This window comes from Macrotis lagotis, chromosome 5 (assembly GCF_037893015.1).
Source record: "Macrotis lagotis isolate mMagLag1 chromosome 5, bilby.v1.9.chrom.fasta, whole genome shotgun sequence".
Taxonomy (NCBI): Eukaryota; Metazoa; Chordata; class Mammalia; order Peramelemorphia; family Peramelidae; genus Macrotis; species Macrotis lagotis.
Window position 1 is genome coordinate 77,530,196 of NC_133662.1, and position 144,179 is coordinate 77,674,374.

Consider the following 144,179-nt stretch of genomic DNA (forward strand, 5'->3'; position numbering starts at 1 on the left):
AAAATATATAAGCTCAAATTCAGTCTCAGATCGGTACTAGCTGTGTGACCCTGGACAAGTCACCTAATCCTGCTTGCCCAGTTCCTCATCTGTAAAAATGAGCTTCAGAAGAAAATGGCAAACCACTTTTGTATCTTTACCAACAAAACTCCAAATGGGGTCACAAAGAATCAGACACAATTAAAAAAAAACTCTCTAAACTAGATTACTACTATTTCTACTGCTACTGCTTATACTTCTGCTACTCTTAAGAAAGTGACAGATAAAATGTTAATAATGTAAATTACTAAAAGTATGACAAGAGTACTTTTTTCAGGGAGCTTTCTGTTAAATATTTACCATCTGGATAAAAATGATTTTGGTACTCTATACCCTTTCAATTGTACAATTAAAATTTGCCTAATTCCAAAGCAGATAGAAATTGTTCAATGTAAAAAAAAATAGCAAAAGCAGTGGTTATAAATCACAAGTCCCTCTCTGCCTTGGGTCCTGTACTTCTTGCTGTATCTCATAAACAAATAAGCACACTCTGATCAATTATTGAGTAGTAAAGAATTTTAATAATTCAGAAGAAACTGACCTGAGACAGTCTGGGCTCAGTGGAGGTTATTGACCCAGTGTCAGAGTGAAGAGAGATTGCAATGAGTTTGCCACATTGGTGAGACCTCTCACATTACCTTCTCTAAGAAGAAACTAGTAGGAAACCAAAAGCTCCTCATATTTACCCACAGAAGAAGAAGGTAAAGAGATAGAGTGTCCATGGCCAGGCACTTAACTCAAAGAAGATCAATCACAAAAAAAAAGAAGTTTCCATAGTCAGCAAAATATTAGCACTGTTTTTATGTTGCCTAAGAATTGGAAACAAAAGTTTGAGGAATGGCTAAGCACAGTATAATATATCTATGGAGTGGAAGACAGTTTGTGTGTGTGTGTGTGTGTGTGTGTGTGTGTGTGTGTGTGTGTGTGTCGCAAGAAACAATGATTATATAGAATTTAAGAACTACTGACAATGGATTGAAGCAAAGTAAAATAAGCATAATTGGAGAAATAATAACAAAGCAAAGGAAAACCAAAAATTTAAATGCTGTGAAATTATAATAATCAAGCTTGACTCCAAAGAAGAGATATAAGAATCCATCTCCCTTCCTTCCTCAAAGAGTTAGGGAATGGATGGGGACCACTAATATAGAATGACAGTCTTGACTGATGTGGTGGTTATCTTTACTGGGTCATTTTTCCCCTTTTTTATTCTTCATTTAAAAGATGAAAGAGGATGGAGGAAGGATATGTTAGGAAATGAAGGTGACATAGAATCAAAAAATATGAATAAACTTTTTAACTGAAAAAAGGGAGAAATAGGAAAAACCCCATCTTTGACAAAGAATCAGTGAGCTGTGTTAGCCAAATTGCAGTGATTAAAATTGCAGTGATAAAATTTCAGTTCATCTAGTCTTTGATCCACCAAATTCACAAAGGATTGAAAGTGAAGGGGGGAAAAAACACAGGAAAAAGAACTAGATAATATAAAAAGTACAAAGACAAATAAATTGCCACCATTCACTTATTCAATGGAGACTGCAATGTTTACAGACACAGTCATAGCATTTGTATTCTCCAAATCCATCCTCTACTCCAGACTTGAAAACACACTCCCAAGCAATGAAAAGGAACCTACAAGTCAGAACATGACAAGAATGAAAGGGCAGAAAAATGACATTAGTTATTAGTGGAAGGGCTGCCTCCTGTTTGCCAAGACATTCTTCTGGTAGACTTCCTTAAGGAGTTCCCCACCCATCAAAGACTAGGATATTTTCAGTTGAAAGTGACTTTCACCTGCATATCTCTTGCTCATCCCTTAGATCAAAAACTGCTCAATAATTTGATGATCTTGACAACTTTTTAAAAGTCAGAGGTGGTGAAGTGGATGAAGTGCTGGGTCTGGAATCAGGAAGACTGATCTTACCAAGATCAGACCTTGGACCCTTACTAGTTGCATAACCCTGGACAAGTCACTTAACCCTGTTTGCCTCAGTTTTCTCATTTATAAAGTGAGCCAAAGAAGGAAATGACAAAGTAGTCTGGTATCTTTGACAAGAAAATCCCTGGGTCACAAAGAATAGGACATGACTGAAACAATTGGACGTTAGCATTATTAAAGGTTAGCTCTCTTCCTACTCACCTTCTCCTAGAATCCCTAATTTCCTTCAGTTGTTTAGCATAAATTAGCTGCCCTCCTTCCCAATCATATTGAATTTATTTTGCACACATGTGTATGCAAGTGTGCATATTTACATCTCCTCTGATGGAAAATAAACTTCACATGAACAGGGAATACTTACTTTTTCCCCCTAGTAGCACTACACCTGACTTATAGTAGATAGAAGCATTCTGAATGCTTACTTGATGAAGCTCCCAGAAAAAAGCTAATGTGTTTTTTAAATGTTTTCCGAGTCTTTCTGAAATTTATCTATGACTTCACCTCCTGAAACTTGAGAACTGCCCAGTGCCTAACACTAGTAAGTCCTTAATAAAGATTTATTGATTAACTGATTGATGACCAACTTGATTGACTGTTCAAATTCTTCAAAATAACACTAGCACCCTCTCCAACTGACCTCTCTAATGGATTAGAACCATAGGATTTTTTTTTACAAGAGTTGTCAGAGATCATCACTCCTGGCTCCGTCCTTTGCTATTTGTGTGACATTAGACAAACCTCTTATTCTCTCTGAGATTTGGTTTCCTTATCTGTAAAATGAGAAGTTTGAATGTTATCCTTCAAGCTCTAAAGCTCGATATTTCCATGGTTTATTTGATTTAGATACATCTAATCCCTCATGCAGATGAGGAAACTGAAGCAAGAGAAATGGAATTATGGGCCTCTTCTAGAAGGTACTCTAGTCTTTTTTTTTTAAATGTGGAACCCTGAACTAAAGACAATATTCTTCACATGACCTGACCAGAACAAAGCATAGCAAGAATATCATCTCCTTCATTCTAATCACATACCCCCACACTTCCTGACTACATCACCATGATGGTTGTGATTATAAGAAAGCAGCTAGCCGCTAAGCATCAGTGAGTTCAAGTGTTATATCCCAGGTTTCTTAAAGAACTGGTAGCTATGATGGATTGATTGTGAATTTTAAAATGTGAATGTTGAAAATTTTGGAGATAGGAGAGGTAGTACCAATCTGAAGGTAGGAAAAGGACATTCTAATTTTTAAAAAAGAAAAGGAGTAAAAATAGTAATACCTAGTTTAAAGTTTGCAAAGTGATTTGCAATTCTCAGGGTTTTTTCCTTGCCAACCCTGGGAAGGAAGTGCTAGGAGGCAGGAAAGAGTTAGGAGAAGGGAAAGGAGAAGAGGAGAACAGAGGTGAAGGGGAGGAGCAAAATGGAGGGAAGACTAGGAGAGGGGAGAAGAGAGGGGACACCATCGGGAAAAGGAAAAAGAAAGGAGGGAGGGAGGGGAGGGGAGGGGAGGGGAGGGGAGGGGAGGGGAGGAGAGGAGGATAAGGAAAAAAGGAGAGCAATGAAGAAGGAAGAGGAAGGGGGGAGGAAGAGATAAGGAAGGGAAAAAAAGAGGAAAAAGGGAGGAGAATGGAGAGGAGGGGAGGAAGAGGTCTATGGGGGGAATGGAGGTGATAGAAAAATAAAAGATAAAATAAATGTTAAAATATCTCTGAGCCTTAGAGATTTCCTTATTTGAAAAATGGGATTAATAATTGCTACAATGCCTCAGTCCCAGGGTAAGGATCAAATAAGAAGATACATGTATAGCACTATACAAATGTGAAATCCTTGGTTACACTGTTTTGTGAATATTTGACCACTGGTTTCATTTCAGCAACTAAGAAAAAACAAACAGAACAAGAGAATCCCTCGGGGGCCAGGCAAGGTTATGGTAGCATTGTGCTGAGAAATTCATAGGAAAACTAGAACACTGATCTAAGGCCCCAAGTTGGAAGGCACCAGTTAGTTGTACCACTAGATATTCTACCCTTAACATCTGGTTACATCACCCTAGCCAAACACTTTCTTACCTAGAGCTCCCTCCAGGATATCAACACATGGAACCCATTTACTGGGCCACACATAGTCCTGTACTTCACATTCTGGGAACAATAGAGCCTATAGACCCTGTCTTTCAGAGTGAGTTTGAGTTTCATTATACAAAGCCTTTAAATAAACTGTTAACTAGGACCTGGAGATAAAAAACAAAAGCAAAACAAATCTTTCTTTTAAATAGTAGTGATCATAAGAGCATAGAATAAGAGCTGAAAGAAACTAAAAGGTCATTGAGTTCAACCTCCTTGTTGTATAGATAGGGAAACTGAGGCACCTAGAAATTAAGCAATTTGCATAAGGTTACATCACTGGCAAGTATCTGAGGAACAATTTGTCCCAGGTTCACTAATTCTAATCCTGGTACCCTGTGCAAACCTTCTCTCAACTGTCCATGCACAAATGAGAACAAAAATGTGTATGTATTTTTACACAAAGGAACTAGTTTCAGCTTTGGCCCTTACTACTTAATATCAACATGAACCAGTCACTTAAGCAACCAGGTTTCAATTTCCTCAATCTGTAAAATGAGAGTTTTGGATTAGTAGGTCTTTCAGATTTTTTCCAACTGTAGATATCAGTATGTCTCAATTTCTTCATCTGCAAAATGGGAATAATAGCACCTATCTCCCGAAGTTGTTGTAAAGACAAAATAAGATATTTAGAAAGTGTTTTGCAAACCCTAAATTAATTAGTATTATTATAATCCTGAAGTCTTCTCTTCTCTAGATTAAACAGCTTCAGTTCATTCAAATGTTCTTCTTTTGATCTGGTTCCCAACTTATCTATCATCTTTAGTTGCCTCTTCTAGAAGATACTCTAATCTTTTTTTTAAAATGTGGAACCCTAAACTAAAGACAATATTCTTTACATGACCTGACCAGAACAAAGCATAGCAAGAATATCTTCTCCTTCATTCTAATCACCATGCATCTTATAAGCAACTTAATTTGTTGACATATTACATTGTTTGCTTATATTGGGAACTAATATTACCAGATCTTTGCCACACAAATCAATTCTAGTCTTGCCTTGTAGTACTATTCTTGTGGAATTTTTTTTAAACCCAAATAAAAATCACTACTAAATTTTGTCTCAATAGATAATAGTTCAGCATTCTGACCTATGAAGATATTTTTTGGATCCTAACACTGGTATACAATATGTTTACTATTCATCCTGGTTTGTGACATTTGCAAATTAATTTAAATTTTTGCATCAATATTCATTAGAGAAATTGGCCTATAATTTTCTTTCTCTCTTTTGGTTCTTCCTGGTTTAGGTATCAGCATCATATTTGTATCATGAAAGGAATTTAGGAGGACTCTTTCAGCCTATCTTTCAAAAATTTTTATATGGTATTAGAAATAATTGTTTTCTAACTATTTGGTAGAATTCAATTGTAAATCCATCTGACACTGGCGATTTTTTTCTTAGTGAGTTTAGTGATGGTTTATTCAATTTCTTTTCCTAAAATGAGGTTTATTTAAGCATTCTATTTTACTCTTCCACTAATCATGGTCATTTATATTTTTGAAAATATTCATCCATTTCACTTAGATTGACAAATTAATGGCAAACAATTGGGCAAAATATCTTCTAATTATTGTTTTAATTTCCTCTTTGTTGGTGAATTCACCTTTTCATCTTTGATATTTGTAATTTGATTTTCTTCTTTATTAATCAAATTAACCAAAGATTTATCTGACACCTACAATAGTTGGAGCCTTTGGGGGCAGCTAGGTGGTGCAGTGGATAGAGAACCGGCTCTGGAGTCAGGAATACCTGAGTTCAAATTTGACCTAAACACTTAATAATTACCTAGCTGTGTGGCCTTGGGCAAGCCACTTAAACACCACTGCCTTGCAAAAACCTAAAACAAAACAAAACAAAACAAAAAAAAAAAATAGTAGGAGCCTTCTAACATTTGATGGGTTCAAGGCTGAATAGTTTGCAAGTTCATGACTTTAGATTACATAATACTAGGTAATCCCCTACCAGAGAGCTATCAGTTCAGAATTGGGAAATGTAGTATACTTAAAGTGAGGGACACTAGAAGTAACAGACCACAAATAAGTAACCTGTAACCATCTCACTTCTCTGACTTTTCTTATTATTTGCCAAGGAAAGTTAAGAAGAAAAGCAGCAAACCTTACTCCCTCCAAGAATGATATAGCAGGCCAGAAGAGAGATATATTATTGAGATTTTTCCAAATCAGTCAGCATCACTGATGATCTTACCATTAGTGCTCAGCAGTCTATTTTCAGAGAAGAGAAAGCTTCCCTCTTGATACAAAGATTTAAATCAAGATCCTGAACAGATAGAAGGGAGGATAAGAGTGAGTTGCCTAACTTTATATTTTGTAGAAATGAATTTAAATCCTGTCCTAGCATCAAGTTCAGCTAACTTGGGCGGTCTCACTCTACTTCTCATCAAAGCACATGGAAACACACATTTTCCATTAAATGAAGAGGTCATAAGTGGCATGCACAGGCAGAGCTATATGGGGAGGTTTGTACAGCACCTGCCTACATATGTTTGGCCCGATGCCGTTCTCTTAGGTTCTCTCCAATTAGAAGCACATTTATCCAGAACATTAAACACTACACACACACACACACACACACACACACACACACACACACACATTCACATACATGATGAAACCCTGAAGAAGTTCTCAGCTTATCATAAAGAAAAAATCCTTACCAAATACAGTATTTTCATTGAATTTCTCCAGTGAATCCCATTTGTATCTTTTTCCCCCCAGTTAGAAAATAAAGGGAAGTATTCCATGTTTTAATTAGATGAACCAAATGTGAGCTTTTTCTGATTACTCCCTTAGATCTTCGATTTTTGTGTAGGCTGCTTTTGAGCTCTTTGGCTTTTTTCTCTCAGCAAGTAATGACCAAACTTGGCAGTCAATCGAAAAAGACCAAAGCAACCAAGTTCTTGGTTAATGTGGAACTTGATCACCAAATGACAGAAGAATAAAAAGAGCATCTGATGGGGAAGAGAGATGAAAGGGAGAGGAAGAAATCAAATTCAACTGAAATGTGAATTGCTCTTTCCTAGGTATGGGAACCTTGCAGAGAAATTTGGGGTTAAACCCTAAAACTGTAGCTTTTGGATCATGATTATAAGCTGTTTAAAATGTACCTAAGACTGGGAAAAATTACAGAGTGCCATCACACATAATGCTCTAAAGTGCAGAAAGTTTTTTTGTATAGATTATTTCATTTGATCTTACAATGATCAGGGAAATACTACTATGGTAATTAAGATTCCATTCATTTTAAAAAACTGAAGCTCAGAATGCTTCCAAACCATGTGCCAGGGTCACACAGCTACTAAGTAGGGAAAGGAAGATTGACTTCAAGAACTACATTTTTTCCACTATGCTACACTGCCCTTTATTAAGTGTAATTTAATAGATACAACCTAAGGTTGCATCAAAGTCCCCTATTAAAGTCCCACTCTGATACTTTATTATGATATGGAAAATAGTATAAATCATCAAATTGTATCTAGAGAAATGAGTGTGCCTACCAAAACTGACACAGCTAAAAGTACATGGAAATTCAATAATTATTTTTGAATACTTACCTTACTGTTACAAGGAGTCAATATCAGTTGAAGTGATAATAAGATGTAATAATGACTTAGTAAGGTAAAAGGCCTTATATTTAATCAACTTGTTGGGACAAAGAGAATGATGCCACGTAGTCCTATAGTGTATGCCTATTCATTATTATGAGAAGTAGTATGGTGGATAAAGAGCCACCTCAAGAGCCAAGAAGACATAGGTTCAAGTCATGCCTTTGACATATACCAGTAGTAAAAAGTTTGGGAGACTCACCCTCTCAATGTCCCCAAGTAATTCTCTAGGATTTTATAGTTCAATTATTCATCTGCATTAATGGAAGAAATTTTTGCACTGGGAACTGAATCAATGAAATCACAAGTCTTAACTTTTTTTATGAAAAGAAGAATCATGTAATGCTGTCTATTTAACAAATGCCGTAATGATAATATCACTTCCAACACACACTAAAAGTTTGTAAAATTTTCAAAATTCAAACCACTTTCTACTATTGTTGTTGAAAAGCTTTTGTAAAAAAAATGATTACAAGGGCAAAAGCAGAAAACAAATTGGAGCTTGTTGGGAGAAGGTAGAAAATTATATAATCAATCCCCAGATGATCTGGGGAAGAGGGAAGTCAATCTTCCCTGTAAGGCTAAAATTTCTAGTAAACAAGAAAAATTTCCAAACTTTTTCATTCATCATTTGGTCTCACTGAGCAATTTAGGATATCAGCATTCCTTCTACTATATTACCAAAACCAGAGAGTAAGAAGTTCAACTAAATGAACAGGAAAGTGGTAGCACATAGCCCTAAGTAGATCAGCCCTAAAGACATCTACAAGTAAATACAGAATTCCTGGGAAAGTATTCTTAGTTAACTATGTTTGGAGAGCTGATGACTATCCTTGAGCTGCTGGAGAGTGAGAAAGAAGAAAAGGGAGATATAGACAGGCAAAGAAGTTCAGCTTTGGACTTCTTTTTCTATGTGATTTTCCCTGCATTTGTCTATTTTTTGTGCTGTGTGTCCCTGGGTAAATTTCATGTGTTGAGATATACTGTAAGCCTTGGGCATAGTGAACACTGAAAGGTTTGGATGATGATGACTCTATTATCAATCTTTCACAAGATTAATGTTAGTCATTTCTTTGATAAAAGCTCTTGCACTGATTCCCGGTCTCACTGGTATACCTATAACAGAGATCTATGGAATACTGCTGTTGCTTGCCAATTTCTTTTGCCAATTCTCCCTTCCCAACCAATAATTCATTCCTACAAAGTCTAAGAGCTGTCTATCATCCTGATTTTTCTTTGCATTGTCCTAAATAATGAAAATGAAGACCTATAAAAACCTGAGTGTGTTTTTCTTTGTGTTCTGTTTGAAATAAACAAATGTCAGTTATATAAACAAACTATATAGGCATCTCTTGTTTACCTAAAAAGGGATTATCTTCTTTGGGGGTTATTTATACCCTTCTGGCATGTTCTTTGTCCCATTCAACTAGCCAAGTTGATAAGGCTGCCACAGAAAGAATGTGATTGTCAGTGTGAGCATTTACATGTGTCCAAGGATGTCTCTGATTATATTCCAAAGCCAAATAACAATTTACTTCTCCCTTCTGTATTATCTCCATGACTGCTCATATTCATTAGTGTGGATAATTCAATTTGAGAGGTTTTTGCCTTCCTCTATATCTATGTTCATAAATTTATAACTGGAGAGGCTCTTATTGTTGGTGTGGTTGTTTTTCCAGCCATTTTTCAGTCATGTCCAACTCTCTGTGATCTCATTTGGGATTTTCTTGGCAAAGATACTGGAATGTTTTACCATTTCCTTCTCCAGCTCATTTTACAGAAGAGGAAACTAAGGCAAACAGGATTAAGTGACTTCCTCAGTGTCATGCAGTTTGGTAAGTGTCTGAGACCAGATTTGAACTCAGGAAGACACATTCATCTGACTCCACCCAGCATTCTATCCTCTGTGACACCTAGCTGTACTAGGCCATTTTTATGACCCCTCTTATTTTACAACTGAGGAAACTGAGTCACAGGAGGTTTGTTTGTTTGTTTTGAGGAGGGGGAGGTAAATTACTTTTCCAGAGTAATATAGCAAGTGAGATTATGAAGTGGAGTTTGAATTCAGGTCTGGCTAACTTCAACTCCAGGGCCCTATCACATGCAATGTCTCTCACACAGAAACAGCCCAGTCAAAGCTGTCATTCTCAAGGAAAAGTGTTTTGCCAGCATCCTATCCTGATGCAGTTCCATCTAAAGAGGCAGAGACTCTCCTGGAAAAACACTGCACTGATCCTACAAACTGTTGCCAAGTAAAACCCTTGATTACAGCCATGAGGTCTGGTGAATATAGAAGAAGAGGGGGAAAGAGAACATGTGCATCTGTACTGCCAGCTCCAAAAGCAAGGGTGCCAAGAATATACTGAAATTACCAGTAACTTCCTCTGTGCCAAGGACTTCAGGATACATAGCCTCTACTCTTATAGCTCTGTGAAGAGCAGATACCCACATTCAGCTCACTCTTTCCCACCCACTTATTGTTATTTGAACATATTCCAACCTTGTAAGATACCCCAACAATAATAACATCTGACATTTACATAATGGTTTTAAAATTTATGAAGTACTTCCCATATGTGATCTCAGTTGATCCTCATAATACCTGGACTAATCAATGTTACCTGGACTACAGGTAATATTACTTTATATATGTGTGGATTGCCATCTCCTAGAGATAAAGCATGGTTGTGATCAATCATTCAACAAGCTTTTATTAAATGTCTACTATTTGCCAGGAAATGGGCTGAATAAAATTGAATAATAGATGAGAAAGCATTTCATAAGTTGCTTTTCAAAAGACACTATATTAGCACTAATGCCCACAGATATATGATATAGACTAAATTGATGAGAATTGACTAAAACGGATATTCAGGAACAACAGGGAACTGTGCCAAAGAATATAGATGCCAAAGGTATTTTTACATTTAAATGAGGAAAAGCAAAAAAACCTTGGTAATAATAGACAGGAAATGATAGAGGTAAGATGCCTAGTTGGGTCAATCTATCATTTTGTTAAAACACAGAATGAAACAGAAATCTCTCCTGATAAGGGTCTAGGATGCCTCTCTGAAAATTATCCATAGACTCAGAGAAGTTTTCCATTATCATTCCACTGGGGTAACTTGGGGCCACTGATATCTTTGGAAATAAAAGTGAATTCTGATTTAAGAAAAGCCAATAGCAAAATAATCAGGGGTTTAAAGTCCAGTTGCATAAGACTCTACTTATTAATGGAGATTGATTACTCAGTGCTTCATGCCTACCAGAGGAAGAACTTGGAGAAGACTTGGGAGGAGAGATATTCTTCTGGCTTTCATCTTTGAGAGAAGACTCAGAGTTCCATAAGACTAGGAATTTGTCTTCTCCCAAACCCTCCCCAGATCTGCACCTCAGATCATTGAGTATTCAGTCTTCCCCAATGGGAAGAATCACATGAAATTACACCAGCAATTTCTGGCTTGGTAGAGAGAGAAGGTATAAAACAGAGTTGGAGAAGTAAAGAAGACAAATTTTTATTTATCTCATAATGTTTCCAAGGATGAGGTCTGAGGTGAGGTACATTCTCAATGTACTCAATGGGGTTGAGGCATCACAAATATCAGTTCATCTTATAGGATACTATTCAATAGTTGGCAATTTATTTAAATGACTTCATTAAAACAAATCAGTAAAGTTTTAAGAAACTAGGAAGATTTCTATTTTGACTCCACCAAGCTTTGGAAATTTTTGAATTTGTACAATAGTTAACAAAATTCAAAAATAAGTCAGAGAATACTGAAAACAGGGAGGGGAGATAAAATGTCCAGTGTATACCAAGTTGTGAGAAGGGCATAAATAATGCTTCTCGAAGGAATGGAAATGATTAAAACAAAGATGAGAAAAGGATCTGGACTAGACCTGAAGGAGGTTAGATTAGGGGTAGTTCAGTTGAAAGGAAAAAATTTGGGGAGCATCAAGGGATCATTTCTCAAGGTATCTGAACCTAAGAAGAAGACAATGTTGGGAAGGGAAATAAAAACACTAGATATTATTGTTACTCCACAAAAAAAGATAGCAACCTAAAGGATACTAACAACTACTGACTCATTAATTTACTTTCCTATCTCTGTAATTTTTTATAAAAACCATAAACATTTGCAATAGATACACCTTGATATGGCTATCAGAAGAGGAAAGGAAGGTTTTTCATAAGTTATGTTCCAAAGTTGGCTATATCTTTATCACTAAATCTACTGAAAAGGGTAGAAACATAAATTTTCTCTATACTTACTATTTGTGAATGATAAATATGCATTCAGTCTAGCAGAGCAAGACATTGCCCTAAATATTCTCATCCAAGTATATAAATCTATAAAAAAATCATTAAAAAGCATATAAATCTATAAAATTACAGATAATTTTGTCTAATTTTTTCTGTGAAAGGTGAGTAGTCTTTTATTACTAAAAATTTTAATAAGAAATAATTAGTTGTTAAAATACAAAAACATCATTCTAAAAATATTACTATTGCTCATAAGCATCACCAATTCATAGTATAGATGAAGATATTTCATAATTTGAAAAAAACCTGAAATTTTTCTCCTCTGAGTTCTTCTAGCTTCTAATTATCATCCTTCTTTCTCTGTGTGGGCAATTTTTCCAAATCACTTGTATTTTCATCTTTAGTGGAAAATCAGTTCCATCTTTGATGACTCCTCTTTCTCCCTCACTCCTTATATACTTGCAAGTTGCAAAATCTGATCTTTTTTAATTCCACAATTCTTCTTGCATCCATCCTCTTCTCTCTACCCACATAGTCATGATCAAAATTCAAGCTCTCATCCCCTCTTACCTGAACTATTGCTCTAACTTCCTAATACCAATACATTAACTATTTTATACATATAGATATAGATATAGAGATTAATATTTTCAAATAAACATCCACATATATTATATATGGCATATGTATATATGTATGTATATACATACACATATACACATACATATGTCTGTGTGTGTGTGTATGTGTGTACCCATACAGATGTCTTTCAGGAATCTCAAAGTCTTCATATTCAAAATGGAACCCATTTTATTTTTCCCAAGAACTTATCTCTATTCAAAACTTTCCAATTTGAGATCACCACTTCATTTAAACAGTTTCTCATTTCTTGGAATTTTCCTTAACTCTTCTGTCTCCCTCACTCCCTATAGTAAAACAGAGGCAGGTCTTACCTGTTCTACTTCTATAACATCTTTATATCCATCTCATTCTCCCTACTTATAAAGCCACCACTTTATTTCAAGTCCACAACACCTGATGAAGTTATCATCATATAACTTAATTGATCCCCCGTCTTCAATTTCTTCTCTGTTTAATCTTATCATCAATTGGTTTCCAGTCTGATATTCTTAAAACACAGGGCTGTTCATGTCATTTAGCTCCTTAAAATCTTCATTAGCTTCCTCTTGCCTATGAGATGAAAGTTTTCCAGAGGAATTGGATTGTAAACACATGGTCTTTCACCCTATTCTCATTTGTGAATTGTCTTTAATTCCAAAGGGTCAATGTCTTAACTTATCTTGAAAATCAATTGAGTACATTTAAAATTGACTCACCTCCAGCACAGATTTCTTCAGGATGTGATCATGTCCAGACTTCCCAACTTCATCTAAAGTGTCCTTGCCTCTTCTTCCTCTCATATTGCATCATTCACTCATTCATTCAAAAATCATTTATTGAGCACCTACTGTGTGAAAATCACTGACACATTCTCTTATTCCTTTTCTCTCAACTTCTTTTCCTCCTTTTTAGGTGATATTGTTTATACCGTTTCTTTATCTGTCCCCATAATGGTCAGTACATACAACATTGGTAATCTCTCTTTGCAATACCAATAAATAACTATCATGAGAATTTTCAGCCAATGTATCAACACTCATTGCTGAAGATAAAGTATAGAAATCTGTGAAAAACCTGACAAGATCTAAATTAAATCAGCATATATCAAGTAGCAGAATTGTGATTTGAAACCAGGTTCTCATTCAGAGGCCAATGTTCTTTCTACTGTCCCATACCATTTTTCAGAATTTTAATTCCCATTCATGACTGATGCTCAACAATTACTTGTCAATATATTCATTCCTCTCAAAGTGGATTATATCAATCAAATATTATATTATATTAGGCTTTTCCCATACTTTAAAATATACCTGATTAGAGCATATTAGATCTTCCCCCACCAATGCAGATTACAACCTCTCTATACCTTAGCATGAGTTGCTATGCTCCCCCCGCAAAAAAAATTATTTAGCAGTCAATCTTCTGATAATGAACCACTTTGAACTTAGCTAGACTACCACTCAGTTGTGTACTCAAAGTTTTTCCATCTTTATAGAGTCTATCAAAGCTTGTATTCCATTGGTACATCCTTAGAGAAGCCAAGGCAAACACTATGGATTCCCATAGTGATACATCGGTGTCAGAGCTTAATGGAAAATATTAAAGAGAGGAAGAAAAAATGTTATTGTTTTATCCAGTAATTCTGACCAATTTCTTCCATGTTCAGTTTGCCTTTTATTTTTCTACATTTTATTTCCTTATAGGAAAACTCAAGAATCCAAATGACTCCAGGGCTCATCACACCTGCCTCCCACTAGATGTATTTCACATGACTCAGTGTTACCAGACCTTTGCTCTCCTTGGTGAAGTTGGGCTGACTAGCAACAGTTTCCAGAGGTGTTGGATTGTCAACACATGGTCTTTCACTACATTCTCATTTGTGGATTGTCTTTAATCCCATAGGGCCAATGTCCTACTATATACCTCCATGGAGTAAAACTTAAAAAATAATTCCAACATCTTCAAAGAAAGCTTGTATACTTAGGTAAACTTTATGTTACATAAATAATATAGTCATGTTACAAAAATGAGAAATGTGGCTTATGTGGAGACTTCTTTAAATTTGGCTCTTGCAAAGCCCTGGGAAGGGCCAACAAAGGATTAGCAAAAAAACAGAAGTTACTCCATTTGTACTGAAGTCTCTGCCTTGAAATCATCCCAGAATTGAGGCCTCCATGGGTTTGACATATTGGCTCTCAGACTTTAGGTAAATTTTACTTTTAGATTTCACCTCAAGAAATCATTTTTATTGCTTTTCCTTTCAAAAGTCTGGATGAAGCTTCAAAGTTCAAGTTAAGATCTAAGATTCACAATTTTTTTCCTGAAAAAAAATACCTGTAGTTTTATAGATCAAATATAAACAGGGAGTGTAGAGGTGGGGTGATGTTAGGGAGGATGGGAAAAAGCTTTTCAATAAGACTTTTCTCATTCCTTCCTCAACACATTTTCCCATGCTGTCTCATCCCTGGAATTTACTCCCACTTCTAACAAAATATCCCCCTCATGACTTCTAATCCTTTTCCTTCCCACCTTGCCTACAAAGGCTTACTCCTTCTACACGATGTCAGGAGTAGACCTATCTTAAAATCCACTAAGTCCACCAATAAGGGAAAATAGGAATTGTTTTCCTTTTAAATTTCTAAATACTATTAGTCTTACACTTTTAATACATTAATAAAATGAACATTAATAAAAATGTTCCTTAAGAGACAAAGATCACTTTTTAAATTTTCTAAATTCCCTAAATGTTGTGAGCCAGAGTCATAACTAGGGTGAGGCAATTGGAACATTGCTCCAGGGCAGTGAAATTTAGAATATGTTGACAACCCTGCCACTCTCTAGCAACACAGAAACAACCAAAGTTTAGCTCCTACTTGTAGCAGTGATTGTTAACTGCCAGATAGCATACTGGTAGCCATATGCTAAGTGGGAGCATCTCTGACTCACCACTTCTTTCCTGCTCCCCTTCATGGTAGTGTCCTGAGTGAAGGCAGTGTCCCAATGTCTCTCCTAAGATGAGACTTTGTATCATGGTATATTTCTCCCACTGAATGAATTTATCTCAAAATGTTTATTTAATAGTGTGGTTTGTTACAAAACTCAGGAGATTAAAAATATCACTTAGAGTTTTGTATCTAAATGTCTGTTAATGCTCATAATAATCACAAGATATTCCTTTGAAGGAGAAGATACTGCTATAAGAAAATGGCATTTAAAAAAAGGGTGTCACAACTTGAGACTTTACAGATTGATTCAAAGAAAGTATACATTTTACAAAGAAAGTATCTTAAATTCACAGAAGCTAAACAATCTGTCAAAAGTCACAGGTCTTGACCCAACAATTAGTTCTGTTCAAAAATTGAATGGGTTATTCCAAAGGGTAATGAAGTCCACATCCAGTGAACGTATTTAAACAGAGGCTAGATGGACCAATACTGGACATGTGGTAAATGGAATTCATAGTTTCTGTACAAGTTCCACAAGAAGTGGCCTTGGAAAAGTTACTTAGTTTCTCTGATCTTCTATTTCCTCATTTATAAAATGGGGTTAAAAAAGGAAACAACTTTAGAGACACTAAGGTAGTATATGTAAGCTGCCACCATTACTTTTGTCTGCCCTCTTCTAACTCTGAAATTCTAGTTAGTGGTTAAGTCAGAGGCACAACCTCATAATCGGATATTCCTGTAGGGTTGGAGGCAAAGATAGGAAGGAAAGATGTTCAGGTTGGTAATTATTTTTTTTTAATTTTCCATTAATATGAAAAGGATTTTGGAGTTTGGTTTCACAGTCGGGGAATGTACATGTTTACTGACCAGCCCTTAATGATGGTAGTCAATGTTTCTAGAGGAACATTTCAGGCATTTGTAGCAGGATTTGGGGATCCTATGTGTGCCTATGCAGCTGTCAAATATGGGCACTACTCTAGTCAACAAACATAACCAATCTGTCATCTCTTCCTGAGCCTTAACTTACTTTTTCTTATCCTAAGTTTGAAGGCTATTAAGGAATATGTTTTGATATTTACTTTTGTAATTAACAAAAATGCACAATCTCAATTACTTGATTCATTCTGAAACCTTAATATAGTTTGTGGAGAAATCTGTATCTCCTCCTCTCAGAGACTTCAATAAGCATTGTTACTGGCTTTATGACTTTAAACAGTTAAATAAATAATATAAAGACATTTAAATAATTTTAACTATGTATCACAAAACAACCAAATTAACCCTAATAATCCACTGAAACTACTAGTTTGCCCATAACTTTGGAAACATAGTTCCACCATTCAACTTTCTCAGGATTATAATTAAAGCCCCTCAGTAAAGCTCCTTCTCCACAGTATTATCTCCTCCAAATCATAAGAATCAAACTGAGTTCTCTCAGAAAATATCACTTCAAACTCTGGTGAACAAAGTACAACGGTTTGTACAGTTCTTTTATATCTAAGCTTTTAAGAAAAATGTTCGAAGGCACTGGACAAAGTGAATACCAAATAACAGCACAAAAATAAAATGAATGTTTTAATAGAAAAATATTGCTTACTAATGGGAAACATTTCTAAACCAATTGCTTATGTATAGTCAAGTTTCTCATAGTAAAAATAAAAATCAGTATATCAAAATAGGGGAATAAAAGTAAGATTCATTGTGCAATTGAGTCAACTCCAATCCGGTCTATTTTAACAATAGACTCTATAAAATATGAAATGGACAAAAGAACAAATATTGACAAAGACTATTAGCTATAAAATTATTAAAAATAATCTTAGAATTATATAGAACTTTGGTTCTTATAATATCCTTGGAAACAGATTCTAATGATTTAATTTCACTGAATTGATGAATGGCAGTAGATTTTTCTCCAAAATTATTTAAAGCTATTCCATAGATAGGATTGGAAATCCCAAATCTATTGAGCTTTTTCCTTTTTACCATTGAATTCATGAAGCAAAGATTAGAAAAATATATTCTTTTGATTTACAATATTTTCAGTCTTCTAGACATTCTAAAGATCTACTAACCACCAACAGATGTGTTCTGTAGTAGTTTTCTTTAGACACAACTACAGTTGGTTGCTTAGCCCCAGAATCCCTTTGGTTGTATCTATTCATATTCAGTCCAAAATATAGTTAATATAGTGTCTGCTCCCCTGTGATTAATTGCAAAATGACTGAGGTACCTCAGTTTGCTTTATTCTATACGTCAGATACAGTTCTCTCCATCCTTTGTTCCTGTCATAACTGTAGCTCACTTAAGAGTACTGTATTTGAGAAAACATGATACAAAGGACCTGAGTGGAAAAATGGTAGTTGCCTAAATGCAATATTAGATCTTAAATCCATTCTCCTAATTCAGTAAACTTAGACAATCCCAAATTTTCTTTCATACATTCCCAAAATAAAGGTGTCAGTCCAACTTTTTTTAAATGGTATTTTTCCAAATTTGATTCCTCTTAGATTTTAAGACCCAGACACCACAGGGACTCGGTAAGTCTTGAGTAAGAACTTGAGGAAGACTTGAGCCCCCACACATTCTTTTCACTAAATAATGTTACAGTGGTGTTTGACAAAGGTCTGGGACAGCATATAACAGCAGGCCCAACCTAATGAAAATCAGATCTCATTCCAGGAGGTCAAGTAATATTTACTTTCCTGAATGAAATTGAATTGTTCCCAAAAGATCTATGTGTAACTCAAAGAAACATGGCTTATGTCTACACAGCATGAAATAAAGTGTACATCTGGCCATTATCCAACCATTATGATCAATGTAGACAGTCGATCAAGGCAATGCAAATGTACAAAACAATCCACTTTGAACTTAAATTTTCTTTAATAGTTTCATAATTGATGGTCCCTGGGAATTGATGTGAAATATTTAATTCTTAATTCAGTTAATTCTTTGTAAATTAACCAAATACTTATCAAGTACTTACTATGAAGCTAGGCAATAGAAGAGGGATTTAGTATAAAAAAAATGTGACATTTCCCATTCTTTTAATTATATTTTTCAATATATGTAGTGGTGACTAAGCATTTGTGATCAACAAGCACTATCACATATATATATATATCAAAAAATGTCATATCTGAAACAGTAAAATGGGAATGACAAGATAAACTCATGGTACTTAACTGCAGGTTTCCAAAAAAAATTACTTTGAAATTTTTAAATTTTCATTATCACTAACAACAAATAAATGCCTACTCAGCCCAAGTGTGTATAGTACAGCTTTATGATAATAAACACTGATCCCCTTATGTTTAAGCAGGATTTTTAAATTATTTAACTCTACTAAAGAATGAAAATAATCATATTATATATTTAAATTTTTATTCTTGTATTTTGAAAGATTTCCAAAGTAATTTTCTTAATACCTGAAGCTTTTTTTTTAGGAAAGCTCTCCCAAATATTTGGAGAAAAGTTTAGTCCCTATACACTATCTCCCATCTACCCAAATAAAAACAATAAAACAAAATATTTTTAATATACATATCCTAAATTTCTCTATCTTTGTTTTCTTTTTAGACACATTGTATGTGTGTACCAGCATATATCTACATATACACATATAAAAACCATATATATATATATATGTATGTATGTATGACTTCCAAACCTTATACATCAAAAAAGGCACATAAAAGTTCTTTGATTAAGAGATAAAGGTCAACCATCAGTCATCCCACTGAGATTTTCCTCATTTGAGACCAGAGTAATTTCATTATAGTTTCTAAGTAGGGTAGTAGGAAAATTGATAATCCAATAGGATTATTAAGCAAACAAACAAATTCAAAACGATTCTTCCATTATTAATCTGTGAGATCTCTCTCCTAACTTTTCAGAATCATAAAAATTAGAGTAGACCATCATGACTGTTCTTTCTCACCAATTTTTCTGTTCTTGGAGATGTAAAAGATGCAAAACAAAACCCAAAACCAACCTATTTATTTTGAATTTGATGCTCTCTCTCATTCCTGATAGCAATTCAAAAGGTCTCTAAATAGAAAATCTTGAGTGATTTCTCAACTACATGATAGTCTTTTTTTTTGTTTTAGGTTTTTTTGCAAGGCAAATGGGGTTAAGTGGCTTGCCCAAGTCCACACAGCTAGGTAATTATTAAGTGTCTGAGGCCGGATTTGAGCTCAGGTACTTCTGACTCCAGGGCCATGCTCTATCCACTGCACCACCTAGCCGCCCCCACAATAGCTTTTAAAAGAGATGCTCTGGCACTTAATTTTAAGAGATTTTTTTTTGAAATTACCAATTTTCAGATATCTTCAAAAGTCAGTAACATGTCTATGGTTTTGTGTCACAAAACATTTCTGCAGATGATCCATTGCAGTCTGGGTGAATTTTCCTCTGACCCAATTCAAACAATAAATCCAATAGCTAATCAACATTACTGTAATGTATTGTAGTAGACAATGTAGAAGGTGTTGATTTCAAGTCAAGGAGAACTGGGTTCAATATATCCTGTCAATGTAACCCATTGATTCATTTAATCTCTCAGTATTGCAGGTAATACTCCAAGACTCAAATTATATAATAGATACCCATCTCCAATAGAAGAAAGAATTTCCTCATTAGGAATTTCATGTATGGGTAAAGTCAGAGATCCAATTTGCTCTATATTGTTCTAAGGTTTGTTAGATGGCTTACCAAATAATAAAAATAAGAAAATTCTCTGAAAAAGAAAAAATTAATCTTTGCAGACAATCAAATTGTACTTATTTTTTTAATTGGCCAAGCTTAGATAATTCAGAAGTATATTCCCTTGCAAAGCAAAGTACCATTCCTTGTGGCAAGTTTTCCAGGCCTTGGAAAAATCACCTTTTAGTTTCAATCATCATTTACGTTACTCAAAAGAGTATAATGAATTCAAATACAAGACTACAATAGTTAAATAGTTATGTGATGTCAATAAAAATTATTATTCCCCACCTCCACTGGCTGATTCCTGATTGTAAACAGGCACAAGGGCTGTAGCATGTTCACAGACACAATAAGCCACACCTCCCTTCAAAGTATGTGGTCGATGCAATTTTCCATCTGCCCCCCTTAATTAATTGAAAGTTAAGAGTTGGTCCACATGGATCACAGTGGGTGAGGGTGAAATTCACCTTGTCCATCAAGAATCAGAACTGTTAAGTTTACCTGTTTTTAAAAGTGAAAACTTTTACTGGTAAAAGTTTTGTAGACTAGTAAAAATTTAGCCTGGATTGCTACTTTACACTAGCAATTGGCCAACACTGATGGAGCATTTCCCAAACAAATCTCCATGTGCTTTCCTTGCAACTCCTCTTGTTCAGATGAGTTTGGCAGGGAAATTTCACTCTTTTACTGGGATCCAATCTTTTCATTAGAATTCAGTGAGAATGAATTCAATTAACTGGCTAACCTGATTTGTTCTAATAAAAATATTCTATATTATTCTAAGGTTTGGTAGGTGTCACAACAGATAGAACTGGGTCCTGGAAATCAGAAAGACTCACATTCCTAAATCTGGCCTCACACACTCAGTAGCTGCATGATGCTAGGCAAGTTATTTAACTTTCTTTGCCTCAGTTTTCTCATCTGTAAAAGGAACTGGAGAATAAATGGCAAATATTGTCAAGAAAACTCCAAATGGGCTCATGAGTACTGAAAATGACTGAAAAATAATTTAACAACAAATATTGTCCTAATAAAAATATTTTACAAAAGCCATACTATGGCATAGTGAAGATAGAGCTCAAGATTTAGACTCAGGTAATCCTAGACTTGGAGTCAAGAAGATTTAGATTCAAATCATGTATCTGGTACTTACTAGGGCAAATCATTGAACTTCTCTGAGTCTTTTGCTCATCTGTTAAATGGGTATAATAATATCTATAGTATTTGCCTCATATGATCAAATAAAAATAGCTGGAATTCCTAAAGTCCTTTGTAAACCATAAGTGCAGTATGTTGTTGCTGCTGCTGTTAGTGTTGTTCAGTCATTTTTCAGTGGTGACCCCATTTGAAGTTTTCTTGGCAAAGGTACTATAGTGATTTGCCATTTCTTTCTGTAGCTCATTTTACAGATGAGCAACTGAGGCAGACAGAGTTACACAGCTAGGAGGTGTCTGATAGAGTAGTAAATAATGTATCCCAAAAGTCTTAAAGCAGTTTTAAGCCATTAAAAACTTAAAAAAGGTACTGACTCATTACAACCTGTATAAGTATCAGCTATCATTACTAGCAAAAGGTTAAACTGAAATATGTGAACAGACCAATTGATTATTGCTGGTGAATTATAAAACTCAGTTTCATTCAGTTGGAAATCATTGTCCTATGGAATATTGGTATGTTGGTTCATCTGATCTAGAATAAATCCAAATCCTCAGGTAGGAACGAGAGAGAGAGAGAGAGAGAGAGAGAGAGAGAGAGAGAGAGAGAGAGAGATTTCATTAGCCTGGATGGGCAATAGTGAGCCCCCACTTTATGAGCCATATGAGTAATATCCTTCCAACATCACATGGGCTTGATTGATTGTAAACCCATTTAGTAATACTAGTTTTGTTTTGTTTTGATTTTAACACTCTGCAGGTGGTACACTTATTCTACATTTATAACCTTTCTTTGTCATATTACTAGCTTTTCAACACAACATGGGTGGTATGCTTGTTGTTTTATGGTAAGCCCCTTTCAAACACATATAAAGCCACACTGACATGTGTGTCTATAATATATACATGCACACACATACATATAAATATATATATGTGTGTGTGTGTGTGTGTGTGTGTGTGTATATGTGTATATGAGAAGCAGTATGGCAGAATGGCTTGAAAGTTGTTATCAAAGTAAGAAAGACCTATACTCATGTCCCACCTGAACAAGTTACCTAACCTCTTGGTGACTCAAACAACTCTCTAAGACTATAAGTTGTAGAAGTTCCAGTCTACATTTATAGAGGAAGTTCTCCCATTGGTACTGTCAAATATAAATAAGTATATACATATATATATATATATGTAGATATAGATAGGTATAGATATGTATAGATATTTATATAGATATATATATGCATGTATGTATGTACATAGATAAACAGGAAGGGAAAGAGACAGAAGGAAAGAGAAGAGAAAAGAAAAGGAAGAAGAAAAAAGAAAAAGAGGAAAAGGGAGAGATAGTTTTAGATTCTTAAATGTTTTTAAGATCCTGAAGCAAATCCATTCATCATTTTTATACCAGAAACTCAAGAATTAACAGATAATTAAAATGATACGGACTATAAAGTAGAACTATTGTTCTGTTTGGAAAAAATGAACCATCATGGTTCAGCAAGGTTAAGTGACTTTCCATAGGTCACTTATAAGAACTAAAATGCAATTTCACATATTCTGATTCCAAATCCTGCTTCTTTTCCTCTACATCACAATGATAGTGAATTTTACTCAATATAATAAAGTCAGAAGTTGTGGAACACTCTTCATAATATGGATGATTGTTTTTGTTTTCTTTGTTTTTCACCATCATACTATCTGCTATAGCAATACTTTGTGTAATTCTTAGGACCAAGGAAATGTCTATCAGTCTAATCAATTCAACATTATCAAGAGTGGGGGGAAAGCAGTCTTTCATTACTCATAGATGGAACTTCTTTGTAGATTAACATGGAGTAAAAATTTTCTTATGCATGTCCAGTACTCAGTATATCCAATGATTCACTTTTTTTGCCCAGCAATTACTTCCTGGACTTGACTCGTGGGCATCACCTTTCTCTTTAGAGTTGTGTTCCTGTGTGTAAAAGTTAAGAATAAAGACTTAGTTGAAGTACAACTTCTTCCCAAATTCCTTCTTTCTTCATTGTCTTAAAGAGAGGTTGGCATCACAGATCTTATCTTGAATCTAGAAGCAGAAAAAAAAATCAGGTCTCTCTTTTCACTCTCTTTTGCCCACTCTGCTTTGTCCTTCTCACAGACTCAAAGCATTGATCTCCACCAACAAAGTAGGAATCCCACACCAATGGTAATTATATAGGTTTGGGAGTTCATTTTCTATCTCCAGCACTACCTCATCCTTCTCCTGGAACAGAAGGATCCGAGGAGAATTCTTTACCTATAAAAAACTCATGGTTACATCCCTTAGTTTAAACTGTCTGTGCATAATTCCATGAGAGCCCAGTTTTTTGTTAGTCTGCTCCATCCCTGCTTCCTGGATAAGAAAGATCATGTTCTATCTGACCTTCAGAGTTTTCACTCCCTGAGTTTCAGTCTTCTTTCATTGACTTATCAACTACATCTTTTTGGAAAAGCCACTGGCTTCTTAAACCTTAACTACTATCTATCCCAGTTGGTTTGCTTAAAGCAAGGAAATTCGTCAGATGCAACTGTATTTTTTTTTAATCTTCTGAAATTAGTTTCTCTACCCCATGGAATTAGTTTGATTTTTTTGTGACCCTTTTCTCTCTAAAGGTCATGTGAATCTAAGACCATTCACTATAGACCATTATGATACCCTTTCATGAGCTTCAAGATTCTACACTTCTTCACACAAGTCTCCCTCAAGTTGTAATTTCTTTCTCTAAGCACACTTGAGCCTCCAGTTTGCTTTCTCCCAAATTTCAGTTTTCACATTTTCCTGATGGAGAAATTTAGAGAAATTTGTTCCACCTATATCCTCAAATGTAGTCAAGAACATACTTATATTCTTACAGAGGTTTTAGAATTATGGAGAGAAACCTTTTTTTTCTGCCAAGGGCCATTTGGATATTTGTAACATCATTCTCCTGCTATAAATTACCCCTTAAAAGCTACTGCATTTAGTGAATTTCTAGTCCTGACTGCAGTTGCCGTGACAGCACCAGACCACAGACCTGAATCAGGGCATTTCCTACCTTGTTTTAGAACCTCGCCTCCGAGGAGTGACCTTCCAGGATTCATAATATTAAGTACTTATATATTTAATAATGATTCTAACACTGTCAACCTTAGGTAAATAAACTACTTCACAGTATTAATCATATATTATTCATTGCTTATGTATTTAATATTATCTAACATTGATGAGATCCAATGCATGATGTGGAATTGAAGTGAAATGAATGTGATGACACTTCTCTTCAGCATCCTCTGGGTTTCCTTACTGCTTTTTTCCCCAATTTATTTGGCCTACTTCTTTTGACTTATGGTATTTAGTACTTTCTCTTAAGAGGCAGTGAGGTGGGGCAGCTAGGTGTCAAAGTGGATAGAACACGGGTCCTGGAATCAGGAGGACCTGAGTTCAAATCCAGTCTCAGACACATAATAATTACCTAGCGTGTGACCTTGGGCAAGTTACTTAACCCCACTACTTTGTTAAAAAAAAAACAAAAGAGGCAGTAAGGTAGTACAGTGGATAGAGTACTAACCTTGGAGTCAGGAAGACCTGAATTCAAATTCAGTCTTAGACACTTACTAGCTGTGTGACCTTGGGCAAGTCACTTCACCTCTGCTTTTTTCCATTCCTTCATCCATCTCCTAAAGTTGGTAGGAAGATCAAATGAGATATTTATAAAAGTGCTTATTTTTTGTCCCCCACTTTCATCAAGACTGTTTTCAAAAGAGGCTTAGATATTACTCTGAGACAAATCTAGTGAGAGTTCAACCAATAAGTTGAAGGAGTCCCACCCCAACACAAACATTGAAAAATCTCAAACACAGAAGAGATCTAGGAGATCCATTATCCCTACCCCTACCTAAAAAGGATCACCTATATATAAACAAGTTGTCAGTCTCTACTTGCAGATCTCCAATAGTAAGAAACTCATGTCCTCAGGAGGCAACACTGTCTGTTTGAAGATAGCACTAATGGTTGAGAAATATCTGGCAGAAAAATTTGCTTTTAGTCAACTTCTATCCATTTCTAATTTTTCCCACTGGAGCCCAAACAGAACAAGTCTAATTGTGTGCTTGTTCACACCTTTCAAATGGTTTCAGTCAGTCAATAAACATTTATTAAATGCCTACTATGTGCCAGCAACTGACTGCCAGACACAAAGTCAGCCCTCTGCATGTGACCGGCTGTCATTCACAAGGATTGATGGTCTCTAAACCATCATCTGCACTTTCAGAGATCACTGGGTCTGAGAGACAATTTAATCATGATACTGGTTTCCTAAATCCAAACATTAAACATAGGTGGGAAAAGAGAAATTTCTCTGTCCTTACAATATTATAGGGTCAAAGAAGACAAAGAGTTTAAATTTTTTACATCCAAATCATTGTTTTATTAAATAAACAAGTCAGACTGACTAATTACTGTCATTGGCTTCATGACCTTGTCTGAATTTCTTTTTTAAATTAATTGAATATATTGGTGAATGAAGGTGATAGTGATAGTTCTAATTCCTAGTTTCTGAGCCCTGATCAAACTTGAGTGGCTTCACATATCTATTAAGATTTAAAATAGGAATAAGTTATCTAGCTCAACTGTACCATATTTTAAATGAGCTTGTCACCTCTCACTTGGATTATGACAATAATCTTCCAATTAAGGTTCCAATATCTTCCCTCCTCAACATCCTCCACATAGCTGTCAAACTGATCCCTAAACCACAGATCTCGCTGTGCTGTTTGTTCTCTGCTCAAAAATCTTCAGTTACTCCCCATTGCCTCTAGATTGCTTTAGCATCTAAAGACCTTCTTGGATCCATCTTTCACCTACCTTTCAAGTCTTATTTTATAGTACTATCCTTTCAGTATCCTTAAATTCCAGTTAAACTGACCTGGTAGCTATTCCCTGGACATAACCTTTCTTCTTTTGCTTGTGACTTTGAATAAATTGCCAGATGCCTAGATATAACCTCTCTTTGCCACCAATTCACAGAATTTAAGGTGTTTTTCAGAGTATGTCAGATTCTATCTCCGTCCCTGGCTGAAATTACTTTGCATTTATTTTTATACACTTTCTATTTACTTGCCTATAAGCACATTATAGTCTCCAACCTTAATAAAATTCAAGTTTCTTGAAGGCAAGAATTGTCTTTGTATCCCCTCTGCTTTGTACGTGATAGGCACTGAAATATATATAAATTGAAATTGATACAAAGCGGGGGGGGGGGGGTGGAGAGGGAAGGGAAATCATTTGTCCCCAATCATATAGGTATTATAGTACAACCTAATTTCTCTGGCTCCAAATCCCGAGGTCCTTCTGCTAAAATAGAATGATTCTTTTTCCTTAAAAGGATCACCTCCTGAGGGAAAAAAATCTCAAAAGAAATTGTTAGGCATTTGCTAGTCAATCTCTTGTCTAATTCCTATAACAACATCTGTAGCTACATATATCACTTTGCCATAGACAAATGAGCACAAACCACAGAGGAGATTTCAAAGACTAATGGTTTTTAGGGAAGAGCCAAGAATCAGGAAATTCTCGTTTCCTGGGGTCAAACACAAGGCAAAAGCCATTTTCGCCGGGTGACCTTGAAATAGTCACTCGACCTTGAGGTGCCTTAGAAAACACAGATCTAAAACCGAATTATATTGTTCTTTAGGGAATAGAGGAGGAAGGGAACAAACCTGAAATCAACCCAGTGTTCTCCAGGGCACAGTGCCCTCAAATAAATCTACCTTTAGCCCTAACTCTCCCTCCACAGAAGAAAAGGTGCCCATCTGATGGCTCTGAAGTATAAACAAAGGACTTCCCCTATTTGTGATTATTTCATAACTCTTATTTTACTTACCAATAAGGAGTCATTTGGTCTATGAGATCATTTGTTTTCCAGTGAACACAGTTACAACACTTGCCAATCATGATAGCCAGCTCTGGCCAGAAAAACTATGTTTGGAAAGAAAAGCATTAAGTCCCCTTATTGTGTTCACCCAGGTCAGTTAGAGCATTAGAATCCCATACGTTTGTCTTTATAAAAAAAAATTATTTTTTTGAAGCACACAGAAAGCTAACAAGTTCCAAATGTTGTCTTTTCTTAAATGTATGTTTGTTTCAAATCATATGTTTTCAATCTCTCCCAAACAGCCCAAGTAATAATTATTCCAATCCCACATATTACACAAAAGCCAAGAGATAACATGCAGAAGTTATGAACAAGTTATTGGTGATATATGGACTCAGTACGTTGATACAAGACATAAACAGAGTCACACTCAAAAAATAAAGAGGAAGATGTTAAGCAACTTGATCAGATTCCCAAGGCACAGACTCAAGGTGGTGATCGATTTAGTTTTCATCAGAGCAATTCTGATTTGGAAAGAAAAAAATATTCCCACCCATCAGTTACTCAGCCTATGATATCAACCAGGCCATTTGGGCAGGCTAAATTTCTCTGTTCCTTGGCTTTCCCAGGGTTGTTTTGCTGCTCCCATTCCAGTTTCAAAGTGCAAAAGAGATCTTGATGAAAAAAATTTTTTTACAGAATCAGAGACTTGAAATTAGAAAGGATCATAGAAGTTTTGAGTCTTACCTACACCTTAACAGGAACTCCCTCTTATAATATCCTTGCCCAGTGGTCCTTCAGTTTTTACCAGAAACCCAAGAAGATGACATCAAGTCCAGGAGAAGCTTATACATCATGTAGTCCAACACTTTAACTGGAATCTTGAAATACTTGATGCCAAACTCCCTTTTTAATGCCCTTCTTCCTCCTTCAAGTTGTCCCCTCTCTTTATGAGTGTCCCAAAATATGGGGTACCCCAAACCATTGCAATGTAACTCAGTTCTCTACCTTTCTCCACCCAACAGAGCCTGCACTTAGATTTTCTGATGCTCCAAAAGTAGCCCCTCTGATTCCTGAGTCACTCTGCTTAATAGGAAGATCACTTCCATGCCCTTTTACTATGACATGGAAGTGAAATCTGCCTCTCTAAAACTTTTCAAATGACTCAAAACAGAGTACTGGCAATGAAGTCAGAAAGACCTCAGCTCAAATATAACTTCAGATACTCACTAGCTGGTTGACTTTGAGCAAGTTACTTAATTGCCCTTTGCTTGAGTTTCAATTGTTAAAAAGGGGGGGGGGGGGCTAATAATAGTACTTACCTCTCAAGGTTATTATGAGGATCAAATAATAATTGAAAAGCATCTGGCACATTGCCTGTCACATAGTAGGTGCTATATAAATGTTATTAGAGATTATTATTGTTGTTGTTGTAAAGTTCTAGCACACTGCCTGTCACACAGTGAATGCAATATAAATATTTATTATTATTATTATTATTATTGTAAAGAATTTGGGACTCTGCCTGCCTGTCACATAGTAGGTGCTATATAAATGTTCATTATAGTTATTTTTATTATAAAGTATCTAGCACACTATCACATAGTAGATGCTATATAAATATTCATCATTATTATTATCATTATTAGTATTATTAAATATCTAGCACACTGCCTGTCACATAGTGTTTATTATATAAATGTTAGTAGATATTATTATTATTATTATTATTATAAAGTGGCTCAGCACATATTATTATTATTGCTGTAAAGTATATAATATACACTATATGCTATATGCTATATAAATTGTTTGTCATCATCATCATTATTATTAAAAAGTGTCTATCACATTACCTGTCACATAATAGATGCTATATAAATGTTCAATATTATTACTGTCTAGCACATAGTAGGTCCTGTATATGGCCATCACACTGCTTATTATTATTATTATTATTGTAAAGAGTCTAGCACACACTGCCTGTTAGTAGGTGCTATATAAATGTTTGTCATTATTGATATCATTATTATAAAGTATCTAACACACTGGCCTATCACATAACAGGTGACTATATAAATGTTTGCTATCATCATCATCATCATTATTAAAAAATGTCATTTATGTTTGACATCAATGATTATTCAGCCTTTGTTTTGAAGAGAACCAGTGACATCACAGGGTAATGTCTTGACTCACAAGTGAATTGGATTTAAGTAAAGCAGAGTTACATAAAGTCATATTTGCTCTCTCATCTAAAATTATATAAATCCAGTGTCAAGACAAAAATTAAGAGGACTGACAATGGACCAGGATGCAGTGGGTGACCTTGGTATCTTTTAATGTCTGACCAAGCTCTAAGCACTTCACAGTGCCTGCTTCAACTGCCTTCATGACTCATCTACCCATTCTTCCAGAGGAAATCTCCACATAGTTCGGGAAGACCTCGTTAATAAATCTGAGGTCTATTGGTTACTCTCAACCAGTGTGCTGAGCTAGTTTGGGTTTTTTGTTTTGTTTTTCCTACCTGGGTATGACCACTAGTATGTGCATACTAGAGACAGTTGGGGAGAAGGTCACCAATCATGAATGGGCAGCCCTGAAAAGGGCTTAGAAAGCTAGTCCTTCCTGAACACAGATTCAGAAAAAAATCTTATTACCTAGTCTAAAACTCTTAGAAAGTTCTTAAAATAACTGATATTATGTTTAGACATTCCCAGATTCCCATTTCTATATCTGACCTCTCTTCCCCTTCAGGTTCCCCCTCTTTTCACAAGGTATCCAACAACCTTTGTTTTCTACTGCTGCTCTCCATCAAAGCCTGGTTTCAGAAAAGTTTCAGCTTGTTGGCCATAGGAACCCAAGTCAATATAATATGTCTCTCAAGAATTAAAAAGGCTCATCCTTCATTAATGGAATTTTAAGTTTCACTGAACCTGATAGAGTGCAAAGGTGCATTTCTAGCCTTCTAAAATCATAACTCAGAGAGAAAATCTCTCAGAGTATCTTCTATCTTGGCTAACAGTCATTCATTGATGCTTTCCAAGATACCTTTGCTTAAAAAAAAAGGTATGATTAAGGTTAAGAAAGATATGAAGGCAGAGATATGTCTCTTTAACCTAATCCCCCCCAAAATGAATCTGGGAGAAGAAGATCAGCAAGGTTTCTGGTCAAAATAGAAGCTTTGGTGCCCAACTGGCCGACAGTAGAGCCACTCCTACTACTCACATTCATTATTGTTTGTCCTTCATTCTCTAAAAGGGCCATGACATGATGCTATGGCAAATAAGTGAGTGAATTGACTTTAAGTGAATGAGGGTTGTACAAAGTCACTAGCATTACTTTCAAAGAAGATAAAATCCTGTTCTGCAACTGATAGTCTTAGAGAGTTGCCTAGGGCTCCAAAAGGTGTTAATGACTTCCCCAAAGTCAGCATAAATAAGTCAAAGTTAAAATTTGAACCTATATTTTTCTTGTTCTGAGAGCATTACTCTATATTCACAGCATCAGGTTCAATCTTTCCAAAGGTTTATTCTTGGAATGGCTTTTTTTCCAGACAGCATCTCACAAAGCCCAAAGTACAGAAAAGTTGCTATCTGTGTTAGGGAACAGAATACCTATACTGATGAAATAATAGCTCCTTGAAGTATGGAATTCACAGATAGCTTTTTTAAAATCTTAAATATCTTTCCTCTTTGGACAAGGATATATATATATACCCTTGTTTGATTAGGGGAGCTAGGCCTGCAATCACCATAAGCACTGTTGTATCCATAATACATGAAGCACATCCTTTTTTTATTAAACCTTTGGTACTTAGATTCATTTTTTCTTTTACAACATATTCCTCCAATATAATTAATTCAAAAGAGGAATTCTTCCTAAAGTCTCATCTTCTGCATCATCCCCAAACCTTAATTACATACTTTTCAAATAAAAAGGCCCTGGGCTACAAACTGGAAAATCATCACAATGCTTAAGAAATGTGCTTCTTCTGCATATTTGAAAATCCCAGATGAGAATGTAATATTACCTGTGGAGTATCCTTCTTCTTTCAGCTATAGTTCATTTCAAATACTTTCTTATGAAACATTGACATAATCCTAAAACATCTTTTGCATCTATTATACAAATTATTCCTGTATCTGAGAGAATGCCTGTGTTTAAAATTGCTGGCTTGAGTAAAGACTCTGATCACAAGTCAAAACAGTTCAGCAAATGTCTATTAGTTAACAATTATGTAAAAAATACTTGTGTCAAGGAATCACCTTAAAATATGAGAAACTCTTTCCACAAAAAATAAATATTTTTGTAAATGATAGGCATGGAACAAGAATGACTGAACACTTCCCTTACTGGAACTCCACCAAGATGAGTCCTCTGAATAATCCTAGAGCTTCCTCCTAGAAGCTCAGTTTAAGATCTATCTTCTCCATTCAAATCATCTTGACTTGTTTTGTCACTGGACTCCAGTGACTGGAGGAGAGAGTGAGAATGATAATTTTGTGTAATTCTGTTTCACTTAAATCCAATTCATAAGCAAGTCAAGACAATACCTCATGATGTCATTGGTACAGTTTGAGAGCAACAATCTCCTATAGCCTTTGCTGATTCTACCCAACTACTAGAGTCTTTTCTTCAAAATTGTCTTTTATTTATTTTGTCTAAACCTTTTCAAACACATATTGATTGGAATATATAAGATCTTTGAGGACAAAGACTGTTAAATTGGTATCTTTGTACTGGCAGCAATTAAGATATTGCATGACCTAGAGAAGGAGCTTAATAAATGTTTGATTAATTGTTGCTAATGCATTTATTCAATTATAAGCCTCTGTTTTTATCCAGACTTGGAACTATGCTGGGTAGTGGAGATAGAAGCATAAGCATAAAGCAGTCCTGCCCTTGAGGAGTTTCCATTCTATTTAAGCAAGCATCAGGTAGGTAAATACAAAATATTTGTGGGGAAGAGAGATACCCTATTAAAAAATCTCAGGTGGTTCTGGTTCCTCTCTCAAAGGAGCTGAAGTATTCTAGGTTGGAGAAGAATCAGAGGGAGATGGGGGTGGGGCGGAGTGATGGCTGTGCTCACAAATGTGAAAGGATATAATGTGGGGAAAAGATTAAATCTGTTCTTCTTGACTGCAAAAGGATTCAATTTGCAAAGAGTCAGATATATTTTTGATGAAAAAAAACTTTCTAATAATATTTGGATAAGATGAAATATATTGCCTTAGGAGAGAGTGAGCTTCCCCTCATTGAGGGGAATGATCACCTATTTGGGGTATCAGTTGAACTGTGTGACTGCTGAGATCCTTTCTAACTCTCTAAAGATGTGAATTTTGTTCAGAAAGACCAGTGAATTTAAAGTAAGAAGATTAGTGTTTAGGTCCCTTCCTTGTTTATTATTTTTTTTTACGGGGCAATGAGGTCACACAGCTAGGTAATTATTAGGTGTCTGAGGCTGGATTTGAATTCACATCCTCCTGATTCCAGGGTCAGTGCTTTATCCACTGTACCACCTAGCTTCCCCCATCCTTCCTTGTTTCTTAATGAGCTGGGTCATCTTCAGCAAATTACTTATTCTAAGTTTTCATTTCCTATCTGTAAAAAGAGAATGCATGGCCAAATATTTAATTTGTAGTGAGGGTCAGTTGAGATTGTTGCGTGTCCACTGTTAGAGATAAAATATAATTTTACAGAAAAAGCACTGGATCAGAGAACCTGCATTCAAATCCTGGCTCTGCTATTTCCTACTTCTATCATCTTGAACATATCACTTGCCATTTATAAGCCTAATTTTCTTAGGTATAAAAATAATAGGTTTAAATCAAATGACATCTGAAGTCCCTTCAAACTTTAACCATAAAATCTTATGATAAAAGAAAATGTAATATAATTATGTTAAAAGAAAATAATGATCTCATAATGATAATCAATTTTACCACTTGACTATAAACAGAGATTAAATTTTGATTTGCCCTTTGAAATTCATTCAGTCAGGTCTAAATTTCTTCCTGGCTGCTACTTGCAAATTTCCAAATGAGCTTCTTAGGGACAAATTCCAAACCCATCTATTAACTGTATTCTGTGAATGAAACCCATTACTATCATAATGGAAAGAAAAATAAATATTTCATCAAAAAACCTTTATCCAGACTGTTAGAAATCATGGGACTGTGTGTGTGTGTGTGTGTGTGTGTGTGTGTGTGTGTGTGTGTGTGTTTGGCTTTATCTTAGATGGAACTTATATCACAGCACATGTGACAAAACTTTGTGGGAGAGGCAGATGGACAGTAATACCCCTGGATGGAAAACCTGAATTCCTTTATGAGAAAAAAAGAAAGTACTCATGTTTCTACTAGCTATAATAACTGCAGAGTGATGCCACTCATCAAATTTCTAAGGCACAGCTCTATCCATAATTAATTAAATCTTCTCCATGGGAAAGCAGGGAAATAACCACAAAATTGATATCTATGAGATCATTTTTCCCCAAACTGACCCATGGAGGATTAAAAAAAAACACTAAAAATTTAAAACAGTCAAAAATTTAAACTAATAAGCCAACTTTGTAACTTGTCATCTGTTTTACTAATGTGAGGGAATATGAATCCATCTATAGTTTCTTCAGGCAATTTAATTGATAATTGAATTCAACAAAGATTTATTGTGGGTGGGAAACTGCAATGTTAGGCAAAGAACAAAAATTACACAGTCAATGTCTTCAAAAAATTTGAAATCTTGTCAGCAAACATTTCCTAAGAACCTTTAAATGAAGAATGTTAAATGATCTTTTTTTCCATTTCACAGGAAGAAGAAGACACAGTCCTCATCCTTACTTAATATAAGATTTTTTGTTGTGATTTTTTTTGTCTTGATCAGTGATTTCATCAGTGGCTGAGGAATTTTAAGAGAAGAAATTCTCTCTTCCCACACAGGTCCTTAACTATTGAGAAACTCACATATTATATATCATAGAAAGGACTTGTAAACAAGGCTTCCCAGCTTTCAAAATGAAGCTCTGTTATGCTGCCTCTCTTTGATTTAAATAAACTCAAAAAATCAGAAAAATTAAGGGAAATTCTTTCTGAATAATTGAAAAGCATTACCATGATCCCCCATGTATAAGACACTCCCATGTATAAGAGGTACCTTAATTTGGGGGCCCAAAATTTGAAAAAATGTATTACATAAAGTTATTGAACTCAAGTTTTATTCATTGTAAAATTCACCCAATTCCTTATCACTGTCAAAATTCCTATCCATTAACTTGTCTTTATCTGTGTTTGATGATGAATCACTATCTTAGGAAAGGCTCTGGCTGCTCTCATACTCAGGTCGGTGGTTAACCACCTGTACTCCCTGGGCAAGTCTGGTGCATGGGAACATGCTTAGTTCATTCCATTTCATGAACCTGAAGCACTCACTGAATCTTCCTTTGAACTCAGTAACTTTTTCATCAGCAATTTTTCTGGCCTAATGCTGAACCAACCTTGTGGACACAGGAATTCCAGTGGCCCTTTGCTCTTCAATCCATATCTTCAATTCCCTCTCTAAATCAGGTCATTTTGGCTGACTTGCCTTTCCTAGCCTTCTTCTTCTTCTTCTTCTTCTTCATCTTCTTCTTCTTCTTCATCTTCTTCTTCTTCATCATCTTCTTCTTCTTCATCTTCTTCTTCTTCTCCTTCTTCTTCTTCTTCTTCTTCTTCTTCTTCTTCTTCTTCTTCTTCTTCTTCTTCTTCCATGGCATTTTCAGTAGTGTTTCTCCTTCCCATGACCAGTCTCATATTGTTTTCTCAGTTGGAAGAGGACCAAACACATTCAGCAGCATTATTTCCAGTCACTTTTGCAAACTGGATCACTTTGAACTTGAATTCAGCACTATACAAAAATCATTTCTTGTTGAGTTCCTTTTCTGGACTTCTTCAATCTTCCCCAGGCAAACATTGGAGGGAAGGGAGACAAGGAAGACAAGTTCTCCCTTTGTGCACGAAGGTATCCAAGGTCTCCATTTATTGAACCAAATACAAGTGCTTAAAAATCCTCTCCAGTCCCTAACCCACTCCCACTCCATGGCACTTGGTAAAACAAGACTCTGGTGCTCAAGGACACCAGGTAATGAAGGTTCGCAGCACTCCCACACACAACAGTACCTAACATAACCCCTTTCTTGTCTTTTTTTTTGAAAGAAAGTTATTACATAATGAATGCCACATAAGTTGTAAACAAAAGTTCAAAATAGTATAAACAAATGTCAATTAAACAATAGTAAAAACCAATATTCCCAAATTCCTTGAAACAATTTTATGCCCAACTTACAGACAAAAATTATAAAGTCTTTCTTTCACCAACAAAAAACCTTTCAAAGCAATCAAATTCAAAACCCAAACTAAAAGGAGTAACTTTTAACTTTACCTGTTTCAGATCTGAATTACACACACACACACAGGAGTTTAGACACTAACACAAACACAGAAACAACTCCCTTGTGTCACATTTACCAAGCTGAGACTGATAACCTGGTCAGTACCAGATCTCAGAATATAGAAACATTCCTCCACCTCTCCAGGTCAGTAGAGAGATGTAAAATGCCCTCTAGATGTTCAAATACACACATACACACACAACCAATCAAGACCGGTCAACAGAAATATAACCCATTGGCACAGACTTCATTTGAAAGACAAAATCCAAATTTCCCAATCCCAGAAAAAAAACTTCTTCTCCTTTTTTCTTAACTAATTAACCATGAATCTTCCCAGTCAATAACCTATTGAAAAACATAGTCATTGCCCAACCCCCCTCTCCTCACCAAGTCAGGAAGAAGGCATGGGGGTCCCTTGAATTCTAAAATAAGTTTTTTGAGACATGAGTTTGAGTTTCAAAGTTCTAAAAAGAAAGATTTCCCTTCTCCCTCCCCCTTCCTTCTGCAGAGGGTGGGAACAGCAGAAATGAGAGAAAGCATTTGAAATTACTTAAGATGTTGACAATACAAATTGAAATTGTTGCACCCCTTGATCAGCAGTCAACACCATTACAAGAGAGTGAAATTCATAGTTGGCGTCAAGGTCTGTGTCAGAGTCTGCATCAAGGTCCAAGTCAGTGATGAAAGGTCTCTGCAGCCAGTTGAAGGTCCAGGGGCCCGACCCATGCCCAAAGCACACAGCATGGTCAGTCAGGCAGCCGGGGCAAAAAAGAACAGCAAGCAGGTTCTCCACATCCCGTTCATGGGGCTGGTGCTTGGGGGCAGACTGCTGCTTGAAGGAAGAATCTGGGTCCTGGGGTACTGCCTCAGAGACTCTACTTCAGGCTGACTCCTCAAAGTTGAATACCATTTGCCTTTTCACTTTCACTTTATACCTCCTTGATTAAAATCAGACCCCTAGTAACAAATCAACCTGTTACTTTCTCCAGAGTCTTCTGCTCAGCCAGGTTCTCTTGCTTGTATCTGCTGTGTCCTTATTCTGGACTTCACCCAGATAACTCCACCTTCATGTTCCTGTATGGATGCCATATGTTGAGTCCCTTTCTGGACCCCTTATCCTTTCCCCAGGTGAGCTTTGGAGGGGTGGGAGACAAGGAAGACAAGTTCTCTCTTTGTGCACCAAGGTCTCCAAGGTCTCCATTTATTGAACCAAATACAAGTGCTTAAATATCCTCTCCAGTCCCTAATCCACTCCCACTCCCATGGCACTTAGTAAAACAAAGCTCTGGCACTCAAAGATACCAGGTGATGAAGGTTCACAGCACTCCCAGACACAACAGTTCCTAAAAGTTTCTGAGCCATTTCTGGGCAGAACTTGGCAAAAGGTAACCTAATATACTGGAAACAAATGCAAAACAATGAGTTCAAAGACTACAACTATGAAAAAGCAGGAAATGCAAGTAAAGAAATCTACAATCACTGTATAAGACTTCCAGTTTTAGACCCCAAATTTTTCAAAAAAGATTGCATCTTATAGATGGAGAAATATGGTAATTATTATTTACACTAAATATTTAGGGGGGGTAGTTAGGTGGCATAGTATTTAGAGCACCAACCTTGGAGTCAGGAAGACCTGAGTTCAAATATGGCCTCATATACTCAATAATTATCTAGCTGTGTGGTGTGACGTTGGGCAAGTCACTTAATCCCATTGCCTTGCAAAAAGAATCAAAAACAAAAAATGCAATAAAGATTCAAAGAAGAAACACAAATTTCATTATTTAAGAATATTTTCTAACTGAATTGGGGTAAGTGTTGTTTTGTGGGGTAAGTAAATGAATGAATATATTATGTGCTAAGCACTGGGTTAAGTGCTCAGGAACACCAATAGAAAAGAACTAGTCCTCACTCTCAAGGACCTCACATTCTAATAGAGGGAAATAATTTATATAGTTCAAAGTTCAGCCAAGAGCACAAAATACAGTAAGGTCCAATGACCTCCTGGAGAGGAACAGTAAAACATAATAATGTTTTATCCTTCATTTTTGAAGAAGACCACAACATTGGGGAGGTGATGCCATGAAAGCACAGGACTTGGATTTGAGTGAGGGGATGCTGTACTAAGTCATCAACCTCACTTTCTCCTCCAGAGTCATCTGGGTTCAATGGACAAATATGAAGGTCATGCAGGTAGTATTAGTTAAGTGTCTGAGACTAGATTCAAACTCCTGTCCTCCTGAGTACAAGGCCAGTGCTCTACACACTATACCACCTTCCTGCCATAAGACCCAGTGTTCTTAGGAATAAGCAGCAGATTGATGTTAAGGCACAGGGTCAGAAAAGAGCAGATAGCAATACCCAGGATTCTGGAGTATGCAATAGCAGGGCCATTTCTAATGCTTATATAAGAATGGCTTATCAGTGAAAAAATAGAGAAATTATCAATGAAACAGATTAGGCAAAGAAGAATCAAAAATCATAGAACTCAAAATAGATGACAATAACTTGATAAAGTAAAAAACAAATTATCTAGAAAAATAAAAACTGTTGGAGAAATTGGAAAGCAATATGGCAGAAATTAGGCTTAGGCTAGCATCTTCTATATGCTACAGTACCTTCTAAATAAACATATGAGCTTAATATTAAATTTTATAGTACTAAAAAATAAAGTAGAAATGTATTCTCACAGCTTTAAGTAGGAAATATATTCTTAATATAGGGACAATCACAAAAGATAAAATTTTGATTACATAAAATTAGAAAGCTTCTCCATAAACAAAATTAAGGCACTAAAGACAAGAAAAGAAGGGGTTCAAATGAGAAAAATAAATCATTGAGTCAAATTTCTCTGAAATTGCCATTCTCTAATAGATAAGTAGTCAAAGGATTTCAGGTCTCAAGAGAATTACAAATATTCACAATGACAGACAGAAATTCTCCAAATCACTAACAATAAAATAAATGAATCAAAGCATCCTGAGGTTTTACCTCACACTCTGAAAAGTAACAAAAATGACAAAGAAATAACAATAATTAATGTTGGAAGCACTATTTTGTATATGTCTTGTGTAGGACTATATTCTTAGAGAACAAAATGCAAGAAGAGTGTTCCTGCTGTGGTATGGGCTGAAATCATGCCATATTTCCCTTCTCAGTCCTTTAGGGGACTTTGTCCTATTCAAGGGATCCATATCCCCCATATTAGGGATTGTGGAAAACTGAAAATTTAAGAGGTTAATGGTACCAAAGAGAATATGGAAGTAGCAAGTAAAGAAGAATGACAATGAGGGTAACTGTACAGAGGGACTCCATCAAACTCTAGTACCAGAGTTATGTGGGAATTGTGAAAAAGGAGTGTCGGGATGGATTCTATCTTTTCCATTTCTTTTTTCCCTTAGTACATGTATATCAGTTTTCTAAATCTTATATATTTCTTTTAAAAGTTTATCTTTGGGGCAGCTAGGTGGCATAGTGGATAAAGCACCAGTCCTGGAGTCAGGAGTACCTGGGTTCAAATCCAGTCTCAGACAATAATTACCTAGCTGTGTGGCCTGGGGCAAGCCACTTAACCCCATTTGCCCTACAAAAACCTAAAAAACAAAATAAAATAAAATAAGTATTATAATAGATAACCATTGCATTGCTCAAATGTAGCAGAGATGTTCCTTAGGGAAGATGTAAAGGAGAATTCAAGAGTGGAAAAAAATTTCCCAGCTGGGTCCCAGAGAAGAAAGTAAGTCACTTTATTTGCATAATTCCCAATGATAAGTACTCTAAACATTATTGGGAGAATTGTATGACAGTACAACCATTTTGGAAAGCAATTTTGAATTATGCAAATAAAATGACTAAAATGCCTATATCCTTTGTTTCAAAGACTCCATTATTGGGTTTATACTCCAAAAAACAAAAAAAAAAAAACTCCATATACACCAAAAGATTTATAGCAGCACTTTTTTGTGATAGCAAAGAATTGGAATGCCCAAATGCCCAGCATTTGAGGAATGAACATAATGGAATATTATTGTGCTCTTAGAAATGATGATGTGTGTAATGAATACAGAGAAGCATTAAAGATCCATAGGAAATGATACAGAGTAAAGTAAGCAGTCAAGAAAACAATGTTCTCAGTAACTACAACAATGAAAAAAACAGTGACACCAAAGCTTAAAAGTAAATGGTGGTGCAGTGAATAGAGCACCAGCCCTGGAGTCAGGAGGACCTGAGTTCAAGTCCAGTCTCAGACACTTAATAATTGCTTAGCTGTGTGACCTTGAGCAAGTCACTTAACCCTACTGCCTTGTTAAAAAAAAAGTAAATGTACAAAATTAAAGATCAAGCATGACTCAAATGAAGAGGTGGAGAATACACTCTCATCCTACCCCTTTGTGGAGGTGGAAGATCCACAGGTATTATATATTATAGGTCTTAAGACTTTTTCCAGTGCACCAATCAGTTGCACTGACTTTCTTTTTCCTTTCTAAAAAATACTATTTGTTATTTGAGATGGCTATCTGGAAGGGGGTAGAGGAGGGATTCTTGGGATAACTATCATGATGAAAGAAACAGAAAGCATCAATAAAAACTTATTTTGAAAGAATAATGGCTTGTAAAAAGTAGTTTCAAAGCATTAGCATAGTACTCGTCTCTGTTTTCATTGTTCTTAATTTTTGATATGCAAGTGGATACTTTTTAAAGTATTTTGAAATCTATTCTCATAGTGAAGAAATACTCTCCTTATGATCTTCTTTACAGGGAGTCTGACATAATAGATAGCCAGCCTGCGGGGACAGATAACCAACTTTAGAAAAAAGACCTGGATTAAATGCCTGGTTTTGTAATGCACTGGCCATGTCACTTAACTATTCACTCACTGTCTTAGAAAAAGTTTCTAAGACTAAGTAGCATATCAATTTTAGATCTGCATTTATAGAGAAAGATTACTCTTTGGGACTCCCCTACATTGAATGGAATTAGAGTCAAATCAAAAAACAAAACAAAAAAGGGGCGGCTAGGTGGCACAGTGAATAGAGCACTGGCCTTGGAGTCAGGAGTACCTGGGTTCAAATCTGACCTCAGACACTTGATAATTACCTTGCTGTGTGGCCTTGGGCAAGCCACTTAACCCCATTTGCCTTGCAAAAACCTAAAAAAAATAAAAAGAATAATTCTGGAGTAGAAAAAACAGATTTGCCATTGTAGCATTTTGCCAGAAGTATGAGTTCTGATCATGAGCTCCATTTTCTACTTCCCATTCAATAAACTCCTTCTCACCTCCAGGCCCAAAGAAAATCCTCTATTAGGTGTTAAAGTCTTTCATAATCTGGTCACTTTCTACCTTTCCATTCTGATTTATTTTACTCACCCTCATATACTCTTATGCAATGACTTTGGTCTTTTTGCTCTTCCTTACACATGAAACTCCCTCTCAACTTCAAGAATTTTCACTGGAAACTATCCATGCTTAGAATGCTCTTCTTTCTCAATTCTACCTCCTGGTTTCCTTGACATTCTTCAAGGCCCATGTAAAATCCCACCTTCTACAGGAAACCTTCCATGATTCATTTTTATTCTAGTGCCTTCTCACTCTTGATTATTTCCAATTTTTCCTGTATATAATTGGTTTGTACAGAGTTATTGTTAGTTTACTATCTCTCCCATTAGACTGTAAGTATTTAGTCTTTTTGTTTTTATTTCTTAACTTTCTCTGTAACTCCAATGCTTAGTACAATTCCCAGTGGGAATATAGTATGTGCTTGGAATCAGATGGAAAGGGTTAGAGTCACTACTCTGCTACTTTCTATCTATGGAGCTTTGGATTAGCCATACAACATTCTTTGTCTCAGTTTCCTCATCTGCAAAATGAAGATTTTGGACTGATTGCTAAAGTTCATTCCAATTCAAGCCCTATGCTCCTAAATTCCAAGTAAGTGATACCTAACTGAATTACTTTCTACTTCACAAAATAATCACTATACAGCGTCTTGCAGTGAGCAAGGAAACAGTCATATCAAATACACATATACATGCATACACAGTTATACATCCACACATCTACAATCCACACATGTACACACATGCACAATAGGCATATACCTGTGTATAACCATATACACATGAAAGCACATGCACATGTGCATATATGCACACATGCACACAAAGCTAATGCAATAGAATCCTAAGGAAAAAAACTGTATAACCTTTTGCACAATTTCAGGGCATTGAAATGAAAAACAAATGGCTAGAAAAAAAATACTAACCATTATTCCCTATGCACACAAATAGAATCTTCTTTTGACTAATGCCCACAACTCTGTATAAACATCTCCATGTCCTAGTCAAAAGTCCATATTAAGCACATATCTAAAACCAAATTTATCATCTTTTCCCCCATCCAACTCAGTTCTGTACTTTGTATTCTGTCATTCCATTCATCATCTGCTGAAGCACAAAAGCTTGAAACTTTAGTTTATTCTTGATTCTTCCCTTCTTCACTTCTTCCCTGGTCTTTCCTTTCATTAGACACCAGGTTCCATCAATTCTTCCTCCATCATGTTTCTCACAGGGTTATGTTGATAAATGATTAACAAATAGCTCTTCAAAAATGTATGTTTGACATACTTTTTAATTTAATTTGCATTAAAATTTTCTTCATCACTTTCTTAAGTCTGGACAATGAACAAAAATAAATCAAGACTGTTTTGTAGCATTTACAGATTTCTAAGATGTAAATGATTACACTGAAATTTTAACCATAGGCTTCTAGGAGCCTTTCAAGCTGACCACAGCAAACTCCCTGCATCTATCTCTTCTATTTCTTATCACCATCCTAATCTGCTTACCAATCCTTATTCTTACACTACTGCAAAAGTTTTCTAACTTCCAACCTCTTCAACTTTATATGAATTGTAGGAAGAAGCAATAGTGATCAAACCATTATAATAGTTCGAACAAGAAATTATAAAAGCCTGAATTAGGGTGGTGGATATTGGAGACAAAAGATTAAGACAGATAGGATGTTGTTGGGGAGAAATCAGCAGGATTTGTTCATTACTTATCTATGGGAAGGATGGAGTGCTACAAAGGAAAAAAATAGTCAAATACATGTTTGCAAACAATTCAGGCTAATAGCCCTGATTGACCAGAAGGATGGTGATAACTTCAACAAAAATATGGAAGTATAGCAGATCTATAAATCTGGGGTAAAAGATAAAGTCAATGATAGTTATTGGAGGGAAAAATGATATAGTTAAAGCTACACAAGACTGGCAGTAAGTTTTGATCACAGATCTGAAATGTTTTACTTTTGCAATTATGGGCAAGTCTCTCTAAGCCTTGGTTTGCTCATATGTAAAATGGAATTTTGAGAAAAAACTATAAAACTTAACTCATTTTATAAATGTAATCATTTATCATTATCAAAACTGATATTTTTGTATTTCCTTCTAAACTTGCTCTTCCTTTTGTCTTCATTGTCTGTCAATGACATCACCATTCTCTCAGACTTTCATGTTTGAAAGTCTTGACTAATCCCTTTCATTCACCATTCATTGCCAATGGATTGCTAAGTCTTGATGATTTTACCTTTTCAATATTTCTCTATCCATTCACTCCTCTATTACAACTCACTACTTAGTTTATAAGTATCATATAACTAAAGCTAGAAGGCATCTCAGATCCCTTTATTTTACAACTAAGAAATTGAATCTAAGCAACTTGCCCAAAAGCCTACCAGTAATAATCATCCAAGTGGGATTCAAACCCAGTTCCTCTGACTCCAGAGTCAGTCCCTCTTTTCCCACTACACACTGCCTGCACTCCCATGCCGTGTTATTATTCAATCGTTTCTGTTGTGACCAACTCTTTGTGCCCCATTTGGAACTTTTTTTGGCAAAGACACTGGAGTAGTTTGACATTTCTTTCTATAGCTCATTTCATAGATGGGAAGCTGATCCAAACAGTGTTAAGTGACTTGCCCAGGGTCACACAGCTAGTGAGGGCAGATTTAAACTCAGGAAGATGAGTATTCTTGACTCTAAGCCCAGCACTCTATTTTGCCATAACTACACAAAATTCTAAAAGCAGAATGGACTAGAAATAAGCCATGGATTTGACATCAGAAGTCTGAAGTATGAGTTCTATTCCACCATTAATATGTGTAAGATCTTTAATAAATCAGTTAACTTCTTTGGGTCATAGTTTCCTCATCTGTAAATAAGGGAGTTGTACTAGAAATCTCTAAGGTGTCTTACAATTCTGATATACTGTGGCTCTACATCAAAGAAATTTCTTAGACTAAAGCATTATGCCAAAGGAAAGTATGATGGCAAGGAAACAACAAATTGAATGAGAAATCCTGACCAAAAGAAACATTAAAAAGTTCTTCTCAATTCAAAATTCTATACATTTAATGGCAGCATTATCCTTTCCATGAGGTGAATAAACAGCTAATGTACGATGTTAGATATCTCTCATAATTTTTTTTTAAATTACATGATATTAAGATCTCTTTTACAGGCAATAAGGAAAGGTTACAAAAGGTTTCTCTTTTTTCATAAAAAAGATATTGTCAACTCTGAGCTGTAGGCAAATTATAATACCAAGCCAAAATGAAATGAATTTCTCTATAGTGGAAAGAAAAGAGATGGAGAGAGTCATAAAAGCTGAAAGAGTCTTGTCTCCTTCAAACCCTCTGCTCCGCCATCTCTCCACCCAATCTATTTTTATTGGATGCAATTGAAAGAAATATAGTTGGCAAATAAAGTACCTACTAGAACATTCTGGCCTCCTTCATGATACTTCCATGTTATTGCTTTGACCTGTACCATGTAGCTCCATATTTAAGTGGTTAATGGGGTCCACTGGAATAGCCCTTATTGTGAATGAAATTGGAATGATCACACAGACACATGCGGCACTAACCCCAAACAGCTGACAATCACAGCCAATAGCATGTGCTCAGCAATCAGCAACATCTTTCCTACAGATGTAGGGGAAGCCAGCTGTGCCAATTATGCTGTAATGATGAGAAGAAGGATGCTAGCTGGGGAATTCTCATTTCATGTCTTGTTTGAGAAAGAACCCCTTAAAGGAGTGCAGTATGCCATATACAGATATATATATAATATATATATGTATATGTGTATATATATATATATATATATATATATATATATATATATAGAGAGAGAGAGAGAGAGAGAGAGAGAGAGAGAGAGAGAGAGAGCGGTATAGTGGCCTCCTGTCACTGTTTTTGGCCCATTTGAGGCTCCCTAGGACTATAGAGATCATTCATGTCTGTGATCTTAGATCAGAGTGGATGTAAATTGCTACATATGAAGTCCACAATTCTTGAATATTCACAACATCTTCATAGATCTGTTCAAGTCAATCCATTTACTAAGTGTTTACTGTGCCAGGTGCTAAGAGTGATGCCAAGTTTAAGTAAGACATAGATACTGCCCTCTATTAGTTGGTGGGATAGCTTGAGACAGTATAGTATGCAATAGAGTTAAAATCAGAAAGTTTTAGGATAAATTTCACTGTTAGCATTTCTAAGCAAGTCATTTAATCACCCCAAAACTTGTTTCCCACATCTGTAAAATGGAGATGATAAAATCCGCAGCTCAATTCTCAAGGGATTTTTTTGTTGTTGTTATCCTAGACCGATGATTTCATTGGCATAGGGAGATCTCACAGCAATTCATCTAATTCTTGGAGTCTTAGAGAGTTCCCTTCCCCAGGGTACTGAAAGTTTTAAATGACTTGTCCTGTTTAACAGTCAGAATATATCATAGATGGAATTTGAGCCCAAGCCTTCCTGCCTACAAGTCCAATATTTTATCCACTGTATGAAAGGATTATTAACAGGATCAAATTAGATAATGTATGATGAGCTTTACAAACAAAATGCCACATAAATGTCAGTAAATTTGTCACTTGGAATCAGAACATCCAGTGTCAAATCCTGGATCTATCTTGGCCTCAGTTTCTTTATAACAATGAATCAATAAATATTTATTAAGTACCTACTTGTACCAGTTACTGTGTGAAGTGCTGGGCATTGAACAAAATCAAAAGACAGTTCCTCTCCTCAAGGAACTTAAGATCTAATGTCAGGAGTGGGGAGAACGTGCAAACAAATATTTGCAAAGCAGGTTATATCTGATTTGATGGGAAATAATTAATAGAAGAAAGGCACTGGAATTAAGAGAGACTGGGGAAGTTTTCCTATAAAAGATCAGATTCTATATAAAATGACAGAAAAGATGACCATGAAGGCCTCTTCTGGGTCTAATTCTATAAGCATTTAATCCTATTACCTATAATCCAAAGTAATACGTAAGTGCATGGAGATAATCAAAAAAAAATGTTTTCTGAGTTCTGAAGGAGGGAAAAATTACTACTGATCAAGACACTCAGAAGAGGCCTCATGGAATTGGTAGCCCTTAAATTAAGTTTAAAAGAATGGATCTGAATTCATTGGGCAGAAAGAGAGAAGAAAGTATTCCAAGTTAAAAAAAAAAACTACATGGAGGTAGGAAAGTATGCCATATATATAGCGGCCTACTGTCACTATTTTTGACCCATTTGAGAATATCAAAGATGTGAAATCATCCAATTTAGCTGAGCCATTAGAGTCCATGGTGGGGGAATACCATGATATAAGAATGAAAAAGGAGTGTATGACAGATTAGAGTACCTTGAACTTGACTTGATAGAGGACATTTGAAAGGTTTTGAGCAGAAAAGCAGTATGTTTTGCTAACAAAACAGCTTCCAGGATATATGCCGGTGCTGGTGTTAACATAAATTCAGTCTAATCTACATCTATAGATCTGGGCCATGATAACTGATATTTAGAACCATGAAAACTCTAGAACCATATAGGATTTTCAGTCAATGTATATACATATGTATACATAATATATATTCACATACATAGGTAATAAAAGTGTATATACATATAACATGTAGATATTTCTGTGTCAAACATATGTTTATATGTGTGTATAGATGTTCAGTCATTTTTTTCAGTCTGACTCTTCATGACTCCATCTGGGGTTTTCTTGACAAAAATACTAGAGTAGTTTATCAATTCCTTTTCCAATTCATTTTACAGATAAGGAAACTGAGTAAATAGGATTAAGTGACTTGCCTAGGGTCACACAACTAGTAAGTAATGGAGATCAGATTTTTAACCCAGATCTTCATGACTCCAGAGCCATATCCACTGTGCCACCTAGCTGCTCCTCTGTGTGTAGACAGACAGATGATAAATAAGGAAAGAAGCAAGTGTTTATCAGGCTTCTATTATGAGTCTGGACCTGTGATAAATTCTTTACATATATTATCTCATTTGATCTTCACAACAACTTTTATTATCTGAGTCAGGCTAACAAGTGTCTGAGGTTGGATTTGAATTCAAGTCTTCCTGGTTCTCTAGGCCCACCCTCTATTCACTATATCACCTAGCAATGAGATGGTGAGATAATGAGATGGTGGTGATGGTGGTAGAAAAACAGAGAGAAAGAGAAACTTGTGATTTCATTGATGTAGAGAACCCCCAGCTGAGCAAACACTCTATACCAAGTTAATGAGATAAGGAAAATGAGTTAATAGATTTTAGAAATGCTTTGAACATGAGGCAAAATTAAAAGGAGATTCTTGTTAAAGTTCAATCAGAAAACACAGTTCATAAGACCCTCCCTTTCCCCATTCTCTGAGAGTTTACATCAACTCCAATTTTCTTTTCTGTATATAATTATGTTGTTTGTGTAGCATTAGGTTGGAACCCAGTGTTTGTTTATTGAATCCTCAGCTAAAGTTTTTGATGTAATTCTATAGAAGGATTCAAGCAATAATATAGAGTGGTCATCTGGACTTAAGAGATACGGTTCATTTAAAGCAAGCTGCCTAGTCCACAATGACTTCCAACTTCTACTTCTAGGAAAACATTTTATAGGCATATGACCCACTAGGAAGTCTTATGGAAAAAATACCTGAAATCTCACAGCTGTGTCAGAAATGTATATGTTTCAATTCTTTCCTAATGCTCTTTGGTGTTAGCTCATAAACCTTGTAGGTGTATATTGGACTTATTAAACTGAAGGATTCCTAAGCACTGGTTTGATCAAAGCATAGTGTTGACAAGCATTATATATTATGTGAACTTCCCTATGTCACTCTGCCAACTTACTTCCATCTTAATCCAAAACATGCCCAGCTATTCAAATATTCAGCCTCCCTGGAAGAGAGACTGTTAATCATGCCAACTCATGTGGTCTTTCTCTGATGTGGGCATATTTCCACTAGAGACTAAGAAAAGACCCCACAAATTCATTTTCATGTCTTCCTTTGAAATTTTCTCAGATCATATCTCTGAGAGATAGCTCAATGACCAGAAAGACCAGTATCTATCCAGTGATAGAAAGTGAAAGCAGGTAGAAAATTTTGCCTTTCAATATCCACTGACTTAACAGTTGTCAAATTCATCACTTGTTAAATAAAGGGAATTTTTACAATTCAACCAAAGCTGTTTCACTGAAGAAACCAGTGGGACCATTGCTTCATTCTAAAGAATCCACTCAATAGAATCTAGATCAAACTGAGTCTAGATACAAACACTAATTTCCAAATCAACATCTTTGTTAAAGGGTCCATAGAATGGACCAATATAAAATATTCATGCATTTTCAGGTCAATAAATTGGCATGTCAAGATAATTAGTAACTGTGTAGAAAAAAAAATGGTGGGCAGATGCCCAACAGGAAACCCTTCACATATTCTTTTCTTTTGCTGAGTTGGTAAGCTGGAATGTTTCTTAACAAGTTAATATATCAAAGAAGGGACAGATAAGAATTGAAATGTGATGGAAAGTAGCTAAGCGGGAAATAGGGAAACAAAGTTAAAACATGGTTAAGAATATGGGTTAAATAAGCTTAAGACATATGTTGGGGGTAGTAAAAAGACACCCAAGAAGAGACATAAAGGAAGATGCATGATGACAAGAGGTCTTTGGTCTGGTAGGCAGGCACCTAATTAAAAGAAATTCCTTATGATTAAATGAGATCATTAGAAGAAATGCAAGAGCAGAAGCTGAAATCTAGGAGATGTTCATAAAGGGAAAACAGGGAGCATCTCTCTTTTCTTAAGAGAAAAAAATGGAGTTTAAGAGATAAAGACAATACTATTTTTAGATCCATGTAACCATGGTTTCACCTCAGGTGAGATACTCTAGTTATGCCTCCTTTCTCATCATTATAAAATCTCTATGAGAATGAAAATAGTCAATTCTTTCCTAAGAAAACAGTCAGGATTAAAAATTTAAAAATAATTTTTATAGCAGACCACATTTTCACAGTCCCACAAGTGACAAGATAGATGTTCATCAATCTATATACCCTCTTCTCTTTTCGGACAGTCACTACTCTGATATAGGTCCTTTTCATCTTATGCTTGTACTATTGCTATAACTTTCTGGTTGGATTCCCTGCCTCAAACCTACTCTATCCCATCCTTTACTCAGCTATCAAAATAATCTTCTTAAAGAATGTATCTGACCATATCACCTCTACATTCAACAAATCCAATGGTTCCATAGTACCTCCAGGATGAAATATAAAATTCTGTATTCTGGCATTCAAAATTTTTCAAAACTTGTACCTACCTAATAGCTTTCCAGTCTTATGCCCATTTCTCCTTCTCCCAATTATCTTTGATCCAGTGACACCAGTCTTCTTACTCTTTCTCAAACATGATACTCCAGCACCACACTGCTGGTGTTTTTACTAGCCATGCCCCAAAACTAGAATGCTCTTCCTCTCATCTCTACCTCTTAATTTTCCTATTGTCCTTCAAAACCTAGTTAAAATCCCACCTTCTACATGAAGCCTTTTTTCAATAACCCTAGTACTTGAGAACAGGGACTGTCATTTGTCTTTCTTTGTATCCCTAGTAGTATCTGGCATATAGACACTTAATAAATACTATTTGATGATCATTGACTTAGCTTCACATCTTAGATAAATTTCTTAACCTTTCATGATTTTTGGTATGGTTCAAGTTCATGTTTCCAAATTCCATCTCCATTTTGAAAAATTCTGAAATTCCAGAACAATTTTGCTTCTCTATATATCAATATGTCATTGTTGTTATCATTCAGTCATTTCAGTCATGTCCTACTTTTTATAACCCCATTTTTTATTTTTTGGCAAAGGTAGTTGAGTGGGTTGCCATTTCCTTCTCCAGCCCATTTTACAGATAAGGAAAAAGAGTAAACAGGGTTAAGTGACTTGCCGAGGGTCACACTACTAGTAAGTATCTGAAGTCAGATTTGAACTCAGGAAGATGAATATTCCTGACTCCAGGTCCAGAACTCTATCCACTGAACTGCACAAGGCCTGGTGGAAGTTAAAAAAAAAAACCCTAAATTGTTTTTTTAGGGAGAGAACTTATAGATTGATAAGGATGCTCCGATGTTGGAGTTTCACCTAGACTTATAATTATAGAAGTTGATACACCTTGAATATTAAGAAATTCTTCATAAGTAAAAATTAACTTTTTCCAGTCTCTAGTAGTCCAATTTTTGCATTATCTTTTCCATGAAAAGCATTATTTTTTCTTTGTAACAATGGTCAAAATTTCTTTGTGTTATTCTAATTTTTTCAACTTAAACATATGTCATACTGTAGAGGAGTCAGTTAACAATTCCTTCAGCTTCCACATCCCTCAGAAGATCAGTTTGAGAGAGATAACATGAGATTTGTTGAACTATCTGAAAGTTTAAGTTAAAAAAAAGAATATTACTATACTTCAAAAAATCATTAAGGAAAATTGCCCCAAAGTTTTAAAGCTAGAAGTAAAAAGAATTTTTTTAAATCCATATATCACTGCCTAAAAGAAATCCCCAAGTGAAAATTCACAGAAACATAGCTAATACTTCTAGTTCAAGGAGAAAATAGAATAGGCAACTAAAAAGAAAATTTAAATATTGTGGAACTTCAATCAGTATAACTCAATGAAATACTGTCAGTTCTAAACCAAATGCTATAGCTTTCAAATTTTTAAAGGAAGAGGTACACGAATTATAGCTGGAAATAGACAACAAAACAAAAATACTAGAATACTTTTACCTCCATCCTTTCAGAACTAGATAAATCTAATCAAAATAAATAAGAAAGCTATCTAGGAAAATTAATAGATTCTTAGAAAAGTTAGATATAATAGACATGGAAAGAAATGAAAGGGAATAGAAAGAATTATGCCTTTTCTCAGTGATGCATAACACCTATAAAAAACTGACCATATATTAGCTCTTAAAACTTTGTAAAATTCATAAAATCACAAATATTAAATTCATCATTTTTCAGATTATGATGCAATAAAAATTATATTTAATAAAGAACTATGGAAATACAGAATAAAAGTTCATCAGAGACTAAATAACTTAATCTTAAAGAATGAGCAAATTTAAAAAGTCATAGAAATAGTAAATGATTTTATTCAGAATGATAATGAGACAGCATATCAAAATTTGTGGATATTACAAAAGCAGTAATCAGAGGAAAATTTATATCTCTAAAAACTCATGTCAATTCTATAGAGATATAGAAGATCAATGAATGCTAGGTGGCACAGTAGGTAGAGCACCGGCCCTGCAGTCAGGAGTACCTGAATTCAAATCCAGCCTCAGACACTTAATAATTACCTAGCTATGTGGCCTTGGGCAAGTCACTTAACCCCATTTGCCTTGCAAAAAATCTTAAAAACACAAAAAAGAAAAAAGAAAAAGAAAAAATTAGTAAAAGAATAAATTAAAAATTTCCAATTTAGCACCAAAATTGGAAATCCTAAAACTTAAAGGAGAGACTAGTAAAATTGAATGTAAGAAAACCATTGAATTAATAAATAAAACTGGGAATTAGTTTTAGGAATAAAAACAAGTAAAATAGGTAAACCATTAGTTAATATGATTTTTTTTCAGATTTTTTTTTCAAGGCAATGGGGTTAAGTGTCTTGCCCAAGGCCACACAGCTAGTTAATTATTAAGTGTTGCCACCTAGCCACCCCCAGTTAATATGATTTTCAAAAGAGAGAATAAAACCTGAACATTAGTATAAAAAATGAAAAGGATAACTACCCCATTAATGAAAATAAAATTAAAACAATTATTAGAAGTTATTTTGCCCAATAATATGCCAATGAATTTAACAATTTAAGTTGAATGGAAAAATAATTTCAAAATCAAAAATTTCCCATATTAACAGAAGAGGAAATAAAATGTCTAATTAGGTCTATTTTAATCAAAGATATTGAACAGACCATAAACTTCCTAAGGAAAAAAAAAAGCATCAGAAACATATGTTACTTTTTCCGAACATTTAAAGATCAACTAATTCTAATATCAAATAAATTATTTGGAATGATAGACAAAGGAGTCCTAGGCTAATTTTCTGTGAATGAATGAATAAATGAAACAATATGGCACCAATACCTCAACCAGGAAAAGTAAAAACAAAGTAATAAAATTTGTAGAACAATTTCACTAATGAATAAGAATGCAAAAATCCTAAATAAAAATTCTAGTTAGGTGACTGCAATAACATATCACAAAAATTATTCATTGTAACCAAGTGGGATTTATATCAGGAATGCAAAATAAGGAACACAACATAATTGTTTATATTAACAACAAAAGTAACAAATATTGCCTGATTATACCAATAACTGCAGAAACATAGGTCTAAATGGATTTTCCATTCCATAAGAATGCCTATTATCACCAATAGTGTTCAATATTATACTAGAAATGCTTGCAATAGCAGCAAAAAAAAGGGAAAAGGGAAGAATCAGAATGGGCCATGTAGAAGTAAGATATCACTTTTTTAAAATGATATGGTGATATACTTGGAAAATCCTAGAGACTCAACTAAAAAAGCTAGTTGAAACAGTGAACAATTTTAGCAAAGTAGCAAGATGCAAAATAAACTTACATAAATCATTAGCATTTTTATATATCATCAACAAAGTCCTACAAGAGGTAATAAAATATAGTTCATTTAAAATAATTATAGAGGGGGTAGCTAGGTGGCACAGTGGATAGAGCACCGACCCTGGAGTCAGGAGTACCTGAGTTCAAATCCAGACTCAGACACTTAATAATTAGGGCAAGCCACTTAATCCCATTTAAAACCTAAAAATAACTAAAAAATAAAATAATTAGAGACAATACGAACTACCTGGGAGTAAACCTGCCAAGACAAACCTAACTATATTAGCATAATTATAAAAGATTAATTGTTCATGAGTAGCTAGAGTCAATATAATAGAAAAATAATTATTCTGCCTAAATTAATCTACTTATTCCATGCCATCCCAATTAGATTCCTAAAAAAATTTTATTGAACTAGAAAAAATTCAAACATAATTCATTTGGAAGAACAAAATATCAAAGTAATTAATGGAAAAATGTAAAGGAGTAGTACTAGATGTTAAAGTAGTAAGATGCAATTATCAAAACTGTCTAATGCTGACTGAAAAACAATAGAATCATATGCCAGAGGAATCGAATAGAATACCAGCAGCAAATCATTATAGTAATTTTTTTGTTTGAGAAATGCAAAGATTTAAATTTGGGGGATAAGAATTCACTAGTTGAAAATTATTGGGGAAACTGGAAAGCAGCCTGACGGAAACTTAGATATAGATTGATATCTTATAACATTTACTAAGATAAGGCAAATTGGATACATTACCTAGACATAAGAGAGATATCAAAAGTAAATTAGAAGAACATAGAATATATTACTTATTATACTAATGGAAAGAGAAGACTTTATGAATAAGTAAGAGATATAATGTATTGTGAGATATAAAATGGATAGTTTTATTAATTTTAAATTTAAAATGTTTCATACAAATAAAATTAATGTAACAAAATTAGAAGAAGGCAGACCATTGGAAAAGAACTTTTATAGACAGTTTCTCAAATAAAGGTCTTTTATCTCAAACATATAGAGAACTTTTTCAATAAATGGTCAAAAGACACAAAGTTTTGTAATGAAGAAATCAAGACTAGATATAGTCTGATAAAATGCTCTAAATAGCTATTGGTAATAGAATTGCAAATTAAAACAATTCTGAGATATTATCTCACACATATCAGGTTGGCTAAAATGATAGGAGAAAATAACAAATGCTGGAGGGGATGTGGAAAAATTAGGACACTAATACAATGTTGAAAGAAATGTAAACCATTTTGGAGAGAAATCTGGAATTATACCCAAAGAGTTATAAAAATGTGTATATATCCATTGACCCAGCAATAACATTATTAATTCTTTTTTCCATGATCAAGAAAAAATGAAAAGATCCTATATGTTCTAAAATATTTATACCAACTCCCTTTGTAGTGTAGAAGAACTAGAAATTGAGAGGATGCCCATCAGTTGAGTAATGGCTAAACAAGTTATGATTCTATGACTGTAAGAGAATATTTTGCTGTAAGAAATGAAAACCTGACAGATTTTTAGAAAAACTTGAAAAGACTAACATGAAATAATTAAATGTAAAGTGAGAAGAACCAAGAGAATGGTGTATATAGCAATATTACTTGAAGAATAATTATGCACAACTAAATTATTCTGAGTGCTATAAATACTGAAATCAACTATAAAGAATCTATGAAAGGAAAATGTTATTTATTTCCAAAGAAAAAAACTGTACTTTGAATAGTGTCTTTTGAAGGGGGAGTCAGGTTGCAATGATTGCCAGAAGATGGAAAGGAAGGGGTTTAAAATGAAAGGAAATTTGTTAATTATTAAGCAGTGGGGCATACTTAAAGGGGAAGATAGCTCTATCATGGGACACTGAGGGGAGCAAGGTTAAGTTAAATGGGAATATTGGACAACTAAGGTTAAAATGAGAAGTTTGCTCTTCAGCAGTTGAGAATTTAGTAATCCTATGATAAAGAGAATAAAGAATCATTGAAAGAAATCAGAGAAGTATCTTTGGATGGAAGGAATTTTGTGGATGAAAGCAGGTAATTAGATCTCTGCATGGTCCTCTAGTCCCTCTGTGAAGTGTTTTCTGCTTTCATGTTCTCTTTGTAACCCTCTCTGTTTACATGGAGCATCCGATTGGTAGTGTCATCTCAAAGCCCATCTCCTCGTTTCAATAAGATAGCATTGTCACTATATCCATGGCAGAATTATTATGAGGAAAGTATGCTGCAAAGCTTAAATTGAAATATCAATGAGAATTCTTAATATTTCTAGAAGTACTCTGATAGTAGTGATGTGTATTAACAGTCCTTGTATACTTAGAGCTACTTAGATCAGAGAGCAGGAACTCTGATCCTTGGATGACCAGTGTTTATAAAATGGAAATATAAGAATCAGTCCACTTCCTTCTGCTCTTTCCCCAGATTCCCTTGACCAGCTTCCTTTCTGGAATGCATGAATAAAAAGAAAAGTGTCTCCTCTCTCTCTCTCTCCACTCCAATTTCTGTTAAATTGAAAATTCATAATAAATGGAGATGTTAATGGAAGACCATTTGCAAAAGCAGAGAACTAGATATTCTAACATTTTAATTCCTAGTTCAAGTCACCGTTCATAAGATGAATAAGTGAATTGGGAGGAAGCAATAGTGGAAAGAGAAAGCAGTAGAAAATAAGGGCAGCCAAGAGGGTGGATAGAAACAATAGAAAAAGAAGGAGACTGCTTTTCGTAGACATAGGATTATTGTTTATTTTTTTTGAAATTTCAAATGTGTTTTTATTTGCTGAAGCTTAAGATGCCTTTAATGATAGTAAAACATCTTACTTAATAGTGTAAAAATCAAAAAGACTGTTTCTTCAATCATTTCCTTTCTCTTCTGTACCATTCTTTCTTTTCATTTTCAATTTTCTTTTATTGTCACATCTGTGTTCATTTCCTTCCACCTTCACACCCCTCCCCCATCCCCAAATTCCTATTACAAACATGTATAGTCAAGCAAAAGTAAATTCCTGCACTGGTCATGTCATTCAGGTAGTTCAACATTCTCATATTATCTTTCCTCAATCAGTTTTCAAATCAGTTATTTTTCTAATGAGATATTTCACATTCTCTTTTATTTTGATTTTGATTTATTTCTTGATGTTTTATGATATCACAAAGTCATAAGCTTCCCCTTACCTGATTCTAAATTTTAAGGAGTAATTTTCTTCTGTAGGTTTTTGGATCTTTTTTTTTTCAAATAAATGATTCTTTTCATCATTTACTTGATTTCCTTGCTTTATTCTTATTTTTCTAATTTTTCCCCAACCTCTTTTACTCTATTTATATAATTTTTAAGTTCGTCCAAGAACTCTTTTAAGGTTTGTGACCATTTTAAAACATTTTGCTCCAAAGTTTTACAAGAAATTGCCTTCTTCTGGGTTTGAACTTAGGTCTTTATCACCAAAGTAGTTATCTATGGTTTGGTTCTTTCTCTGCTTTTACTCATTTTAGCTATTTCTTGATGTTAACTCTATGTTAGAGTCAGACTCTGTGGTCTGGGGAATAATGTCTCAGACATCAGATGTTATATGCTATGGTTTTCTGAGCTCTGGCAGGGGGTCTTTCCTTCTTGGTTCTTTTCATGTTCTATAATCCAAGATCAGGTGGGGTCACTGTTCCCAGGGTTTGCTGTTGGTTGACTCAAAGATATCTGCCCCTGGTAACTGAACTTCAATTTGACCAGACTATCATTCTAGGAGGTCAGATTGTTCTTAAAGTCCTCCCAAGCTGTCCTAGGCTGAACAACTGTTTTACTTTGATTTTTAATTAGTTCTGCCACTCTAAGATCTATTAAAAAGCATAGCTTTTAGCTTTTTGTAAGTAATTTGAAAGACTCAGGTTGTCTTGCCTTAGTTTGCCATTTTCTCACAACTTTTTCAATCTCTTCTCTCTTGAAACTTCCTTAGCACCCCCTCTCACCATCAGTTGAGGAGCTCACTTCATAATTTATCAAGGAAATTTAAGCCTTTTGCTGCATACCACTTCTTCCCTCACCCTCTTCTTCTCATATACCCCCTACTATCTTCTTCTTTGTTGTAATCTGATTAAGAGACTTCTTGACAAGCCCAACCTTACTCTATATGTTCCCTTGATCCCTTCCCTTCCTATCTTCTACCATAGTTCCCATATTTCCATCTCTCTTTTTTCTTTCTCTTTCTCACTCAATCTCTCTGTCTTTCTCTATCTCTGTCTCTCTCTGTCTCACTAGTTGTCTCCCTCTGGCTTTCTCATCCTTCTTCTCCTCCTCCTCTCATTTTCAATACCTTTTTTGTAGAATTTTCAGCTAAATTCCTTGAAAAAATCTACCATTTATAAATGATGCCTCTCTCTCTCTCTCTCTCTCTCTCTCTCTCTCTCTCTCTCTCTCTCTCTCTCTCTCTGCCTCTTTCTGCCTCTAATATTTTGCAGTCTAATTTCTGATCTCATCATTTAATTGAAGCTTTGAAACTGTTCTACCAAAAATTACAATTATCTCTAGATTGTTGAATTGAATTACCTTTTTCTCATTCCTCCTGCTTCTTGGCCTCTCTATAGTATTCACCATTTTTGACGACATCTCCTTCTAGATATTCTCTTTCCTTTATGATTGGATAACAGATAGACCACGTTCTAGGTAATATTTTTTTAAAATTCTGATAGTTTTTATCCAGTTTAAGATTTTGAAACATTTGAAGTAAGAAGCAATATGATTTCATGTGATTTCAATATTTCAAGGCAAGGTGGAAGGAGAGAATTTTCCTCCTGTATCATGGTGATGTCTCACAGCAGAACTACATCGAGCAGTGTGCAGTTTGGAAAGCTGGGCAATAAAAAAGGAAGGTGAATAGAAATATGTTCCTCTGACATAAACTCAGAAATGCACCATTCAAACCAAGAAGCAGCTTTAAGGAGCAAGAACTTTGGCAGTAGAAAATGGAAATAACTAGACATTTAAGAGCCTTGGTCATTGGGAGTCAAACCACAGAAAGGAACAGTCCTGGGCATTCCAAATGAGCAATCTACTCTACATGGATGCTTGTGAATAATCCATAAAAAAAAAAGAGAAAAGATGTTGGCATTCTAGAGCATCAGTTGAACAGTTACACCCTAAATTTATGTCCTTTACTTCCATCGATGTGTGTGTATTTATAGGAGAGTAAATCCCTGGCTTATAAGGAAAAACATGTAATTATTTTGTTTATTTTTTTTTTACTAAATCATCCTACTAAATGCCTTGAGATAAATGTGTCTGTTGTTAAAGGAAAGCTTAGGAAAAGGAGCTATGAGTTATCCTTCTAAAAAAATAATAAAATAGCATGTGAAACCTATAAAAGAATAATCACCTTTCCCCAACCCAAACTGCAAACACATGAATATTGAGCCAAGGATGTAGCAGAGTTAGTACCCAAAAGCACCCTGGTTGATTTTCTTGGGACGGCAAAACTTCATCCAAAGAGAAATCACTGGATAAGGGGGATTTGTTTCCCTCTCTTGACCAGCTGGTTAAGATAATCAAAGAAAGTAAAGCATAAAAAGGGGAGTAGCATATTAATAGAATAATGAAGTAAAAATACATTTCATCACTTTGTCATTGCTCAGTCACTGAACCTATTAGGGGTTTTCTTGGCAAAGATACTGGATTGGTTTGTGATTTCTTTCATCACTTTACAATGTGTAAAAAAAATTATTTGAATTAGAAAGGGAGCTTGTCATTGGACAAGAAAAGATTAGCAACACATTGTTTGACTCTTAAAAGCTAAATTTGCCAGTCCTAAGTCAAAGAGTTTTAGGCTTTCAAGACAGAAAAGAGTTTTGTAGAATGGGAATCATCTACCAAAGGGCAGCAAGGGGAGAAAGGACACACTATACTCCCACATATCAACAATGACATCTTGCAGCAGACCTTCTAGTTCATTAGAAGATATCAAAGATATCAAGAAACCCCAATGCTTTGAGGTTGGGATTAGCAACACTGTATATAGTATACTTGGAATTTGTGCCCCTCAGTACCCAATCTACAAACAGAAGTGCCATTTTGGGTGAAGAGGGGAGAAGATCTTGGAGAAAGCATACACACACACACACACACACACACACATACACACACACACACACACACACACACATATATATATATATGAAATCCAAGACATTTTTCTTTTTGTGAGAAGAGACACAGTGGCTGCATGAAACCAGAGTCTTGAGCTGAGGTTAAAGTAAATTAAGAATTCCAAGAGGAATCCATGAGGAAAGAATATATTCCAGGGTTGAGGAAAAGCCTATGCAAAGATATAGAAATGGATAGATAATGACTGGCATCTGTGAGGAATAAGAGGAAAACCAATGGTGGAGCCAAGATGGTGGCAGAAGAGCCTCTCCTAGGTACTCTCTCCAAAATATTTCAAAAATTGTAAAATTATGACTCTAAATTTTCTAGAGACAGAACCCACAGAAAGACCAACAAGGCAATTCTCCAGCCCAAGGTAGCCTGGAAAGTAGTGGTAAAATTCTGTTCCATGGGGTTAGAGGGGTGGCCCCACCAGAGTGAAGAAACTTCAGCCTCCTGGGAACAGCCCCAGGGTGCCTGGGAGTCATGGCTCCCTGCAGCAAAACCAGTTTCCTGACCTGTACCCCAGGGGGCACAAAACACAACTTGGAAGATCAGCAGGGAGACCTCTGCCAGAGCAAATGGCAAAGCCCAGGCCCTGACACTCAGCCTGCCCAGATCTAGGAAACAGAAGCAGGCTCATGGATCCAGAAAGCAGGAGCCTCTAGGCAGCTGTGCCCTGAGTGCATAGCCAAACAAAGGTAAAGGAGTGGAGGAAGACTTCCGAGGTCTGTCCTCTGTCCCTGGAACAGGACTCTAGGGCTCTAACCACATTTGGATCTTGATCACAGTCTAGGCCCCCCCCATAGAACAAGGACCCCCCCCCCCAGCCCCATGGCAGAAGAGTGAACTTTCGGTCATTCACAGACCAGGACACTGGTCCTTGTTGGGGGGTCCCAATAAAACTCAAAAGTTCAGAAAGCACCCCAAAACCAGTCACAGACTGGGGAAATGAGTAAACAGAAAAAAAAGGAACCTGACCATTGACAAATATGATCCCAAGGAGGATCAAAATACTCAGTCTGAAGCTTCTGCATCTAAAGACTCCAAGAAAAATATAAGTTGGGCTCAGGCTATGACAAAGCTCAAAAAAGATTTTAAAAATCAAGTAAGGGAGATAGAAGAAAAATTGGGAAAAGAAATGAGAGAGATGCAGGAAAAATATGAAAAAAAGTCAGCAACTTAGTCAAGGAGATCCAAAAAAATGCTGAAGAAAATAACATGTTAAAAGCCAGCTTGGGTCAAATGGATAAAATAGTTCAAAAGTTATTGAGGATAAGAATGCTTTAAAAAGCAGAATTGGCCAGATGGAAAATGAGAAAAGAAAGCTCTCTGAGGAAAACAAATCCTGCAGATGTACAATGTAGCTAAAGGAAGCTGATGACTTTGTGAGAAATCAAGATACAATAGTTCAACACCAAAAGAATGAAAAATTAGAAGAAAATGTGAAACATCTCATTGAAAAAAACAACTGATATGGAAAACAGATTCAGGAAAGATAATTTTTAAATTATTGGGCTACCTGAAAGTCATGATAGGGAAAAAAAATCCTGGACTTCATTTTTAAAGAATTCCTACAGGAAAACTGCCCTGATATTCTAGAAGCATAGGGCAAAATAGAAATGGAGAGAATCTACTGATCTCCCCAGGAAAGAGATCCAAAAAAATCAACCCCCAGGAATATTATAGCCAAGTTCCAGAACTCCCAAGTCAAAGAGAAAATATTACAAGCAGCCAGAAGGACACAATTCAAATATCGTGGAGCTGCAGTCAGGATCATACAGGACTTAGCAGCAACTTAAGGGCTCATAGGGTTTGGAATATAAATGTCCAGAAGGCAAAAGAGCTTCGAATGCAATCGAGAATCAACTACGCAGAAAAACTAAACATTCTCCTCCAGGGGAAAAGATAGACTTTCAACGAAACAGAGGGATTTCAAATGTTCCTGTTAAAACAACCAGAGCTAAACAGAAAATCTGACCTTCAAGTACAGGACTCAGGTAAAGAAGCATAGAGAGTGGAATAGAAGAGTAAATTATGAGGGATTTAATTATGATGAACTGCATGTATTCATGCATAGCAATTGATACTGGGGGGGTGGAGCCAAGATGGCGACAAGAGAGGAACATCTCTTAGGCACTCTCTCACATAACTTATAAACTAAGGACTCTAACTAAATTTTCAAGAGACAGAACCCACAGAGATACCCAGTGAGGCAGTTCTCCTACTCAAGGTAACCTGGAAAAGAGCAGAAAGGCTCTATTCCCAGGGTTGGATGGGCAGCCCGCCAGAGGGGTGGCCCACCAGAGCGAAAGAACTTCAGCCTGCCGGAGGCAGCCCCAGGTGCTGGGAGCCTCAGCTAACAGCAGCGGGGGAGTTTCCTGACCTACGCCCTGGGGAGCACCAGGCAAAAATTGGGGAAACAGTGGGGGAACCTCTGCCAGAGAGAGCACGTGAAGCCCAGCCCTCAGGGCACACAGTGAACAACGTGGTCTTGGCAGCCCAGATCCAGGAAACAGAAGCAGGCAGAGCTGGTAAGCAGGAGCCCCCAGGGCATGAGCCCATTGGACCTAGGGAGGGGAGTGAAGAGAGAGACTACCGAGCTCTGTCCTCTGCCCCTGGAACAGGACGCTGGGGTTATGACCACATTCAGATCCTGATCGCAGTCTAGACCCCCCCATAGAACAGCAGGGCCCCCCACCTCAGCCCCATGGCAGAGGGGGGTGCTTATGGTCATTCACAGACCAAGAGGGAAGACACACACTGAGATCCTTGTGGGAGTGTCCCAAAAGTTCAGGAAGCACCGCAAAAGCAGGCTTAGGCTGGTAAAATGAGCAAGCAGAGAAACAAGAGGAACATCATTGAGAAATATTTTGCCTGTGAGCCCAAGAAGGAACAAAACACTCAGTCTGAAGATGAGGAAGCACAAGCTCCTGCATCTAAAGACTCCAAGACAAACATAAATTGGGCTCAGGCTATGACAGAGCTCAAAAAAGACTTTCAAAATCAAATGAGGGAGACAGAAGAAAAACTGGGAAAAGAAATGAGAATGGTGCAAGAAAAACATGAAAATGAAGTCAGCAGCTTAGTCAAGGAAATCCAAAAATGCTGAAGAAAATAGCATGCTAAAAACCAGCTTAGGTCAAATGGATAAAACAGTTCAAAAAGTTATTGAGTAGGGCGGCTAGGTGGCGTAGTGGATAAAGCACCGGCCTTGGAGTCAGGAGTACCTGGGTTCAAATCTGGTCTCAGACACTTAATAATTACCTAGCTGTGTGGCCTTGGGCAAGCCACTTAACCCCATTTGACTTGCAAAAAAAAAAAAGTCCTTGAGGAGAAGAATGCTTTAAAAAGCAAAATTGGCCAGATGGAAAAAGAGATAAGAAAGCTCTCTGAGGAAAACAAATCCTTCAGACAAAGAATAGAAAGAAATCAGGAATCAATACTTCAAAACCAAAAGAATGAAAAATTAGAAGAAAATGTGAAACATCTCATTGAAAAAACAACTGATATGGAAAACAGATTTAGGAAAGATAATCTAAAAATTATTGGAATACCTGAAAAGTCATGATCAGGAAATGAGCCTTGACATCATTTTCAAAGAATTACTACAGGAAAATTGCCCTGATATCCTAGAAGCAGAGGGCAAAATAGAAATGGAGAGAATCCACTGATCTCCCAGAGAAAGAGATCCCAAAAAATCAACCCCCAGGAATATTATAGCCAAGTTCCAGAATTCCCCAGTCAAAGAGAAAATATTACAAGAAGCCAGAAGGATACAATTCAAATACCATGGAGCTGCAATCAGGATCTCACAGGACTTAGCAGCAACTACATTAAAAGCTCATAGGGCTTGGAATATAATATACCAGAAGGCAAAAGAGCTTAGAATGCAACTGAGAATCAACTACCCAGAAAAAAATAAATGTCCTCTTCCAGGGAAAAAGATGGACTTTCAATGAACCAGAGGAATTTCAAATGTTGCTGTTGGAATGGCCAGAGCTGAACAGAAGGTTTGATCTTCAAATACAGGACTCAGGTGAAGCATAGAGAGTGGAGGAGAAGGGGAAAATATGAGGGATGTAATGATTATGAACTGCATGTATTCCTGTATAGAAAAATAACACTGATAATACTCATATGAACCTTCTCAATTAACAGAGCAAGTAGAAGGAGCTTTTATAGATGAAGCACAGAAGAAAACTGAATTTGAAGATATATTGTGGTATAAAAATGGAGTTAATAGATAAAAGGGAATGTAATGGGAGAAAGAAAAAGGAGAGGAGGAATAGGCTAAGATATTTCATATAATAAGATTTTTCTTTATTACAATGAGCTATTGCAATGATATGGAAGGGGGAAGGCAAGGGGGAATGAAGGAATCTTCACTCTCATCAGAGGTAGCTAGGAGAGGAAATGGGGTATAGACATCTGGAGTAAGAAGGAGAGAAGGGGGACAGGGGGGTAGGGGGTAATGTGAATGAAGGAGGAGAGGGTGGACCATGGGGGGATAATGGTAAGATATAACACATTTTCTTTTTTACTTCTTGCAAGGGCCTGGGATTGGATGGCCTGTCCAGGACCATAGGGCCAGGTGGATGCTGGGCCTAAGGGGTGGTATGGGGGCTCGGAGCCTCTTGGCCCCAGGGCCAAGGATCTGTCTACTGCATTGCTCAGCTACCCTACAGCAGAGTCAGAGTGAAAGGAGAGAGAAAATATAGTACATGGTAGTGGAGAAATACCAAAGGAGGGAGTTGCGATCAGCAATGGCAATGGTGGAAAAATGTGGAAGTAACTTCTGTGATGGACTTATCATAAAGAATGTGATCAGAGTTGGTGGTGTTGGAACAGAGACTGAAGCACATTTTTTATTATTATTAGTTTGGAGGGGGTGCAGGGCAAATGGGGTTGGGTAGCCTGCCTAGGGCCGCATAGCAAGGTGACCATTGGGTGTCTGAGGCCAGATTTGGACCCAGGTGCTCCAGGCTCAAGGGCCAGTGCTCTGTCCACCACCCAACTTCCCCTACTATTATTACTATTTTATTTTATTTTGGGTCTTTTTTTTTCCTTTTTTTTTTTTTTGGTTTTTGCAGGGCAGTGGGGTTGGGGTGGCTTGCATGTCACACAGCTGCATGATTGTTGGGTGTACAGGGCTGGATATGGGCTCGGGTGCTCCTGGCTCCAGGGCTGGTGCTCCGTCCACTGCACCACCTGGCCATACCTACAATTATTACTATTATTTTTTAATTTTAATGTTTTTCTCCCCTTTACTGTAGTGCTCCAGCAAGTCTATATTTTTTGGGAGAGGGGGTATTTTGTTTATTCTTAAACAAGAATATTTTATTAATGTATAAAAAAATTATTTGTACAAAATGAGAATAAATAAATATTAAATTATAAAAAAACAAAAACAAAAAAATGATACTGATAATATTCATATGAACCTTCACATTTAATAGAGCAGGTAGAAGGAGCTTTTATAAATGAAGCATAGGAGAGAGCTGAATTTGAAGATATAATATATTGTAAAAATGGAGTCAATGGCTAAAAGGGAAATGTATGGGGAATAAGAGAAAGGAGAGGTGGAATAGGCTAAGATATTTCATATAAAAGATTTTTTTTGCAATGATATGGAAGGGGGGAGGCTAGGTGGAATGAGGGAACCTTCACTCTCATCAGAAATGGCTCAGAGAGGAAACAGCATACTCAATAGGGTATAGACATCTAGAGTAAAAAGGAGAGAAGAGGGACGGGGGAAGGGGGGGATAAGGATGGTAGAGGAGAGGGTAGATCATAGGAGAGAATAGACATATATAACACATTTTCTTTTTTACTTTTTGCAAGGTGCTAGGATTGGGTGGCCTGTGTGGGACCACAAGCCTGGGTGGTTGCTGGGTCTCTAGGATGATATGTGGGCTTGGGGCCTCTTGGCCCCAAGGCTGGTGCTCTGTCTGTTGCACCACTCAGCTACCATACAGCACATTTTAGAAGAGGGACAGAGTGAAAGGAGAGAGAAAATAGATGGTAGTGGGGAGGAATGGATGGAGGAAATTACAATCAGCAACAGCAACTGGGAAAATATGGAAGTAACTTCTGTGATGGACTTATGATAAAAGAATGTAATCCACCCAAGGCAGAGCTGATGGTAGCAGAACACAGACTGAAACATTTTTTTCCTCTTTCTTTTGACTTTATTTCTCATAAGGTTCTATATTTTGGGGGGAGATGGGGTATTGTTTACTCTTAAACAAGAATATTTTAGTAATGTATAAATAAAGTCATATTAACCAAAAAAGAAGAGGAAGACCAATGTAGATAAGGGGCATCTAAGTGGCACAGTGGACAAAGTTCTGGGCCTTAAGTCAGGAAGACTCATCATTTTTAATTCAAATGTGGCCTCAGATTTATTAGCTGTGTGACCCTTCCTCATCTGTAAAATGAAATGGAGAAGGGAATAGCAAAGCACTTCAGTAACTACAGAGAAAGCCCCATGGTCATGAAAAGTCAGCAATGACTAGTTAAACCAAAGAATGCATTTTTTCCTTATCCCACATTGCTGGGGTGATCAGTAGTAGTCCTAAAGGTCAACAGATAAAGATGAAAAATATATTTTTGTGACTGAGAAAATAAAACTAAATCTTCTAAATGCTACTGATGTGTGCATTTGCAAAAGGAAATGAGTAAGGAAGAGTTTCGTAAATAGAAGCTCTGGCTACCTCCAAAATTCTGGGGACAGATCATTTAAATGGGAAATAAAGAGGAATTTCGTTTCGGCTGAAATGGAAACAGAAAATAAATGTTGAGACAAAATACAATATCTTTGGAAATAAAATGTTATGCTATAATGTTAGGCTATGAGCTCCATGAGGGCAGGGCTGGTATTTTAGAATCCCTGAATTTTTTCAAGACTCATCTCAGCCATCAACTTTTGCAAAAGGTCTTCCCCTCTAAGGTTACACTGAATCTACTTCATGTGTATCTTATATATACATATTAGAGTACCTATTCTTTTATATTTAGAATGTAAGTTCCTCGAGTGCAGAGATTGCTTTTGTTGCTTCTTTGTATCCCCAGAACTTAGTACAGTACCTAATAATAAATGTTTTATTGATAGAACAAATGAATTTTGGGGATCAAACCAAGAAAAAGCAACAGTTTACCTACCCTGCCCCTACCTCTGGAAAAGGTAACACTGTACCTTTCAAGAACATGTATGAATGACTATCACAACTAGTTCTTCTAATGGGCAGGGAGGAGATTTAGTATTTAATAACCTTGTCAAACAAAAAGCTAAAGCCAGTCAAACACAGAAAACCTTTCAGCCTGTTCTGAGCTGTACATATCAAAATGGAAAATATCAGAAGTTGATGTTTTGGCAACTGGATGTATTTAACATAGGACAGGTTCCTCAACGGGATAAACTCTGGCGAATGTAATTGACCACATTTCAACCTAAAGAAAAATAAAAGTTGGGGCCAACTTCAAAGGAGAAGGAACAAAAGTATCTGCAATGATTAATGAATTAACTTCATTGAGCAAATGAGCTATTCTGAACATTTGCCTAGAGGCAGACATGGGAACCCTTCCAGAACCATTGTCTTTTTTTTTTCCTGGAACTCACTGACTTTAAGGACTCCACAGCTGCAAGAATTGTGTGAGCATTTCAGGACCGTCAGTTCCTCATCTGACTTTGTGAAGTATTCTCTCTGAGCTGGATTTTATTGGATCCAGCTGGAGAATCCAGCCCACCCCTACCAGGGGGGAAAAAGCCACATGCCTACCAAGCTCTTGCTCTCTTCTTTAGCCTCTCCTGATGTGATCAGAAAATAGGAATGTGACACAAGGGAAGGACAATGAGGAATAAGAACTGAGGTTCAGGTGACCTCAAGACTTCTTCCTTCCCAAAAGAGACAGACATAGAGTAGCAACATTCCTACATCCTGGGAAGATTTCCACTGTTGTGTATCTACCACTGTAGCATCTCCACTTTTTTTCTTCTTTTTAAATTGGACATAACCTCCCCTTTTAAAAATGGTTCAGCAGAAGAATGTCCAATTTTTTTCCATTATTTAACTTTATTAGATATTGGGCAGCACTAATATATTCTATATCTATGGCACTGCATGAAGAAATGTTGCTGGCATTGAAAATACAGAAAGATTAGAATAGATGGATAGATAGAGGCAGACAAGAATAAATAAATAAACAAACAAACAAATAAATAAATAGGTAAATAAATGAATGAATGAATGAATGAATAAATGAATAAATAAATGAATAAATAATGCTGAAGGCAGCAATGTGGAGGGGAAAAAAGAAGAAAAGAGCTGGGAATGCAGTAGACATCTGCTCTTGTTCATAGCTCTCAGCTGGGCCCACCTCGAAGGCCCCCATTTCTTTCTGTTCAGATTCTGCATAGAGACAGCTCAGCTGTCCTCCAAGTCACCATGTCAACACACAAGATCCTACAAAGTGTTGAAAAAGCAATGGGGAGGACCTCCTTGAGGGCAATTGCTGTGAACAGAAGCATAAATCTCCACAGTTCTATGTGCTCCCTCAACCAAATGTGATCCCATGCCAATTCTCTTGCTTTGAGGCCTGGGCTTTGAGGAATACTATTTGATGGATAATGTTTCCCATGTTGAAGATAAAGTCTAAATTGCTACAGACCCATCACAAAGAAAGAACTATAGGAAATAAAAGAATCCAGACAAGCCATCTTCACTGTTGAGTGGGAATTCTAAACTATGAAAACCTTCTGTCCATTCCAATGCAATCAGAAGGGAATATTGAAGTAAAGGACCCTTAGGAAGAAAAAATAAGCAGGACAGATACAAGAAAGAGAAAAAAAGCAGTTTGTCTGGTGTGCAATCGAAAAAATAGGTGAATCTGAGTTAATTTTTTTATTTTATTTATTTATCATGAGCATGATACTGATATGTGTTCAAAGCAATCCCAATAGATATAATCACAAAATGTCAGAATCAAAAGTGACCTTAGACATCATAGGTAATAGATTCAGAGAAGGAAAAACTTTCAAGTTTGAAAATTATCTAATCTAGTTCTCTTATTTTAGAGATCAGGAAACAGAGGTCTATAGGGATAACAGAATTTCCCTAAAGTGACGCAGGTAACAAGTAGCAGAAAAAGGATTCAACCTGATCTTCTGATAAAGACTCTTTCCTGGAGTTGTAGCTAGCAATTTTTGAGCTTACAGCAGTATCTACCAAGACATAGCAGAGGTGTCATGAAATACATGATCATGCTGAGACACCCACATGGACAGGGGTCATGGAACAATTTGAAACCATTTCTGGAAAAACTATTCAGGGGATTAGGACAGGAGCAGTCCTGGGAGTAACCACTCTGGGATATTTTCCCTAGAGGAAAAAAGGCATATTATCTGGTCATTGTTTTTTAAAACTGGTGTTAAATTCTGTGGTTTCTTCTGTTGAAAAATTTCAAGTGCTTTCTGCATCCTCTAAATTCAGCACATTAGCACATAGCCCAGTATGTCTTACCCTAGAAGGAGTTAATAGCTTAATAGACCTGGATTCAAGAAAAATTGAGTTTTAATCTGACCTTGAACAATCACTAGTATGTGATCCTGTGCAAATCAATTCAACTCTGTTTACCTCAGTTTCCTCAACTGTAAAATAGTACCTACCTCTCCCAGACATGTTCTGTGGATCAAATGAAATAATATTTGCAAAGTACCTGGTATATAGTGTTTAATAAATGATTATTTCTTTGCTTTCCTATACAACTCTGCTTTTTCCCCTGTGTCTTATTTTATAAAAAATAGGGGAGTGAGATATAAAAAGATAAAGCTTTCCAATGTTCATAAAATTGTTTAGGGGAAAAACCAGGAATTCATTGCTAGCAACAGACAAAGAATTTAGAGTTGGAAGGCATCTCCATTTTTGACTGTCCATTCTGCTTTTGGATAGCTTTAATTATTTGGAGGTTTATTTTCTTATGCCAAGTTTAAACTAATTTCCTTGCAATTTCTATCAATTGTTATTGCTGCTTTGTCATTTTTCAGTCATATCTAATTCTCCATGATCCAATTTTGGATTTTATTGACAAAGATATGAGAGTAGTTCACCTTTTCCTTCTCCAGCTCATTTTACAGATGAGAAAATGAAGCAATCAGAGGTTAAATGACTTGTCCAGGGTCATGCAGCTATTAAATGATTGAGCTGGATTTGAACTAAATAAGACTAATTTCAAAATCAGTGCTTTATTCACTGTGCCACCTAGCAGTCCTACCTCTAGCCATTACTCAAAGTCAAACAGAATAAATCTAAAAACTCTTCCAAATGACATATCTTCATATAATTATAGAAAGCTGTCATGCCTCTATCCCCAGTCTTACTCTCCATGCTAAGTATTACTAATTCTATCAATCAATTCTCATATAATTTGAACTCAAGACCCTTAACCATTCTGGTCACTCTTCTTTGGAATCTCTAGAGTTCATCAATATCCTTTTTAAACTGTGAAACCAAGAAGTGAAGACAGTACTCCAGAGATTGTCTGACCAGGGCAGACTGGAGGGAGACCATCCCCCCCTTATTCTTAGAAGTTATGCTTCTCTCAATGTAGCACAAGATCATTTTAGTTTTTTTGACTGTTACATTAGATTTTTGTTAAGATTATAATTCCTTGAGATTCCATATTTACCAAAACTAAATCCTAGATTTCCTTATGTGAGTATATTGTATATTCTCTTAATATACATCTCATCATTTTATCTATTCTTTTTTAAGGTATACTTAGGTAACTCAAATGCAATATTCAAAATCTCAGTGAAAGTTATGAAGTTTGCCTCTTCTTTGTATCTCTGATTCTTCTTGCTACTTGCAAAAACTCTGAGCATTTGTAGATACATTTGGGATCAGCAGTTTTTGCACTATCTCATTTCTTGGATGTTGTCTAGTAAAACTTTCTTCCTTGTTGCTACATCCTCTAAATTCAGCTCCAAGAAAGGTAGCTTAATATATAGACAATTATCCCAGTTGTGATTCCACATCTGCTACAATGGATTACTCAGAGCCCAGAGATGCAAAAAATTTTTAAATCCTTTTACTAAAAGCATATTTCAATACTCCCAGTTTAAAAAAAAACAGCTCCAAAGGCAATTTCTAAAAATTTAGGAAGATAAATTTTGGCAGTATGAAGGTTTCTTAGGGTCTCAGGAATGTTCTCTGCCCATGTCCTAAAGAATTTTTTATATTCCTCAAAGCTCACAACTTGGTCACAAATCAATCCATGAGAAGTATAGTTAATCCCAATTCACCCATTTCTGCTTTCTTGTTCATAACAGTCCCAAGTGATATTGCAGGACTATACGGGCTTAAAACACAACTCCCAAGTTCCACCAGTATCCAGTTCCCTTAAAAACAGTCCTCTCCTTCCCCATTTTTTTATTTTAAAGTTCCTTTATTTTCATATACAAGATACTAAACAAATAATTCTTACTAGCTTTTGTTAAATGTATGTCATCCCTGACCAGTAGTCTGTCATTTGTATTTTAAGTCACAATCCAGAAATTCAATATCAAATATCATCTTCTTAACCCAGTTGTTCCCTTCTCTGGTCTACTGATGTCAAATGCAATGTTCTTGCCACAACTTTATGCTGATTTTCCAAGTATTTAGAACTAGCAAATCCTTTGACAAAAAATATCTGTTCATCTCCTGACTAAACAATTCAAAAGAATTGACAGAGTTGAGAATTGGAAGGCACCTATCACTATCACATAACTGTCAAGTGGTCAACCAGCATCTACTTAATGACTTACAATGAGAATAAATCCTTCAATTACTGGGTCAAAACAATTCAGATTATCAGAAAAATTTTGACTGATCCTGTAATTTTCATTCATTGCTCTTGTTCTGACCAAAGAGCGAAAAAAAAAAGTCTTATATAGCAATTAAATACCTATAGCTTTGTGATAGATGATAGGAATATGACAAAATGAAAAACCATAATAGATCATCATCAGTGCACAGAGGAGTAACACAAATTTTTATATAAGAGTTGAATAAGAAAATGTTTCTGATTGGTGGCCAGAAATACATGGGGAAAGTGGCATTTGTACTGATAGATGAGTAGAAATTCAAGCAGCAGATATAGGAGATAGAAAATTCCAGATGCAAGTGAGCATTAAGAGCTAAGTCATCTAATTTAGTTTTAGAAAAGTACATGGAATAGTATAATGTGAGCTTGTTGCTGCTGTAATTAAAGATAGAATTTGTGGTAATCAAGAAATCAGGGGCCACTGAATGGATGAAGGAACTCAAGTTCTCTGGGATGTTAAAAAGGCTCAGAATTTTATTATAGCAAATTATTACAAATATGCAGGTTAAAACTCCTAGAAAAGCAGTAACCACTTTAAGAATAGGCGAGGTGAGGTGAAGTTTGAGATGGGGATGGGAGGGGGTGAGAAAGAGAGAGAGAGAGAGGCAGGTAGCCATGAGGCTTGGCTTAGTCTAACCACAAGGCATGGGGAGACCCATGGTGTTCCATGTAGCCTAAGAAAAAGCATGAGAAAAAATGCATCCTGGTAGAGTGAAAGAAGAAAGAAAGAAGGCAAGCAGTAGCAGCAGCAGCTTAGGCTAGCTATCTTCCAATGGCAAGCTATGTTCTGGTCCTTCCTGTGCCAAGGTGCTTGATCCACAATTTCAACATGTCATTTCCTGTCATACCCATGTCTACAGCCAAGGTTAGGTGAAGGGGAAAATAGGGGACAAGATACAAACAACATGGCCAAGGGGAAACAGGATACAATCAAGAGGAGTCAGTTTACATCTCAGAAGCCAACAGCCTTCCACGATTAACAAGGTTTTAACAGCATTAAAGCTACATTCATAATTCTCTACATCAAGCTAAAGTTTGAAAGTTAGACTGTCAGCCATGAGGTGGTGACATTTACAGTATTGAGATGTATGTTTGAATATTGCCTCAGTCCTTTATTAGCCTTGATCAAGCACAATTTGGTTGACTGTTCAGTGCTGCAATTTTCTCAAAATCAAGATGGCTACTACTGTCTACTTAAGAGGATTGTTGGGAGGTGTTCACTTTGTAAATCTTACAGTGCTAAACAAGAAGTAAGTTGTAAATATTATTATTGGTGGAGATTGCATTTTCTTCAATTAGAAGATCTAGGTATAAAGAACATTAATCTGTCAGTGTTATGAGTGAATAAAAAAATTCATTTACTATGTGGTAAACATTGTAATAATAATAATAATAATAATAACAGCACTTATATTGTCCTTTAATGTTTATGAATAATTTTATAATTATCTTATTTCACTTTCATAACAACCCTGGGAGCTAGATGCTATAACATATAATCTCCATTTTACAAATAAGGAAACTGAGGCAAAGGTTCAGTGACCTGTCCAGGATCCCACAGCTAGTAAGTGTCAGGCATTCCTAACTCCAAGATCAATGCTTTATCTACAGTACCAGCTAGCTGGGAATACAAATACAAAAGAGAAATTGCCACTATTCTCTTATATTCTTTTAGGGAATGGTGACACATATTGAGGAATGGTTTCAGAGGAAGGGAATTCTTGGTTTAGAAAGTCATAGTTTTGTAAGTGTAGCCATAAGGCAATAGAGAGGTTAATATATCCTTTCAGATAGCCAGTGGTTACTTATGGTTCCAGAATCAATTGATCAATAAGTATTTATTAAGCATTAACTATGTCCATTAGGAAAAATGAAAGAGAAAAAGAAAAAAAGAAGGAAGAAGGAAGGAAGGAAGGAAGGAAGGAAGGAAGGAAGGAAGGAAGGAAGGAAGGAAGGAAGGAAGGAAGGAAGGAAGGAAGGAAGGAAGGAAGGAAGGAAGGAAAAAAATAAAAAAACTATTTCCCATACACAAGAATTCACTATAGATAGGGGGAAAGGTTTGCATACAATTACAGAGTAGCTCATAAGAATAGCTAGTGGTGGATTAAATTAGGACAGGAATAGATAAAGTAACCACATTTGAGACATTCCCCAATCAAAACTTCAAGTCCATAGAGTGAGAGTTCCAGAACTGGAAAGATTAAGTTCTCCAGAGCAAAGTCCCTGCTCTGGGCAGAAAGAGGGTGGTAGAAAAGGAGAGTATGAAAGAAATTGTAAGGGAGACCTCTGAAGAGGCTATCAAACTAGCTATGAAAGGTTATGAAAGATATTTTAGACCTAGAATCTATGAGATTACATGTGGGGAGTGATAGAGTAGGAAGAGTTCAAAATTGAATTTCAAATGCAAAAGTTTGGATGAATGTCGTTGCCAATGATAAAAATAGAGAAGTCAAAAGATAAAGTTCTAACACTATGATAGTTTGGGACTCATGGAGTTAAACGTTCTAGTTTGTATGTCCAGGAGATGCCCATCAGACAAGAAGAAAGATGAATCTGGGCATTCAACCACCAATTCTGAAAGACCAAGATCACAATAATGAACCATGATCACAATGTTCAGATGGAACAATAGTCATGCTTTCCCTCCTAGAACAAATATTGTCACTGTTCTTCTGAAAAACTGAAAGACCTAATTTAATCTGACAAGCATTTATTAGAAGAATTCTTAACATGTTGTGGATGGACCCCTCAGGCTATCCAGGGAAACCTAGGAATCCTTTCTCAGAATGATGTTTTTAAGTGCATAAAATAAAATACCTAGGATGACAAAGAAGCTTAGAGCCTAGTAAAAAAAACAAAGATGTATTTTTTTAATCCATATTCACAAACCACCTAAATTATATTCAGACTCCTAGGATTTTTACAGACACCACCACGTTAAGGACTCATAATTTATTAAATGCCAATATTGTGCAAGAAAGTATATAAAGTATCAGAGAGATAAGGACGAGTATTTTTAGTGGAAAAAATATTGACTATGGGGTCAGAGGATCAGGGTTCATGATCTGCCTCTAATGCCTTCAACCTATGCCACCTAGGGTGAGTCATTTAACATCTTTGATCCTCATTTTCCTTATCTATAAAAAAAAGGGAATTGGATTAAGTACCCTATGAAGTCTCTCCCAATTCTATATCTATTATCCTCCATAACTTTTTTTATGGATCCCAAAGTACTAATTTGACCACATCCTTATGTGGTCTTCAAGAATTAGGCATTATGGAGGATTAGAAGGAAAGTAGAAAGCTGGGAACTTTTTTACAGCATATGTCTCTGATAAAGGCTTAATTTCTCAAATAAATAGAGAACTGAGTCAAATTTATAAGATTACAAGTCATTGATAAAAGATCAAAGGGTATGAACAGATAGCTTTCAGATGAAGAAATCAAAGTTATCTATAGTCATATGAAAAACTGCTGTAAATCACTATTGATTAGAGAAATGCAAATTTAAAAAAAAATTTTTAAGTCCTATACCTGTCAAGTAGGTTAATATGAAAAGGAATAGAATAGAATTAGAATAGAATTATAGAATAGAATAGAATAGAATAGAATAGAATAGAATAGAATAGAATAGAATAGAATAGAATAGAATAGAATAGAATAGAATAGAATAGAATAGAATTTAGAATAGAATGGAATAGAATGGAATAGAATGGAATAGAATGGAATAGAATGGAATAGAATAGAATAGAATAGAATAGAATAGAATAGAATAGAATAGAATAGAATAGAATAGAATAGAATAGAATAGAATAGAATAGAAGAATAGGACTGGAATAGGCTAGGCTAGGATCGGATAGGATAGGATGGAATAGAGAACAGAATAGAAATAGAATAGAAAAAAAGAAAAATGAGGAAAGTTGGAGAGGTTTAAAGAAAATTGGATACACCATCATTGGTGGAGTTGTATACTGATCCAACCTTTTAGGAGAGCAATTTAAAACTATGCACAAGGGGCAATCAAACTGTATATATTCTTTGATCCAGCAATATCACTAGACCTGTATCCCAAAGAGATTATAAAAAAGGGAAAAAACCCTACCTGTGCAAAAAAAAAATGTTGGGGGATGCTCAATTGAGAAATGTTTGAATAAGTAGTTGTATGTGAATAGAATGAAATACTATTGGGCAATTATAAATGATGGGCAGGCAGATTTTAGAAAAACATGAAAAGATTTATATGAACATATACAGAATGAAGTGAGCTGAACATGATCAACTAAACATAACTTGGCACTTCTCAACAACACACTGATCCAAAAGAATTTCAAAGAACATGATAGAAGGTATTATCCAAAATCCAGAGAAAGAACTGATGGAATCTGAATGCATACCAAAAGATTACTATTTTAATTTTATTTTTTCCAGTTTTTTCTTTTTATCTGCTTCTTCTTAGCATGAATAATATGGAAATACATCTTACATGATTGCACATATATACATGTAATTTTATATATATGTACATATATATATACATATATATATATATGCAGTCTATTAAAATGCTTACCATCTTAGGAAAGGGGAGAGGGGAAGGAGAAAATTTGGAACACAAAAAAAATTTTTAATGAATTTTTAAAATTGTCTTTGCATGTAACTAGAAAAAATACTATTTAGAAACTGCCAATAAAAGAATTACTTATAATGATCCTTTAAACATTTAGTACAGTAAGACTGATTTCCTTTTCCAAGACTACAAGGGAAAGATGGTCCTGGAATCCAGTTGTCTTGATTCTCAGGGTAGACAACCAAGCCATGGTTGACCAAAAAGTAGCTGTTCTCAACACATTCCCTAAGAAAACCTTTTGTTTGTTTGTTTTCTCTGTGTTCTTTTCTAATCTTTCCCTTTGTAGTGTTATCTTTTTCAAACTCTCAATTTTTTTTTATTTCCTTATGGTCTTAGGCCTTATTAGAAGACCCTTAGTGACTGCAATGATAGGGGCAGTCTTAAGTGGAAATGACTGAAAAAAAAATCTGGTCCATCTTGGAAAAAATAATAGGAATTTGACCTAAGAAGAACCCTAAAATCATTCTAGTTCAATCTTCTCATTTTACAGATGAGGAAACTGAGATCCCAAGAGGTCTGATGTAGTTTGTTTAATGTTATACAGACAATAAAGATAATAAGTAGCAGAGCCTCCACTTGCCTGTCACATTACCTGGAATTCTTCCATTAGTGAGTGATTCATTACAAGAGAAAGCATGATACAGAGGAAATTGCATTGGACCTGGCTAAAAGTCAAATTTCTGACACTAGATAGCCATATGGCCTTAGTAACATACTGAACCTCTCAGATTTATGCATCTATAAAATGTGGATTAATTAATTAATCAACAAAAAATGTATTAAGCCCCTATTATGTGCCAGGTCCTATTATAGGTTTAATTCCTGCCCTGCCTCTGAAAAGGTTTCACCCTCTCTGCTCTAGGATAATAATATTGCATGATCTGCTTAACAGGGTTGTTATGAAAATCACAAAAATAAAAAGTGTCATACAAATATGAAGAGCTCGTTTTTCTTTTGTTTAATAAGTCTATCTTATGAATGTGTATACATCTAAAAGGAGTAACCATAGGCTATCACTCATATCTTAGTTTGAATTCACAAATAAAAGGAAATTAGCTCAAAAAATGTCTCTTGTATGAACAGATAGATGATGAATGGATGGATGGATGGATGGGTGGATGGATGAAGATTGATTTCCTCTTATAAGCACTATCTTAAATCCTGACACTGAAAAAATGAAAGATGAGATTTTAAAGAGGTGATAATTTGAGAACTATGCTCCAAGGAAAGTATTGAGGGCCTCACAAATGAAAATGAGGGAAAGAAAAGCACATCAAGAAGAAAGTAGTAATAGTGCTGAAAGGGGAGGTGAAAAACATAAAGTAAATGTCACTTGCTTAGGGTCATAGCTACTGGAAAAGACCAGTGGGTATTTTTTTTTACCCATGCAGGTTCATGTACCACCATTTAATACAAGAATTATTAACCTTTTTGCATGATGAATCCCACTGTCAGCTGGATCACTTCTCAAAAGCATAAAGTAAGAATTTATAGAATTATAAAGGGAACCAATGATATTGAAATCAATTATAACAATCTAAAATAAGTTCACAGACCCCAGGTCAAAAACCCCTGACCTAGTCACACTACCCTTTCATTTTAACAAATGAGGAAACCCAGTCCCAGAGATTTGAAATGACTTCCTACAGAAGTAGTAAATTTAGAGCCAGATTATACCCAAGTGCCTATTTTCAAATCTAATGCTTGTTCTATTGCATGACAGAAAATTTTGCTTCAAGCACTAACTTTAGTATAAACCTTGGGAAAGACCACCCCACTATGGATACATTCATCCCCACAGGACTTACCACGTCCTGAAAACAGAGACTGAGAGCATGTATTTTGATGGTAACAATTATTTCATATATATGTATATATATACATATATATGTATATATATACATATATATGCATATGTATATATACATATACATTACATATAATTTACTTTACCTCTACATTTACTTTATTTAGTGATTCTGGGAGAATTTTTTTTTGAAAATCTCAAAGATCCTGCCACCAATCACATGAAGCAAACTTGCAAAGCCTCCCTGCTTCCTTTAATAGTTGTGCCTTCACACTGTGACCCAGGCTGACATGTTGAATTTATTCATCTAGAAAGGGTACAGATCTGGATTTCATCCACCTACCTCCTCCCATAAGAGAAGCAGTTGAACCAATTCTGCCTGCTGGTTGGAGACCCTTAATTAAAGATCTAGGTTATGTTGACCAGAAACTCAGTCAGATCCAATGACTGATGCAAGGAGTTTTCTCACTATTGTATATTTCAAGGAATCCATAGAACTCATTTGAAAACTGGCCCTATACTGATCAATCAGCTATTATTTCTATGTTCCTTTGATTATTTACAGACATTTAGGATGAATAAGATACCCCTTTTTCTAAATTCAAAAAATTGTACTTGTTTATTCTCTTCCTCCCTCCTGGAAAGTCTCTAATCTTTTTTCAAATTAGAAACCAGATTATATTATTTCTTTTTCATTATTTGGTTTTATTTGATTGTTTTTAATATATAAGAATGTGCTTCCCCCTGTATTTGGGGTCCAGTGTCAAAACTGAGGGGGGTCTGGTTCCAATTTGGTAGTCAATTGGCATGAATTGCTTAATAAATAGAAATGCCCAGAAACTGGAACTTTTGTTTCATCTTTCACCCAGCACATGGGGAAAGGAAAAGGATGATCAAACTTTTAAGTACCAATCATTCTCCAGACATTATCATAAGCCCTTTACAAATATTATCTCCTTTGTTCTTCACAATAACCCTAAGAAGTAAGTGTTCATTTTATCCATGTTTTACCATTAGGGAAACAAAGGCAGACAGTTGCTAAGTAATTTGTCCATGGTCACACAGTCAGGGTCAAACAATAGCTCTCTTTTTCATCTAGTCTCAGCTTTAAACTCTGCCATTTGGCATTTAAATCATTATAACCTGACTCCATATTTCCTGTCTTCGAGGTTTTATCTATATATCATTCCAGTCCACTCATTCTACAATTCAATCAAATTGGCCTTCTTGCTATTCCTCACATATCTACTCCATCTTCCATTTTGATATCTTTTTCCCTAACTTTGTTGAATGTTTGGAATGTTCTCTTTCCTTATCTCTGCCTCTGTTATCCTACAAAGACTAACCCCAAGTGTCTCTTTTGTGCATGCCTTTTCCTGCTTCCTACAGATGTTAGTGCCTTCCACTCCAAGGTTACCTTGTATCTGCTTGGTATACAACTATACTTATATGTGTGTATATTGTCTCTCCCATTGGAATGTAATATCCTTGAAAGCAACTATTTTTACTTTTTTTGTATCCTTAATACCTAACACAATGTCTGAGATATAGTAATAAATATTAATTGATAGAATCTTCGTGACTGAAAAAAAATTACCATTTCTTAGCCAGCAGGAGCTCACCAAGCTGTCTCTCAAATCACTTCAAATATCTTTAAATAATGACTCTAACCCAATTCTAGAGTGGCAGAACCCATAAAAAGACTGAGTGAAATAATCTTCCAACCTACGACAACTTGGAAGGTCAGCAGGAAGGGGCTACTGCCCTAGAGTGAGAGAGGAGCATAGGGTAGTATGGGCTGTACCAGAGCAACATGGCCCCAGCCATACAGGAACAGGAAGCCAGGTAACTGGGCCAGTGGCAGTAGTGGCAGTTTCCAGACCTCTCAACCCAGGGATTGCCAAGGACAACTTGGAAGATCAGCAGGAAGCTTTGCTGCTGCAATGGGTGAGATTGGAACACTGTTCAATGCAGACCTCAGCAGTACAGACCTGACACCAGCAAACCAGGAGAACCCCCCAGGAGCCACTGAATTAGCAATGACAGCTGTCTCCCAAATTCTCAACTCACTGATAATAAGGGTGTCTGAAAGAGATTACAGGGGTCTCTTTGTTACCCTGGGGCAGAACTCTATTCCTTTGTCCAAGTCACAGTCTAGGGACCCAGTCCCAGGAAGAAGGGCAGCAGTACAACAGAGATTGTTACTGCAGCAGAACAGGGACCTCTTCATAGTTCCAGGGAGAAAGGAATGCTGATGGTCATGCACAGGAGAGTAGTTATAACCTCTCCTTAGATCATACGACCTTGGAAGAATTGAAATCTTGCAGGTGTCTAGAAGTATGTCTGAAAAGAACTGCAAAATCCCTCAAAAGCTTGGGACACTGTATACTTCACCATGGAAGCAGAACCCCACCTAAACAGATAAAAATAGACTGGAGAAATAAGCAAACAACAGAAGAAAAAAATCTGACCATAGACAGTTACTATGGTGATAGCAAAGATAACAAAGTCAAGGTTTCTAAATCCAAAATTTCAAAGGAAAATAAGAATTAACCTTAGGTTATCAAGTAAGTGAGGTAGAGGAAAAATTTGGAAAAGAAATGAGAGGGATGCAGGTAAATCATGACAACTGAGAGCAGCTTGGTGAAGAAGATACAAAAAAAATATTGATAAAAATACCATCTTAGAAACCATTCTGAGTCAAATGGAAAAAGAGGACCAAAACATCAATGAGGAGAAGAATGACTTAAAAAGCAGAATTGACCAAATGAAAAAGAAGATACAAAACCTCACTGAGGAAAATAATTCTTTAAAATATAGAGAGAATGGCGTAGAGGAAAGCTGATGAGAAATCAAGAAACAATGAAACAAAACCAAAAGAATGAAAAAATTAGAAGAAAATGGGAAATATCTCATTGAGAAAACAACTAAACTGGTAAATAGATCCAGGAGAATTGATTTTAAAATTATTGGAAAGCCATGATCAAAAAAGAAAGAGCCTAGGCATCATTTTTCAAAAAAATTATCCAGAAAAACTTCCTTGATATCCTAGAAGCAGAGGGTAAAATAGAAATTGAAAGAATCACCAATCATCTCCTGAAAGAGATCCCAAAATGAAAACTGTCAGGAATATTATAGTCAAATTTCAGAGCTCTCAAGTCAAGGGGAAAATATTGCAAGCAGCTAGAAAGAAGCAATTCAATTATTGTAGAGCCATAGTCAGGATAACAAGATTTATCAGCTTCTACATTAAGGGAGTATAGGACTAGGAATATGATTTTCCAGAAGGCAGAAGAGCTTGGACTACAACCAAGAATCAACTATCCAACAAAAATGAACATTTTCTTTCAGGGGAAAAGATGGACATTCAATGAAATAGAAGACTTTTCAAACTCTCCTAATGAAACTACCAGAGCTGAACAGAAAATTTGATCTTCAAATACAAGACACAAGTGAAGCATAAAAAGATAAACAGGAAAGGTTAATTATGAGGGCTTAATGATGTTGATCTGTTTATATTCCTGAATGAAAAGATGATACCAACATTTTAAATGAAGTAATTTATTAGAACTGTTAGAAGGAGCATATATTGATAAGGCATAAATGGGAGTAGAATTTGAAGAAATATATTAAAAAGATCGAGTTAATGGGTGAGAGAAGAATGTACTGGGAGAAAAGAAAAGGGGAGAGAATGGGGTAAATTATTTCATATAAAAGAGACAGGAAAAAGTTTTTGCAGTGGAGTGGAAAAGGGGGGAGGTGAAGGGGAGTGAGTGAGCCTTACTTTTATCACAATTGACTCAGAGAGGGAATAACATACACACTCAATTGGATATAGAAATCTATTTTACCTTAGAGGAAAGTAGGATAGGAAAGGGATAAGAGAAATAGGGGAGAGGGTAGGTGATAGAAGGGAAAGAGATTATGGGAGGGGGGTAGTAAGATGCAAAACACTTTTGAGACAAGTCAGGGTGAAAGAAAAGAATATAGTAAATGCGGGGTGAGGGGAATAGGATAGAGGCAAATAAAATTAGCAATAGCTAATACTGAAACAAGTTTCTCTAATAAAGACCTCATTTCTTAAACATAGAGAACTGAGTCAAATTTATAAAAAAATAGGAACCATTCCCCAACTGATAAATGATCAAAAGATATGAACAGTTTTTAGATGAAGTTATCAATGATATTAATTTAAATCTTTTTTTGAAATGTCATGACTCAGATTGACAGGAAAAATGGGGGTTAGAACAATACTGATATTATACTTATACTTATTGGATTGACTAATGGGACAGAAAGAGAAAATGACAAATGTTGGAGATGTAGGAAAAAAGAGACAATAAGGCACTGTTGGAGGAATTGTGAAAGGATTCAATAGTTCTGTAGAGCAATTTGAAACTACGTCCAAAGGTTATAAAACCTATACCTATCCTTTAACCTAGAAGTACCTCTATCAGGTATATATTCCAGAAGAAATGAAAAACAGGAATGAAAAGGATCTGTTTGTAGGATATTTATAGCAGTTCTTTTCTAGTGGCAAGGAACTAGAAATTGAGGGAATGTCCATCAATGGAGTGCCCATCAGGAATGACTGAACAAATTGTGGTATGTGATTAAGATGAAATGATATTCCATTATAAGAAATGACGAACAGCATGTTCTCAGTAAAAAAAAAACTTGCAAAGTAACAGCAATACTATAGGATGATCAGCTGTGAATGACTTTTACTCAGCAATACTGTGACACGAGAACTCTGGAAGACTTTATATAAAAAATACACTCCATCCCCCCCAAAAAAAACTACACATATGCAATTCAGAATTACAGAATTGTTTGGGACACAGAAAAATTTGCCCATGGTCTTGCAACTAGAATATGTTTGGGACTAGATTTGAACCCAGATTCTTCATTTCAAGGCCAGTCTTCTAACTGCAGTACTACAATGCCCATTTCTATCTAATATTTCAAGAGGCTACGCAATTTGTGAGTTATAAATATTATTGTTTAACATAGGAGACCCTAATACATGTTTGTTAAATGAATGAATGGATCCCCTGATGAAAAACCCCATTTTAACAGTGTAATATACACTCTCTCTTTAATACTCTTTTCAATGACAAGTTCCCAAAATATAACAGGACAAGTATGTTACAGTGAAGAATACAGACAATATGGGGTATGAACACCTTCACTCTATCTCTGGGAACTTATAACAATTAAACCAAACCAAGCCCAGAAAAAGAATGTGGCATGGGGAGGGGGAGTGGGAAGCATACCACATTGGCTATAGGCCATTTAACACACTAACTTCATTATCAGCAATATTTGGATAATGAATGTGGAATTCATTTCTGGGTCTATCCTTACAACCTTTCTGGGTTGCTTAAAAAAGTCTGTCCTTTTCTGGCACACCATCCTAAAATGTAGGACAAGAAGTAAGAATGGGATGGTAGAAAGAGCTCTGGATTTCAAGACAAAATAACATGTTTGAATTCCGACTGCTATTTCTTCATATATGAATTTGAGCAAATCACTTCACTAACCTGTGCCTCAGTTTCTTCATGTGCAAAATAAGGGTGAATTAGAGACATCTGAAATTCTCTCCAGCTCTAGATCCTATATCCTTTATATTACAATGAATCATCAGAATAGAAATTGTATGAAGTAGTATGTGCTGCCAATAACAGTAGCTAATATAACTATGAGTGGCCAATGAAGTTACCCCCTTGAGGCAAAGTTTCATTTGTTCCGATTTGAAACAGGTTAAGAGTCAAGGATGTATGATAGGAACTATATCATGTCCCCATGAGGAGCTTTTGTACTTCAGGTCAACATCTATAGATTCAAAAAAAGAATTTATTTATGTTTGAACTGGATCAGGCATCTGCTAGGGAAACATGCCTTATCACCAGGCCCTCTTCCAGAAACCACACTTTCTCAAGTCAAATCAGACCAAAAAAAAAGATATTTAGGGAATTTATGACTGTGGAATGCATTCTTGGTTACCCACAGGTAATGTAATAAAATGGGTAAGATCTGCCTGCCCAGTTTTATTTCTAGCATCTTCTTAGTAAAATGAACAACAGTGAACAGGGAAATAGACCACAGTGACCCAAATTCCTCAGGACCCTGAAGTGTGTGATGATTATTTATTCCTCTTTGTATTCAATATTTTTTTCCAAATACATGAAAAAAAGCAAATACACTCTTGCCAGAAATGTCATTTTGTGTGTCCAAATGAACTAGTCATTGTATCAGATACAGACATTTCTGGACCTCACCCTGCCTATAAATATATTTGCCTATAAATGAAGCCCTCTCCCTTTAAATCCTTATATTCCCTTCTGACAAGGAAAAGTATTAAAATCATTTGAGACCATTTTAGAAGAGTTGGTAAACAAAATATGCAGACAGTCTCTTGATATTCAATTAAAATACCACTGGTGGGAACTAACTAGCTTAGAAATTGGTAATGGGAAATATATTCTTACCCTTCTGTAAACCAGAAGCCATCTGGTTGCTGCTGGCAAAGAAATGAGATGCCCCTCACAGCATGGCTCCTGACAGACAAGCATTCTCCATCCCCAAACCAATACCACAACAGCCACTAATGTGTGCTCTAGTTCATAGACTATGTAGAAAAGAAGTTCAGGATGAAACTGAGATGTAAACAGAGATAGCTCCCGCCAGTCTTAGCTCCAAGTTCATGAATAGGCCACTAAGGAGGATCTTACTTGCTGCACTGACCATATAGAGGAAGCCTAGATGACCTAGGAAGCAGCCAGACACATGAAAGGGACTTTAATTGAGCTTTTTGATTAATTGATGGGGAACTAGATGACACAATAGATAGAACACAGGATCTGGAGTCAGGAAAACCTGAGTTCAAATCCCACCTCAGTTACTTACTAGATGTGATTCTAGGCAAGTCCCAAGAGACTATTTTTCTCAGTTTCTTCAACTATAAAGTAAGAATAATAGCACCTACCTTCCAGTGTCATTGTAAGGATCAAATGGAATGATAATTGTAAAGCACTAATATGTTATTACATGTTAGTTGTTATCATTATTATCATCTAACATCTAGCAGTCAGTATAAGTCTGAATTTGTGGTGGGGTTTAAGTAGAGTCATTTGGATAAATAGTTCTGAATAATGAAGAGATGGCAACAATTATACCCAGACCCTATTACTCAGACAGGCACACAGGATTGTTCATCCAAAGCTTCTCAGATTCCCATTAATGTTAAAACAAAGTTAAAAATCTATCCCCAACTTATTTCTTTCACACTTACATTTTTCACTACCAAATTTCAATTCAACCTTTCAGATGATCAACCTGTTTCCTTCTTGTTATTTTTGAAGTCAAAGTAGTTTAAAACAGAACCTTGCAATAAAAGATGTTAAAATCATATTAAAACTGTAAGCCAATGTCTGGCCAGCTCTTTAGCTTTGCTGAATTAGAAACACTCTATTTTTTTCTTTTTTATTTATTAACATTGGCTTTCACCTCTACTCCATAGCTTTCTTGTTGGGATATGCCCTTCACTAATAAAGATTTCTCCTGTTTCCCCTAAAATTTGATAGACATTCTTTGAGAGTTGGTGTAGCTGAAAAAAAAAAAGTACTCTCTTTTGATGAAGCAGGTGACAGATCTGTCTGAACTTAGGCTGATCATGAGATGAAAGACACATGGTCAATCCTTCAGCATTGCCATATAGCTTGTAAATAGTTACAAATAGCTTCTAAAACTCAAATTTCCAACTAAATTTGATTATGAATCATCCAATTAAATGTTTAAATAATTCTAAGTGTTTTCAATGACCCCATCCTGTTCATTTTTTGTGACTGTTGTTTTGTGAGTGATGCTTAAGTTTTTTATTTATGGCCAACACTTTCCTGGTTCCATATAAGTCTGTTTTTATTCAGTTGTTTTAACTATATCTAACTATTTATGACCCCATTGAGGGTTTTCTTAGCAAAGATACTGGTAGGGTTTACTATTTCATTCTCTAGTTCATTTCACATACAAGAAAACTGAGGCAGAGTTAAGTGACATCTAAGGTCACACTGCTATAAAGCATCTGGAACCTTATTTGAAGTTATCTTCCTGATTCTAAGCCCAGCACTCTAACCACTGCATCTCCTAACTTCCCTCCATATAATATTGCCATATGTCATATAATGTTGCCATATGCCATATAATGGTATTCTATATTATTCAACAGTGACTCTTAAATAAGCACCATTATATCAAGAGAATCAAAATTTCCTCTCAGCCAAATGTAGAAAAACACATGTTGGGTGTAAGTTATGTAACAAGCTATCAATCATGATTTCCATGCAAAGAATTCATACGTGTCATTGATAACATCTATGACTAAAAAGGTGAACCAGTTTAATATTGAGAATAAGAGATAACAAATGGGTAGATTAAGTATTATAATTATAATCATGAAAAAAATAAAAGGTGCAGAGAAATTCCTCCAGCACATTATAGGTAAATTTCTTATGGAATGACGCAAACAAAAATTGCATAGGACGAAGTGTAGCTAAGTTTAGAACATGGCAGGAAATTTATGAAATACTTGTTGATTGATTAATTGATCTACACTGTTGGAGGTAATACTGGCCCAAGAGTCAAGAAGATCTAGCTTTAAAATCTTTCCCTGATGCATTTAGATTGTGTGGGAAAAGGAAAATTATTTAACCTCTTACTCCCTCAGCAAATTTTAAGGCCATGAGTTACAGATTAGTTAACCATCAACATCAGCAGAAAGGGTCCCCACACTGTAGATACCTATACAAATAAAATAAGTTCAGATCACTCAAACACCCCTACCTAACTCCTCCAAAAAAAGGGGATGGGGGATAGAGTCTGATTTCCTAACTGCTGTGAAATTTCACTTTAATGCCTTTTCTTTTTACCTCGGAGAAAATATACACTGAGAAAGACTCTAAGAAGAAAGTATATATTTACCTCTTGAACATTACCACTCTTTAAATTGGTTGGTAAGCTTGACTCCTAGTGTAACTGGGGAGTCTTTAATCATCTATTCCTACCCTGGGGTATAACCAAGTTGGAAGGTTTTTTGAGGTTCCTGTACCCATGAAGAAAATAGAGATCTACATGGTCCAAAATAGAATGGATTTGGTCAGTCTTAAATTCTGTGATAAGCCTGGTCTCTTCAAATGTCAATACCTATATTTCAAATAACCATAATCAATAACATGAATATGGATAAAATTTCATATTTTATCCAATATTGAGAGTGTAGGACATTGAGAATTATCTTAGATAAATTTATAAAATTTATAGAATTATAAAATTATAGAATTGTAGAATGTAAGAACTGGAAGGGGCTTTTTGGTTGCTCAGATTTTTTTTTTAGATTTTTCAAGGCAATGGGGTTAAGTGGCTTGCCCAAGGCCACATGACTAGGTAATTATCAAGTGTCTGAGGTCACATTTGAACCCAGGTACTCCTGACTCCAAGGCCAGTGCTCTATTCACTGCACCACCTAGCCGCCCCAAGTTGCTCAGATTTGATGAGAAAACTGAAGTTCAGAGAGGGTCAACTGCTAATAGGGACTTTTCAGATAGATCATCAGTTTCTCTCTCTCTCTCTCTCTCTCTCTCTCTCTCTCTCTCTCTCTCCATTTAATGCAAATAATTTTTGTTTATATCTGGAAACTCAGAAGAATAAAATATTGTTATTAACATGAAAGACAGCATGGCATAATGGATAGAAGGACTAGCTTCAGAGTCAGAAAAATCTATGTTCAAGCCCTATCCATGATACACATTGTATGAAGACATTGATACAGCTTCCTTATATGAAAGTTCATTATACCTAATAGAATCTCATTTATTTATCATTTATATTATACTTATTTATCATGCAAATTATATGTTAGCAAAGCTGAATTACTTAAGTGATACAGTGGTATCAAATGTATCCCCCCTCAACTTAAGCTCAATTTAATCAGGAAAATCTTTCTGTTGGAAATGAATCTTGAAAGATGTGATGGATATGACCATGAACACATTTGTAATCCTTTCTACCAGAGAAACTGATTGCATGCTCTCAAGGATTGTAAGTTAAAGAAGTCTAAAGCCGATAGAATAACCATACTAAGTCCAACAGGTTGGTAAAGCTGTCCAAAAATGTGTTAAACAGCCCAGACCAGAAAAGGAGTAACTGGTCAATATTCCCAAATTGATTAGAAATAGGATTGGACTCTGAATGGTCTTGCATTTCTACTTGGTTAAGATGGGGCCATCCAGTCTCAAAAACAAAATAGAGATGATAAGAGGATTAGTGAAAGCATTATAGATTTCAGGGTGCCATATACAAAGGTACAGTTCATGTCTCCTAGAACATCATATATGTTTATGACATTAATCCAGATGTAAACTATAGGTTTTTTCCAAAATGAAAGAGAAAGCATAGCATCTTACTTTAATTGAACCAGCCTCTAAAAATGTCACTGCTGGCTTCTCCTCAAAGTCAAAGCAAGTACTGGATTCTGTCACTTCTAGGGGGAAGGAACAGCCTTACCACCACCCCCCAATGCAGTAAAGCTCTGCCTAGAGAAACAGCTTCATACTTTCCAACCTCTCAAAAATAATTATGGCATAGAAATGAAAAATATCACTTCTGTCCCTGCTCTGAGAAAATAGATCCACATGCCTAGAAGGGAATTTGGGCTGTCCTGGCGAAACTCAGCCACTGAGCAAATAGAGCAAGACTTTCAACACTTGCCTGTCCAGAAAGTTCCAAACTGCCCACAAAGAAAAGATACATACACTTGAGAACATTTTCTTGGCATTTGAGGGTTGAAAAAGACTTGCCAGTTTGTGAGAACTTTTTTAAAATTCTTTTCACCTCTTAAAGACAACTAGTTGGCTTGAAGTCAAAGCTTGGGTCAAGAAACTGATACTCAAAATCACTGAAAAGATCAGCCTTGAACAGCAACAGGCAGAAAGAAAGCTTTCAGTAACTGGAAAGAACATTGACTCTGGAGTCAGAGCACTAACATTCACATTCAACCTCTAAAGTTACTGCCTTGACTTATCTCCATGGGTATTAGTTAACTCATCTATAAAATGAGAAACTTGGAGAAGTTAATCTTTGAAGACTCTTCCAACTCTAGAGCTATGATGCTACCTTTTTAAATGAATCATTCTTACACTTTCTAAAAATGTTAGGCCTTTCATAACATTACATGACCTAGAAATTTTACATTATTTCTACCTATATTTAAGTGGCAGTGGGTGGCACATGAATAGAACAGGATGGAACAATAGACCTGGAGTCAGGAAGATTTGAGTTTAAATCTAACCTCAGCCATTTACCAGTTGTGTGACTTTAAGCTAGTTATATTATCTTAAGCTGGTTATATTATCTCCATCAGCCTCTGTTTCTTTATCTGTCAGTTGGGTGATGCCATAAATAGCATGTTAAGGAGACATTTTCCTGAATTCAAATCCAGCCTCATATACTTACTACCTGTGAGACCCTGAGTAAGTCATTTAACCTTATGAGTCTCAGCTTCCTCTCTGTTAAATGAGCTGGAAAAGTCAATGGAAAAACCACTCCAGCATTTTTCCAAGAAAACCATAAATGGGGTCACAGGGAGTCAAACACAACTGAAAAAATGACTGACTGAAAATGGGGATAATAATATCACCCATCTCACAGGGTTTTGGGGAGAATCAAATGAAATAATATTCATAACATGCACTTAGCACAGTGCTTAACCCATAGAAGTAACTTAATAAACGTTTATTATCTTCCTTGTGTGACAACCATTCTCCATTTCACTTAGCTATTTTCTTTGGAGACCACAGAATCTAGAGCTCTAAGAGTCAAACCAAACCCCTCATTTTATAGCTGAGGAAATAAAGGCTCAGGCTCCAAGAGAGAAGGATAAACGCCAATCTACATACACACACACACACACACACACACACACACACACACACACACACACACACACAAATAAAATAAAATAAAATAAAATAAAATCCCAACTTTCCCCACAGAAAAATGATATTTAAATTGTACGCTAGAGTTTAAAAAGCACTTTAAATACATTATTAAACTTCATCATTGTCTTGAGCTCCAGTCCCATATCTCTAACTTCCTGTTGGATATCTCTACCTGGATGTCTCCTGGGTGACTCAAAGCAAATACAGATAAAACAGACTACATTATTATTCTCATTTAATCATTCATATTGCTTTTGAGGGCAATACCATCTGCTGAAACAGTAACTGTAGAGTGCTTAGGGCCTAATCAAACATCAAAGATACCAAGGTCTTCCTCTGCCTCCCAGGCCATTGGCAGTCTTTTGGATTTTTGTGTTATCACTGGACTTTGATGACTCTGGAAGAGAGAATGAAGTAGGGGTGGATGGATAGAGCACAGGCCCTAGAGTAAGGAGTACCTGAGTTCAAATCTGGCCTCAGACACTTAATAATTACCTAGTTGTGTGGCTTTGGGCAAGCCACTTAACTAACTCCATTTGCCTTGCAAAAACCTAAAGAGAGAGAGAGAGAGAGAATGAGGTTGATGACTTTGCACAAATCTAGTCAAGATTTAAGTAAAGATATTACCTGTAATGTCATTAGTCCCCTTTAAAAACAAAAAATGAACAATAGCTTCCAGTTACCCAGTACACTAGCTAGGAGGTTCCTCTCACTCACCACTCCTCCCACCCCAAATACAATCCACAGTCAAATACTGTCAATTCTTTCTGGAACACATTTCCAGTCCCTTTTCTTTGCTCATTTCATAACCATCTTAATGAAGATCTCCTCATGTCTCCCCTGAACTATTCCAACAGTCTCACACTTTGAATCCATATAGGATAAAGCAGTATCTTTCTTTTGCAGGGCTTCTCTTTAAAGAGAGGAGTTCATAGGTCTGGATTTGATTGGTCTTAGGTTTGATTGTTTTAGGGTTTGAGCCATTAGTATGGTTTAAGCATAAAAAAGCTTAGCCAATGAAGAATCAATGTTTTTCAGGCTTTACAAGATTCTCAGTGTCATGCAAGTCAACTCATCTCCAGTTAGGTACTGCTTCTGTGAGAGGCTATGGAGACAGAGAGGAGTCATTTCTACTTGAATCAGTTTTATTACCTAATAAACATTTTCTATTCTCAAACAAATCTTTCTATGTTAAATAGTTTAGGGCTCAAGAGTGTCTTATTACAATATAATCTCAAACCTGAACCACTGAATTACTCTGAGTTAGTCCTGAGCTCCCTTTTTATAGAGTTGTTGCCAGATAGATGTTCCTAAAGCAGATGTCTATCTATGTCAGTCTCAGTGTCTTATTATTAACTTTGAATAGGATACATATTGATTGCTTGGGCATTTAAGGCCCTTTATGATCTAACTCATCAATCTTTTCCAGATAATTCAAAAATGACCTGCCAGAAGCTCCCAATACAAGATGCTCTACCTCTCATCACTATATCTTTGCTCAGTCTATCTGTCATTCATACCTGGAATTTTCTCCTTCTTCACCTCCACCCCTCAAAATCCCTAGTTCCCTTCAAAGGTCAGTTCAAGGACAAGTCCTTTTCCCCATTCCTCATTGTTAGTATCCCCAACTCTAAATTACTTTGTATATATTTTGTATTTATTTATTTATTTGTGTACATGTTTTTCTTTTCTTTTTTTGCAAGGCAATAGGGTTGGACTTTCCCAAGGTCATATAGCTAGTAAGTCTCAAGTATCTGAGGCCAGACTTGAACTCAGACACTCCTGAATCCAGGGCCAGTACTCTATCCATTGAGCCACCTAGCTTCTCCTATGTACATGATTTTCTACTGGAGAATTTAAGCTCTTTAGGAAAGGGGACTTTCATTTTTCTATTTATGTCCCTAACACCTATCATAAGATCTGGTAGGAGAGATGATTAATAAATACTGAAGTGAACTGAAATTCATTTAAACTTCATAATATTCCTTGTGAGATAAGTATCATAGATGCTATTATTTATATTGCAACAATGAAAAAATGAGAATACAGAAAAATTAAATGACTTGTTTGCAGTCACATAGCTGGTGGCCTTGTCTCCCTGATGCCTTGTGTAATGATTTAGCCAAATCTCAACAATTAGAAAGAAAAGAAACAAAAAAAAAAAGGGGGATTTTCTCCACCTGAAATTTTATATTAACTCCTGGATATTCAGGATTTTTCCATTTCTAAATTAAGTCATCTTCAGACTTTAAGCATGAATAGGCATTCCTTCCATTACAAAAGAATAAAAGTTGACTATGAAGAGGATCAATAGAAATGGAATCCCATTTCCTCATTAATTTCTATCTAAAAATTGGAGACTCTCCTTAATGGTGAGGATATGAATAGAGTTCTCAAAAAAGGTGAAAATAAAGAAAATAATACACAACCATATAAAAAGGCTACTGCAAATCACTAATAATAAGAGGAATATAAATCACAACTCCAAAGTTTTGTCTCATAGTCATCCAATTGGCACACATGAAAAAACCTATATAAGCCAAGCTGGAGAGGCAAAAGGAAGATGACACAGCTGGTTCCATGGTTCTGGAGAAAAATTGAAATTATGCTAAGTAATGAAAAAGACAATACTTTTTGATCTCAGTGTTAAATATATAACCCTAGGTAAGTCTTAAGACAAAAAGAAAGGTTCCATTATCATAAAAAAAGATGCTTACTGCAATGCCTTTTGTGGTAACAAAGTACTGGAAAGAAATTGGATGCCCATTGCATTTACAAATAGGGAATGGTAAATAAATTAATTTTGCATGAATGTAAATAAGAATTCAGAGAAATAAGAGAGAACTGATTAATATAGATTGATATGAAGGAAAGTAAACAGAAACAGGAAAATAATACACATTGAAAAATGTAAAAAGAAATAACCACCACAATGGATTGTGATGGGAATATGGAAGTAGGCTGAAAGACTTTAATTGAAGTAGTAATCTTGACCTTCAGGGGTCAGGGAATAATAGGTGTGGAACACTATAATGTTATCAAGTTCAGTTCATGCATTGGCTATTTTTTCTTAGTTTTATTTTTTTTAATTTCTTATCTATTCCTTGTTATAGGAGATTGTTCACTAAGCAGAAGAAAAGGAGGGAATGTTGAAGGTAGAAAATGATATATAAGCAAAGAATAAAAATGCAATTTTTGAAAAATAAAATTGGAGACTCCACTGAATAGAAAACTCCCAGGCCAGAGAAAGGTTAAGATTATGACCATACCCAAAGTTTGTTGGGTGTTATAAATTGACAATATTGAATTTTTCTGATAATTATTAGTCCCACCCAACCCATGTTAAATGACATAATAATTTTTTACCAATTCTTGGGCCTCCTTTCTACTCAACAGCCATAATGCAGAGAAGCATCCCCTAAAGAAAAGGGTGCAGCCATCCTTACCAATGGCCACCTAGCTAAAGCAGAAAGGTACCCTGAAAGGAGGCAACATATACCAGGGAAGTCAAATCATCACTACAATGTTGATCACCATTTCCCTTCAGACTGATGGAGACAACTTAGAATCTTGAACCCAATAGCCTTTGGGAATAGCTATGCTTCCAACCCAGTCTCTGTAGCCATCACTTTTGGAAGCAGCCTGTCAACTAAATCTACAGGTGTTAAAACTAATGAAGACAGAAAAAAACATTTTTCCTCACAAAAATCCCCAGCACCATCAAATGGTTCAACAGCAGAAAATAATATAAAATATCTGGAAATGGTATTAAAGAAAAGGCATTGCCACCTACTTTGCTACTATATCCTAAGAATCATGGGACCTTTTCAATCTGATTTGCAGTTGGAATTTTACATATGTGCTATCTCCTCCATTAGAAAGTAAGCTCCTTGAAAGCAGAGCCTGTTTTACCTGTCTATTTGTATCTCCCCCACTTAGCATAGCTCTTTTTTTTGTTTTTTTTTTTTAGGTTTTTGCAAGGCAATGGGGTTAAGTGGCTTGCCCAAGGCCACACAGCTAGATAATTATTAAGTGTCTGAGGATGGATTTGAACTCAGGTACTCCTGACTCCAGGGCCTGTGCTCTATCCACTGCACCACCTAGCCACCCCAGAATAGCTCTTTGTACATAGTAGGCATTTAATAGATTCTTTAACTCATTTATTCCTTCTACTCTTCTTTCATAAAAATTTCATTAATGACTGGCAAACTTCTTTAGAGGTTCTAAGACTTTTTCCCCCCTCTTCCTTTTTAGTTTTTAGTTACTTGCAATTTATAAATTTATAATTTTAGTAAATCTACAATTTACAATTAATTAAGATGAGCTATAATAATATACTTTAAAGCATTTTTAGTATTTTGAATTTCAGAGCTAGAATTTCTGTGAGATAATTTAATCCAACCCCATTCATCATATCAAAAGGTCTAAACAGACCTGAAAGGGACTTCAAAGACTACCTAGTCCAACCTCCTTCATTTTATAAATAATTGAGATATGAGGAGTTTAAGTGACTTACCCAAGATTATACCACTTTGTTTCAATAAAAGAGGCATAAATGATCTGATCAGACCACATTTGGAATAGTCCATTCAAGTCTGAATACTGTATTTTAGGAAGGACATTAATAAGTCAGAGAGTACTTAGAGAATAGAAACCAGGATAGCAAAAAGCCTTGAGTTCATGTCATTCATTGGTTAAAGGAACTGGGAAGGTTTTGTTTTGAGGAATCTAAATAGAAATTATAGCAGTTCTCTAATAATTGAAAGACTGTTGTGTGAAAAGCAGATTAGACTTAACAGTTTGGGCTTAGCAAAAAAAAACAAAAAGAAGGAGCAGTAGTTGGAAGGGGGGAAAAGAGAAATTTAGACTTGATGTTCAGAAAAAATTTTCTAATAATTAAGAGTCACTCAAAAGCAGAGAGGTTCCAGAGATAGCAGTCTACTTGCCACTTGGGGTCTTCAAACAAATGCTGACAGGGAAGTTATAAAGATAATTTTTTTTTCAGTGATATGGTTGGATTATGAGACTTGCAAGTTCTCTTCTAATTCTGAGAATCTGTGATTCTGAAATAAATTCACCCAAGGTGGTTTTATGTCTAACATACTGTGATGAAGACTCAGAGCTAGTTTTTCCATCAGGGAAATTAGTCTTGACTTTTATTTCTGACAGCAAAGACTGCTTGCTGTTCATTAAACTAAAGCAGTAATTGACTTGACTAAGGTCCCACAAACAATCAGGGGGAAAGATTGGAAGCAAAATCCAAGAAAAATCCTCACAAGAGATTTTCTTTATTGCGTTCTTTCATTTTGGAAGTGAAATCAAGAGGGAATTTCTCATTCAGGACTACTGTATACCTCAATTCAGCTAGTAGCAACATGTCCTCTGGTCACCTAGTCTTTTGTCCAATTTTACCAATGGACATTCCCAACAGCTGTAACTTATATTTTCCCAGCTCCCAAACTGGCTGACTTCATCTTCACACAGAAACCCTAATCACATTGGCATTTCTTAGACTGTTAAATTGCATCGCCAGCTCACATGTAATTTGCTACCCACTAATATGGTACGATCATTTTATGAGTTTCTCCAGACCTACTGAACATCAAGAGTCTGGTTACTGTTCCCTCCTTGTGTCAGAAAAATGAACCTCTTATTTTTCCAGATCCTAGTTCCAAATGCCTCCACCAAAGACCCTCTCCATGCCTCCTATGGCATGGGGGGACCCCTGGGGTTTTGAAGGCTGTGCCAGTGGAACAAAAGCTACAGCTGGTTCTACCAAGTCTGAAAGGTCTTTAGAAGGGTCAGGTCTTCAGGGACAATGTGACTTCTTAACTGATGTACTATTGTTCTGTTGCTGCCATCTATAGGTTTTCAACTATAATGTGACTTCTTCAATGAATGGCTACTACTCAATTGCACCTGATGTTTTTCAAATGGTGAGGTTTCCTGCCTTAATCCCCCACCCTCTCCCCATTCCCCACTCTGGTTCCCATAGAAGAAGGGGATCTGTCAATTCACAGTTTTAGTTGTTCAGTGATGCAAGCCTTAATAAACTTCACTCAGTCTAATAACAATAAACTCACATGGGCATTTTTAAATTTGCCTTTAGAACCTTTCCAAGGTTCTAATATCAAGACACCACTCAGGGTGCCTCAACCTAACTTATCTGAGTCATTGTTCTAAATTCCTTTTAATTCCCAGGTATTCTTTAAATTATCCCAAGGACTCCATTTAGCAAAACTTCAAAGGAGTCGGGAGGAGTTGGGATGAGATATTTCCTTTCAACAGCCCAGCAATGCTCTTAGTTTCACGTAAGTCACTTTAGACCAAGTAAGATAAGTGATTGTTACTCTATTTCTCACCTACAGTCAGAATTTTTGTCTTCGTGTTCCCAACATTACAAAGCAAATAATTATACTTGCATTATCTATTATGCCTCCCAGGATTTTTGTGAGAGAAGTGCTTTATAAACCTAAAGTGAATAAATGAATGAGGGTGAAAAAACATTTATTAATTGCTTTCTAGGTGTCAGCTATTGAACTGGGCTACAAAATACAAGCAAGCAATGCAGTCCTTTCTCTCAAGGGTTCATAAATTGAATCTGAGAATTTTAAAAAATATTTTGAAAACTACATTTCAATTTCAATATAATTGGTTGGTTCCCTTGGTAATTCTTTATATTTTATCTTATTCATTTATTCTATCAAGATATCCATCAGCTTCACCAGATGGTCACCCAGGAGACAAAAAAGGTTATAAGAACCTTGTAATAGGGGCAGGTAAGTGGCCCAGAGAATAGAGTACCAGCCCTGGAGTCAGAAGGACTTGAGTTCAAATCTGCTCTCAGACATTTAATTTTTTACTTAGCTTTTTGACTTTGGATAGGTCGCTTAATCCATTGCCTTGCAAAAAAAAGAAAAGAAAAGAAATATGATAAGAATCTTATAATAATAAAAAAACAATTTATATAAGAGAACGATAGCCAAAAAAGATTCAACAGGGATGCCAGAGGAAATAGTGACTGGAGTCATAGGACAAATGATTGACATGTTCATTCCAGTAATGATAGTATTGATTTTTTAAATTTATTTTTTTAACTGATGGGACAAAATAAGCATTTCCATAGTATAGCATGATAAAAAGATTATTTTCACTTGAAACTACAAATCTTTTATCTTCAACTTGCTATTACTTTTAAAGGTATAATTTGAATTTTTAATATTTCTTCCTTCCCCCCACCTAGAGATGGCTACATTAGACGTTAATAGATATACATATATAGATATATAATTATTCTATACACATTTCTATTTATCAGTTCTTTCTCTGGATGCAGATAGCATATTTCTTGGTCCTTTATAGTTGATTTAAGTATTTATAGCATTCAGAATAACTTGGTGGTTCACAATTATTCTTTGAACAATATAGTTGTTTCCATGTACAATGTTCTCTTGGTTCTGTTCACTTAACTTTTTATTATTTCATGCAAGTCTTTCCATATCTTCCCAAGATCATCAACCTCATCATTTCTTAAAGCACAGTAGTATTCCATCACAATCATATGCCATAATTTGTTCATTCCCCAAATGTCTGAAATTTCCCTGAAATTTCCAGTTATTTGTTACCACAAGGTCGTTTTAGACTATGTGTGTGTGTGTGTGTGTGTGTGTGTGTGTTATTTTCCTTTTTCCTAAAGGAAATAGACCTAGTAGTGGTATTGTTGGATCAAAGTATAGGTAGTTTAATAACTATTTGGACATAATTCCAGATTGCTCTCACAAATAGTTGATGGTATTGATTTGATGACTATTATCAGAGTTAGGTAGGAGGACATGTCCTCAGAAGCATTAATGCTCTGCACAAATATGAATTAATAATATTAAGTGTAATAGTTTATCTCAGAACAAGTGGAAGTCACTGATGCATTGCACCAAACCAATATAAGGAATCTGATAGATAAAGCAACAAAAAAGAAAGGATGGGAAGTAATGCCAGGAAGCAAGGTTAGAATCAGAAGCACACTGCCAGGCCTAAGGGAAGTGTTAGAGGGACATGAAATCTGGGTTTTAGAGTACAAACTTTGAATGCCAACAATATGCAAATGAAAGGACTAATGCCTCCTAAACATGGACTGCACACTAATGAATGAAGTCTTGCTGACAGGAACAGATGCCTTTGGCTTGGCATAAAGTATAGAGAAAAGAGGAGTTGTGAATCTTAAAGGAACAATGTTTTTTTTTTCCTTCTAAAGGGAAAATAACAGACATGGAAGAGTGTATGCATAAAATCTTGTAAGTACACAGTATTTACTTGTTCTTTCTCCCATTAGAATGAATTCTCCTAGAGAACAAGGATTTTTTTTCTTGATAACCTTGAACAATGTTTAGTATATAATGCATTTAACTAATCTTTTTTGACCATTAACTATTTGAGGGAAATCTCTTATAGTAGAACTGAGAATCTAGCTGATCAAATTTGTCCTGAAGGGGCCAATGATAACATTTTTGCCTCCTCTCTCCTTTTCACAACCTGGGAAAATAGACATTAATTCCAAAGTTTTCCTCTTCTTTCATTTTTGTACAGAGAATGATAAAGTTTCTTCTCCCCCACTTCTTTTTTTTTTTTTTGAAATATTAATGTAACCTGAACCTCAGAGCTCATTCTTATGGGACTCTTTGCTTACTGGTGGAAAACAATACCCTATGCCTGAGTGAGGGACAGGACAAAGTTACAGAAAAATCTCTTCAACTTTTGGCTTCTAGCTTCAAGAAAGAAGATGCATAATGTCACTCTCTCTTCAGATCATTGCAGGAAGTCAGAATGAGAGGAGCTAGTAATCACTATTACATCTTTATCCTCAGCTTACTACACTAGAGACTTTGGGGAATTTCCCTTGGTGAAATGTAAGACTCTCTCTTGATTGAACTGAGTTACCTCATTCCCAATGAAAGAGTTCCTTCAAGCTGTATTGTTTTGATTTGGGGGTTTTTCAAGGCAATGAGGTTAAGTGACTTGCCCAAGGTTACACAGCTAAGTAAGTATTAGCTATCTGAGGTCAGATTTGAACATAGGTCCTCCTGACTCCAGGCTGATACTGTGCCACCTAGCCCCTGTTTTTGTTTTTGTTTTTGGTGGTTTTTGATTATTTGGGGTTTTTTTTTGTTTTGGCTAGTTTGTTTTGTTGTTGTTATTGTTGTTTTTGGTTCAAGCTGCATTGTTTGGAATGTACTCCTGTATATATACTTTCTCTGATTTGTGTTTTGGTATCAATTTAGATAAATGGGTTTATTTACTATTTCCTATGCGTGTGTTTGTGGAACTGGTATTTGGTAGAAAGGAGAATCAAGTCTTGGATATAAAGTTTGACCCAACACTGTCCCATTAATGAACAATGATAAGGAGTTAGCTTGAAACTAAGACTTACATTCTACAGCCCAGTTTCTTTCTTTCTCTCTCTCTCTCTCTCTCTCTCTCTCTCTCTCTCTCTCTCTCTCTCTCTCTCTCTCTCTCTCTCTCGCCCTAACTTGCTTTGCTCCCTTCTTCTGGCAGAAATTAAAATCTCTTTTGGGGAAAAAAGAACTAAGTATGAAAAAGGTAAAAATATGCTGAAGATGGATCTCTTTTGACCTCTCTGTGAGTCCACAAATGAAAACTCCAAGCTACATTAAGAAAACATTTTGAAATTAACCTAGCCTGAAGTTTTTTTACTAATCTGAAAAGGAAACCAAATCAATCTTTCTATAAGTTCTGAAACAATGTCTCTTTCCCCCTCTATCTGTTGAAACCAATCCTCTCTGTTGAAATTATTATATTGAAGATATAAGTAAGACTAAGGGTCCTTAACTTCCCCATTTAGAAATATAACCACTTTCCCACCTCCTTGAGGGGATTAGGATAATGATCTGCCTAAAAGAAGGAAGTCTTTCATTATTTTTGAATGTTGGTGCCAAAGCAGTTCTTTTCACCCTTGCCTTCTCCTCCCACAAGCAGTTGAGTGCAAATTAGAAAGAGAATCATAGTGATACATATTATTATATTTTATAAACTTCCCAAAGGAGAGCAAAAGTTGCTTGTGGAGTTTTCTCCCAATGAGAAGAAAAATAAACTGACCACCATTGCTCCCTAGGAGTTGATGGGCACATTTACACTGCCCTTTTCCTTGGTTTTCCACCCCATGCATGTGCAAAGAAATCTCTCTATGTGATAGACCTGAGGTTGTAACTAGAAAATAGAATTAAGATAAGTGGACTGAAGGAATCTGAAAACTCCAAGTTCCAAGAGTAGGCCAGAGAAGGGAAAGTTTCCCTTCTCATTTTCTAAAGTAGTTAAATAGGGGAATCTGTATGGTGGAAAGGTGAAAGGAGTTCAAAGATAAAATTCAAATCATTTCAAAAAGCATTTATCAAATGTCTGTTCAATCAGTTGGGGGTAGCTAGGTGGCAAAGTGGATAAAGAACTGGGTTTGAAAGACTCTTCTTTGTGCTGTTTACTAGCTGTGTATCTAAGACAGGTGGATTCATCCTATTTACCTCAGTTTAATCCTCTGTAAAATGAGCTGAAACGGAAATGATAAACCACTCTGGAGTCTTCATCAAGAAAACCCCAAAATGAGGTCATAGAGAGTAAGATATGAGTAAAAAAAAAAAACAATTTAACAATCCAGTCAATTATAAAAGCCTATTAAGTTCTTACTATGTGACAGACATCAGGATAAGCATTGGAGGGTACAAAAAAAATAAAGAGGAAAAACAGTCCCTACACTCATGGAGCATACTTTCTAATTGGGGAGACAGCACATATATAAATAGATATATAAAAAATGTAAAAAATAATGGAAGGTAACCTTAAAAGGGTACTATGTTCAAGGCACAATACTAGGCATAGGGAATTTAAAAAAGAAAAGAAAAAGATCCATATCCTCAAGGAGCTTATGTGAACCATTGGAGGACTGAAATATATTTTCAATTACTGAGGGCAGTGGTTCTCCAATGATATGCAGCAAATTCCCACTTGGATTGCCTCAAACTAGTTTAAAAAATGAATTGCTCCAGTAAGACCATCAAAATGTGGTGCTTAATTTGGAGTGCTAACTGATGGAAACATTGAGATTTAAAGAGGAGTATCTGACCTGGTCCAAGGAGATAAAAACTATACATACAAAGCTGAGTACAGAGAGGCGCGCTGGAGCCAACTCAAACCCACTTTCCAACAATTTTTAAATATTCAGTATGAGCACTGGCACCTTGGAAATTAGCAAACACTACAAATCAGGGTAATAAAAAGGGGAGAATATGGGAGGGACTAGTCCCAAGAAAAAAACAAACTCTAAAGATATACAAAAATATTTAAAGCAATTCTTTTTATGGTAGTAAAGAGTTAAAACTAAGATGGAATAAAGGGGTTATGAGATCAAAAATATTTGACAACCACTGGGATAGATACCCTATAAGTGCCAGAATCGCAAATAGTGGTCATTCTTTCCTCTTGCTAGTAAAGATAATTTTTTTAGAAGATTTTGTTAATCTTGTATCTTTTCAATATCTCACTGACTTCATCTTAAACCTCAAAATAATATTGGCTTTGTGCCCAGATTGCATTTTATATATTCAGCTTTTCATGATCAGAAAATGATCAAAGCCTACCATTATTCTCATTGCTATTATCTTTAAACAAACTGAAAACCATAACTTGTAAATGAACAAGTGGATTTCCAATTATATTAAGATCACATTAGCATGCAGCCCCCAAAAAAAGGAAAAAATCCATGTTTGGCAAACTTCAGTGGATAGATTGAATGACTCAATCTCAGTCTTGTACTCAAACTTCTGCAGTTTGATTCTGTTGGCCAGTCCCTTTCTCCTATATACTCTTTTTACCCTGACTTTTCATGACACAGGTCTCCTGGTTTTCTTCCTACCTGTATGTCCCCTCCTTTTCAGTTTCCTTGGCTGGATCATCATCTGTATCCTACCCCTTATGTATGATAAATGTTATCAGCTGATTCCCTCAAAAAACTATATACCTGACACCCTTTTGAGTTTAATCTATATTACTAATATTTTCTATCACTTTCTTAAGTCTAGGCAAGCAACAAAACAATAAATCTGTCCCTGATTTGCAGTATTTGCTGATTTCTAAGGTATGAGTATTTACAGTGAAAAATCTAACAGGTGTCTCCTCTGGACTTCTCCTCTCTTTTCATGATTTCATCAGCTCCCATAGGTTTATTAATCATCTGTATGTAGATGACTCCCATATCTATTTCTCCAGTCTTACCTCTAACCTGATGTCTCATATCACCAACTATTTGTTATATTTCTCCAACTGGATATCCCATCTGTATTTCCAACTCAATGTGTCCATACTAGAACTCATTATCTTCCTTCCCACTCTGCATGGGGGAATAAATTAGAATGGGGAGAGGTGTGAGGTAAGGAGACCAAAGAGGAGGCTATTGCAATAAGCAAGGAGAGGCAAAAGAATTTTCCTTATCTTGGAGTTCCCTACATTGACACTTACAGGTCAAGACAAAAACAAACAAAAATAATTTGTACTTATTGTATATATTTTGTTTCCCTCAAATGGAATGTAAGGTCCTTTAAAGGCATGTATCTTTCTTTTTTTGGAATTTTTCACCAGCACCCAACAAAATGTCTAACACAGAAGAAAAACATGATAAATGCTTGCAGAACTGAATGAAATGAATCACATTATTTCAAAATTATGTCATCTAAATAGTTCCTTTATGTTATACCTTTAGCAATCATTTAGTGAATCTGCCTTCTCAATAAGTCTATCCCCAAACTGCTGAAAGCATTCAATTACTCAACTAGGCACCAGATTTTGTGATATTAAGCAATGAAGTGCTAATGAGAACCATGTGTGAGTAATAAAAGTGTTCATGGGTTTGGTTGACCTACAAAATAAAAGATGGAGATATTACTGTTCTTCCATAACAGTTGGCTCAAGGTGGTCAGGTGATATGTGCTTGGTCGATGTGGAGGCCTCTGAAAGATTCAGGATTGTACAGTGATCAGGTCAACAGAATTTTGAGATGGGAGAAACAATGTCATTTATATAATGCCCTCAATTTACTGATGAGGAAAATGAAGCCAGAGAAGTTAGGTGAATTGTATAAGGTCACTCAAGCAGTATTAGCAAAGCAGAATTCAGACCCAGGTCTTCTGAATCTAAGTATAGTATTCTTTCTATTGTACAAACACACAATCAATTTAATCCACTGACTTCTGAGTTTTGAAAATCTTTGCAAGAACCTTTCATTCATTGATTGTGGAAATAACAAATTTACTACACTCTCATAAGAAATTATACAATCTTGAGTAACTCAAAATTTCAAATTCATTTGAAAAATAAACAAATCAAATTGCCTAAAATGAATTATTATTTTTCACATGATTTCACTCTTTCCTCATGAATTGTATTTTAAGAAGAAAATTGAATATAGAGATGTACTTTTAGTAAGGGAGATCTGTGCTACATCCTGCCTCAAACATACACTAGCTTTGTGAACTTGGGCAAATCATTTGGGCAAAGCACTATTTGAACCTCAGGTTTCTCATCTGAGAAATGAAATGGTAGGAGTGTATAATGTATGTGTGTGTAGATAGATAGATATAGATAGATAGATAGATAGATAGATAGATAGATAGATAGATAGATAGAAATAGAATGATATATAGATATAGATATAGATATGCCTATATATACATACATATATATATATATATTTAAATCTATGAAATCTAATACATATATATATATTTAAATAATTTGGTCTGGGGTCAGAGGACAATTTCCTTTCTTTAGTCTCAAGAAGATTCATCTTCATGAGAGCAATTCTGGCCTCAGACATTTACTAGTTATGTGCCCCTAAGCAAGTCACTTTACCCTGTTTGCCTCCATTTCCCCATCTAAAAAATGAGTGGAGAAGGAAATGGTAAACCACTCTAGTGTCTCTGAAAGAAAATTCAAACAGGATCAAAAAAAGATACAGACAGTACTGAAACAACTTAATAATAAAAATCTGGTCTGGCATTCACATGATGAAATATGATAAAAAAAAAAAAACTAGTCTTACAAACAGTTTCTCAGGAATGCCTTGCAAAGCATATCTGTCCAGAAGATGACATAATTCCTTTCCAATAGAGGCAAATTCATTATCTTAAAAAGTCTAACAGTAAAAGAAATGTCTAATAATATTCATGGGTTTTAGAGAAAAGATATCTTTGATGATACATTAGTTTGTATCAAGAATGGGAGTACTTCCCATGCATCTAAACTCTGGCTCCTTTTGTTGCAACCTAACTTCTGGTTCCTTTTTAAAGGGCAATGAATGACATCTTAAATTGGCATTCTTAATAAATATATCATTTATTTGTTTGTTTATAATAATAAATAATTGAAAAATGAAATGATTCTTTTGTGCCTGTGACTTAGGGATTGTATCAGAGAAAATTGTCCAGTGAGACAGATACCTGTGGAGGAACCATTCCACTAAGTAGATTATAAGAAGAATAGTAAAAAGGCTTCATTCTCTTTTAAGCATTTGACTTTGTAGTTCAGCTACCTACTTCTCCCTTGCAATTCCACCAAGAGAGGGAAAGTATTTCTCTCCATCCTCACTCCCTAGCAGAAATGACAGCTACAAGCTGATGGCAGCAAGTACATGTGCTTCTTAGATGAACCTGAGTACCTGGATACCTTCTACTTTTGAGTTCTTTGAGGACAAGTGGGCAACCAGCACCTAACAAACCTGAAAAAATGAATGTGTTCAGCCCTGATATCTACCTTTTGAGTTTGAAGGTTCCTGAGTTCCTGAATCAGCTTAATTTCTCCTTTTCTCCACAAGAGTTGAAATTTTCAACCTTTTTGTTTTTAACAACCTATGAATGTTTATACTTGAACTGAAGTACCTGGATAAAACTGTTACAATTATTACTTCTTAGTAATTTGACAAACTCCATTCAATTTCCTTTCTTTAGTCTCAACAATTTCATACTCACACCTATCTTCCCTCAGCCTTATACTAATCGCCCTGTTTCATCCATTTGCCTCACCTTCCAAATGTTCCATTTGACTTTTTTTACTTACCTTGCCTTGGCAACTACCATATCCTTCTTGAGTATATCTTTTTAAGGAAGTTCTGCTCCCTGATCCTCTTTGATTCTTTTATGTCCTCTTTGTACTGTAGTTGTCCTCTTTCAATGCAGAAGTAAAATCTGGGACAAAATATCTTTGTAGATTGGGATGTTTTCAAAAGTAAATAGTATGATAAAGCAACCAAAAAAGAAAAAAGCTAATGTGCTTTTGGGCTGCATGTAGGGAAATATAATTCCAGAAAGAGGGAGGTGAGGATCCCATTGTACTTGACTGTTGTCAGACCTCATCAGTAGCACTGGGTTCAGTTCTGGGTGTCACAATTTAAGGAGGATATTGGGCTGTAGAGAATCAAAAAAAAAAGGTAAAAAAGGATGATAAAGAGTCTTTGGGGGTGGCTAGGTGGCGTAGTGGATAAAGCACCGGCCTTGGAGTCATGAGTACCTGGGTTCAAATCCAGTCTCAGACACTTGTTAATTACCTAGCTGTGTGGCCTTGGGCAAGCCACTTAACCCCATTTGCCTTGCAAAAAAAGCCTTAAAAAAAAGAGTCTATGTCATGTAAAGATGGGTTGAAAGATCTAGAGACAGTGTAGTGAAGAAAAAATTTTAGGGTATATTTGATAGGTTATTAAAATTTTTGAAAGGCTCTTTTGAAAGGAAGGATTCATTTTTCTCCATTTGTCACCAGAGGACAAAACCAAGACAAATGGATGGAAATTACAAAGAGGCCAATATAGTATCACTTGATGGGTAAAACTCCATAATAATTAATTAAAGTAACAATTAATTAGGACTGTGCAAAGTTGGAATGGACCACTTCAGGAGAAAGTGGGTTCCCCCTTCAGAAGTCTTCAAGTAGAAGTTGAACTACTACTCCTTAGGTATGCTGTGATGATTATATCAGTACTTTTCTTCATTGATCCTGTCTTTTCTGAAGATCCAAGAATGGCAAAAGAAGATCTGATTCTCCTTTTATACATTTTTAGGTATCAAATGAAGGATTTCAGTCACAAAACAATTTTTCCCTTGCATTTAAGATTTGGTTTTTAAATTGTATCTTCTTTAAAATATTACAACATTTAATGAAAAATACATTTCAAATCAGAACTATATGTATTTTTAATTAATAATTTATTCCTACTTTCCAAATAGTTTTGAGATCCCTAAATTTGTACAAAATTATGAATGAAAAACTCAGGTTCAAATCCTGCATTTGGTACATACTGGTAGTAGCACCATGGACAAGTTACTTGATCACTCAAAGATCTAAAACACTTGTAGTTTCAGAAAGGGTACTGACTAACATGTCTAAACTTTCCTAAAATCACAGATCCAATTCTAGTCCTGTGATATAAGGATAAATTGAAATACATGTAAATATTATATTGATAAACTAGTAGTTTGTCAAAGTACCTTACAATAGGATAATTTTCCTTGATCTAATTCTTCATTTAGATATTTTTCATAGTGGTCCAGTCATATGAAATTCATAGAAAATCATAAACTCTAAAGAGATAAAGTTGTAGGTCACCTAAATGACAAAGGAGAAGCTAACCCTCTAACACACTAACTTTGAGAGGTAAACAGAGGCATCAAAACATCACCAACCAATCTCAACTGAAACCTCACTATAATACATCTTTTATTCTTCCTTAATAGATTCTCTATCCCACTCACTACAATAGGTATTCCAAATCTTTTCTGTTCTCAAGTTTCTCATGGCACTTCTTCCTCAACTCTCTCAGAGGAAGATCTAATCTTACCCTTTACCAAAAAATAAAAATTTTAAAAATATCAAAGCTAATCTAAAGGAAGCTTCTCTTCACATTTCACAACTATATAATATTATCCCCCCATTATTTCCTTCTTTATTCCAGTCTCTTGAGAAGATGACCCTTCTTTAAACAAAGCTGAATGCCTGCAAATTGTATTTCTTTTCCCTTTCCTCTCCCCTTTTTTTTCTCTCCCTTCCTCTTTTTTCCTCCTATTGTTTTCTCTACCTTTCTCTTCCTCTTCTGTGTGTCTCTCTTTGTGTGCATATCTCTCTTTCTCGCTCTCACTCTCTTCTTTCCTCTTTCCCTCTTTCTCTCCTTTAAAATCTCAGAAATAGGATCCAGTCATTTACATCCTAAGACTAACTTCTGTCTCCTCTCATTTACCTATACCTTCTGTAATCTAAATTCTAGTCCAATCCCCCAAATATGCCTTCTGCAAAATCAACAGTAAAATCTTAATTGTTATATCATCTTCCTGATTTCTCTGAAGCATTTGACACTCTTGACCACCTTCTAGATACTCTCTCTTTTCTGGGTTTTCGTGATGCTATTCTTTTCTGATTTTTCTCTTGCTTGTGTCCTCTAAAGAACTATAAGCACATCTCCAAGGATCTGTCCTAGGTCTTCTTATCTTTTCCATCAAAACTCTAACTTGATGACTTCATCAGTTCCCATTAGTTCCATTATTATTTCCATACAGGTGATTTCCAAAATTATCCAATCAAATCTCTTTCCTGAAATTCATTACCAGATAACAAATATTGTACTGGACATTTCATACTGAACATCCCACATCCATCTCATCCTGAGCATGTTTAAAGCAGGACTCTTAATCTTTGCAATAACAACACCAATAACAACACTCCTCTTCCAAACTTCTCTATTGTGGAACACTATTATTCAGAGTACCACCTTCCTTTTAGTCATGAAGGCTTAAAAATTCAATATCACCTTCACATTCTACCTCACCTCATATATCCATTCATTTGCCAAATTTTGACTTTTCTATATCATTTTTTCACACTTATACAAAAACTACACATTTAGATCCTTGTAACATCTCGCATTGCAATAGTATCCTATTTGGCCTACCTGGATTTCGATCCAACTTCCACTGCCAAAGTGACTTTCATAAAGCACAGATCTGACCATGTCACTCCCTACTCAATAAACTATAATGCCTCCCTATTACCTCTAGGAACAAATATAAACCCCTCGACCTTAAAGCTCTTCAAAAACTGGACATTTTCAATCTTCTTCAACATTCCTACCCTCCACATACCCTTTGATCCAGTTTACTGGTCTTACTATTCCTCACATATGACACTTCCACCTCCCATCTCTGGACCTTTACCCAAATTGTCCCCTGTCCCTAGAACACAGACCTTCCTGCCTTCTGCTTCTTGGAATTTCTGGCTTCTTTCAAGTCTCATCTAAGGTAACTATGCAGTGAGATCTAAAGGAAGAACTTCAGATCATTGGAAGAAATCCCCCTTTGGAGGATTTTCTGTGAAATATAAATGAATCCCACAAGATAAAGTAATTAAAATAATTACAATAGTTCTTGTCTCCTTCATTATCCAAGAAGATCAAAATGACATCACCATGTTAAAGATAAATTACAATGTTTCCAACTGTGGTTGATCAGACCAATATGAGCTTGGAATACTCTACCACAGGTCAGACACAAATAATCCATGTGAAGACCCCTACTTACCTACCTCATATTTCCTTTGAGCTGCTTCAATTCTGCCTTGTTCAAAGAGCATAGCACCTTCTCTGATGTGTGCCCCCCAGGCTGAGCAGCAGTCCTGTACCAGTGTCTCCTATGTCGCATAATAAATTCTAAAGTTCTTAAGAGAAACCTCCTCCTGGTATGGCTTCTTCTGACCCCCTTGTGAATACTTGCCCTGTCTGAGTGATACAAAAAGTAGGCTTTTTGGCAAGCATATGTTTGGCATTCTAACAACATGACCAGTTAATTGTAGTTGCTCTCTCGGTAGTAACATTTGAATGCTTGGCAGTTAGCTCAAGAGAAAACCTCAGTGTCTGGTATCTTCTTCTGCCAGTCTAATATCTCTTCTCTCCCACACTTTCTTTCAGAACCTCCCAAATACTGAGATAGCTCTGGAAATGCATGTGTCAACCTCATTATCAATGTGTACCTTCCTGGAAAGGACACTGCCAAAATAAATGAGCTTGTCCAAAACTTCTCCATTTGCTATAATGGATGGTTTCACATATGGATAGAGTGTTGCTGACTGATGCTGATTACCTATGTTACCAGGTCAATATTAACACAAATAGCAGATCCAAACTTTGTTGCATCTCAGCTTCAGAGACTGCATTAAGTAAACAGTCATCTGCAAACAGAAGATCATGCACCAACACTCCCTCCACTTTGGGCTTACCTTTAGTCTTTTCAAGTTGAAGAATTTACCAACAGTATGGTAGCTAACCTTGATGCCATGTTCATCTTCTGTGAAGGCATTTGATGACATGGCTGAAAAAATCATGGTAAAAATCATGGGAGCAAGGACACATCCTTGATGACTGGAAAATCTCAAGAGCATCATCCACTATCCAGAACCTGAGCATTCATGCCATCATGAAACTGACATACAATACTAATCAACTTCTACAGGCATCCAAATTTTGACATAATTTTTGAAAAACCCTCACAACTGTATCAAAGGAAGTGCATACTTGATCAGTTCTACAAAGGCTGTATACAGATCTCTGTTCTGCTCCTGGCATTTTTCCTGGAGTTGTCAGGCAACAAACTCCATGTTGACTGTTCCTCAACCCTTTCTGAAGCCATACTGGCTCTCAGTGAGGTCACCATCTTCCAGGTGAAAGATGAGCCTACTGAGGACTGTGACAAGAATCTTACCAGTAGTGACTAAGAGAGAAACACCCCTATGATTGTCACAAAAAATCTATTTGTTTACCTTTATAGAGATCAACAATGGAGACGTCCTTGAATTCTTGGGGGGATAGCCTCTTCATGCCATATAACCTGGAAAATTTCAGTCAGCTTTTAGATGAGCAATGGACCCCCCACCTTATAGATCTCAGTTGGAATAGAATCAGCTTCAGGTGCTTTGTCACATGAAAGGAATCTAATGGCATTCAAAACTTCTTCACTTGGAACTGTACCTAGGGACAGATTAACTTCAATTTGAGGTAAACAATCAATGGTTTCCTGCATTGATTGATAATGATCTGATAAGAACACAATAGAAGTATTCAGCCCACCTGTGGAGGGACTTGTCCCTATAATTAATCAATGTTGCTCCATCAGCACTGAGTACTTGACATGCACCATAGGTCTTTGGTCCATAAATAGCTTTCAGAGATATTTATGAAAATGAAGATCACCTGGTAGGAGAAGCTACCAAAATCTGAGGTCCTTTCTTGAGCTAAACTATCTAACAATCCAACATTACTACAGTGAATGTGATTATAATGGGCTGTGCACATTGTTAAAATGCCAGAGATAAGCCTTCCAAAAAGACTATTTTAAGGAGAACTCACACAAGGCAAGTGCTCACAAGAGGGTCAGAAGAAGTGATACTGGGACATACTGAAGGTCTCTCTTAAGAACTTTAGAATTGATTGTACGGCATAGGACACACTGACACATGACCTTCCAGCCATGTTGTGCCCTCATCAGTGGGGGTTCTGTGCTCTATGAGAAAGGCAGAATTGAAGTTGCTCAAAGGAAATGTGACATATGTAAGTTTAGAGTAAGCATCCCAGGTATTCATATGGACTATTTGTGCTTGACCTGAGGCAGAGCATTCTGAGCTAGTATGGGTCTGATCAACCATGGTCAGACATGCTGTAATTTATATCAGACATAGTGATGTCATTTTGGTCTTCTTCCATAACAGCCTTCAAGGCATCACAAAAGCACTTTAGTTGTTACTATCAGCATAAAACTGAATTTCATCTGTTCTCTTACTGAACCAAAAGTCCTGCATCTCTCTAATCTTCACTTATTCTTTCCTTTTGATGGAATTAAATGCTGCCTTCTTAGAAATGGAAGAACTATCCTGCTGGTTGTGAAGTTATCATTTCTCATTTAGCAGCTTCTCTATCTCCCCATCATTTTCATCAAATTAATCTTAATGTTTACAAGTGTTCTGACCTAGATGAACAAATGCAGTGCTGTACTGAAATCTCTGAAAATTGCCCACTCTTTTTTCTACTCCACTGTTGCCAACTGTATGTTGGCTCAGTTTTCATTCCAAATTAGCAATAAAATGTTCCCATTCAGAGAGGCACTCTAATCTCTTGACATTAATTCTTCTAGTAATCATTTTGTATTAGAGCCACCACTTCCATTGAATGTGAATACTTCGCTTGGAAAATATGAATCTGTAATCCATCCAGCATTCTGCACCACATACTGCCTTTGCAACTCTCACATCCTATCTCTTCTCCTTACATTCACATAGTCTGTTAGATGCCAATGTTTGCCATGAGAGTGTATCCAGGAAGTTTTATTGCATTAGGCAAAAGGAAGACAGTGTTTATGATGAGAAGGTCATGAGAGGCACAACTCTTAAAGTAGTAGGGAGTATTGTTGCTGTTTCCAACTCCATGCCTCCCAAAAACTCCCTGCCATGTCTAGTAGTCTGAGCCTATTCTAGCATTAAAGTCCTCCATAATTATAAGCATGTCCTTTTTTGATACATTGATGATAAGGGTCTTAAAGTCTTCATAAATTTTTTTCTTTGACATCATCATGGGTCATCTTGGTGGAAGCATAAGCACTGATGATGAAAGTATGACATTTTTCTGCAAGTAGCAATCTCATTGTCATGAACCTGTCACTCACTCCTTTTGGTAGGCATTCAAACTAGTTAACTAGATTAGTTTTGATTGCAAAGCCTACCACCCCCTTCATTGAGGCCACTCCAGAAAAATGTGTATCCAACTCCAACTTCAGTAATTTGGCCTTCATTTTCCAGTCTTCTTTAACTCAAGGCTACCATTTGGATATAATACCTGCTGAGTTCTTTTGCAACATTAGCTGTTCATCTTTCAGAACTATTGGATCTTGTGTTTTCTATGATTATGTGCACATTTTATGTCTTGATGGTGAGTGGAATCTTCTTTGAAGAACCTTTTGTACATTTTTTTGTTGCAGGGTGAAATCTCCACCTGCTGCAATAATCAGGCCAGGGCTGGATAAGCAGAAAAATTTTAAGGTACCTTTTCCAGCCCCATCCTCATACCAGAAGATGAGCAGTGTGATCCTTTAAAGGTCTGCTCTGTCACTCAGTGGGCTACTGAATTGTACTGCTGTTTTCAGTGCGGAAGCAACCCTATGGCCTGGACTACCTGTTTGTAGAGCTGAGGCTACAACTCCCAGTGTATTCATATTCATATTCATATTCATGCTTTGTCACTTGTCTATCACCATAGGACTTTGAGATAGGAATAATAATGTGTGATGTCTTAATGACCTTGGTGTCTTTGATGTCTAACCAAGTTGTAAACACGCTACAAGTTGTGCTTCAGCTTCCTTCATAGCTGCTGAAATAAAGTATTCTCATCCACCCATTTCAGCAAAAGACTTCATGTGCTTGCGGTAAACCCCCTCCCCAACTCATTGATGAATTTGGAATTTCTTTAGTTACCCCCAACCTAGGTTAGCCACCTGTCAAAATGGTTTAACAGGATGTGGCTGTTTGGAGTCACAGGCAAGAGTTAGGAGGCTCAGGAGGACGTCAAAGGTGGAAAGCAGCCCTGAAAAGGACTTGGCAGCCCTCACTACAGAGTGACTAGTCTTCCTTAAACACACCCTACACCCCAATAACAACAACAATAATAACAATAGCTAGAATTTATATAGTGCTTTAAGGTTGGAAAAGAATTTTAGAACTAAGATCTCATTTTATCTTCACAAGAACCCTAGAATATAAGTACTATTATTTTCCTAATTTTACAGGTGAAGAAATTGAGACAGATAAAGATTAAGCATTTAGTAATCACCTACTACATATCAAGCACTGTGCTAAATGCTGAGGATACAAAGAAAGGTAAAAGTAGCCCTACTCAAAGGGAATTTACAATCTAATGAGTGTGACAACATGCAAATAACTACTCACAAGACAAGGATACATTGGAAATAACAGAGAGAAGGTACTAAAATTAAGAGGATTTGGAAAGGCTTCTTATAAAAAAAGGTGATTTTTTACTGGAATGTAAAGGGAGTCAAGAGGCAGAGATAAGAAAGTAGAGTATCCCATGTCTAGAGGATAGTCAATAAAATTGCCTGGAGAAAGGAGATAGAGTATCTTTTTGAGAAACAGCTAGATATGTATTCATAGAATACTATTGTTCTATTAGAAACCAGGAGGGATGGGAATTCAGGGAAGCCTGGAAGGATTTGTATGAACTGATGGTGATTGAGATGAGCAGAACCAGGGAGTGATGATCAACCTTGCTCATTCCATCAGTGCAACAATCAGGGGCAATTTGGGGCTATCTATGATGAAGAATACCATCTGTATCCAGAGAAAGAATTGTGGAGTTTGAACAAAGACCAAAGACTATTACATATCATTTAGAAAAAATGTTATCTTATTATGCAATTTTGCTATCTCTTATACTTTATTTTTCTTCCTTAAGAATATGATTTCTCTCTCATCACATTCAACTTAGATTAATATATACCATGGAAATAATGTAAAGACTTCTGTGGGGGGTGGGGAGAGGGAAGCAAGATTGGGGGAAAATTGTAAAATTCAAAATAAATAAAATCTTTCTTTAACAGAAAAAAAGAAATAGCTAGGAAGCCAGTGTCACTGATTGCAAGAAAACATGGGGATAAAGGTAGGGAGACATAAGGTGTTAAAGGAGCAAAAGTCAGATTATAAAAGACTTTTAAGTGTCTGAGGCTGGCTTTGAATTCAAGACTTCCTAATTCCTAAGCCCATGGTTTTGTTTACTGTATAAGCATACAGAGGGTGAGCACAAAGGACTATTATGCCACATTCAGGGTGCAACTCATTTTTCTGGGCCTTAGACATGTAAAATAAGGTGTCTCCTAATAATAAGAAAAGAGATTAATGAAAAGAGAGGGTCTTATCAAGAGACATGTGAGGGTCCTATCAAGAGCTAATAAACCATATTTAAACTCAGGAAAATGAATCTTCCTTAGTCCAGCCACAGCACTTTTCCCACTAGAGAGAAAACCAGCCCAGTTTAGCAAAGAAACAAATCAAAATTCCAATGCTGATCAGTGATGGTTAAGACCCGAGGAAAACCTCTGCACTTCTATCCTGGGAGAGATAGGGATACCCCAATACTAAAAAAATTATAGATACATACATGTAGAGCAATCAAAATACATTATATCTACATACTTTTTTTACATGTACACTTAGCCCTTGGGAGGTCTCCCTTGAGGTTTCAAAATATCTCTTTTCAAACCATTTTCACACAAATGGCTTCTGTTATTACAAACAAGAAGCAATATAGAAGAGGCCATGGCTAAAAGAAGCTTTTTTCCCTTATCCTTTCTTATTTACAGAATTTAAAAATGATAGACATAATCTGCCCGACTCCAAGAAACAAATGAGGACCAATTGGTAGGAGTCACAAGGGAGTAAATTTTATTTCAACATAAAACATTTCTTAAATCATAAAAGTCTAAAGTTAGAATGGGATTCCTCGTGATCTTCTTGGAAGTATTCAAGCAGATATTGAAGGACCCTTTGAAAAAGGAAATATTGGGGTGGCTAGGTGGTGCCATGGATAGAGCACCGGCCTTGGAGTCAGGAATGCCTGGGTTCAAATCCGGTCTCAGACACTTAATAATTACCTAGCCCTGTGGCCTTGGGCAAGCCACTTAACCCTATTTGCCTTGCCAAAAAAAAAAAAAACTTGAAAAAGGAAATATTGTCACAGTGATTCTATTTCATGGAACTGTTGTCCTGGATATTCCAAGAAGAATTGAGAAAGGAATAAGACACTATACAGACATGATCTGCATTAATAGGATTTAAACCTAGAAGGAACTTGGATAGTCAATGGTTCTTAAATTTTTTCATCTCTGGACCCTCGTTTCTATTCTACTGAGATTTACTGTCATTAGAAATTAAAACTCAAAGCATTTTAAATTCTTATTATTAATTCATTTAATATAAAACATAATTAGCAGATATATGGTGCTTTAAGATTTGCAAAGCAGGGCAACTAGGTAGCAAAATGGATAGAATACCAGCTCGTGAGTCAGAGGACCTTGGGCAAGTCACTTGACCCCATTGCCTTAAATAAATTTCTTTAAAAAATTAGCAAAGCACTTTACAATTATCTCATTTTGCTCATAATAAACCTATGATGTAGGTGTTATTATTATATATATATTTTACAGATGAATATAATCCTTATAATGAAAGCAATGATAAGTCTATTACATGCTAATATAGTATTTTGTGAGAAAAATAGCTATATTTTCCAAAATCAAAAGTTAAGTGAGAAGAGTGGCATGGTTTCACATATTTTTGAAAATCTCTTTAATATCTGGCTAAATAGAAGACAGCTGGATTCTGATATCTACTTCTGCATTAAATCTGTTGCAAAATGTTGTTTTGATTGAAGTATATGAAGAAACTCCAACCTCACACAGACATATAATTGGGAAAAGGAGAAGTTTAAAAAGTAAATAATGTCTCAGTGTTATTATGAAAATAGTTTTGACCCTATGAAAAGGTATAGGGAATCCTCAGGGATGAACACAGACCAAACTTTAATCTAATCCAATTTCCTCATTTATTAGCTAAAGAAACCAAAGCCAAGAGAAGTTCATGGAATCAATAATTTAGAAAGGAGAACCAAAAGGTCAAATATTCCCACTCCTTCCTTTTATAGATAAGAATACTAAGAACTAGAGGGATTAATTTTTTTGACCAAAGGTACACAGATTCCAAGTAAGAAAAGGTGAGATTTGAACTTAGGTCTTTTGATTCTAAATCAAGTGCTTATTCTGTTATAACTTATTTTACAGATAAGGAAAATGAAGTCCAGATAAGTGACTTGTCTAGGACCATACAGGCAATAACCATAAGCAATAGGATTTATATAAACCTAAGTCCTCTTACTCAATAATCAGTAGTCTTTCTACTATGCACATATATATGTACTGTGCACATAACTTCTAATGTTGTGTTTTGTTCAAGGTCAGTAAATGGTAGAGGGATAGCAAAGTAAATGACAGGTCTTCTTATTCTAAGAATGGAGTTTTTCCCACTTTCCCCATTAACCTCATGGGATAGAGGGGAAAATATAAGAAATGTTACATTTCATGGTTCATTTCACTACCTTGATGAATCCATAATGTCATCCATGTGGGTAATTTCCTCACTATTATGGATTGCAATCCAACCTAGCATTTTTATCCTTCTTCTTTGATATAAGCTATGACTCTGAACAAAAGAGGAGGAATAAAGATATTTGGAACTGGAGGTGATTAAAAACTAAACAAAGCAATAAAACCAAAAACATGATTTAATTAAAAATTATTAAGGATAATTTTTTCTACATAGTAAACTGCTTTTTGTTAACAAAAAGAAATAATAAATTCAGCAGAATCTTTAAAAAGTGGCATATTAATGATAATTAGATATGAAAAGCTACCTGTTTCCTTCTCATGCTCCCATCAAGGATACTCTTTAATGAATCTTTTTTAATGTAAATTTTATAAAGATAAGAAAACTGGCATATAGTTTGCTAAAAACTTATGTCTCTGTTGCATTTTTGGTGGACTGAGGGGGTCCTTAATGGTGATATTGCACTTCTGCTCTGATTTTTTTCTCCATTAGTTTTCAATATTCCTCTCTTTGAATTATCCTTTTTTTCACATTTATTTTTTTTATTTTTAATTTATAGAAATAAAAGAAGCAAGAATGCCTTTAAAAGAAGAATTGGTCAGTTAGAAAAGGAGATTTAAAAAGCTCTCTGAAGAAAATAACTCCTTCAAATGTAGAATGGAGCTAAAGGAAGCTGATGACTTTGCAAGAAATCAAGAAACAATAAAATAAACCCCCAAAAATGAAAAGGTAGAAGAAAATGTGAAATATCTCATTGGAAAAACAGCTGACCTGTAAAAACAGATCCAGAAGAGATAATTTAAAAATTATTGGGCTACCTGAAATTCATGACCAGGAAAAGAACCTGGTCTTCATTTACAAGAAACATTTCCACAGCATAACATAATAAAATGAACAACTTGCTATTCCTTTTAAATTTATAATAAAGCTAACTTATAACTATCTTTTTTTCTTCTTCTCTCTCCCCACCCATTAGACACAAATAATCATATATATATATATATATATATATATATATATATATATATATATATATATATATATATATATGTATATGTATAAATTATTCTATATGTATATAGAATATATGTATATTCTATATGTATATGTATGTATAAATTATAATGTATATGTATGTATAAATTATAATGTATATGTATGTATAAATTATTCTATATAAATTATTCTAAACAAACTTCTATTTATCAGGGGTTTTCCCCCCCTTTGGATACATATAATGTCTTTCTTCATGTGTTCATTATAGTTAATTTGTTATAAAAATTATAATAGTCAAAATGATTTAGTCACTCAAAGTCATTCTTAAAATATTGCTACTGCTTTCTTTTCATTCTACTCATTTTACTCTTCATTATTTTATGCATGTCTTTCCATGTTTTTCTATGATCATTAGTTAATTTTTTTATTTAAGGCAATGGGTTAAGTGGCTTGCCCAAGGTCACACAGGTGGGCAATTATTAAATGTCTGAGGTCAGATCTGAACTCAGGTCCTCCTTACTCTAGAGCTAGTGCTCTATCCATTATACCACCTAGCTTCCCCTGAGTTCATCATTTGTTATAGAGTTTTCTTTAGGGTCAGCTTGGTGGTAAAAGGAATAGAACATTAGTCCTAGAGTCAGGAGGACCTGAGTTCAAATCCAGATTCAGACACTTAATACTTAATAGTTGGGTAACCTTGGTCAAGTCACTTAACCCCATTGCCCCACAAAAAACAAAAAAAATTATCCTTTTTTTTAAAAACCCCTTAGTGTTTTTAGAAATTTTCCTCCAGTATAATTTTTTTCGGTATATACATACATATATATATGTGTGCATATATATATATATGCATATATATGTATATATATATGTAGCTAGATTCAACCATTCTACCCTCCTTTATCTTCCTAAAAATTGTTATCACTTTCTCATATAGTACATTGATCAAATAGTTCAAATATTATGGTTCTCCTTTCACCATAGATAAAAATAAATAACTATAAAACTTGAGCAAATATTTTCTCTTTCATTTATTCCTATTTGCAAATATACCTTTAAATGATCTTGGAATGTCTTACACCACAGTTTTGCAAGTTCACTTTCCCCTCAACAACTTATTATGCTTTTGATATAATATTGTTAATGATATTCTGTTATTATCTTCTCTAATATTTTTCAAGCAGATTTGTATCATAAATTATCATTGCCCTTGGCTACTGTGTCTTTCTACTAGACAAGGAGATCAGATGTTTACAGGATAATACAATTTCAAGTCTTTTTTTACTTCTTCAATATTGCAATTGTTAAACCTCCAAGAAATTATTCTGGAGGAATCAATATATTTACATCTTTCCAATTCCCATTTTTCATGAGTTTTCAGCTTGTATACAAAAGTCACAAGAAACATCTTCTTGTTTTTATCCTTTCTTTTAATGCAGAAATAATCTTGACACTTGCTCTCACCAGCCTTTGAACCAACTATATAGGCAGTTGATTCAGAACTAAGTTATATTCCTTTGCAGTTATTTCTAATCATGAGCTTCATTTTCTTTTCAGTTTCATTTTTTGAGATGTCTCTTGTGCTTCCTACATGTTATGCCTTCTGAATCCTTTTTTGAAGAGACAAATCATAGTATAAAGATATAAATGAGTTTTCTCAGTAATCTATGAATATTTGGTTACTTTTATTTCTTAGTCACAAGTTGTGCTTTCCTTAATTATTTTCACCATTTCTCCCTAGGTCCACTTTCACACAGAAGTCATCAATTGTTCAAGTGTATATTGACAGTCTGGACAATATTGTCAGATTGCCCAAGCTACAATTATCTACATTGTGGTCTTTTTGCTTAACACTATAGAATTGTATATCAAATGAAGAAGTGTCCATGAAATAATGTTTTAGTAGCCAAATGAAATTCTCTACCAACTAATCCCTTTATTTGCCTCTCCTAACAGAATCTGTAATCCACCATTCCATTTAGCTGCAGTGCCTTTATGTTTCCTGGTTTCATTTAAAGCAAGAATGTCAATAATGATGTGGTTCAGTTCCTCTATTAAGTACATCAACATTTGGCCATCAGCCAAAGATCACACATTAAGAACACCAACAGTTAAATTAATGTTTGTAGAAGTTCTAATAACTGTGTGATGTTTGGCAGACTATCTCCTATCAACCCATTGCTCTTCCCTCCATTCTTTTACTGTCACTGAGAAGGACTGATCATAGTTTACAGTTTTATTTATTTCATGTTATCATGCAAATTTAGGAGAGCTTTGGTGAATGGTTTGAAAGAATAGTAAGATGGATTAGAATGTATTAGTGATATTCATAACTAAGTGTAGCATATGTGCAAATGAAGTCACATGCATCCCTCTTTATCCACCCCAGTCCCATGAGGCAAATTGCTGGGTGGTGGTTTATTTTGAGCAGTGGGATGTATGCTCCATTTAAAGCCCAAAATCATTTGAGATCCAGGTTTTCAGACAAAGGGTTGGGCCATGGCATCTGTCATGTCACAGATGAGGCAAGGCAGTCAAGGAGCATGGATTGTCAGCAAAAGCAGAGGTTTCTAAAAAAAAATTAACCAGGAAGACCTACTCCAGATAATAAAGATAGAATTAAAACTATGTCCTATCAACAAACTTGTTAGAGAGTTTCAGCATCCAGTTCCAAGGTTAGAATTAGGAAGATTGGAGTATAAACGCAGTTTCAGACTCTTAATAGCTGTATGACTGTGCAAGTTATTTAACTTGTTTGCCTCAATTTCCCAATCTATAAAATGGGGCTAAAACTAAGATCTACCTCTCAGGGTTTTTGTGAGGTTCCAATTACATAATAATTATAAAGCATTTATTACAAGGTCTGGCATATTGTAAGTACCATATAAATATTAATTATTATCATATTGCCATCATCATTATCTACCATAGTTACACATAAGGAGATAGTCCTGACAGAGTAGAGACTTAGACTCCTCTGGCTATTCACATGCATATGTCACTGTGGCCAAAAATCTCCTCACTTAATGTGATTGGAGCTACATTGGTTTAATATGGAAAGAGATTGGGCAAAAGAGGGATATTGGAGGGAAGGAATAATCTCTGCCATGCCTATACATTCCAAAAGGAGTTGTATTTACTTTCTCAGGTGGGAACCTCTTCTTCCTCTTTTTTGCTTTTATTCTTGCCCTCTCACTTCACTTTTCCTTTCTCCTCAGTGACTCCTTGGAATTACCTGAGAGCACATACTCTTTGCTAACTATTGTCATAGATCTCTTTGGCAATCTGGAGAAACCTACAGAACCTCTTATATAAATAATGTTTAAAGTAACTAAAGGAAATGCTACATTTCAATTAAAGTTTATTTAAACTAAACTTGTCATTTTTTTCCCATCCCAATTCACAGATCTTCTGAAATCTAACCTGGACCCCAGGTCAAGAACCTCTGCCATAGAAGCAGATAAACTAGGTTCATCCAAAAAGACTTGACCTTGGGGGAAAATGTCAAAAATTCCACCTCAGCACTTGATGCCTTCTTATCTGCACTGTGGGCTCTACAGGAAGAGATAAGCAGTGTTAAAGTTATCCTTTCCACATCACAGAATTTGGAGTATGGCATTACCCCTCCCCCAATCTGGAAAACCCATTTAAAATTTTTTATCCTTTCCTTCATACCAGAAAAGGCTGAATTATTTTGGTATTAAGAGATTAATTATGTTGATACTGCATAATACAATATATACATATATATGTATGTATATATAAAAATGCATTTCTGAGTCCCTAAATATTTTTGTGTTACCTGCTGATCTTGGTGTGTCATTTGTGGCTTCCACAAAGTTCCCCAAATTCCCATTTATATTATTATGCCAACCTACGATATAACAAAACCATAATGGGCAAAGTCGTGATGTGAAAAGGATAATTATATCCTTATCTTGGGTTCTTGTAACTATGAGAATTTTTCCATTCTTAAACAGGGAGATGGTTTGAAATTAGATTTTGTGGTCCTTCAGTAATTGTTTCATTTTGAACCAGTTTGAAACTTAGCCTACAATACCTAGTTATCATTCTTCAGTAGCTCACAATTATAAATAGTGCTTTAAGGTTTGCAAACCTCTTAATGTATAGTATCTCATTTGATCCCTAACAACTTTCGTAGGAGGAAGGTACTCTTATTATTCTCATTTTATAGATGAGGAAAGATTTATTGTTTTTTCCTAAGGCCTCAAAACTAATACCTGCAGAGGCATTCAAATTGAACTTTAAGTCTGTAGCTTTAACCATTGGACAACACTGCTCCCCATCAGTAGGCTAGTCCTCAGGTGGAAAACACAATTTGTCTCCAGATTTATATTGGAATTTTTTTTCTGCTTGGTAAAACCTTTCAAAACTATTGTTCTGGATTCTGAGATTGTAGGTGTCACTTATGTTTTGTGATGAAATATTAGAATTAAACTTTTGTAGTATTTGATATTTCATTTTCTAAATGTAAATACTTTACTCTCAGAAAATTCTAGTCTCCATAGGAATTTAATTTGTAGTTAAGCAATTTATGTTTTATAATAAAGGTTTGTTTTGCCAAACAAGTGGATGATAATAATAATAACTGACAATATAGTGTTTTTATGTTTGTAAAGCATTTCATATATATATATATGTATATATAGTAATAATAACAATGAAAAAAGTGTTAATATTATCCCCATTTTACAAATGAGAAAACTGAAACTCAGAGAAGTTACTTGAGTTTGTGCAACTATTAAGTGACCAAGACAGGATTACGAATCCACATCTCCCTGATTTATAATCCAGAGTTCTGTCTACTAGGTCATGCTGCCTCTAACAAGAGACAATGCTTTTTGAGGAGGGGCAATCAGGGTTAAGTGACTTGCCTAGGGCCACAGAGCTAATAAGTCTGGATTTAAACTCAGGTCTCCTGACGCTAGGACCAGTGCTCTATTCACCATATCACCTTGCTATCCCTAAGAATTAGTATTGTACTTTTCAAGAAAGAGGAATGTAATAAGTAGTTAGACCTTGCCTAGAGTACATAAACTCCTTGTCCCAACTCTGTCATGGTTGTATCATGCCAAACCAAGCATTTTTAAATTTGAAATTCAAATGAATAAATTCAAATAAGTTTGATACTCTAAAATTAAAAATTCTTTTTTTCATAGTTTCCTTTGTTTTATCTTTTTTTAAGGAAAAATTAGATGTATTTTATTTTCTCTCTCTTCAATCTTCTCAAAGATTCAACCTAATTATAACCAATCTGGAAATGAAACTTGGAGATGAGAGTGAAACATGCTAGTCAGTATTAGGAGTAATAAGAGAAATGACAGATTTAATCTTGTAGAATACAACAGATTATTACTCTTTTGGACATGGATGGGAACTGAGAATACAAAACATAAAAGCTGCCTTTAGATCTATTTAATCTGATTTATGGTCCCACTTGTATTTTTTTCCCTGGACTATAGAATCAAAGACTTGAAAGGATCTTAAAGGTTCACTCACATCCTCTTATCTCAGGATGGCCCACAATTCAATTCAGCTCAATTCAACAAACATTTATTAAAGACAATGTGCTCAGTGACATCATAGTAGGGACTGCAGACACAACAGTAAAAATTAAATAGTCCTTGACCTCAGAAAGCTTATATTATACTAGGAATGTCCAACATTCATTTAAAAAAAGTAAAACAACAGATACAATAAAATGCAGTGGTGAGAAAAGAATTAGAAAAGGTTACTAAGAAAATCTGCTTTCAGCTGGGAAAAAGGAGATTGAATGCTAAGTTCAGATATCTGATGCTGGTCTAATTAAACTAGATTGTAAAAATCATGATTTTCAGTAATGCAACATAATACTAGAGAGATAGCTTGAAGAAAAAAGTTTTGAGCATCACCAGTGCAGTAGGAAGATTGTTTTAACATCTATGCAAAAGATAGACTGGAGAAGGAAGAGGTTGCAAGTAGGGAAACATTACAATAGTCTTCACTGTGATGATGAAAGTATGAGTTAAAAACAAGACAAGATATGAGAGATACCTTAGTGTCAACAAGATTTGACAACTAATTGGATGAGGAGGAGTAAGAGAGAGGGAAAAGTCAAAGATGGCTCCTAGCTAATGTTAGGTTACTAACTACCTAGGAGGTTAGCTGTACCTTGAATATAAAAAGGGACAAATTTAGGAGGGAAGATGAGTCCAGCTCTCGAATATATTGACTTTGATGGGCTATTAAATTACTATGCATCCAAGGTCATCTCCAGTCATTCTGATACATATCTGCCCACTTACCCCAGGTGGCTATGGAGGAGAAAATGAAGCTTTACACAGCTCCCCTTTCACTTTATTCCAATTGACTTGCATGGTATGCCTTCATCTTCCTGATGTCATGGTCATCTTTGAGAATGAAGGACACACAACAACAACTATTATATCTAAATATATCTTAAGAAACTGAAGTTAGAACAGGAAGGTGACACAGTGAATAAAGTCCATGGAGTGGACTGGCATCAGGAAGATCTGAATTCAGATCCGACCTCAGACTTTATGTTTATGATCCTAGATAAGTTACTTAACCCAAAGAAGGAAAAAAGAAAAAAAAGGGAAGGACAGAAAGGAGAGATAGAGAAAGAAAGGAAACAAAGACAGAGGAAGAAAGTAAACAAAGAAAATGAAGTTGCAGGACTAATTTCAATGGTGAAATTAGATACGCTTATCTATCTTTAGGAGTCATCTGCATCGAGATGATATTTGAACACACTGAAGTAGATGAGATTAATAATGGAAAGAATATAAAGACATAAAGAAAGTCTAGAGAAAAGTCTTGTAAGACACAATTAAAGGGAGTAGGGGCAGTTAGGTGGCAGAGTGGATAGAACACGTGCCCTGGAGCCAGGATGACCCGAGTTCAAATATGACCTCAGACCCTTAATAATTACCTAGCTGTGTGACTTGGGCAAGCCACTTAAACTTATTGCCTTGCCAAAAAAAAAAAAAAAAAGGAAGGAAGGAGGATGAATCAATAAAGGAACTGGAGGAGGAGTGGTCACACCAGTAGGAGAACCAAGAGGAAAAAAAGGTCACTTAAACCAGAGGAAATGAGAGAATTAAGGAGTATTCACAGTGACATATGCTGTGAGGAGATCAAAGAAAATGAATATTGAGAAAATACTTTAGCAATTGAGGAATTATTGATGAGGGGGAGCTAGGAAGCAGAGTAGATAGAGCACCATCTCTGGAGTCAGGTGGACCCAAGTTCAAATCTAGTCTTAGAACTTAATATTTACTTAGCTGTATAAACTTGGGCAAGTCACTTAACCCCAAGTGCCTTGCAAAAATCTACAGCAACAACAAAAAGAAATCATTGATGATCTTCAAGAAAATGGCAGGGTTAAAAAAAGCCAGACTACAGTGCAGACAGATGGAAATCTAACCTATTTTTAAAGACCTCCAAGGAAGCCTTGCAAAATAATGTTCAGGAATCATTTCTTGGGTTGCCAAAAGTCTCCTTGGCAAGCATCATTTGCATTGGCTCCACCTACATTAATCAATACCATTCCTGAGGCCTCCTTACATTCCCCACATCACAAAGGTTTTGGTATGCCAACATCTGTGTGTAGCTAATGCAGTCAGAGTCACCCAGCAAAGAGAAACCCCTTGCCAACCAAACCAAAACTCAACTAGGAGGAGAAGCAAACTGTAATAAATTAACCTGAGGTCTGATTTTCTTTAGACCAGTCTTCATTGTTTTTAAACCCCAGGGCACATAAGCACAGATGTGGATCAGATGGAGGTTCAGCACCCTCACACTATACACCATCCCTTCTCTGACAGCACCAAGGTGTCTGAGAAGATAGGCTCAGGCAGGCACATTCCAAAATCCTCAGGAGTTTTAAATCCAGGGACTTGCTTGCCAAAAGACAAAGATTCATAGCCATCTAAGAAGGGACACAGTATTTGACACCTTATATAAAATAACCACTAGCTTGGATAGCAGTGAACAGATAGAGTTCCTTTCAAGCATCTCATATCTACACCTGATCCAAATCCAAAGATTGTCAGAGTCTGGTCCAACTTTCTATGAAACTCCTCATCATCTTGCCTGACTAGAAACACAAGAGAAATTACATTTTTGTTTGTTGGTTTGCAAGAATTTGAGGTGCAGCAAACTAGGGAAAGAAAACAGAATTTATTCAGAAATTTTTTCATCTGAAATCTGTAAAGGAAAGAAAGTTGGGTTTAGAATCAGACTCTGAGTTTGAATTCCACTCTGTCACTTGCTATTTTTATGTCTTTGGACAATTGATCAATCAATCAATAAGCATTTATATGGTGCCCATTTTGTAGAAGTATTGTGTTAGGCATCAGAAATCTGCTAGGCATCCCTTGATCTGAAAAATTCATGTGAAATTTTTTGATCCTCCCTTCATAACTGAAGTAGTCTGAATTATAATGTATTAAAAGATACAATATGTGGATATTATATTATTCATATATTTTATGCATTTCTGAGTTTCTAAACTTTTTCTGTATAATCTCCTGGTCTCCAAGGATTGTCTAAACTAAACTCCCAAAAAATTCCCATTTAATTTCTTATGCTAACCTATGATATATAAGAACCACAATGGGGAAAGTTGCAATGTTGGAGGGAAACTGTATTCTAAACAAGGCAATATTCAAAGAGGAAGAAGGATGCCATACTGGATAGAGGACTGTCCTAAAGCCAGAAAACCTGGGTTCAAGTGCTGCCTCTGATATATAACTGATTGTGAGATATTGGCCAAGTCAACTAACTCTCTGAGTTTCATCATCCTGCAAGATCCCATCAGCCTTGGTACTCTACCTCAACACCAACTCTATCTCTCAATTTGAAGGATGGCACCACGAACTCCAAAAACTCCACTTAAGGAGGAAGCTTGGCTCAGAACACCTCATTTCTCAGCTGGCTTTTCTACGTGGAACTTCTTTGACTTTTCCAATATGCCTTTCCCACCCCATGACCTCAGATACATTCCCTGGGGCCCACCCCTCCATCTCTCCTTTTTCAGCTTCCTTTTGTGTGTTTTTTTCCCCGCTATTAGATTATAAACTCCTTGAAGACAGGGACTTTCTTTTAAGATTTGTCAGAAAAAATCCTTAGCAAAAAGTAGGACTCAATAAATATTTATTGATTGATTGATTGTGATAGGTAACTCCAAAAGGTACAGGGAAGGCATTGACCTGTGTTGGTAGAAGTTTCCTCACCTGAAGAAAACAATGAAATCACAAGTGTAGTCCTTGTTCCTATCTTTTTCAAAATAAATTCAAAGAAATATCTCAGGAAGGCACTAGGATCTGGGGAGAAATTAAAACTTCATATGAATATAATGGCACTTGAGATGATTTCGGAATTGAAACAATTATAAATTACAGAGATGAGGAGATGAGGATGGAGGCCTCCAACCTTGAGAGACCCAGAGACATGTTTGCAACATCATATGTGAGTAGTCACCCTACTAGTTTGGCTGGACAAAAGAGTAGGAAGGGAAGTAATATGAGAGAAGCCAGGAAAGGTAGACTAGAGATAAGTTATGATAAGTTATAATTGCCAGACAAGAAGGTTTTATTTGATCCTAAAGGTAACAGAGACTTCTGAATGTTTTTGTAGAGGGGAGTGAAATGGTCAGACCTGGATTTTAGTCATATCACTTTGTCCACTCACATCAATTCATGAGCATCATCCAATGATGTCATTGATTTTCTTTAAGAATGAAGGATCATGGGGTGGCTAGGTGGCACAGTGGATAGAAACACCGGCCCAGGAGTCAGGAGTACCTGAGTTTAAATCTGGTCTCAGACACTTAATAACTACCTAGCTGTATGGCCTAGGGCAAGCCACTTAACCCCATTGCCTTGCAAAAGAAACAAAGAAAGAAAGAAAGAAAGAAAGAAAGAAAGAAAGAAAGAAAGAAAGAAAGAAAGAAAGAAAGAAAGAAGGAAGGAAGGAAGGAAGGAAGGAAGGAAGGAAGGAAGGAAGGAAGGAAGGAAGGAAGGAAGGAAGGAAGGAAGGAAGGAAGGAAGGAAGGAAGGAAGGAAGGAAGAAGAAAGAAAGAAAGAAAGAAAGAAAGAAAGAAAGAAAGAAAGAAAGAAAGAAAGAAAGAAAGAAAGAAAGAAAGAAAGAAAGAAAGAAAGAAAGAAAGAAGGATCGGGGGGCAGCTAGGTAGCACAGCAGATAGAGCACTGGCTCTGGAGTCAGGAGGACCTAAGGACACTTAAAAATTACCTAGTTGTGTGACCTTGGGGCAAGACACAACACCATTGCCCTGCAAAAACAAAAACAAACAAAAAAAAAAAGAATGAAGGACCAACAACAGTAATAATAAATACCTTTGTGGAAGATGGACTAAATGGAAAACAGTCTCTTTGGGTCCCAGTTTCCTCATCCAGATAGAGCTCTAAATCTATCATCCTGTATTATATAGATGGTCAAGACCTGGTTTCATTAGCTTTAACTCTCTTATAACTCCTAATCTTAGAGTACTTAGAGTACTTAGGTCAGTACCTGACTAAACAGTAGGCATTTACTAAATGCTTGATGATTGATTAATCGAGTAAATTGCTGCCTGGGACACCAAGGGGTTTAGTGGCATGCCCATGGTTGTTCCATTAATATAAATCAAGAGTAAGTCTTGGATTTAGGTCTTGATTCTAAGGCCAAGTTTCTCTCTACCATACTGCCACTGTCTAATAAGCTGTCAAATCCTGACTGGTGGAAGAATTTTTGTTCTCCATGACTCTTAAATCATTCCTTTTTAGAGTTGTGTCTTTAAAGAGTTTGTCCTATGGCAAATGTTTTGTGTATTTTCTCATATTGGATCAGCAGACTGATTTAAAAATATATATTATGTGCTTTATCAATAGCATCAATCAAAAACTTTTCTTGGATAATGATAAAGGAATGGATTTAACTCCAGCACAGTTTCTATTCTCAAAGTATAAGTGACTTGGGAAGTTTGTTGAGGGGAAAGGGAGCCACAGAATTACAATCTCATTCCCTGTGAAAGACTGGGTTTTCATTTGTGCTAGATGCAGAATTCATCTCACATTTGTATAGTAATAACAAAGAAAAATACAAATCCTAGGAGAAATTGGAGAGACTTCCAGGATTAGACAATCTGCTCAAAGCAGGTGAGGTAAATTTCCATGAAAACAGACCATTGGTCTCCAGAGAAGTCAGAGCTTCAAGAGAATTATGAGAGAAGTAGAAGAAGGAAGAAAAAGGAAATAGGGGGATGGGGGAGGGTGGCAGGGAACAGACAGGAACCAAGTTCAAAATTGTCTGTTTCACCATAGAAATGTGATATCTTCTTGAGAGGAAACTACTTACCAATATAATCAAATTCTAACAAAACAATTCTTGGGTGAATAATTGATCTAATCTCTCTATTGAATACCATTTTTTAAAAAAATCAATTTTATTTATATCTTTTGTTTTATATTGCTTAGGTTATCCCCTTAATCTTTCATCTTCCTCTTGCTCTGAGGAATCCTTTCTTTACAGTAAAGAACTTATAAGAGAAAAAATCAAGAAAATCAATTAATATCAAAAATATCTGATGTTATTCAGAGAAGGAACTGTGAAGTTTAAATGCAGACCAAAGTTTACTATCTTCGATTTCTAAAGTTGCTTTAGTTATTATTTTTTCTCTCTAATTTTTTCATTTCTATTTGATTTTTCTTTCACAACATGATTAATGGATATTGTTTAGCGTGGTTATACCTGAATAGCCTATATTGGGGTGTTTTCTTTCGGGGAGAGGGAGAGATAGGAGGGAGGAAGGAAAATGTAAAACTCAAAATCTTGCAAAAAAATGAACACTGAAAACTATCATTGCTTAGAGTTGGAAAAATAAATAAAATAGTTTCCTGAAAAAAAAATCTGATGTCATTTGTAATGTTCAACATCTATTGACCCCAGTTCTACCAAAAAAAACAAAAAGGGGAATTTGATCCTCTTCTAATCCCATTAAGCTATTTCATATTAATACTCCTATATTAGTCATGTGAAATAGTCCTTATACTATATACTCTACAGATTTCTTCTAGGTTGTTCCCTTAGATTTAAATTTTCCTCTTCCACCCTTCATTCCACCCTACCCCAATCTTTGGATTACAAATTTTTGAGGACAGAGAATACACTGTTTCCATCTTTGTGTCAAGTCACTTATTATGAACTACTTACTATGTACCTACAGGGGAAGGTAGGTGGCACAGTGGATAGAAGACTGGGCCCTAGAGTCAGGAAGACCTGAATTTAAATCTGGCCTCAGACACTTACTAGTTGTATGACCCTGAGTAAGTCACTTAAGCCTATTTGCCTCAGGTCCTTTATCTATAAAATGAACTGGAGAAGGAAATGGCACCACTCCAGTATTTTTGCTTAAAAAACTCCTAATGAAGTCAGAATGAATTGGATATCAGTGAAACAATTGAATAATAACATATCTACATATGTAATATGTATATATATATATATCCAATAAAGTACTAAGTGCTAAAGGACAAAGAAACAAATAATGATAAGGAAAAAAGTCCTGTATCTCATAGTCTAATGTGGGAATTAACTTGAAAATGATATGCAAAGATATATACATTATAAATTGGAGATGATCTCTGAGAGAAGGCATGACCATTAAGAAGGACTGGAAAAGTCTTTGAGTCTGAGCAAAGTAGTACTCTGAAATTACCAGAAGTAGTTGTGGGGACACCTAGGTAGTACAGTGGATACATCAGCCTTGGAGTCAGAACAACCTGGGTTCAAATGTGACCTCAGATACTTACTAGCACTGAGACTCTGGACAAAGTCATTTAGCAAATAATAAACAGATGTGGGAACACCCTCCATCAATGCAATAGCATGGTACCTGGAATGAATTTACCTTTATAAATGCAATTTATGCCCATGTTTAAATTTGTGAGAGTTGAGGGAATTCAGATAAAATGGCCAAGGTATCCTGCTGGAGCTACTCTCCTCACAAGGCTAGACTCTACCCTCATTTGACCTTGGAGAAGAAAAGGATGAAATGGAACAGATGGCAATGGCCATGACCACAACTTTCAAAGGATAGGGCCTGGGAACACTGCCCTAGCTACAGGGTGGAGTCAGCAGTAGAATTCAAGGCCACTCCTCACCACACCCTCTGTCTGGGGAGTTTTCTATGGGATGTTAGTTCCCTACCAATACTCAACTTCCTGTTGGAGCATCCTGACCCTACTTTTGCCAAACCACTTCAGATAGTTGAAGTCATAGACAGGGAAAAATCCCCATTTAGTCAACAGAGACACCTCTGTTCCCCCTCTCTTAATAATTCACCCACTGAGAAGGCACATCCAATCCCAAATTATTCAAAACAATAACAATAAATATTAGGCATCATCTATTGAGATACTATCTGCTGAGGCTATGAAGAAAAATGAAGAATGCCTGTCCTCAAGGACCTTACATTGTGCTGGGGGGTGGGGTGGGAGGGGTAGAATATAAATTCATACATTAAAAATCCACGAGACAAAAAGGGCAATATGAAACCCTTCACCAGAGTGATATAGAAATTTGAAAGCAGTTGATGATATCCCTCTAAATGTTGCCCGTGTCCTCCAACCCAACCTGAAGAAAACCTTATTCTGTGTTTTGAACAGTTCATTTTAACCAACTTGTTTCATGTGATTTTTTTTTTAAGGCAAGCACCTCCCTTGCACAGTATTTCCTTGTTATGTAGAGGGTGATAAATGGAGGGGTTGAAAAGACTTGATCATCTGTTGAGTCCTAATCCAGATGCCTGAGAGGCATGAATTACCTAGAGTGGATCTCCAAGTATACCAACCATCCCTCTCCCTATTGTTCTGGAGAGCCCTATTATTCTTCTATAGGGCCTTTAGTGCCCTCTGCTGGTCCTACATGGCTGCATTAGAAAGTTATCATTTTTCCAAAAGCAGAAATCGGGTTTAAAAGTTTTTCATGATGGAATTCTTTAGTTTCAGGCAAACAAATCCAAGTTTTGAATGTCATATTCTACATTGCCTCAGCCAAGTTGGGAGAACAAAGACAGTCATATTTCTTCAATCATTTTCTATGCCACCTCATAAGACTGATCACATTCAAATAGATTCATATAACTGCATCTTAATAGCCTCACATTTATCTCTTAAGCATAATAACAACATTTTAAGATTTGCAAAGCACTTTGAAATGATTGTCTCATCTACCAGGGAATTAAGGCTATTAGTATTTCCATTTTTCAGATGAAGAAACTGAGGCAGATAACCAGTCACAAAGGTCTATCATTCTGACTTCAGTTCCAGCATTCTGGAGGCCCCATGAAATTGTTCCACCAGAACATCTCTAACCAACAGCAGAATAGTGTGAAGGTGTGGAAAATATTTAGTTTTTTTCATTCTTGTCTTCTATTTTCCTTCCTACACATAGACAAATTAATCCTCTTACATGAAGAGCTCCTAGAATTTCATTCCCTTCCTTCCTCTTTTATACAGAGACTCACAGAGGAAGGTAGTCAGCCACAATCTTTTGGCCACCTCTGAACTCAAGTGAGTCTCAATAATCAATCAACCAATCAATAACCATTTATTAAGCATCTACTCTATATCAGGTCCTATGTTATGTGTAGACACAAAAAAAAGAGGCAAAAGCTTCTCCTTGCAAGGAGCATCCAACTTAATGGGGAAATAGCCTTCAATGGAGGTAGTCTGTAAATGGTGGAAAGTATGCTGAATTTGGAGTCACACAACTTAAGTTCATATTTCACCTCTATTACTTATTAACTGAATGTAATCTCCTACAGAGAATGGATTGGCGGTTTGTCTCCATATTACCTCAGCGAGAAGTTACTGACAAAAAGCAAGTACTTTACCATTTATGAATGAATGAATTCATGATTACTTTAATCTTTTATTTAGGGCTAATATAATAAAGAGGCAATAGAGCACTGGGTCTGGAGTCCGGAAGACTGTATTCAAATCCAGCCTCGGATACTTATTAGCTGTGTGACCCTGGGCAAATCATTTAATCTCTTCTTGCCTCAATCCATTAGACAAGGAAATGACAATTCACTCCACAAACCCCTTGGACAACAGTGGTGTGCTATGGGCCAAAGAGTCAGACAAGATATCATGAAAGAGTTCAAAATTTTTAAGGGGCCTGGAATTCTTCATCTGTCTCTAAATGTTTAACATAGCAAATGTATAAGATTCAAACTACCAAGTTTATCTTACTACTTCAAAGTCAAATATCACCTTAATGCTGACCATTTTTCCAATAACTGGGTTTTACTTGGAGCAGTCTTGAAGATGTTGGATCACCTACTGGTGTAACTAGAAATATTCTCATTGCCATGAGGAAGTTTGACTTTTTTAAGATTCCTCTATACAAGCTGTATTTGGATAGCTTGCATCATTCAAGATCATCTGATTCAGTTAAAATAATTAAAGAAAGGTGCTTCAGAACTATAGTCAGTGTGAAGGAGCTACAGCCTCTAGACTGAGTACCTTCCCAGAATTTAGGGACAAATTCATATGTCATTTTCTTACACTGAAATTAATTTTTAAAAATATAAAAAAGTGAATAAGCTTAACCAGTGACAGAAATAACCCAATTTACTTCACCATCTTAATTTCCTTTTTAAAAAAAAACAAATTTTATTGATTTTTTTATATTGTTATTTATTTACCCCAATAATCTTTCCAGAGAACCATCAGAAATACCAAATAGTATTTTTAAAGACAAAAAGAAATAAAAAAAATCATCCAAACTAACTCATGCTTCCAAAAAAATCTGAAAATATATGTAATTTACATTTGTGAATCGCTCACTTCTGTAAAGGATTCTTGTCTCTGCATTCGATTCCTGCTTGTTCTTTATAATTTTATAATATTCACTTCTGATTATTTTTGTGTAGTTATGCATTCCATTTTAATTTTGTAGTCAGGTGTATTGTTTGCTCAGTCCTACTTATTTCATTCTGCACCATTTTTCATGAATCATGCTTCTCTGTGTTCATGATATTCATCATTTCCTACAGAACAGTAATATCCCATTATGTTCACATACTACAATTCATTTAGTCATTCCTAATAAACAGACATCAACTTTGTTTCCAGTTTTGTTGCTATCACAAAAAGTGCTGCATTAAATATTTTGGTCCATATGGGAATTTTGATTTATCAGTAATTTCTTTGGGTTGTACACCTAGTAGCAGGATCTCGGTATGGGCATATTATTCATTTTATTTGTACAATTTGCAAATTGCTTCCTAGAATGATCCTGATAATTCACAACTCTGCCAACAAAGTACACCAGGGTGCTTATCTTCTCATAGTCTCTTTAACATTAAATATTCCTATTTTTTTTAGGGTTTTTTTTTGTAAGGCAAATGGGGTTAAGTGGCTTGCCCAAGGCCACACAACTAGGTAATTATTAAATGTCTGAGACTGGATTTGAACCCAGGTACTCCTGACTCCAGGGCTGGTGCTTTATCCACTGCGCCACCTAGCCACCCTAAATATTCCTATCTTTTACATTCTTTTGCAGATTATGAATTGAAATGTCAGGATTATTTTGATTTTCATTTATTTTGTTATTAATTATTTGGAAAAATCTTTTATTTAACTGTTGTAATTTGTAATTATTCTTTTGAGAACTTAATCATTTATCAATTAAGGAATGATTTGGAATAAAACACATGTATTCATGTGTATATAGCTGCTACATGTAACATATGTACATGTGTTATTATATAACATATTATCTCTAAAAATGCACAATATTTGGCCAAGATGTTGTATGTAAATAAGTATAAATAATTTAAGTTATCTATAAGCTAAATAATTTATTTGAATAGTGACAGGCAACCCATAAATAATGTAATTTTTGTATTTGTAATATAATATGTATGATAAATAAGTTGTGTGTAATATGTTGCTGTGAATATACATTATATATATGTTATATTGTGGGTCGTGTTTATACTATTGTGTTATATATGTGTACATGCATGATAATTATTTATATATCTTGGATAACAATAAACTTAATGCAAATACTTTTTCCTATTCAATTTCTCTTTTTATCCTTAGTTCATTAATTTTTGTTTTTGCAAAAGTGTTTTGGTCTCATGTTATCAAAGTTATCTATTTTATTTTCTATAATTGTCTCTATTCCTCAATTAGCTAAGAAAGAACTCCTACCCATCACTATGAGTTATATGATCTGCTTCTCTTCTAATGTGTTAATCATAGAATCTTTAGTATTAAGATCACATGTTCATTTTCAATTAGTAAGGAATATGGTATAAAGTACTGGTATAATTTTAATTTCTACTTGACTGTTTCTAGTTTTCCTAGCAGTCTTAACCAAATAGGAAGCTCTTTCCCAAATAATTTATTAAACACTGGCTTATTGAGATCCATTAGTTTTTATTCTCCTTTGCCTAGTCAATTCTGGTTATATGCCTCTCTATTTTTTAACCAGTGCTAGATGGTTTTGATGACTGTTGCTTAATAATATAGTTTGAGACAGAGAAATGTTGATTATCCCTTCATCCTTATCTTTTTTCTTTATTTCTCTTGATATTCTAGATCTTTATCTTTCCAAATGAATTTTGTCATTTTATCAAATTCTATAAAATATCCCCTTGTTTATTGTTGTAGTATGAAAAGAATAATTTAATTTTTAGTGATATTGTTATTTTATTAAATTATTTGACCCAGTAATAAATGTTGAATATTCCTTAGTTATTTAAGTTGATATTTAAGTAATATTTAGTAATTAAATCTATAAGATTATTTTATATGACTTTGGTAAATTGATCCCCAGAGATTAAGCATATTGAAACATAAACTGATAGCAACATGTATGAGTTCATAAATTGACAAAAATATGGACATTCCCCCCCAAATAAGACAGGCTGTCATTAGTTTATATCATCAGATATAAATCATGTTAATTTGCAAATAAATTAGTCACTGAACATCAATCAGAACTTAGGTAGAATCAAAAAGCACCCATAGCAAAAAGAATCAGAATCCCACTTTATTCTCAAACATACCCCACATTCACTTAAAGGCAAATTTGCCAATTTGCCAGTCAATTATTTTGGAGGAGACATAAAACCTGTGGCTCTGTAGCATGGGAAACTTAACTGAGTACCAATGTGAGACAAACTTACTGGAAAGCCCTAGGAAACAAATTGATATTTTGTTCCTAGTGGAATTAATATTTATATTGTCAAATGGTTAATGTAAACTAATATTTCAGTGCTCCTGATTAATAAAGTTTGATTGCTAGCATTGAAAAGTGTAAGTTAGTGTTTCCATTGCACTAGTTACTATATATAAATGGTAACTCATTTTGCACAGGCTCCGTGCATTATAAATACATTCCAAGATCTCCCTCTATTTTTTTAAGGTAACATGAACTTTTTTCTTTTTTAATTTATTTTTTTATTAAAGATATTATTTGAGTTTTACAATTTTCCCCCAATCTTGCTTACCCCCTACCCCCCCCCACAGAAAGCACTCTGTCAGTCTTTACTTTGTTTCCATGTTGTACCTTGATCCAAATTGGGTGTGATGAGAGAGAAATCATATCCTTAAAGAAGTATCAGAGGTAACAAGATCAGACAATAAGATATCTGTGTTTTCCTAAATTAAAGGGAATAGTCCTTGCACTTTGTTCAAATTCCACAGCTCCTTATCTGGATACAGATGGCACTCTCCTTTGTAGACAGCCCAAAATTGTTCTCTATTAACATGAACTTTTGATGCTCTTTGTTATCTCAGCATTTTTCTTGGCATCCAGAGCTAGCACTTTCCCACAATCAAGCATATCTCTGAATCCTGACCATTCCCAGTCTAAGGAGACTGTGAACTCCTTAAGAACTAGAACTGGTCTTACCTCTCTTTGAATGCCTAATGTTTACTATAGTGTCTAATATAGTAGGCACTTAATAAACATTTATTGACTAAGTGATTGGTCCATCTGATTGCCTAATAGAACCAAAACCCAACAATGTCAATGTATATCACAGTTGAGGAATATTATGGCAGGCAGGAAAAGTTATACAATTTTTCATACTCTTGAATGAAAGGTTATCACTTTGGGGTATTTATACCAAAGAAACTTATTCATAATAAGAAAAGGCTCAGATGCATAAAAATATTTACAATAGCATTATTTTTTAAAGGAAATTGAAAACAAGCTGCAAATATTCTACAAGATTGGAATAGCTGAACAACTTCTAGAACTTGGATGTGGTCTACTATTATTACATGGGTAGATAATAGTGAATGTGAAGAGAAACATGAGAAGACTTGTTTGAAGATATGTCGAGCCAATAAACCAAGAGTGGAATATAATAAGCCAAAAATATAATTTATCCAATAACTATAGCTAAAGACTACTTTAAAACAAAACGCTGATAATAATTATGGAAGAGTGTTGGTACTAGCTCATACTCATCTTTTGTTAATAAAAAAACTGTTTGATTGCATGTATTGTAAGCTGCAATCATTCTTTTATGATGCTTTACATGACTGTTTTCAAGAATTGAATATTACTAGGCATTATATATGTATTAGTCTACCTAGGACTTCAATAATATGAGAAAGTTGGATTAAAGATTTCAAAGGTTCCTTTACCTCTGGTCTGGATCTCTATGCAGTTTTTCTGAATTAATATAGCATGTCATAGGGAGCCTGTATAGATTTCTTTTTGTTTCTTTGTGTGTTTTTGTAAGATAATGGGGTTAAGTGACTTGCCTAAGGTCACTCAACTAGATAATTTTTAAGTGTCTGAGGTCAAATTTGAACTCAGGTCCTCCTGACTCCAGGACCATTGTTCTATCCACTGTGGTACCTAGCTGTCCCAGAGTAGTGTTTCTAAATAGAGAATGGACCTGAAGAAGGCAACATTTCAATAAAACCAATCTGACAATACTGTGTAGGATGAGTTAGAAGACCAAGCGGGAGGCTATTGGTCTAATTATGGGATGATGATGGATGTTCCAACTAGAGTAATGACAATAAGACTGCAAAGAGAGAGTCAAGTAAGAGATATTATGAGTTCCCAAGTTTTTGCTCATTCATATAATTACACATGAAAAGAGGATTTACCAAGATTCCAAAGATAAGGCCTCCAGTGTACCCTTCTGCAGACAGATATGCCCTAAGAACAGCCCCACCTCACAAAAATACAATGCAAAAATATATGATGGGCATGCATTTTCTGAAAACTATTACAAACAATGATTTGTGTCCAAAAAAATGGTGTAAGAGAAAATTTTTAAGTGAATGATTCTAAAAGGAGGTAAACAGTTTTGTAGCAAGAGTGAAAGATAACAGATGAATGACTCAAGTATTGCATTGGTATCCAAGAAATATTAAAAGAATCAAAGGAATACTTCTAGACTGTCAGTTCAATTCACCATTTAGGATTTATGTAAAAGCATAGACATCAGACAAGAAGGCAAGAATGGGTTATGATCTGCACCATTGAAAGCAAATCGTTATAATTCTTATCCCATTTGACCTTCATGACAATTCTGTGAGGTATTGCATTGATTTTCAGAATCATAAAATGAAAAAATAAAATAAAATAAAAACCTTAGATCATCCCAGGAGTACTTTATCAGAGACCCTTAAACTTTATTTTTAAAAATATTTTGATAAATGTATGTCAATTATTATTGGCTTCCTTTGTTAATATTATATGTTTTGCTTTATACATTAAAAAACTTTCAGAGAAAAGGTCTATGTACTTCAGATTGCCAGGAAGATCGATGATATAAAAAAGGTTCAGAATTTCAACTCTAGTTTATTCCCTAATCTAACTCTTATCTAAAGATAAACTTAAGTAGAAATTGAAGCCCAAAGGGATTTCATGCCTTGCTCAAAGTCATACAACATGTTAAATGCCATGCCTGGGTCTAAAAAATGGGTCTTCTAACTCTCAAGCATATGCTTTTTCTTTTGCTCCCATTTTGTAGATGAGAAAGTCAATGCTCATAGATATTAAGTGAAATAATAAAAAGACTGGCCAATAAGGCTCCAGTCCTTAGAGCAGGCACAGTATCTTCTGCCTTCTGCTAATGAATGTAGAGGTTTGGTGAATCTACCTTCAGACACCTTTAAAGAAGGGACCTCTCCTCTTTGAAACCATTATAAATATTCTATTTCTCTTGGCTAACAGTGCAAAAACAAAAAATCCTTTAATTGGTTGCTGAGTTGGGGAAGGAGACAAAAAAGGGGAAAAACATTTATAAATCTACATCAAATATATGAAAATATTTGTTTATATAGCATGTGTCAGGAACCAAAATAAGTATTTTTAACAATACTATTCCATTTAATTCTGATAAATACCTTGTGACTTAGGTGTTATAATTATCCCAGTTTTACAACTAGGGACCTGAGACAAACAATAATTAATGACTCTGGGTGGCTAGGTGGCGTAGTGGATAAAGCACCGGTCTTGGAGTCAGGAATACTTGGGTTCAAATCCAGTCTTAGACACTTGGTAATTGCCTAGCTGTGTGGCCTTGGGCAAGCCACTTAGCCCCATTTGCCTTGCAAAAACCTAAAAAAAAAAAATTAATGACTCACCCAAGGGTCACAAAGGGGGAAAAAAGTCTGAGGTTAGATTTGAATATGACTCCAGGTCCAGTATACTGCCCACTGTTCTACCAGTTGTCTCTAAAGATAGAACTGAGTGTAAGTATAAAAATCTCAAATAAATAAAATATTTCTCTGTTCCCTAATGAATCCTAGGAATACAAAGAATGCCAATAGTAGTGACATACATTTATCAAAATATTTTTTTTAAATCTCCAGATGAAGGGAGAGACAGCAGCTTCCCACTTTCAATCACCCACTTCAATTTTGTTCCTCTCCTGCCCCAATCTGGTCATAATGTATCTGTGAACAAATGATGCCTCTGTTTTCTCTGTCTCTATTGTGTTTCTCTATTGTGAATGAGCATTACAGATGGAATGGACCTGGTTACAACCATATGAGCCTTGATATGTACTTTGCCCAGGGTCATACAGCCACTAAATACAACTGGAGCCAATAGAAGTAGTATTTCCCAAGCCTGGGAAAGAACCTAAACTGAACAGTCACTTGCTTGACCTGGACCAAGAAGTGAATTGACCTAGCAATTCCACACTCAGAAGTGAATTTAATGGAAGGAGTATTTTATAACAACCACTTTAAAAATTGTAGAAAAAAATTGTGCTCCAAATTTTGGATGTTGGTGATTTTGGTCCTTGCTATTATTCTTAGTAAGAGTATTCAAGGAGGACTACCACCTCTGATGTGAGGGCTTTCTGAGCCCTTTTCAAAGCTACTCATCTACCTAACCTCACATGTGACTTCAAGAAGCTATAGCATGAACAGGAGTACACTCCTGTTGAGTATAACTGACTGGTCTCAAATATGTCAGTAAATTGGAGGGGGTGTCAATCCCAAGCATATGAAGACTTTCCTCAGAATGACTGGATGAGAACAATTTGTTCCAATGGTCATGTAGGTGCTGTAGCAGATATAGCATGTAGCAGATGTTAAAGATCATGCTCAGGCATCAAAGAAGTAAAGGTCATTCACTACACCCCCAGGACATGGAAGATCATCTTGACTTTTGTCCTGCCATTGAACTTTGATGATGACTCTGGAAATAAAGCTGACAACATTGTATAATTTTGCTTCACTTAAATCCAATTCACATACAATTCAAGAAATCACTTTGTGGTGTCATTGCTCTTCTTTGAAAATGAAGGTCAAATGGTCAAAGGATTTGCAAAGGCAATTTACAGATAAGGAGATCAAAGCAATCCATAATCATATGGAAAAATTGCTCTAAATCATTACATATTAGAGAAATGCAAATTAAGCTTCTCTGAGGTACCACCTCACACCTCTCAGACTGGCCAACATGACCAGAAAGGATAATGATCATTGTTGGAAGGGTTGTGGGAAATCTGGGACACTATCACATTGTTGGTGGAGCTGTGAACTCATCCAACCTTTCTGGAGAGAAATTTGGAACTACGCCCAAAGGGCAATAAAAATGTGCATACCCTTTGACCCAGCAATACCACTACTGGGTCTATACCCTGAAGAGACGATGAAAAACGGTAAAAACATCACTTGTACAAAAATATTCATAGCAGCCCTGTTGGTGGTGGCAAAGAACTGGAAATCAAGTAAATGTCTTTCAATTGGGGAATGGCTTAGGAAACTGTGGTATATGTATGTCATGGAACACTATTATTCTATTAGAAACCAGGAGGGATGGGAATTCAGGGAAGCCTGGAGGGATTTCCATGAACTGATGCTGAGTGAGATGAGCAGAATCAGAAAAACACTATATACCCTAACAGAAACATGGGGGTGAAAGACTCACTCATTCCATCAGTACAACAATCAGGGACAATTTTGGGGCTGTCTGCGATGGAGAATACCATCTGTATCCAGATAAAGAACTGTGGAGTTTCAAAAAAGTCCAAGGACTATTCCCTTTAATTTAGAAAAAAAACTGATATCTTATTGTCTGATCCTGCTACCTCTTATACTTCGTTTCTTCCTTAAGGATATGATTTCTCTCTCATACACTTAATTTGGATCAATGTACAACATAGAAACAACGTAAAGACTGACAAATTGCTTTTGGGGGGGGAAGTAAGATTGGGAGAAAATTGTAAAACTCAAAATAAAAATCTTTAATTAAAAAAAAAAGAAAATGAAGGTCAAAAAACAAATTTTTCTTAGTAAGCATTCTTTTGTAAAGACTGATTGATGGGGGCGGCTAGGTGGCACAGTGGATAAAGCATTGGCCCTGGAGTCAGGAGTACCTGGGTTCGAATCCGGTCTCAAACACTTAATAATTACCTAGCTGTGTGGCCTTGGGCAAGCCACTTAAACCCATTTGCCTTACCAAAAAAACCCTCAAAAAAACTGACTGATGTTAGTTGATTATAGTGGGGGCAATATTAACTGATGAATTTGTTTTTAAAGGAACATTCTGATTACGAGCTTGTGCAGAACTAGAGAAATCATTCCACAAGGTCTGAAAGTCTTAAAACCCTGAAAGAAGATATAGTAACTATGCTCTGAGGACTCAACCTACCTAATTTCAAGTGTAGATTGGGTGAATAATTTCAGAACTTTCTATCTCAATAGTAATCACAGAATAATACAGTGATAGAATAAACTAGAATAAACATTAGAGATCACCTACTTTAGTCTTCACTTTATAGATGAGAAAACCTATGAGGAAATTAAGACCCAAATTGATTAAGTGACTTGACTAATTCAAGTCAAACAGATCATTAAATGGCAGAACTAGATTAAGGCATAGAACCTAATTCACAGTCAAGTGCTTTTTCTATTATCCCCATTTTATAGACAAGAAAGCTGAAACTCAGAGATTAAGAGATTTATCCAAGAAGGCACAGGAAGTCTGTGGTATGTTGGGTATTACCAGAGTCAGGGATATGAAGTAAGGGAATAAGGAGATAGTGATCATTGCCTATAACCTTAATAAAAATACCAACATCTCTTTCTCATTACTAAGACCAACTATTGTTCAGTCATTTTCAGTCATGCATGACCCCATTTGGGGTTTTCTTGGCAAAGATACTGGATACTGAATTGCCATTTCCTTCTCCAGCTCCTTTTACAGATGATGAAACTGGAGAAAATAGGGTTCAGTGACTTGCCCAGGGTCACACAACTACTAAGTTCTGAGGGCAGATTTGGACTCATGAAGATGAGACTTCCTGTCTCTAGATCAGGACTCTACCTCTCTGCTCCACCTAAGGTTAATTGTCCTTACATATAAAAACTGAGATAGCTGTCAGGCAGCTAGGTAGCAGAGTAGATAGTGTTAGATATTAGAAAAATCAGAGTTCTAATTTTGCCTTGGATGCTAACAGTTGTGTGATACTAGACAAGTCATTCAATCTCTCTCTCTCTGCTTCAGTTTCCTTACCTGAAAAATGGGAATAGCACCTATCTCACTGAATTATTGTGAGGTTTAAATGACATGGCCTATGTAAAGAGTTTTGTAATCCTTTAAAGTACTATGCAATCTCTAACTATTATTCTTAATTATATTATTATTTTCTTAATATAGCCAAGGCTTCTGAACTGATATTCTCCAAACTGGTCCTTTGGCATCTAGGTGGTAATAGTGGATAGGCACTGGTCCTGGAATCAGAAAGATTTATCTTCATGAGTTCAAATCTGCCATCAGACACTTATCAAGTGGGCAAGTCATTTAATCCTGTTTGCCTCTGTTTCCTCATCTGTTAAATGAGTTGGAGGAGGAAATGATCCAATATTTTTGTCAAGAAAACCCTAAATAAAGTCAGGAAGAGTCAACAATAAACTGATTCTTAATTGCTAAGTATCTTGATTAAAGGAAAAAAGCAAAAGGGCTAAGTGAAACTTCTTCATTACAACTCTGATTGGTCAAGTTATCTGAATGACTTTTCCTGTATATGTCTGTCTGCTATATGTGTCTCTAGGAAAAGTCTTATTCACTGAGTGCTTGGAATCTAAGGCACAATATACCAAAAAAAAAAACCTTGGGCAATACTTACACTGTGTCGAGGAGGTGACAGCTAAGCTTTTTGGTCTTCTGAGTCCTTCCCAATTCCCTTTCAGAATTCTTACATCAAAGGAATTCTGAACATGGGATCCCAACACTAGGAACAGAATTTAAGTCTCTCATCAAATTGCTCTTTCTACTATGCTGCTTTCCTAAGGCTAACTGGGGGTCAGATAGATATCTAAGTCAATTTTTAAAATTATATATTATAGCAAGGAAACAAGATTAAAAGGAAAGAAATTGGGGCATCAGAGTAAGGTTAGACTACTCTAACAGGCAATTGGGAATTAGTTTATTGATATGTGGAATGATCTATACTCTGCAAACTTCTAGCAACAAAGGAAAAGCATCAGGGCTTCATATCTAAACCTTTACATAGTAGTTTGGTATCTTGGGAGTTTGCTAGCAAGAATTGCAAAAGTCACTTGCTTCTATGTCATATAGTCATCACCACTGTAACAGCTTAAATGTATATAACTTTTCACACCTAGAGGAAGGGGGGGGGGGGAGGAAGGAAGGGAGGGTCTAGATTCAAAGATACAGTGAAACTAACCCAGACTGGTAGGGGGAAACAGTTAAATGAATTAAGCTGTAAGCTCTTGTCTTCAATTTCCTCTGTATACCCTATAGTATCTGATGCAATGTCAAACACATACTAGATACCCAATAAATCCTTTTTGACTGATTGATGAAGTGAACCCAGATTTAGATGGAGGAGGGTTGGAGGAAACTTAAAGAGTTTTCATATTTCTATATGGATTTTCTTTCATACATTTACTCTCCATGGAGAAAATAATTGAATTTCAATATGACTATTCCTCTAAACCTCCATTATGAATTTTTCCAACATTTAATCTGATCTAAATATGAAAAAAGTGAGTCTCATTTCCTGAGGACTACTATACTTTTGGAGGTAATATGCAAAAAGAGATGAGCCTCATAACCTTCTTGGTCATCCACACTTCTGGCATGTTAGACTGCTATCATGATTCTGCTGCTTCCTCCCTCTTCCCTTGCAACCCCTTTCTCTCATTAGTGGGGTTCTTTCCCAAAAAAATCTCAATTTTCAAGAAGAGCTCATATCAGCCATCCTTCATTCTTCAAGTTTTGCCACAATGTCTCAGCTGTCTTCTTCTTCTGCCTCTGTAAGTCTCTTCTCCCATTGGTGAGTTCTTCCTGGAATTTCTAGACTACACCAAGCATCCTCCTCCTCCTTTTGAGTTCCCTTTTATATTTTGTCTTGCATGTGTTTGTGTCTGGAACACAGTTATTAATAATTACTTATTGATATAACTTTACCTCTTCTCCTTTTGTCTATACAGTATTTTGCACATGGTAGTCTTAATAAAATCCTGATCAAAGGAATTGACTTTCTGGAGCTGTAACAAATCAACACTTGAAGAAGTTTTTTTTAAACAGAAAGTATCATGGTATTGAGAGATTTCATTCCCATTCCCTAATTTTTATTTTAGAAGTTAAAAAAAAGAAAATTAAACATTTGAGACAGCATTATGTACTAGGGAGATGTCAAACATACCCACAATACATTATTACCCAAACTCAGTTAAAATGTATTTGGAAAATATTTAACAAATAAATAAAAATATAATGAAATATAAATAATATGCCACTAATTGATATAAATTAATATTTAGTTTCCTAAGTCATTATTTTGCCCAAAGAAATCCTTATGAATGGTGTATTAGTCTTATTTCTATATATTTGACACCATTGCTGCAATAAAAAGGATACTGAATCAGAAATCAGAACACTATGTTCAAATCTTTTCCCTATTGTTTGTTATATAGGTGACTCTGAGCAAGTCACTTCAGGATGAAAGATGTACTGACTTTGAAGTCAGAGGATCTGGGTTCAAGTCCTGTTTCTGTGACCATAGAAATGTCTCCCTTTAAGGTTCAGTTTTCTCATCTATAAAATTAAGGAATTGAACTTAACCTCTGAGGAGACTTCTAGCTCTAAATCTATGATCTTATGAACCTGTCTACAACCTGAGTCTCCATTATCCTACAGATAATGTAACCCTATAGATGGATTTAGTGGTATCATAAGTTCTTTCTAACCCTAGTGTCCTATGATTCCCAAAGCCCTCATCTTTACTAATCTCCCTCCTAATTCTTT

The 144,179-nt window shown here is 35.6% G+C and overlaps 1 long non-coding RNA gene across 1 annotated transcript; it reads right to left on the minus strand.

Moving 5' to 3' along the window:
- Nucleotides 1-19,044: 19,044 nt before the first annotated feature.
- Nucleotides 19,045-107,933, minus strand: LOC141489773 (uncharacterized). The gene is made up of 3 exons (XR_012468983.1): nt 107,751-107,933; nt 25,032-25,093; nt 19,045-23,483 (listed from the first exon to the last, which is right to left on the minus strand). It is a non-coding gene; the product is annotated as an uncharacterized LOC141489773 (long non-coding RNA).
- Nucleotides 107,934-144,179: the final 36,246 nt, after the last annotated feature.